Source organism: Amblyraja radiata, chromosome 11 (assembly GCF_010909765.2).
Source record: "Amblyraja radiata isolate CabotCenter1 chromosome 11, sAmbRad1.1.pri, whole genome shotgun sequence".
NCBI lineage: Eukaryota > Metazoa > Chordata > Chondrichthyes > Rajiformes > Rajidae > Amblyraja > Amblyraja radiata.
Window position 1 is genome coordinate 58,987,257 of NC_045966.1, and position 144,179 is coordinate 59,131,435.

Consider the following 144,179-nt stretch of genomic DNA (forward strand, 5'->3'; position numbering starts at 1 on the left):
ATCTTTTCCCAGAAGGCAGAAAAAATGGAATGGCTGGGGTGGCAGTCATCTTGACAATACTCCATCCATCCAAATCCATTGCATCTTGAGGATGGAATGGACGGAGGGAAGTGACATGCCCGTGTTGAACTGGTTTGTGTCCACCACTCTCAGAAAATTCATGCGGTCAAGAGTCATTACCAGGCTAAGATGCATCCAGTCACAATATGTTCAATTGAGAGAATCCTCTTGAAAGTGTGAAAACCTCTCAGACACCTAAGAAAGTAAATATACTGATGTACTTCCTTGATCACTGATTCAGTGTGAAGGGACCAAATTAGTCTGCGAGCGATATGGATGGGTCAGAACTTAAAGTTGCCGACCACTGCTACAACAGCTCCAACGATGAGAACATGGTTGTGTTCTCCTCCAAACTCCCACTTCCTTAAGTCAAGAATCAACTATCTTTTTACTGACACTAAAGGCCAGCTTGTTCTTCAGACAACATGTCACTAGATTCCCGATCTTTTTCCTGTACTCCATCTTATCATTGTTGCCACAAACCTATAGAGATTGAGTTGGCCTGTACTTGGCCATAAGTCATGAGTGTACAAGGAGTAGAACAAGGGTCTGAGTGCATAACCATGATCAGCACCAGAGTTGAGGGTCGGGGTGGAGGAAATGACACGATAATTCTGACCGAGGACTCCTGGTCAGACAATTACAGAAACCAGTTGCAGATGGTGCCCCCAAAAGATGAATATTCATCATTTAAAGGCTGATCTGTAGGCAATGAATAGGTTCCCACCATACCTGTTCTTATTTTCAAGGTGATCCAGAGCTGAATGTAGTTCAAGGGAGAAGTGTCATCCTGTACACACATTGTTAGAGATCTACATTGTCTGGGAAACTGACACTGATTCCTGATCTTTCAAAGTAACTAATTAAAGCCTATCTTAGAGCAACTTGTCATTGAGACAAGTCATGTTATTTTTCTATAATGATGGAAGTTTCTTTGAAGAAGATGGGGACAGCAGAACGTTGAAAAGATTGGCGAAGACTGTGAACTGCAGATTGGCACATGATTTCAGAGGACTCTTTAGCCTCGTGGAAGGAGATCTGGCTTCTACCAGTGATATGAGACCGAAGTGGACTGGTGAGAGCTATTGAGGAACTTTGTTTGCCTGTTCAAAACAAGCAGAAAAGCACTGAACTCATCCATTAGAGATGCGTCATTGTCGGAGTTCACTCGATTTTGGCTTGAAACCTGTGATGGTGTTCAGACCCAGCTCAAGGCACCTGCTGAATTGAATTGAATCTCTGGGTTGTTCTGGAATTCTCTTTTGGCATCTCTGATAGCCTTATGGATATCATACATGGCCTTCTTGTACAATACAAGGGATCTTCTTGGAAGCCTTGGATCTGGAGTTCAGCAGAGTGAATCTTTGTTCACCTGAATATCTGGTTAAGATAGACCCTGATTGTTATTGCCACGATGCAGTCATCAATGCATTTCTTGATGAAAACGGTGACAACCGAAGTACATTCATTTAGTATAGATGAAGCAGTCTTGGACATGTTTCAGTTTGTCGACTCAAGGCTGTCTTGAAGGTGACAAGTTGCCTCCTCAGACACTGCTGTATTACTCTCTTTATTACTTTGTGATTTAATATCTGTCCGTAAGCCAACAGAAGCAGCACCAATAGATGTCCGTAAGCCAACAGAAGCAGCACCAATAGATGATCAGACTGGTCAAAAGGAGGGCAAGGTTTGGAATGATTGGCGTACTTGATGGTTGTGTACCAGTTGTCTAGAATGTTAACACCCCACATATGGCCGGAGACAGGCTGATGGTATTTCAGGAATGCATTACTGATGTTGGCTTGATTGAAGTGCTGATGACAAATAGGACATTAGGGTTTAATTTCTCAAGAGTGCATACAAATGAATATAATTTGTCCGGTTGTTCATGAAGGAACTCCAGATGCTGGAAAAATCGAAGGTGGACAAAAATGCTGGAGGAACTCAGCTGGTGAGGCAGCATCTATGGAGAGAAGGAATAGAATTTGTCCAGTGCTGTTTTGGCGCTAGCTTGGGGTGGTGTGTAGACTGCTGACAAGATGGTTGAGGTGAATTGTGGTAAACTGAGTTTTTGCAAATTTGATTCAACTTCGTGACGATTGGCAGTTGAAGATATCCTTTTACTCCTGAACAGCCAAGGTCAAAAATATGCAAATCTCAAACTTAGATTCATATTGCAGTTAATAAAATTAATTTCAAAGCTATGGGAACATGGAAAACATGCTTCCCATTTCCGACTTGTTTTCTGGTATGCCCATCAGGAATTGCATGCATGTAAAAGATCTGACTCAATAAGGATGGCAGCTCAAATATCTGCAGGATAAAGATGGAGGATCAGACCTATGTTTCGACAGAAGTTAGTTGCTTTGGAATGAGTCAGTCTTGAATCAATTTCCTGGAATCTTAATATTTGTACTTGGGCTCAAAACGGACTGATGAAATAAGACATTTAAATCTGGTAGACGTTGGAAACATGAAAATAAAAAATGCTACAAACACTTAGGGAGCTGTCCCACTGCGGCGACCTAATACGCGAGTTAAGAAGAGTCTTCGACCTTGAAGCTCGAGGGCACTCGCCTGGATTGACCGTCAGCGCTGAAGCCGCGAGCTGGATCGACCGACCGCACACACACACACTGCAAAGGCGGGCGCCAGGGAAACCTGGGGAGCGCTGTCTGAAATTCACACCCGCGATGATGAGGAAGGTAAAAGACGGCCGCACAGTGTACGGTAAGTCCTTTAGAAAGCGCGCGGGGGGGGGGGGGGGAGAGTGGGAGAGAAGGGGGGGAGAAGTGGGGAAGGAGTGGAGAAACATTTAAGAAGTCAGACAACGTTTAATAAAGTTTAGCAGGCATTTAACCTACCGGTTGGTTTTCCTTCGTCCTTAAAACACCAATGAGCCAAACGACTTCTCTTCAGCAATGTTTCCAGAAAATTATGGTGCACCCGCTGCTGATCTCAAAAGAAAACTGAATGGCATATTACCTAGGCTGGTAAGCAAATCATTCCTGTGAGGATAACATGTCTTTCGGTTTTCGTTTGACATCTGTATCAGGTACACCAACACTTCTGGGTAAAATCTATTTGGCCAATTGCAAAATGGCTCATAGAAAGAACAAATTCACAAAATTAAAGAACAAAAGCAAACATGTTGCAAATTCTACACAGGATCTCCATACCAACTTTGACAGCTAGGCACCTGTCAAAGTAAAGCCACTGTCGATCAGAATGACTGTTTTTATTATATTGTTAATTTTTAGGCCTACTTTCTTTTTAAAAATGGTAATTTTAATTTGTTTTTAAAGCTCTATGTATTATCCTTTTTAGTTCTTATTTTTACACTGAATGGAAACCGAGCAACGTTTTTTCGTTTCCTCTGTGTATGCGAGTACTCAGTGAAATGATATTAAAGAAATACTGAATACTGATGAATTGGTTGAATTTATTTATGGGATGTAAACATCATACGGATTTACTGCATTTCCCCAATTGTTCATGAGCTGTTACTGGTGAGCCTCCTTCCTTCATCATGTTCCATGTGTGAAATATGTATGAGCAGGGTGGTTGGATAGGTCTTGATCTAATTTATTTATTTAGCGAATGCAAAGTCCTTTAGCCAAGCAGTTGCCTCTTGATCTGCTGTATGAAGGGTGACAAGTCCTCCTTTGAGTCTTTGTTGAGGGCATGCTTCAATGAGGTGTTGCATTGTTTGCTGCTCTCCACAAGCACACCATGGGGTTGTACTGCTGCCCCATTTGTGAAGGCTGGCCAAGCAGGGGCCATGTCCAGTCCTGAATCTATTCAGCGTCGTCCACTGCTTCCTTGGGAGATTGGTGCCAGGGACCGGTAGGGTGGGGTCTGACACCAGATGTTTATTTGGGACGTCCTTGGACTCCCATTCCCTTTTCCAAGCTGATTGGATGGTGAAATCAGCTGGTGGTGGGTTCTTCCAAATTGGTCGTCTAGATGGAAGTCGAGCAGTGGGTGGGTTGAAAATGTCCATGTGAATTGGCAGATGAGGGGAGTTTTTGGTCTTTTGGAGCATCCTTTGAGTGAGGACTACTCGCCGGATGTGTGGAGGGGCTATGTTGGATAGGACAGGGAGCCAGGGGAGTGGTGTTGAGCGGATTGTTCCTGTGATGATCCTCATTGTTGAGTTCAATTGGGTATCCACATGGTGTGTGTGGGATGACCTGGACCAAACAGGGGCACAATATTCGGCTGAAGAAAATGCAAGGGCTAGTGCTGAAATGCGCAGTGAAGGAGACATTTCCCACTCAAACTGATACAACTTGGAGGGACTCGGAAATGCTTGTTTCCTTGCAACCTGCTGCCTATTTTCTATCAAATGGCAGCTACTGGTTTGGAAAGCATTGATAGGAAATGCTTCAAACTGCTCTAGAACATCTTGTGATGGTAAACACTGCAGCCAGAGTAGACTAGAGCCAGAGGAATTGAATAGAAATCAAGCAGTCTGTTAGGCACCAAATGACATGAACCATAAACATTGTACTCACCCGGGTATGTGGAGAGCATTTCCCCGTACTAACTCGTGTTCGCAGATGGTGGAAAGGCTTTGAGAAATCACGTGTCAAGTCACCACAGAATAGGCAGCTTCCGATTCGATTTTATAACTACAGTGTTTATCTGAACAATCTTATTTCTATCAATGAAGACCCCAAGGGTGCGGATGGTAATGCCACTTAGGGTGACAGAGTGGTGCAGCTCATAGAGCTGCAGCCTCAAGGCCAGAGATCAGAGTACAATCTGTGTTCAGGTGCTTTGTGAGTGGATTTTGCACGTTCTCCTAAACCATGAGAGTTTCCTTCATGTTCCAGTTTCTTCCCACATCATAAAGAAGCGCGTGTTTGGAGGTTATTGGCCTCTGTAAATTGTCCCTTGCATGTAGAAGTGGGATAATATAGAACTAGTGCGAACGGGTGATCGAAGATCAGCATGGACTCTATAGGCCAAAGGAGCAATTTCCAAACTGTATCTATCAATCATTTATGTCAAGAGTTGATCGTGGATCCTACACTACCCTCATCATCCACCCACAAAACTGGAAGACATCTCAATCCCAATAGACTATACAAGAAGAACACAAAACAAAATGGAAAGCTTCCTCTTTTTTGAGGATTTAGGCTGGACAACATTGCAGTGACCAATTCCCCCCAATGTTATCTTGGGTAGATGAATCTGCAACAGATTAACTGATGATGAATGATGTGCAATTTCCCTTCATATTAATTTCCTCAGTACCTGCTGCAGACCCAGTCTGGGAGCTTTGCCCTTTAGAATTATGACAACACTATGGTACTACCAAGCTACGCTTTGTAACGGCTAGAGATACCATACCCGAGTGTTTTGGTGCATCTTATAGGTAGCGTTCACCAATTCACTGGCTGAGAAAATACAGTGGTAACTAACAGAGTCTTCCTTTCCTACATTTGACTTTCTGATATAGCTCTGCATTAGGGTTTAGATCCACTGGATTATTCCCACCAAGTCACTAACTCTGGATCTTCTGGTGAGTGGAATATCTATGGAGGATAAGGGAGAAATATCGAATGGTAGTTCTCCCACTTCATGGACTTACTGGAGGCTCCCAAGGACTCTCCAGTGTGGACAAGGTTGCTGAAATATAAGAATGAATATGTCTCTTGGGCATCCTTTGCCTGCATCGATGGAGCAACAATTCAAGATATGTCCTATGTGGGGCATAGGCCAAAAATGGCAGGATTTCTTTACATTAATGATTCTTTGATGATCGCAACATTTTTGCTAGCTTTTAAAAATCATTTGCAAGTTCAGTACTTTGAAACTCTTCCAAATGCAGCTGACACGCAAGTACAATTAATGAAAAGACTTCAATAAACTGAAATAAAATATGCATAAAATGTACCGGGGGTATGTTGATTTTTCATCGTGAGGTTTACTGCTGGAGATTAAACATTTGAAGCTGCAATCTCAGCAAATACTCAGCAAATGACTAAAAATATACTGAATCTAAACAAGTTGTTTTTGTATGCTATACTTAAAGGCAACAGCATAAAATAGCCCAAATGAGTGAAAATGATCACAGAGTAGTAAAGACCAACATCTAATAAAGTGGACAGGTCTCAAAATCAATTGAGATGAAATATTCAATGGGATGTACTGAAGTTCAGTACAACCTGATTGCAGGTTCAATTTCTGCCTTGAGAGGTTAGTTGGGTTCTATCAAAGCAGGAAAAAAAATGGCTTTATGATTTCTGGGCAAGAAAGGGGAAGTGAAAAATCATTCCTGACTTCTATTTAATCATCCTTACTAAACAAATGTGTGTGAATGACAATGAAAGGAGGAACACACCTCGCAATGATGTCACAATTGAATTCTCAGTGCGCTCAGAAGTACCGAATTACATTAGAGTCACTGACTTTGAAAAGGAGAAATCAGCATCAGTGCATTTGGCGCATTCATTCAGACATACACATTCTCAAAATAAAGTCCCTGAGGAACTGGGTCAGAATGATTCTATCCATGATTTCATTTATTATTCAACACCAGCTTGCTTGTTCACAAATTGTTCACATTAGGAATGTCAACTTCCAAAAGCTACAGAGTAAGACTCCCCTTTCTCTGGGTCACTCACTGTTAATTAAAAAAAGTTTACCTTTTCTGTTTAAATGCACACGGTAAAGTAAAATCGGAAGTGAGCCTACCTGCTTACGCCATGATGAATTAAGAAAATGCATCAGTATTCACTTCTTCCAAAAAGAAAACTGTGCAAAACCAGTCAGCTACAAAATGGCTTTCTATGCTGTGTTTCATCATACAAGTTAATGTAATCATTTCCACAAATCATAACTTAAATGGAAAATACTGTACCCCTCAGGTTTCAGAATTCAAATGTGCCATAGTTATCGTGCAACTCTGCCCTCATCTGTATGCTGAAGTTCATCCCACTTATGACCCTTCAAGAAACCAAAGGAATCATAGTGTTCATAAAAGCTCCAGTCTACTTCATTGAGCAGGTAAAGAGAAACCAAAGTTATTCACGCACCATTCATCAGGTACTTACTAAATACCTTGGAAATGCACTATAAACTATGACAGTGCCTTTACAGTTGTTGAATATAGAGCTACAAAACTGTTTTATTTTATTAAAAAGTCTGCTTGCAGCATGTGACTCTAACCATGCTTAAAGCTTCTAATTATATATAAATATAATACGCCAGTCAATCTAATTATTTCATGCCTACAAAAGATCTAACAAAAACATCCTCTCCATTCTGTCATGGCTGTCTAATACTGTAAAGATGTGGCAACAAAATCACTAGCTCCCTTCTTAGAAAATGTCTCCAGACCTGCTTGTGAGAACATTACATTCAGTTTCTCTGTAAATGCATCTTATATCCCCCTCCTGTTTAAATTGACAAGTTCAAATTGAAAACAATTGCCAACATTATTTTAACATCACTGCAGTATCATGGCAGGTTAAGGATAACACAGCTTCATGGGAGTCTGACATCTCCATGTGTTGTTCATTTGAACTGTGTTGTCTTGCAGACAATTGCTGATCTTCACCCTCACAAAGTTCTGCTGGAAGTGGAAACTCAGCTTTTCCATTTTGTAGACATGGACTAGGTCCTGGTCCATCTGTGCCGAGGTCACCATGAGAAAGGCAATCAGTATTTAGATCCTTCTGTCTCTCTTCGTTATGCCCCAAAGGCCCATTTTCAGCAGCTAAAGGTGGATTTGAAACTTGACCAGGAGGCACATGATCTTGTCCGGCCAATTCTTGTTCTGTTCTGCCCTCATTAGGGGGCAACTGCTCGCCTGTCCCTTGCTGTGGTGTTGCCGCAATCAGCTGCACTTGAGATTTCAGCTGCTGATGGCACAACGGGCAGGTTTCTTGCACGTATAGCCACTTCTTGAGACACGCAGAATGAAAAAAATGGCTGCATGGTGTAATCACGGCAGAATGCATATCCTAAAGAAAAGAGAATTGAATTTGGTAAAAAAATGTGCTCATTGACAAGGCCTATCAGAGGGTAATTAAGGAAATAACAAGTCATGATGCCACCTTCCTCACTCAGGTTCACATTCATTTATTTTTATACGGAAACAAGGATGATCACCAAAAACGCAAATTATGCCCAATATCTTTCTTTGAGGTCAAATACTGTCCAACGCAGATCGATTAACTAAACATGCACTGCAAGTCCAATCTAGCTTTGCAAGGGCTATGCAGCTTAATATTAAAGGAGATTCTACCAATTCACTGAATTTGCACATGTTGGATCAGTGCCCTTTTTTGCCTTGCCAATTGGAGAGTGTATCTGGGTGTTTCTTGGCTGTGGTAATTGTATCTGGTTTCACTGCTTCATCTGGTGGCATGATCCAGATGTCAGGCACTCTGTCCAGGGAAGCTTTCCCCACAGCACTCCTTCACCTTTCTCTCTCTTTAAAGTATAAACATTATGAGGGGTATATGATAGACTGCAGGAAACCTTTCCCTATGACAGAGACAGATAAAACTACAGGACAAGCATCCAGAGTAAGAGGAAAGAGATTGCCCAGACTGTACCTGGAACTACTGCCCAAGTAGTTTAAGCTAGAATACATACAGCATTTAAGAGGCGTCTAGATGAGTGCTTAATTTGTCTGGGCGAGGAAAGCCAAGGACTGTGCGCAGGGATTAAAAAGGAAGGGTGCCAACTGACAGGCATGGAGATGCTTTGCCAAATGGCCTTTTTATCGTGCTGTACGATTCCATGCTGTGCGACTGACTGATCTCAAATATTGAGGTGATGAGGAAATATTGTTCTGCATAATAAGCAAAGTTAAGGTACAATATCCCACAGTAAAGGGAAGGAAGAATCAGATACGGTCACTTCAACAGTACAAGGGTTATCTGATGTTTAGCTATAGCAGACAGGAGACGAACAAGAGAAACACATCAAAGCAATGAAGGAACGCCCTTAATGGGCAAGCCATGCAGCTAAGTTGCCTTAGGTTCACAGTCCCAAGACACACGATCTGTTCAAGAGTAGAATTATTAACATTTCAGAGTTAGTTCTCTCTATTCATATGGACTAATTTTGTACTGGAATGCATGTTTGTGAATCTGCATGTGCAAGTAGAAGCAGAGATAATAGCAATGATATTACAAATAAACATGTAAGCTAGTGGCAATTCCTGCTATGGTACAATAAATAGAATGCCAACACAATGTTCAGTCTCACACATGAGAATAATTACCAAGTTACAAAGTGCTGCATGTATGCTGATGAGTGGCGTATCAGCCACTTTTAAAAGGAAAAGAACGAGGTACAGATGCAATGCAAAATTATATCAAGTAGGAATTGATAATCAAAAAGAAAATGATCAAACACAGTCCATATCAAACCTTAAAGAGCCAAACTATAGAGCAACACTTCTGCAAACAGTAAAATCTGTCCTTCTGGTCACCTTCAATAAATAGCCACCTGTGCAATAAACCCAGTGATTCTCAAAACCAATAGGTTTTTCATTTACATGCAATTCAATAGAACCTGCAACTCAATTAAACAGCCATCTGCTAACCTGGAAGCAGATGCTAGCTCTTAAAAAAACCCCATTATAGTGAAGAGACTTGCAAATAGAATCTTCACCTGGTCTAAGAATTTGTTTTGAGCATATTTCTGCCAACTATTCAAACATATTGTTATGGTTACCCATTCAAATTTTAGAAAGGCAATTTATTGTAGTTTATCGACTATTTCCAATTACAATTGCAAAGCTTAAAAAAAGTAAATATTTAAAAAAGCTCTCCAAGCATCATCAGCAAAAGACCTTGGAAATAAATATGTATTTTCTATTTTTTGATTGGACGAAAGATCCTCCCTCCCCATAGTAAAATATAAAACTTTGCATACTGATTCATTTAGACAAGCTACCTTTATTTTTACTGAAAGTACAATTTATACATGAATATGTCGATAAAATGTGAATGCTACCTCAATAGTTTAATATGGCCCTTACACTTGGCACTTAATAACCTCAATCTCAGTGAAATCTAATTAAATATCACAAATCACTTAAGTGTTTTTAAATAACCTCTAGTTTAAAGCAGCTTTGGTTGGATTTAAATCAACTTCATAGCACAAGTCACAATGGAAAATGATGAAAGGAATTTTATAGCAGTTTGGGATTAACAGAAGCTAATACACATACAGAATGTGAACTGAACATAAGGACAGCCAATTGTGATAGTCCTGAAAGAGACAGTTTGGGTACTAAAGCCAGGGTTTAAGTGTTTCACTGGTGCCGTGCTACATACCTGATAACAGATGGAACAAATGTCATTGTGCACTTCAAGCTGCTCTTTAGTGGCAGTTGGCAGCGAGTTGATCTTGTTTGCTGCATCCCTGCGGAGAAGAAAACTCTTCCATCCCAACTGTGCTCGAAGCCAGACATTGAAGTAGGAATGGACAAAGATGATGGATGAACCCATCCACGTCCATTCTCCTAATATTGTCTCTGCTATTCCATACGCAACAACGCATAAAGCCACCAGGAACTCAAGCAAGCGGTAAGTTCCATTCACATAATAGATGACGTCATCAAGATTTTCCATTGGTTCCTTACTGAACTCCTCCACCATGAAAAGAATATAGATGAAGAGTGTTCCAAGTACCTATTATCAATGGAAAGATAAGTTAAGAGCACGGTTTCAACCAAATATCAACTGTCTACATGTAATGAAGAATGTAGTCTAATTAGTGGATTTAGTTGCACTTCAATGTTTGGTGGCTCAATGAGTACATATTAATATCTAGCTAATAAATTAAACATTCAAATTTGATAAATTACAAAGTCATGCAGGAGGTGCTCAAGTAGCAAAAATGTAGTAATTCAATTTCTATAGCAAAATACCGAGAGGACTGTTGAATGCATCAATCTAAATCAGAGTAGAAAACATATCTATCATGAGATTCCACTCTTCAACCAACAGTCATCAGAATAGGAGTTTGGTTCAGTTTAGTTTAGAGATACAACATGGAAAGTGGTCCTTCGGCCCAGAGTTCACGATGACCATCGACCACCCACACGCTAGTTCCATGTTATCCCACTTTCGCACCCTACATACTGGAGGCAATTTACAGAAGCCAATTAACCTACAAACCTGCACGGCTTTGGGATGTGGGACGAAACTGGAGAAAAAACGAACCCGGAGAGCGTGTAAACTCACAGACAACACCCATAGTCACGGTCAAACCCGGGTCACTGCCACTGTGAGGCAGCAGCTCTACTGCTGCACCACTGTGCTACCTTTTAAAAAAAATCACTGTGACTGAAAACAATTCCTCTGAAGATTATACACATATTTAAATGAATGAGGTACCCAAGAATCATCTGTAATGTACAAACTCAATGAAAGCATACAGCTGAGATCAGTCTAAATCAAAAGGAATATAATTTGGTTATTATCAGACGGTCAGTGAGGTGGGGCAGTCAACATAATTGGGCTGACTAAATCAAAGTCAGCTGAAGGTAGCGAGAGAAAGTTAAAGGATATGGGATCCTGGGCTTTATAAATGTTGAGGAAATACAAAATTCCAACATTCAACTAAAGAATTAGTTCCAATTGGTATTCAGAACACAAAAATTCTGGAGTGCACACAAAAAAAGGAATAGATTAACTACAATGATTTGAGGAAGATGAAGATTGATAGAAATGTGTACAGACTGAAGAAGCTGGTTGTTCTAACTAGTGTGGAGAAGAGAGAAGATTTGATAAGCACATTTAAAATTATAAAGGGTTTAAGTTGGAATAATGAAAACTGTTTGATAATGTAACAAAATGCAGAAGTTATTGACAAAAGGACCAGAGTCTACGTGAGGAAGAACCTTTGTTTTTAAATACAGTGGTTAGAGGTTTGCGAAGTGCAATCTGTTTGTGTGATGATTACAAATTAAACAAAAAATCTTTCAAATAGCCTTCTAAAGGAAATATAGAAAAAAAGATTGCTGATATGTGGAGTAAGCATTAGGGAGTAGGATTAACTGGGCTGCCCACTGAAAGACATGCTGCAAATTTACAGATTAAATAGCTTCCTTCTATTCTATGATTCGATAAAGGTTCTATGTTTAGCAATGATGAGGATCCAAATATTCCAGAATTGGCTTTTATTGACACAATGTCAGATATTTCTTTCAAGTATTAATGTAGTTTAGTGATACAGAGCTGAAACAGGCCCTTCGGCCCACTGATTCAGCGCCGACTAGCAATCACCCTGTATACTAGAACACCCTACACTGGAGACAATTTCCAATTCTTATCAAAGCCAATTAAAGCCAGCGGTAGAGTTGCTGCCTTGCAGCGCCAGAGACCCGGGTTCAATCCCCACTACCGGTGCTGTCTGTACGGAGTTTGTATGTTGGTGTGTAGATGGAAACTGTCAAACCCGAGAAAGTCTCAGCATTAAAGATCACTGAATTAAGTCTGACGAATAAATTAGAATAGAAAAAAGGAGTTTACTCGGACTGGCCATTTCCCAACTGTTGGTCCATTGCTCCATAATTCACAATGCTTCATGTGTTCATTTTCGTAGTTATTAATTGTGATCCCCGTCACAAAACTACGAAAATGAACCCCCTGGGGTTCCACCTCTTTCAGTTTTACAAAGCGGCAAGTTCCAGACACTCAGCACTCTGAACAGTGAAAAAAATCTTCAACTTTCCTCCAATCCTCTACCATGTAATTTTTGTAAATGTATTTTTCCTGCAGATATATCCACCCTGTTCACCATGTCCAACCCTCTCAATTTGATACAACTTACTTTGTTTTGTTCCAAAAGAAACCATTCCAGAACTCTACAAAATACTAGAGGCAAATGAGCGCTTCATATTATTCTAACATGACCTGCTTGGTCTTACATTCTGCGCTTCAGCCTCTAAAGTGTCCAAATGAAGCTTTTAAACGTTGATTATCTGTTCTGCGATCTTCAGATATCTGGAGACGTGCACTTCAGGTAACAAATAGGTTTGAAAATAAAGAACTTGGCACTAATCACTGTGGAACCCCACTGAAAGTGGAACTCCCGTTGACCATTTTTAATATTAATGTGAGATTCTGGTGCTGCTATCACCATCAGCATTTATTATCCATCCCCAACATGCCAAGGCAGTACAAGTGCACTATTAAGTGAACTGCATATTTGAACTTCTGCAGTCCACCTAATTAAGATACAATCAATAATTCAAATCAATCTTTGTACTTTACTTTGATAGTTAATGATAAAATGAATAAACTTAAGTTGGCAGGGGTGAAGACTATCATATGAAACTCATACAGCAATGTTCAGGGACTGAAATCATGCATCCCCAACAACCATCATTGTCTTTCGTTGTGCAAGTTATGACATAACCATATAACCATATAACAATTACAGCACGGAAACAGGCCATCTCGACCCCTCTAGTCCGTGCCGAACACATAGTCTCCCCTAGTCCCATATAACTGCGCTCAGACCATAACCCTCCATTCCTTTCCCATCCATATAACTATCCAATTTATTTTTAAATGATAAAAACGAACCTGCCTCCACCACCTTCACTGGAAGCTCATTCCACACAGCTACCACTCTCTGCGTAAAGAAGTTCCCCCTCATGTTACCCCTAAACTTCAGTCCCTTAATTCTCAAGTCATGTCCCCTTGTTTGAATCTTCCCTACTCTCAGTGGGAAAAGCTTTTCCACGTCAACTCTGTAACTAGCATAGAATTTTCTTCTCCATTTCCACTGACCAATTTTACCCAGTCTCTCTGATGCTACAAGCAATTCTATGATGCGTCAATTTCAAGAACAGGCACCATTACCTCATCTCTGGAATTTGGACTGATTATAAAGAACTTTGAAGCCAATTAATCCGGGTGAAAACCAATCCCATGTCAGTAAGTGGGTTACTTAGCAAGAAATGATGCTAGTTCTCTTGAATGCCTTCAGAAATGCAGGTCTTTTCCCACAGCCTTCATTATAAATAACATTATAAATTGTAGATTGATACAAAATGCTGGAGTAACTCAGCGGGACAGACAGCATCTCTGAAGGGAAGGAACGGGTGACATTTCGGGTCGAGACCCTTCTTCAGACTAGAGCAAGAGGATGGGAAATGAGAGATATAGAACAAATGAATGAAAAATATGCAAAAAAGTAACGGTGATAAAGGAAACAGGCCATTGTAAGCTGTTTGCTGGGTGAGAACGAGAAGCTGTTGCGACTGGTGGGGGAGGGATGGAGAGAAGGGGAATGCAGGGGTTACTTAAAGTTAGATAAATCAATATTCATACCGCTGGGTTGCAAGCTTCATTCACATTATCCATTGTGTTGGCTGGAAGCCAGTGAATTTGACAGGAAACAGCTGCTATCAGCCATCAGCTTTTTTTTTTAACACATAGTGCAAGCCCAAAGTTCAAGATCTACTGGGAAGACAAATGCTATCAGCTAAACTGTCTGATTGAATGTGCCACTGATCCCAAAGAGCAGTGTTATGCCAAAGAGAGGGACTGGATTCACATCACACCCAAATTTTATTCTAGGGATCCTTCACAGATGATATTTAACAATATTTATTTCAATTGTGTGGGAAAAGGTTTTGCGTTTTATTTTCTGCTTTTGGTACTCAAATGTTTTTTCATTTTTTTTCATGATTTTGGTCTCTTATCTTCAGACACCTCTTTGACCACTGGCAACATTTCATGGCAGGGTCATGCAAAATGCTCTGAGAACTACTCACAGTTTAGGGCTTTGCCAGGTGTCTGATACATCTGGACGGTTCAACCGTCCACAAACAAAAAAGTGTATGTGGGCAGGCCTGCAACAGTGAGTCTGGGCAGCAGAGAAGGTCATGGATGACATGAAAACAAGTTTCCTTTTACCAAGGCAACTTTTATTTTCTACTTGTCAATTTCCAAAGTAACTTAAGTGGTTCTCTAGTTACTAATATAAATAACATTATAACCAATTTGATTTGCGTAATACAAAACGAAGTACACAATTTGTCATTTGTTCAATTTGACAATTGAGTAATAGCAGAACTACCTGAACATACACAAATGGACTTGGTGAGTAAAGGACTTGGATAAATTTACATTTAACAAATGAATAGATTTGATTATTACATAAGTTAGACACACTAATTTGTTGCAGCAAGAGTGCATCGGTGATGGAAACCAGTATAATCCATGTTGATCACACTCACAACAATTGTCTCCAGCTTGAAGAGCCACAGCTCAGAGGGGATGAGGAGAAATAAAGGCCACGTGCATCAGGGAAGGAGAAAGTTGACTGGAGACTGCTCCAACAAACCTTCACAACAAACCTTCACAGCTGTAGGAATACATACTGCAGAAACAAGGACAGAGTCCCCCCCCTGTCCTAACCTACAAACTACCAGCCGTCACATACAACATATATTCCTCCGACATTTTCGCCACTTCCAAGGGGATCCCACCACTGGCCACATCTTCCCATCTCCTCCTCTTTCTGCTTTCCGCAGAGACCATTCCCTCCGTAACTCCCTGGTCAATTTGTCCCTTCCCACCCAAACCACCCCATCCCCTGGTACCTTGCAACCACAGGAAATGCTACACTTGTCGCTTTACCTCCCACCTTGACTCCATCCAAGGACCAAAGCCGTCTTTCCAGGTGAGGCAGAGGCTCTCCTGCACCTCCTCCAACCTCATCTATTGCATCCTCTGTTCCAGGTGTCAACTGCTCTATATCGGTGAGACCAAGTGCAGGCTTGGTGAATGCTTCGCCCAACACCTCCGCTCAGTTCGCAATAACCAACCTGATCTCCCAGTGGCTCAGCACTTCAACTCCCCCTCCCATTCCGAATCCGACCTTTCTGTCTTGGGCCTCCTCCATGGCCAGATTGAGGCCCACCGCAAATTGGAGGAACAGCACCTCATATATAACTTGGGCAGTTTACTCCCCAGAGGTATGAACATTGACTTCTCCAATTTCAGGTAGTCCTTGCTTTCTTCCTCCTTCTCCTCCCTTCCCAGCTCTCCCACAGCCTACTGTCTCTGCCGCTTCCTTTCTTCCCCCCCCCCCCCCCACCGACATCAATCTGAAGAAGGGTCTCGACCCGAAACGTCGCCTATTCCTTCGCTCCATAGATGCTGCCTCACCCGCTGAGATTCTCCAGCTTTTTGGTCTACCTTCGATTTTTCCAGCATCTGTAGTTATTTCTTAAACATACTGCAGAAATGGCTGCAAGCCTTCAGAAATGCAGGTCTTTACCCATAGCTTTCAAGATCAGAGTGCTGACAACTCAAAAGATTGAGGTGCTGGAAACCTATTTTAATTCATGGGGCACTAACAGGAGCCCTAGTGAGACCACACCTGGAGTGCCCTAGTGAGACCACACCTGGAGTATTGTGTGCAGTTTTGGTCCCCTAATTTGAGGAAGGACATTCTTGCTATTGAGGGAGTGCAGCGTAGGTTTACAAGGTTTATTCCAGGGATGGTGGGACTGTCATATGCTGAGAGAATGGAGCAGCTGGGCTTGTACACTCTGGAATTTAGAAGGATGAGAGGGTATCTCATTGAAACATATAAGATTGTTAAGGGTTTGGACACGCTAGAGGCAGGAAACATGTTCTCGATGTTGGGGGAGTCCATAACCAGGGGCCACAGTTTAAGAATAAGGAGTAAGCCATTTAGAGTGGAGACGAGGAAATACTTTTTCTCACAGAGAGTGGTGAGCCTGTGGAATTCTCTGCCTCAGAGGACGGCGGAGGCGGGTTCTCTGGATGCTTTCAAGAGAGAGCTAGATCTGGCTCTTAAAAATAGTAGAGTCAGGGGATATGGGGAGAAGGCAAGAATGGGGTACTGATTGGGGATGGTCAGCCATGATCACATTGAATGGCGGTGCTGGCTCGGGGCCGAATGGCCTACTCCTGCACCTATTGTACTCAGAAAGTTGTTCTGTTGGAATAGGCTTCATTTGAATTGAGCTGGGACTAGTGTCTTCATTAAACAAATAACTGGAGCTGTTGATAAGGCTTTACACTAAGCATGGATTCTCATGAGGAAAAGTTTGAAGTTATAAAAAGTCTTCAGGATAGGTTATGGTGTAAGGTAGCAAAATGGGTAATGAAAACCAGATTATATAAGGTACAAAGGAGACAAAAAATATACCTGTAGCTTGCTCAGAGCAGGAATAAAATGGCAAAAAAACCCCAACAAAAATAAACCTGCTTATAGACAATAGACAATAGAGAATAGGTGCACGAGTAGGCCATTCGGCCCTTCGAGCCAGCACCGCCATTCAATGTGATCATGGCTGATCATCCACATGTTTATCTGATGATCATAGCCAAGATCCTAATGGCAAATGGTCTATTCTTGATACTGTTTATATTCTTATGAAAAGGGAGATTTTTTTTTTGGTGTGGGAAGGATGGGGCGAGGCAGGTTAGAAGCACCGAAGAAATGAGCATGTGCCTGTTTTCTATAGAAATCCTTGAATATATCAAAATGTCACTGGAAGCTTGTTAATACACTGTACCTTGCAGTATGACCATTAAACAATTTGAAAGGTCATATTTTATGAGGACATTGCAGTGCAATGATGCCAAAAAATCATAATGGGATTTCAAAATAGAAATCGATCCATTACCTGCAATGAAGTCAGAACACTGCTGGAGATGATGATAAGCAGCCAGAAGTCCATCTGGAAAAACTGAGAAATCATGTAGGCCATGTACGCTGGAAACACCAGCAAAAACAAACACAAACTGACCGCTCGAAAGTGTTTCCACAGACTCCTGAAAGAAAGCAAAAGATGACATAAACATGTGATATTAAATTTCCACGATAAATGAAAAATGCTTTACGCTTAATATAGCACCAGACATTTTGAGGATGAAGTCACAGATGTTTATTCTGTTCATGGCCTCAGTAATCCAGTTCCCAATCTATGACAACTCAAGTCCTATTTACACACTCTTGACAATTCTTTTCTTCATAGTAACTCGAAACTGGTCCCTCCCTGGTGATTACGTCTGAATACTGAAATGTAAATTTGATATGTGGTAAAGATCAATAATCTTCACTAACTTTGTGCCCATACCAAACAGACAATTTAATACCACAATTCTCAAAATGATTGAGGGGCATTGAGGGGGATCAAGTATAAGCATTCAGACGTCAGGCTGCAGTTTTGACTTTGACTCTGACATCGGGGGGGAGAGTGCAGTGGAGAGATAAGTTTTTTTGGCCTTCCATCACAGCAATGTGATGGATGTTTATGTAAACTGTGTTGTGTCTTGGGTCTATTTGTTTGTAATGTATGGCTGCAGAAACGTCATTTCGTTTGGACCTCAAGGGGTCCAATTGACAAATAAATTGTATCGTATCGTATCGTATCGTATCGTAGTTTTAAAGGACTTTGGTTAGACTGCATTTGGAGTATTGTGCGCCTTTCTGGTTGCCATGACAGGAGGACCGTGGAGGCTTTTGAGAGAGAGGGTGCAGAAGAGGTTTACCAGAATGCTGCCTGGATTAAAGGATATTAACAACAAAGGGAGGGTGGATAAAAATGAATGTTTTCTCTGGAATGGAGGTTGAGAGTAGTCCTGATAGAAGTATATAAAATTATGAGAGGCATGGATAGGAGAGACAGTCAGAACCTATTTACCTGGGTGGAAATGTCAGGCTCAAGGGCACTGCATTAATATGAGAGGAGGCAAGTTTAAAAGAGATGTGTGGGGAGAGTGGTGGGTGCGTGGACTATGCTGCCAGTGATGATGGTGGAAGAAGATATGATAGTGGCATTAAGAAAGCTTTTTAGATGGCATATGGATCTGCAGAGAATGGAGAGATATGGATCATGTGCAGGCAGAAGAGGTTAGTATAACTTGGCATCATGCTTGACATGGACATTGTATGTCAAAGGGTCTGTATCTGTGTTGTACTGTTCTCTGTGTATATGTTATGCATTTACTCTTAGTCAGAGGATAAGCAAGAGCAGGGGAAATTATTTGATCAACATACAATTTTAAAATTTGCTTTTTTTTAAACATTCACAGGTTTCAACATCTAATTACCAGTTTCTCCATTTTTATTTTTTTTAATTCATAATTTTTAACATTAATGTCATTAATGAAGTGGAAGGCATTTAAAATCTTATACAAACAAGCAGAGTGAACATGGTATAACGCAATTTTGTTTTTTTCCCTGAATATTAGTTTGTTGAGGATGTAATGAGCAAAGAGGATAAGAGAGAACCAACGGATGGAGCACATTTAGATTTGCAGACAAATATTGAAAAGATGCAACATAAACTGTTGGTCCAAGAATTATGACACGGAGGTACATTTTTAGCATGGATAGAGTGTTTGTTAAATAAATAGAATTTATACAGTCATTTTCATGGGGGTAAAATGTAACCAGAAGAAAGGCACAGGCCTCGAACATTTACAATCTACTTGTACTGCAGCAAAAGCCACCAGAGGACGGTGGGAAAACAAGTTATGATGAAGTCACAGAGAAATAACAATTGGTTCAGAGTGGGCAAAAATATGGCAGATGGAGTGCAATATAACTTTATTGCCTTCGGTAGGAAGAATTACAAATATTAATTTTATTAAAAGAGATTAAAAATTGGTATTGTGCATTGTTGTTGCAAGTCCTTTTATAAATCACTAAAATATTTGTTAAGCTCAGTTCTTAGGAATGCAAATGGAAGGTTGGACTTTGCTGCAAAAAATAAATAAATCCCAAGTATAGAGGTTTTGCTGCAACTGCAGAGGGCATTGGCAACATCACATCTGGTCTACCACAAACAATTTTAGACACTTAATTAAAAGATATACATATGTTGGAGGCAATCCAGAGAAGAGTCATAAGTTTCATTCCTAGAACACAGGAGCTGACTTATGAGGAAAAGCTGTAATCATGGGTGTTCAGGAGAATGAGAGGTGACCTTATTCAAACAAAAATTTCAGAGGGGTTTGACAAGGCAGATGCAGAAAGGATGTTTCCCACTATAGAAGGATCTAGAATAGGTGGGCTTAATTTAAGAAAGAGAATCATTCACAAAATAAATTAGGATATTTTTGTGAGTCTTTAGAATCTTCTACCATTTGATGCTATGAAGGCAGAGGTACTCAAAGTCATGACAGCCAGAATTTTGGTCTAAACAAGAGTCAAGGGTTATGGTACACAGGTTTGAAAACATAGGGAAGGCCAAGTTCACATCAACCATGATATGACTGAATGATAGAGCTGGTTCAAGGGGATATATAATTTACTTTGTCTCCCATTTCATATGGTTTTACAGTTTTGTTTTGGTGCTGCTTTGATTTCCAAAACGATACATTTATTTTGTGTACATAAAGATGGACTCATACTTAATCACTACATTTTGAACACAGGTCGAACTGAAAAGCAACTTGTGAACCAAAGGCTGCAAACAACCTTCACGTGCTTCAGTGGCAAATAGGATCACAGCCACTTCAATCTTTCAAGAATTAAGAAGGCAGTCACGAATTCCATCTTCCCCATCATGTTAGTGATGGAAGGTGACATCACCAGGGCCGTCAAGCAGCAGTTACCAACAGCATTTTATCGGACTGCATTACAGCATGTCTTGGGAACAGCTCCATCCAAGACAGCAATAAATTGCAGAGTGGTGGCCCAGATTAATACACATTCCTTGCATTGACTCCATCTACACTTCATGCTGTCTTGGCAAGGCAGCCAGCATAATCAAGGACCAATTTCATCCCGGTCACTCCTCCTCCTCCTCCACTCTCCCATCAGGTAAGAGGTACAGAAGTTTGAAAACACTTATCTCCAGATTCAGGGGTAATTTCCTCACAGGAAACAGGCAACTGAACAGTCCTCTCATTATGTGTGGTCCTGACCCATCTACCTCATTGGAGACCCTTAAACTATCTTAAATCAAACCATATTGGACTTCAATGTTATATCTTGCACTAAATGTTGTACCTTTATCTGTGCACTGTGGACAGCTTGAATGTCTTTTCTTTGACCAGAGAGCATGCAAACAAAACCTTTTCACTATACCTTGGTACACGTGACAATAATAAACTCAATTGAACTAATTCAAGTTTCACCATTGGGCTCAAAACATCTTAACATCACCTTCTATAGGAAATTCCTGCCAATGTACCAAAAGCCTTCTAGACCAATACTGATCCCTGAGGAACAACACTAATTACAAGCCTCCAGTCTGAAGAACGACCTTCTACCATAACCCTCTGCTTTTTCCCATGAAGCCAATTCTCTATCCAGTCAGACAAAAATGCTGGGGAAACTCAGCGGGTGAGGCAGCATCTATAGAGCAATCCAGATGCTGGATAGATGTCTATCCAGCATCTGCAGTTCCTTCTTAAACTCTATCCAGTCAGCTAGCTCTATCTGGGTCCCATACTATCTAACCGACGAGGGTCCCCATTCTCTCTCTTGTTGCCGTGTTTTCCTTCATATACTTGCATTTTATTTGGCTTTTCCTTACTAGTATCTGCCACAGTTATCTTCTGCCCTTTTTATCCTGCTGATATCCTTCTTAAGTATGCTCATACGTCATCAAAACTCCTCCAGGGATAAACTTAATCCCAGCTGCCGATACTTGTCCCATACCTCCTCCCTTTTCTTGACCAGAGATTCAATTGCTCTCATCAACCAAACTTCTTTACTCCCACGTCTTGCCGTTCGCTCCAACAGAAAGATGCCCACCTTAAATTCTTGTAATTACTCTTTTAAAAGCATCCCAGTCCAGACTTCCCTTTGCCCACAAACAACCTACTCTAATTTCTATTGAATTTAAGAGAGTTAGATAGAGCTCTAGGGGCTAGTGGAATCAAGGGATATGGGGAGAAGGCAGCCACGGGTTATTGATTAGGGACGATCAGCATTGATCACAATGAATGGCAGAGCTGGCTCGAAGGGCCGAATGGCCTCCTCCTGCACCTATTTTCAATGTCCATGTTTCTAATTAACTTTAGCAAGTTCCTGTCGAATATCAAAGTTGACCTTGCTCCAATTCAGAATTTTAATTTGTGGGCCTGCTGGGTCTTTATCCATAACTATTTTAATGTCAATAGAATAGTGGTCGCTGGTCCCAAAAGGCTTGCCCACAGACACTTGTCTTTCACAACTTACAAAGAGTAGATAAAGCTTTGCCCTCTCCCTTGTAGGGTCCTCTACATATTGACAGAGGATATTTTCCTAAACACATTAAATAAATTCTACCCCAACTACTTGTCACTATGCCAGTCCCACTCTACATTAGGAGAGTCAAAATCCCATACTATAACAACTTTTTATACTTGCAGCTGCCTCTAATCTCCATGCATATTTGTTCTATTTCCTGTTGATTATTTGGGGGTCTATTGTATGCTCCAAACAAGATGATCACCCCCTTTTTATTTCTCAGCTCCACCCATATATAACCTCATTGGATGAACTACCTCTGTCCCACATTTGATCCAGCCTCTAATTGCCTAAATCCTGCCTCCCCTAGCAATCTAGTTAAAAACCCAACTGTGCTGCACTTGCAAGCCTGCCTGCCAGGATATTTGCTCCGCTCCAGTTCAGATGGAACCCATCTCTTCAGTACAGGTCACCTCAGCCCAGGAAGAGTTATCAAAGGTCCAAAAAATCAAAACCCCTGCCCACTGCACCAACTCCTCGGCCACGAGTTCATTTGTACTAACTTCCTATTCCTACCCAGATGACCCGATGCAGCTTCAGTTCCCCGACGCGGCCTGCAAGGAGCTGAAACCAGGATACAGTCCCACAATTTCCTCATCGGGGACACCTGCAAATTCCCAGAATTCCTGCAGGAGGAAAACTGCACCATTCCACCTGCGTTCACTGCTGCACTAAAACTTAGAGGGAAAAAAAGCAAAAAAGAATCTTGCACAAGAAACACCAGACTGAATTTTTACCTTCTGTCCCCCTCTGCTCAGCCTCCTCGCCAAAGCCTCACACTTACCCTCAACACAGCACCACCTCCTCCAAGCAACCTCTCCCCCAACATGGCCGCTCCGCAACATCTTGCCTTCCTTTTATTAACCGCTCAATTTGACAATTTTGATCACTCAACCAATCTTTTGTTAAGGTTGTGACATCAAGCCTGTCTTTTGAAATCTCCCGCTACTGCTCCGACACAAAGACTCACTCAACCAATCCAACGACTGCCTTTCTCAAACAATGATCTGCAGATCAGTGGGATTTGTGAAGATTATAGCTGAAGCACCTCTACATTAAAACAATGGAATAAAATGTACTGATGAAGGCTCAATAACTTTTAAGTGTTATTTTTTCCCTAAGGTTTCAAGTAATTAAAACATTTAATCACAATTAATCATGTAATTAAAGATAATTGCAAGTTAATTGTGGTTTTAATTGAACAGTAAACCAACAACAGGATAGTAATCCCCTTGAATGGTCTAATGGGAAACATTTTGCCTCTAAATTTAAATGATCCAGAAAAAGCTGTTTTGGTTTTATAATCTCTACTGATGCAATTTAAAAGTTATCAAGAAGTTAAATCTGTCTATAGGCTTGAAGCTCCCTTTCTCTTTCTCTTGCATCTTTCCTCTTAAACACCCAATTTCATTTGCCTCGCCACTGGTAAATGCATGGCCGAGTGAGACTTACTGCTAAACCTATATAACAGATTTATATTGGCAGAGATATTCGAAGGGGGAAGGAGCATGGAGACAGAATAATGGAAGCAAGGAACCCATCTACACCACTCTGAGTCTGATCACTGCTCAAATCCCTACCTAGTCTGGGGACTGATAATCAACCAAAGTCAGTTTCAAGACAATACAAAGCTTGAGATTCAATTCTGCATTATATCTGGTGAGGCCGCAAACGATGAACATAACAAGTTACCTCTCAGTCTCAATGCCAGCAAAGCTGCAGCTAACCTGGTCCTATCCCAAGTCCATGTCATGTGAACACATCGCTATTCAAATTACTCTTAAGCTTCAGTAAAAAGAGCAAGATCTGAGTGCCATTTTACAGTTTCTTATTCTGGAAAAAGTTGAATCTTTGTTCATCTCCCCTTTCCACTGCAAGCTTTTACACGCACCTCCCCCCCCACCAACCTTTCTCCTTACCCCCTCTCTCAAAACTTGTTTGCCCAGCTATCCAATGGTGCTGACTCTTAGTGAACACTTAGTGTACCCCAGCGGTATGAACATTGACTTTTCCAATTTCAGGTAGTCCTTGCTTTCTCCCTCCTTCCCCAGCTCTCCCACAGCCCACTGTGTCCGCCTCTTCCTTTCTTCTTAACCCCCTCCACCCCCACTTCAGTCTGAAGGGTCTCGACCCGAAACGTCACCTATTCCTTCGCTCCATAGATGCTGCCTCACACGCTGAGTTTCTCCAGCATTTTTGTCTACCTTTGTACATTGATGTTGCTCTGTTTCTTCTACTGTCCTTATTATAATCATAATTATACTTTATTAGCCAAGTATGTTTTGCAACATAAGAGGAATTTGATTTGCCATACAGTCATACCAATAAAAAGCAACAAAACACACAAAATATATTTTAACATAAACATTCACCACAGTGACTCCTCCTCATTCCTCACTGTGGTGGAAGGCGAAAAAATATTCAATCTCTTCCCTTCTTTGTCCTCCCGCGGTCAGGGGCCTCGAGCCTTCTGTTGACGGGGCGATCTTGGCTCCCGTAGCCGGCTGTTGGGCCCTCCACATCGGGGCTGGTCGAACCTCTTGCAACTTTGGAGCTTCCCGACATCAGTCTCTACCCGAGACTGTGTGCTCCTCGATGTTGAAATCTGTAGGCCGCGGTTGGAGCATTGATCCCAGGCAAGGGATCACAGGCTCCGATGGTAAGTCCACGGCGCCATGTTGGGCTCAAAGTCAGTCTCGAGCAAGGCCACCAGCACCATGATGTTTGGCCGCAGAGCGACAGGAGGTATGATCCGGGGAAAAAAAAAAATCACAATTCCGGCAAGATAAGAGATTGAAATGTTTCCCCCGACACCCTCCCCCACATTAAACAAACCAGAGAACATTAACATACTTTTTAAAACACACAAAAAATAACAAAAAAGACAGACAGACCGTTGGCGAGGCTGCCATCGCTGATGGCGCCACCTGGTATTACTGTACAAATAAAAGAGTTTTAAGTAGTTAGGAGAACTGCACATTTAAATGGTGTTTTTTAATCATTTTAGATTAGTTTAGATACAATGTGGGAACACCGAGTCCATGCTGAACAGCGATCACCCTTATGGGCCTGTCCCACTTAGGCGACTCTTTAAGCGACTGCCAGGGACTAGTTTTAATGGAATTCACCTGCGACACATGGGGACAACCTACCACAACACCTACGACAGCAAAGATTGTCGCCATGCCGTCCCAAGGTATTGTGCGTGTTGTGGCCTTTACTGTTTATTGTGTAGTGTATGTTTACTGGCTGTTTTTCCGTTAGTACTGTACATATTAACCCCCTTATTCCATTATAGTGGACAATCAGTAATAAGGGATACCATCTCCCCCCTGTGTAGTCCATTATAGCAAGGGTTTACTGTACACATGCCTATTGCCTTGTTTTAGCTATGAACCCAGTAGAGTCGTCTCATCTCAAACCAAATTCCTCTTGGGGCGATTTTCATTTGTCTCTGTCTGATATAGTAAGATATCAGATAACCTATTCTTTTCCTAAATTGTAAATAGGACACCACAGATTTTCACTACTTTTTAAAAATTTATAATATCCATTTCCAGGTGCTCATATTTGTCCAACTATTACTTTTCCTCATGTTACTGTGAAGACTACATTTTATCATAACTTGTTAGTGTTTTTTTGAGTGTCCAACCTTTGTAATACTCTTACTATCCATTTTTGTGCATTGGGATGTCAAACAGATTGCTTGTTTAAATCACTGACATGCTCCACCTTCGAAGCGACAGCAGGCGTGAGGGGAGGGAGCCCCATGGTAACCGAGGGGAGTCACACTGAAACCCAAAGTGTTGGAGTAAATCTGTCGCATGAATCAGTCTGAGGAAGGGTCTTGATGACACCTATCCGTGTCCTCCAGAGATCCTGGCCCACTGAATAACTCCAGCACTTGGTGTCCTTATGGTGGGTGAAGAAGGGCTCACTGGTCTACCTTGCGAGTCGGGAGTAGCATTGGTACGAGCCAGGGATGGGTTAGCAGGTTATTCCATGCACATTCAGGTTACATTTTATATTTGAGGTACACAAAATTGCTGGGGAAACTCAGCGGGTGCAGCAGCATCTATGGAGCGAAGGAAATAGGCGACGTTTCGGGCCGAAACCCTTCTTCAGACTGATGGGGGGTGGAGAAAGAAGGAAAAGGGGAGGAGGAGGAGGAGCCCGAGGGCGGGCGGATGGGAGGGTGGGAGGAGACAGCTAGAGGGTTAAGGAAGGGGAGGAGACAGCAAGGGCTAGCAAAATTGGGAGAATTCAATGTTAATGCCATACGGACGCAAGGTCCCCAGACGGAATAAGAGGTGCTGTTCCTCCAATTTCCGCTGTTGCTCACTCTGGCAATGGAGGAGACCCAGGACAGAGAGGTCGGATTGGGAATGGGAGGGGGAGTTGAAGTGCTGAGCCACCGGGAGTTCAGGTAGGTTATTGCGGACTGAGCGGAGGTGTTCGGCGAAACGATCGCCCAACCTACGCTTGGTCTCCCCGATGTAAATTAGCTGACGATATTCCAGCATCTGCAGTTCCCTTTTGAATACATTTTATATTTGTTTGTTTTTAAGTTTCTGGCACTCCATGCCGCTTTAGAGACAAGGGAGGAGTGTCATTAGCAGGCCAAGGAAGTATTTTTGCTTAATTATCGCATGACCTCTGTTAGTCCAGAAAAATGGATAATCCAGAAAGGCTCTGAAACCGAGGATGCTGGAAAATCAGTGTTCAACCTGTAATATGAAATAGAAAGGGATGGCATAATATGAATGGAACTTTGCAACTTAAACATCAGTGCAATTAGATAGCAGAGTTATTACACTTTAAACAAGTGATAAATTATGAAGGGACAATAAATGCTTTTCAGAAAGCCAACATGTGCAATGGACCAAATCTGCCACCTCAATTTGCAAGGTACTTGAATTTTAAGTCTGTCTTACTTGTTTCTTGAAGCTCCAAGTGCTAGAACAATTGGATCAGCAATTTCCAACATTGACTGAAGAATGGAAGCTACCACAATAAAGAGGATGATGCTCAGCAGAAAGGCTCGATGCACAACCTGTAATTCAATCAGGCCAGTCTGTACAGCTAGGATCAGCAATGTGATACCTTCAGTCATCCCTCTGAAAAATTAAAAATTAAATCTCAGTATAAATTTAATACCTAATGTGCTTCTCGTTCTAACAACAGTTGATCATTTTTTGGAAGTTCAAAAGATTTGAGATGAAGCAAAAACGATTATTAGATATGTTACAAACATTGGAATTTCAAAAAAACGCTCTTAATTTTGCTTGATAATAATAATACGGTGAGACTTCCATCACTGTAAGCAATACTCATTGTCATAACTGGTTAAGCTGGATTTCCAATCTCAACTCTATGGCAAGGTTCTCAACGAGACCTTAGTTCTCAGTTTGCCCAAAGGAATAGTAAGAGGGCTTCCTTTAGGTCTAATAAATCCCCGGCTCAGCATCTAGATCTTCCAGCATTAATGCTCACAAACTGCTGTCGTTAGCATGCTGCTACCAGACTAGGCAAGGAGCATAACCAAAAGGACAGTGGTGAGGAATTCCAAAGCAAGTTTGGAAATTATGCACAGTCACTTGGAACTTGTTTGATTTGTCAATCTGGTTCTTCCCCCATGTACATTATGTATTGCAGGCATGCCGCAATTTTTTAAAAATCATGTGCTGAGAACATGATTGACTTGGAGACAAACAGTTTCAGAAGCAACTGACTCTTATTGTAAAGATCCTTATAAGCTACCTCAGTGCTAAATTTCTTTTTTGCACTCCAGAAATTTCCTGGTGCATCTGTCTTTCAGCAAGTGATTCTGTTCTTAGAAGTTTTAAGAAACTTCTTCTAATCATGTCTTATTGTTTGTGTTGATGTTACAAAAGTTAGAAAATCTCATCAGTACTTCTATAAGGTTTTCCAAACAGTTAAAAGTAAAAAAATGTTTTAAAGCATATAACCTATTCACAGAACTTCCATGTACTTGATCTCACCTGTGCATTAGATTGTCATTCATGAAAGCACCATAACCTTGAAGGTAGAATTTGCAAAGTGTGAGGACACCCAGAGTAATGAAGGAGATTGTGAACATGAGGCCCAGCAAAGAATAAGGAGTGCTGCAACATTCTGCAATACTGCAACAAAAACATTAGTTATTGAATGGCATTGAAAAGTTGCGACCTTTAATAATTCTGTCATTAACACAAAACACGGTCTAGTACGGTTTGTTCCAAAGTATTTACTTCTCTAGCAATGAACCTTTCTAGTACTTCACACTGGTTACGTGATAAATTTGTCTTAACAATTTTTAACTTGCATGCTGACCTCCCAACATTATTTCAAAAACATACGAGAAGGAAGAGACCAGGAGTCACAACAGTTAACAGTTGCTAAATTGCTATTCACAAAATAGTTTATATTAATAAATTAAAATAATTTACCTTACTTAGATGTTCTCTGCAAACACTAGGCAAACTTGATTTTTTTTAAATACAAAAGCTTTTCCTATTAACTGCAGTGTGTAGAACACATTTTGAATACTGTACTAATTCTATATTGGTAATAATCTTCATCTTGCCCTAAAGAACTGACATTACACTCCGGCAACATTAATTAAAATCAACGAGGCTAAACTATAAAATGGTTTTTCAAGTATAAAGAAAATCATACCTTGTAAGGAAGAGGAAGAGTAGTCTCTCACGAGATGTAGGGTGATCACGTGTACTGAAGTAAGAGTAGATCTGAAGGGCAAACAGGACTAGCCAGAAAACCATGAAGAGCACAGGGACAACCAATTGATTCCACAGAGACATTCCTAATGCCAACAGGCCATAAACTTCTACCACCTGTGTGCAAGAAAGAGATGAGAAAATAACAAGTGAAATTAGATCATAGAGAATTTATTACCATATCACAGACATTCATGCTGGCTTTAGGCACAAGTCACGCATGACAAAAGGACACAAAGTGCTGGAGAAACTGAGCTGGTCAGGCAGTATCGCTAGAGAACAATCTGAAGAAAGGTCTCAACCCAAAACATCACCGATCCATGTTCTCCAGAGATACTGTCTGACTTGCTGAGTTATGTCAGTACTTTGTGTCCTTTTGTTTATTAAGCAGCATCTGCCGTTCTTTGTTTCTATTCAAGCATTTGCATTCAACATTAATTCATGCTCCATTAAGAAATATACCACAATTACATTTTAATGATAATAATTTCAAATAAATCTTAGTATTCCACTCAACTCAGTCATTTTGTTAAATTTACAAAAATCGTGAACAAACACAACATCATGTAACCAATAAAAGGCAAAGTTTGCACCTAATCAATTTGTATGGTACAAGGACAGAATGGAACATTTAAGTGTCGTTGCTCATGTAAAACTGAATGCTTGAGAGTTTTGGATTGAAAAATATTATGGCAGAAGTAGACAAAAACTCATTTGTTTCTTCAACATGGATGCCAACAGAGAAATTGAATTTTTTTTGTTCCACTGAAGTAAAGAAAAATTGCAATTTTAGGGAAGAGAAAAGAGTGACAGAAACACCTCTCAAAACTAAGTAATCAAATATCTAAAGAATAACAAATGTAAAAAACCCAGGCAATTGTCACATTTTAAACCAATTGAAAACCCACTATCAGAATACAATTTCATGCAGTAGGCTCAAAATCTAACATCCAAAAAGTTGCTTGAGGATGTAATGTTTGCAGTTTTAAATATTTTTCCTTAAGATTCAGTTCCAAACATTTTGCATGAAATTGTAAGCCTCTGGAGTTATGGCGCTGCGAGTTCAATTGAATATCTGTGATTGTGATGAATGATTATTTAAACAATAAATCCACTTAATGATTAAGGTAAAGAGGAACAAAAATGGGGCAAGTTAGAGTCCTATTAAATAGAGAAAAAGAAAATTCCAAATTGAGACTAAGAAAAAAAACTAAAATGATAGAAACCTCAAGAAAAATGTATTGCATGCGTGAATAAAACTGTTCCCTTTGTGAGTCAATGTGGTTCTCATAACTCAGAAAAATCATTGTAAGGCACAATGAAATTCCATTTTTCTTTCTCCACAAATGGAATAGCTCTTTAGTTCATGAGGAGGATAATATTGCCATTCATTTGGCATTTTCATGAGTGCAGCAGTGGGTGCTAATCAAACAGAACATCTCCCCTTGTCACAGGCTGCTTGATGATATACCCACTTATAAAACCGACTGCATCAAATTTAACATTCTTTTCCAACGATTCCTGGACCAATGCATTATTACATCCCACTCACCATTCCCACACTGTTATTGAATAATTTAAAGATCCATATATATATATATTTTAATGTCTTGGAAATAGCAAGCTACAGTATTTCAAAGGGGGCAGATATTGTTTTAAAAAGTAACAAAGATCTGGTCAAGCTTCTCCCAATCAAGAAAGAAGTAATGTTTTTGAACTAAATTTGCCAGTTATGATGCTTCAGAGGACTCCCAACCTCAAATTGCAAAACAATGTGCTGAGAACCACAAAAACAGCCACAGTGGTACATTGTGGCAAGTAAATGAAAAAACATCTGACATCTATGTCTATTTAACATCTGAAATTTTAATCACACTGCACTAAGACAAGCAGAAATGTGGTGAATTTTGGCAAGAACTGAGCCATCTATAAATAAAGACAGATGTCATCAGAACAAGTCTGATTTGTCATGAGGCCACAAGTCAAGAAATTTACCAAAGAAACAACCATCAAGATTGAAACTCAGTTTAGATTTCGCACTCTGGACAGATAAGTGGACTCCAGTGAGAGGACAGAATAAAAATCTCTCCTGTTAACACAGAAGCATAAATGTGCACCTGCAACAATCAGCGTAGGTCTTCTATCAGCTGACAGTGGAAACACATAGAACGGTGCAGAAAATGTAACTTGTTTGAAGTGAGGCGGGGGGAGGGGGGGAAACGGGACGACTGACAATTTTATGGAAGGGGAGAAACAGGTAGCGTGGTATACAGAATTTTAAAACTCTATGTCTTGAATAATCAATTAAACTACAGAATTCCACTCACCTGCACCAGCTCCCTATATGCCGATTTGGCGAGCTTGTATGGAACCAGCAGGTTTGAGGCCAGGAAATAAAGCACCTCCAGACCGGTGAATATCATGGCAAATCTGTTGATAATAATGAGCATTTCCACAGGAACCATGCAGAACCGTGCCAGTAAGGGAAGAAGGTGGGCAGAAAATAGCCAGATCTGTTTCGTCTTCATCACAAAGGAGCACAGCGTACACACCACCAGTTGCCCTGTAATAAACATAAAACAAATGCAATTTGAACTGATCCACTCAAAAGGATTACCATATTTCCCGGCAAAGGAGACACCATTTTTTACCCAAACGTACGGCACAAAAACTTTCCTGCGTCTTGGAGGCCGAAGGTTAGGTTGTTAGCCAAGAAAGATAGACTTGGTTATCCCTCAGTACAGCAACATCAAGAACAATGTTGCTGTACTGAGGGGTAGCCAAGTCTATCCCTCATTGTTGGTAGCTGATGGGAAGCGGCTGTAAAAGGACAGCGCCGCTGGGGGGGGGGAAGAAATCCTTTCACATCCTTTCAACGCTCCTGCCCGGATCAGCACGGGCAGGAGCGTTGAGAAGGAGGGGGTCGGTGATCATGCCAGCAACTCACTCACCGCTGCCGCGGCGCTCCGGGCGCGGAGCCGCCGCATTGTGGCCGGGGAGGGAAGTAACTCGGGTGGCTGCGAGCGGCCGCCGGGACCGGAAAGCGGAACCGGCCCCCGCCTCAGCGCCTTCTGCCAGCCCGGGTATGCTGCCGGTCCCAACGGCTGCTCCCGTTTTGGCACTACTGATCCTTATGTATGAATTTCCTAGTCAGCGCTCCCTTTTTCCCACCATCTCTCCACCTGCCGTCATCCTCCACTCCCCACCCATTCAGTCATTCAGAATGGAGGCGATCTGGAAGCCTTGGGCAAATTGTATTGTCACTTATATTTTTATTTTTTATTTCATGTTCAAGTTTACATTTATTGTCACTGCACCAATTGGTACAGCGAGATTTGGGTTACCATACAGCCACACAAAAAAGAACACAACACACGATAGAATTTACCATGAACATCCCCACACAGCGGAATCAGCCTTTCCCACTGTGAGGGAAGGCAACAAAGTTCAGTCATCTTCCTTTCTCTTTGTTCCTCCGTGGTCGGGGCCTCGAGCCCTCCTCAGTCGGCGCTACGGTGGCCCGATGTTCAGGCCCTCTCGCCGGAATGATCGAAACTCCAACGTCGGAACGGAAGAACATTCTCAGCGGCTTGGAGTTTCCGAATCGGTCACTTCTTACTGGAGACCGCGGCTCCCGAAGTCTACAGGCCGAGCTGGGAGGAGATTCAACACTGGTGGCCCTCGGCAAAGGGATCCCAGGACTCTGCGATGTTAAAGTCAGCGCCGCCCGTGGCTGGAAGCTCCGCAGACCACAGCTCCACGGTGTTAAAGTCGGCAGTCCCAACACTCCACACGGCGATCCCGGTAAGGCATCGCCCGCTCAGCGATGGTACTTCAGTGCTGGGCCGCTGCTGAAGTTGAAGCTCAGGCCGGTCACGGCAGGAAAGGCCGCGCCAATCCAGATGGTAGGCCGTGAGGAGGTGGCGAAGTTGCGGCTCGGCGGAATGACTCATCCTCGACCAGGTAGTGACTAAGAACAAGTTTCCCCCTTCCCCCCCATCCCCCACACACGAAGACTAAGAGACCTCCAAAACAAAACGTTTAGACAGACTAAAAATAAAATGGATGGAAGGACGAACAGCTGCAGGCGAGGCTGCCATACTTCTCTATTTTTTAGTGCTTGAGAAATTCTATGTCCAGCCAGCCTTTTTTTCAAAATAAACACTTCCCCATATGGTTATTCTTCATGAACAAGTTCAATGAACGAGGGCAAATTGCAATATCCTTTCCTCAAAACCACACAGAGCTTGAGGAGTAACTAGAGCTATCATAAGAGAATTCTTGTCCATGTCCAAAATCCATTGATGTATCATAAGCAAACGTAAATGAAAGATTCAAAAAGGGCTTAAGATCATCCAATATATTCCAGAAAATTTTAACATTTGTGCATTAATGTTAAACTAAGGGCAAGTGTTTTGTAATATTTGGGATAAAATGTTTGAAATAGTACAATAGTGAAAAGAGTAATAAGATTACACACCGACGAACAATTAATACAGAAATTTTATATTTAGAACGGACGTTAATATATGAAAATTAGTTGTTTCAAAGACCCAACTCAAAAGCTCACATTACATCATTGCATTATATACTCTGAACATGGTCTTCACTATCAATCCAGTCCTAACTGACAGATCTAACACAGGATAATGCACAATGACTGAAGTTTTCAACCACGCTAAACCAATCATTACATTCCCATGTACATCAGAACAGAGGCCAACTACTTCAGCTTAAGATGAGAATTGAAACTGCTGCATCTTTGTAAGGAATGGCTGCAGATTCGATTGCGCTTGAGACTTTTACTTCAAAGAAAATGTGAAGTAACATGTCATATGAATAATCAAGCTGATCCATGGAAACTTCTCATAAAACTGTTCTTGTAAAGAGAAAATGGCATGTGATGTACAACAGATGGGAGACCCACTGCAACCATTACTCCCGAGTTCCATAAACTGCACTTGGTCAGATTTTCAATAATCCTTAATGACCTTTCCAAGACAGTAATACAGCAAAATGAAGGGCACGGTTATTCAAATCTTTCATCTATTGCAATGTGGTGGGCGGGGAAACAGACAACTGGATGCAAGAATGATACTTTCAAGCATTTACTACCAAGAATCATGCAATAGTATTAAACAGGCATTAAACAGGTATTAAAATAGGCATTATGCAATAGTAAACAAATAGTACGCAGATGACCGTGTAAAAAATTCGTGGATTATAGCTTAAAGGGCCTGTCCACTTGGCGATTTTTTCGGCGACTGCCGGTGTCTTATCAGTGTCGCTAAAAGATTTTGAACATTTCAAAATAATTAATCTGTTACCCGAATTACTACCAACAAACAAGAACATTTTCCAAATTTGCAACATAGCAGAAAGAACAGTACAGCACAAGAACAATTCCTTCTGCCCACAATGTCCATGCTGAACACAATGCCAGATTAAACTAATCTCCTCTGCCTGCATACGAGCAATATTCCTCCAATCTCTGCATATCTATGTGCCTATCTGAAGGCAGGTACTTTTAGATAGGCAGTATCTGCCTTCACCACCAGCCTTGGTAGCCCTTTTTGGCCACCCATCGCTCTGTGTAAAGAAAATTTGCCACACACATCTCCTTTAGACTTTGCTACTCTCACTTTACAGCTGTGCCCTCTACTCTTTGACATTTATCATCTGGGAAAAAAGGTTCTGAATGTCCCCATTCTATGGCTCTCATAATTTTAGACACTTCTATCAGAGGTCTCACCTTAGCTTCTGATGCTCCAGAGACAATAATGTTTGTCCACCCCCTCCCCTTATAGCTAATACCCTCCTATGCAGGCAGCATTTGTGTAAACTTCTTGTGCACCCTCTCCAAAGCCTCCACATCCTTCCTGAAATGGGGCGACCAAAAGTATACGCAATACGTCAAATGTGGTCTAACCACATCCTCTAAAGCTGCAACAATACACCCTGACTCATACCGACAATGCCACGACCAATGAAGTTCTAATTCTTAGAATCAATGCCTTGGCCAATGAAGCCAAGCCTTCTTTACTGTTCTACTTGTATTGCCATTTTCAGGGAGCTATGGACTTAGACCCCATGATCTCTGAACCATGATCACATTGCTGGCTTGAAGGCCTACTCCTGCACCTATTGTCTATTGTCTATTGTCTTGTACATAAATGATGTTAAAGGTCTTGCCATTAACTATTTACTCAAGTCAAGTCAAGTCAAGTTTATTCGTCACATACACATACGAGATGTGCAGTGAAATGAAAAGTGGCAATGCTCGCGGACTTTGTGTAAAAAGACAAACAAACAAACAAACAAACAAACTACAAACAGAATGGAACAGAGATGAGAAAAACATTTTTCACACAGTGGTGAATCTCTGGAATTCTCTGCCACAGAAGGTAGTTGAGGCCAGTTCATTGGCTATATTTAAGAGGGAGTTAGATGTGGACCTTGTGGCTAAAGGGATCAGGGGGTATGGGGAGAAGGCTACTGAGTTGGATGATCAGCCATGATCATATTGAATGGCGGTGCAGGCTCGAAGGGCAGAATGGCCTACTCCTGCACCTATTTTCTACGTTTCTATGAATCATATATTCTTTGACATATTAAATATTGTGGACGGAAGGAAAAAGGGAAAAAAACAGCAATTTAAAAAAAAGCAGTAGAGTGGTACAGTAAAGTTAGTCCCTGGTGAGATAAGAGTTTACAGTCCTAATGGCCTCTGGGAAGAAACTCCTTCTCAACCTCTCCGTTCTCACAGCATGGCAACAAAGGCGTTTGCCTGATCGTAGCAGCTGGAACAGTCCGTTGCAGGGGTGGAAGGGGTCTCCAGATTGTAATATTTCCGGACAAGATGCTTTCCACAGCCGCTGAGTAGAAGCATTGGAGGATCCTCGGAGACACTCTGAATTTCCTCAATTGCCTGAGGTGGTAAAGGCGCTGCCTTGCCTTACTCGCGAATGCTGCAGCATGTGATGTCCATGTCATATCCTCAGAGATGTGGACACCCAGGTATTTAAAACAGCTCACCCTATCCACAGTATCCCCGTTTATCCTCAATGGTGTGTACGTCCTCAGATGATGTGCCCTCCTAAAGTCCACGATCAGCTCCTTAGTTTTTTTGATGTTCAAGAGGAGGCTGTAGTCCTGACAACAGAGTGCCAGATCAGCCACCTCCTCCCGGTAGGCCTTCTCATTGTTGTCTGAGATCAGGCCCACCACCACAGTGTCATCAGCAAACTTGATTATTGAGTTGGAGCTGAACCTAGCCACACAGTCATGTGTGTACAGGGAGTAACGCAACCCTGGGGCAATCCTGTGCTCAGGGTGAGGGACTTCGATGTATTCCCTCCCATCTTGCCTACCTGGGGCCTGGCGGTGAGAAAGTCCAGGGCCCAGGCACACAGGGGGGTGTTGAGCCCTAATTCCAGTAGTTTCTCGGCCAGTCTGGTGGGGACTATCGTGTTGAAGGCTGAACTGAAGTCTATGAACAGCATCCTCACGTAGCCCCCCCTTCTGGCTGTCAAGATGAGAGAGAGCGGTGTGCAAAACCTGGGAGACTGCATTGTCCGTGGATCTGTTCGGACGGTACGCAAACTGTAACGGGTCCATGTTGCGAGGGAGGAAGGCGTAGATGTGTTTCTTCACCAGCCTCTCAAAGCATTTCATGACTACCGAGGTGAGGGCCACCGGACGGTAGTCATTCAGACAGGCTGGGGAGGCATTTTTTGGTACCGGTACAATGATGGATTTTTTGAAGCAGGCAGGGACCACGGACTTGTCCAGGCCAAAATATCACCCTGTCTTCTGAGTAAACCAGTTCTGAATCTAAACAAACAATTAACCAAGCAGATAGTTCAAAAGACACAATGTTTTGAATATATGACGTTTAAACCATGTACGATATGATAGAACTTTATTCATCCCCGGAGGGAAATTGGTCTGCCAACAGTCACAACACACAAGGTACACGAAAACTTGAAATTAAAAGTGAAAACAAAAAGAAAAAGAAAAGCGACTGTCGGCTGGCTGCCGTGTGCACAGCGCCTTAACCGGAACGAACGGACAAACAATCATAATAAACGCAGGCTTATCCCCTGGGCAGAGGATTCTAAAACTAGAGAATATGCTTACTTGTACTTACCACTTCGGCGATTTTGAAAAACCGGCGACTTGAAATGCGACAGACAGAGACACACACAGGCACACAGGCAGACACACGCACTCGCACAACTTCATTCACCAGCCCGTTATGCAGGCGGGGACAGGGCAAGCGGGGGGAGCTCTGTATGAGTGAAATTCACACGGTGCAAAGCCAATGTGATACAGACACACACCGCGATGAACAGGAAGGTTGGCGCTGTAATTAAGACGGTGAAAGCACAGTGTACGGGAAGGGTCATGCAAGTCCTTTAAAATGGGGGGGGAGGGGTGGGAGAAGGAGTGGAGACAACTTAAGAAGTCAGAGATACACGGCTGTGAAGCTTGGCGGACATTGACATTACCGGTTCCTTGGTTGTGAAATCTACTGCTTACGTTTTTTTCCCCCCCAATGAAATTCACCGGTCAGCACCCATTACAACCTACGAGAACCTTTGACCACCTGGCAACCCACTAGGACCTCCTGGCCATGGGCGGAAATCCTGGGGGGGGGGGGGGGGTACCAGGGGACACACGTTCTCCCCATGCTTTGAGAGGTGGAGGACAATCCCCCCCATGTTTTCTAATCCGTTCTTTATCAGATGCTTTCTAAGGGCTGAATCAGCACGTTCGCGGGGTCTTAAAATCAAAATGAAAGGCCCCGCGAAACGGCTGATTTAAGCCCCATGATTTGGGGCGGACGAGGCTGCTGTTGCTGGAGTTCGGAGTCGGTCACCAACCAGGCAGCTCCCGATGTTACCGTCCACAGGGGCCACGGCCGAAGCCTCGCGTGCGTGTGTGTGTGTGTGTGTGTGTGTGTGTGTGTGTGTGTGTGTGTGTGTGTGTGTGTGCGCGCCCGCCAAGAAAGCATGTACCCCCCCCCCCCCCCCCCGTGTTTTGATAGCGATTTCCGTGCCTGCTCCTGGCGACCCACCTAGTCGGCACGAGAATTCTCGCTGCTCTCCATGGTGGCTTCATTCTGGTCCCCGCTAATTTTTCAACATGTTGAAAAACATGTTGAAAAATTCACAGCGACCATAATGAGGCCGCGACTAGTTCCCAGAATGCGGGAACTCATCACGACCATGAAGGCAACCACCCGCGAACATGTGGCGACTGCATAGTCTCCTGCAGTCGCCTAAAAATCGCCTAAGTGGGACAGGTCTATTATTTACTCCAACAGCACAAATATCACATTCTCATCTTGCTTTCAACATTATCAAGATAGACGATACCATTTCTTGTTCTTTATTCATTAATATACACATCTTATAGTATGGATTTGTTTGGCATGTCCATTGTATTTCTTCTTTCTAACTAAATTAGTCACTTTCACAGCATGTAATCCATTCTCAATCTTTGATCTTTTTTACCTGAACTGTCCAAAGTAGAGCTGTCTGCTCTATTGTCTCTGTCCAGTTGGTTTAGATTATAATCTTCATTGCCATACTGGTTCCAATTTTGTTTGGATTATGTTTCAAAATATCTCCCAATTCCCAGGGATTCTGAACTTCTCTCTCAAGTCTTACTATTGTTAAAAAAAGAATGATCAAGAAATGCTTGAAGTTCTACCCTTGCCCTTGAGCTTCAGCTGCTTGCAATGCGCAAGACGAGAAATAATTAAAGGCTTTATACACATGGAAGCTAAAATGTTTGAAGCAGCCAAGTTGTTCCGTAAACTATAGTTCTAACAAGCAGATCTCTGGGGAAATCTAATTCTCAAGTCAAATTTACATTTGTATTTTTGTTAAATGAATACAAGAGATCCCTGGTGAAATAACTAAGCCACCGAGATGACAATGATTTGTATTCTAATCCTGGGTTAGCTGATCTCAGCTGTAAAAGGTATTACAGTTCACATCAGCATCAGCATGGAAAAATCAGTTTTAAATTATGTTCGTTCAGTCACAAACTAGATAAACAGAGTATGTATGTTTCAGGTTTAGCCATAATTGGACATGTAAAGCCATGGCATTCAAATCATTGTTAAAATACTGAAACATTCATCATTTCTATCAATGCAAGGTACTAGAAGCAACCAACATTTATGTAACTATAATTCAACAAAGACTTTAAAAGTTTTGAAAGAGGACAGAAGGAGTAAAACCCAAGAAATAGACAGTCACTGTGGGGAAAGAACAACATGACACATTCAATGTTTAAAAGAGAAGATATTTTTTTCAAATTCATCTTGTACACGGATTCAATGAGTACAGATGCACCTCGGAAGGGTGAGCAAAAATTACCAATTTCTCTTAGGGGAAAATAAATCAGGGATAAACATTGAAGTTGATTAGTAGCAGGGCTGGAGGAAAGTTGGACAGAATAGCAAAATCTGGAACATTGTGGACATTTTCAGGGGTTTTAAAATCTATTTGGCTGAACACTTGAAAAGTCATAACCCACAAGACTAGGAATCAGGCTAACTGGAAATCCACCTTTGGCCCCATGAACACATATGCCAAATGACCCCTTCCCGTGCTAATTTTTGCTTCTGGAAACCCAGAGCACAGATATTGATTTATTTTCATAACGTTACTGTATTTCCCATTTATGGATGTTAGGAATACAAATGAAGGCATGTGTTTTTGTTTGTTTTTTGACCCTCACATATGGTAATCATCGCTAAATCAAAATCAGAATCAATTCATTTGGGATGAAGCCCCTAGGACCAAGAAATGACATGTGTACGTTGATAGGGGTTGATATAAAATAGAGTCGTGGGAGATGAACAGTCTAAGCACCAGCATTAGCTCTCCACCCATTTAAATGTTAGATACTTTTTAGTTTGCAATATCAAATATTTGACTCCAGAGATTTACAATATTTAGTACCAACCCTACGACAGCCACCTGTCAAGTGACAGCATGAAAGCATCACATCTGGTTTCACTACTTTATAGTACACCTAAAATTTCACACAAATGTTCAGATAATGCTTTGTCTACAGACCCCATAGTACAAACAAGATAACTGAAAATTTGCTTTGCAATACAAGAGAGCAGTCAAAACACATGTGCACATTATTCAGTAGAATTAAATGACAAAGGAGTCATGCAGTATTGAAACAGGCCATTTGGCCCATCACGTCAAACAATGGGCAACCATCCGTTAATCTCATCGCTAGCACGGTCTGTGTCAATGCTAAGGTGATTTAGGTGCTCACCAGACAATTCTAAAATGCTATCAACGGCTCTCCTTCTACCTGTCTGGCATTACATTTCAGATACTCACCACTCTCTGGGTAAAAAAAGGTTCCCCTCGAATGCCATCTAAATAATTTAGGTCTTAACCTAAATCTATGTCCTTGAGTTATACTCACTTTAAATATGTAGAAACATTTCCTCATGTCTACTTTATCTGTATTCCTAATAAATATTACGTATCCTAATCGTGTTCCCTCTTGATCGCCTCCTCGAAGAGGAATGGACCTCGTCTACTTTTAACTGAAAATCCAATCCCAAGGAATATCCTGATTAAGGAATAATAGATTGCAGATGCTGGAATCTGGAGCAAAAATTAGCTTCTAGAGGAACCCGGCAGATCAGGCAGCATCTGTGTCGGAGAGAACTGCGGATGCTGGTTTAAATCGAAGATTTAAAAATCTGAAAAAGGGTCTCGACCTGAAACGTCACCCATTCCTTCGCTCCAGAGATGCTACCTGTCCCGCTGAGTTACTCCAGCATTTTGTGTCTACCAGGCAGCATCTGTGTCGAAAAAACGAGTAGTGAACATATTGTGTCGAGACCCTTCAACTTTGTGAATTTCCACTGCACTCTCTCCAGCACTACCACATTTTCCCTATGGTATGGTGACCAGAAACGCACACAATACTCCAGCTGCGGTCTGACCGGAGTTCTATCTAGTTGGAGCACAACCTCCCTTGCATTCGATGCCCCAACTAATGCAGGCCAGCATAAATTAATATTTAATTAGAAAGAAGGGCAGTATTGGTAACATGACTCATGGATTGGTAATTAGGGACATGTACACATGCCAAAGAAGCAGTGCAACCACACAAGGTTATTTGTGATCAGGAATTGAAAGTAATGTTTTGGAATGTGACTGCTTAATACCAACCATTATGTATTCTGCTGATCAAGCATAGTTAGTATTAAAGCTCTATTTTCACTTCTGCAACAATAAATTCTAAATCCCCGCTACAACTCAACCATTAATTGCAGTCACTGCATTTTATGAAGATGACGATTTAACATGAATAATGGAGCTAAAATCTTCAACCTCGTTCAGAATTATTTGTAATTGTTTATTTCTTTACCATTTCACATACCTTTCAAGACTTCCCAACACACTTCAGACAATGAAGTGCAGTCAATGGTCTTCTGTCGGAAACACGGTGTTTGATTTACTGCAATATGGTACTTTGCTTACTTGTTCATTGAGTTTCAAATGAGCCATTAAACAATTGCTTTGTGTGTTTCTTCATAAGTTATGTTCGGCTTTGGACAAAATGTTTTCCCCTTATTCCAATGTGAAATACAGACGCCGTATAATTTCATCATGCAAGACAAATCAGCATGATAGAATTGCTAGCAAGGTAGATGGATCTACAACAAAAACGAGGGGTTTACAAAATACAAGGTAATGGGAGGTGCTCTTCTACAACCATAATTGACGAACAAGAAAAATACTGCGATATTTAATATGGGAGTGTTTTATCCTGACATTCACACTAAAAACAAATTTGTTAATGTGGGGTTTATAGGTTAAGTTGCTTTTCCCAGTTAAACATTTAAAATCATATAATTATATGCTGGAAATTAACCAAGATTGAAAAAAATGTGAAAATAAAAACAAAATGCTGGAAATAGCAGGTCAGGCTGCATCAATGGAATGAGGAAGAGAGCAAACGTTTCAGGTTCAAGACCCTTATCAGACAAAGGCCCCAAAATGTTAATACATCTCTTCTCACGGATGCGGCCTGACCTGCACAGTACATAGAGCAACTCAGCGGGGCAGGAAGCATCTCTGGAGTTATCTTGCCTATTGCAGACCAATAAAGTTTGGTTAATAACTTTGCTGAACTTTGCTGAAGATGGCACATTTGAGAAAATAAAATTTGAACGGAAAGGATGTGTCATGTCGTGGCAAATCACCAACTACACTGGCTCCCTGGAAAAGTTTTTAAAAATTTGTGTTTTGTAGACAAATGACTGAATGTTAATAGCTAAATATTTTTTTTAAAACTGAGGAAAAGTACTGCTTGGAAATGTAGCAAAGGTGGTGATTGAATTTTTGCATCTCTTTTATGTGGTGAAAGATAGTTAATTTGGAGTCCTGCAGATTTATTAAGACAGAAGTTTTTGTAGGAGTTAACAATGCAGCCAATGAGGCACCCATAAATACCAATAAGAGTGGACCCTTTGACGCCCAATTCTGTTGCTGATGATACATACATCCGAAGCAGTGAACAATAAGCATGAAGCATGGGAGGTTCAGACAATGCTGCCACAGTGACTGGGCAGTCAGAACCGAGACTGAAGCTCGTGAACAGCTGTTAAAGTGAGATATTGAATCTAGTTAGTTAATTCACAAAAAATACATCCAACACAAGGTGACCGAGTAATGCTTGTACACAATAACAATCCACTGAATGGTGATGAAGTGCTTTGAGAGGTTGATCATGGAGCAAATCAACTCCTACCTCGACAAAAACCTGGACCCACTGCAGTTCGCGTACCGCCACAACAGATCAATGGTGGATGCGATCTCGCTGGCCCTCCACTTCGCACTGGACCACTTGGACAACAAAAACTCATATGTCAGGCTGTTATTCATTGATTACAGCTCGGCATTTAACACAATCATCCCCTCCAAACTGGTTACCAAACTCGCAGAACTGGGTCTCTGCGCATCCCTCTGCAACTGGATTCTCGACTTCCTCGTCCACAGACCACAGTCTGTTCGTATTGGTGGAAATGTGTCAGCCTCGATAACAATCAGCACGGGAACACCTCAAGGCTGCGTGCTCAGCCCCCTGCTGTACTCACTCTATACCCATGACTACGTAGCGAACCACAGTGCGAACTCCATCATCAAGTTCGCTGACGACACCACTATTGTGGGGCGTATCACTGATGGGGATGAGTCAGAGTACAGAAGAGAGATCGAGCAACTGTCCATATGGTGCCAGCGCAATAACCTGGCCCTCAACACCAGCAAAACCAAGGAACTGATCGTGGGCTTTGGAAGGAGTAGGAGGGGGACCCACAGCCCCATTTATATCAACGGGTCGATGGTTGAAAGGGTCAAGAACTTCAAATTCCTGGGCGTGCACATCTCTGAAGATCTTTCCTGGTCCGAGAACACTAACGCAATTATCAAAAAAGCTCATCAGCGCCTCTACATCCTGAGAAGATTACGGAGAGTCGGATTGTGAAGGAAGACTCTCTCTAACTTCTACAGGTGCACAGTCGAGAGCATGCTGACCGGTTGCATCGTGGCTTGGTTCGGTAATTTGAGCGCCCTGGGGAGGAAAAGACTACAAAAAGTAGTAAACACTGCCCAGTCCATCATCGGCTCTGACCTTCCTTCCATCGAGGGGATTTATCGCAGTCGCTGCCTCAAAAAGGCTGGCAGTATCATCAAAGACCCACACCATCCTGGCCACACACTCATCTCCCTGCTACCTTCAGGTAGAAGTTACAGGAGCCTGAAGACTGCAACAACCAGGTTCAGGAATAGATACTTCCCCTCAGCCATCAGGCTATTAAACCTGGCTCGGACAAAACTCTGATTATTAACAACCACTTTCTGTTATTTGCACTTTACCAGTTTATTTATTCATGTGTGTATATATTTATATCATGGTATATGGACACATTTATCTGTTTTGTAGTAAATGCCTACTATTTTCTGTGTGCTGAAGCAAAGCAAGAATTTCATTGTCCTATACAGGGACACATGACAATAAACTCACTTGAACTTGATGTAGGAGTTGATATCGAGTTAAGTAATATAAAAACATAATCGTACAAGTCAGTTTGAACTATGTGATATAACATATCATAGCACTTTGATCACTGATAGCATATCTTGAAATTATTGCCTAAACTTCAACATAGTATGAAGTTAACTCCACAATAAAATGAAAGCTCCTTTTTATTGAACTTCCTATAAATTACCAATTCAAGCTCCTATTAGACAGCTCAATTCAAGCTCCTCCAAGTCCCAAAAGTTTCATCTAAATTTTACAACTTTTCAAAGATAAATCAAAACAGGAAACCTTCTTTTAGCTGCCTGTGACCGCTGGCCAATGAAACAAGAATGATCCAGGAATGTGGATTTCTTTGCAGTTATCAGAAAAAAACAAAGTGGTCTAAAAACTAATGTGTGAATCAATGTCACTGGTCTGTTATCTGCAAACAGCATTTATGGTTTGTCACTGTGAACAAACAAGACTTCAATTTTGTTTTTGTACATTTGATGGACATCACCAATTCGAAATTCAACATTTCAAGCACTTCTCATATCCCCAGTTACAAAAAAAAAAGGGTAATATTTCCCAGCCTCAGAACTCCATTCCTCTATCTAGCAACATTTCTTTCTATACGAGTAGTTCAGTCTCCGAGCTTGCTACTTTGATGATAGATCAGTACTGTGAGCCAATGTCACAAGTTTGGTGTTACATAGAAACATTTCCTGCAACCACAAGAGATTATGTAAAACACTTAATAGATAACCCAAACTTTGAAACTGGAAGCAGGAATTGCAATTAAATCTTAAGAGGAAACAAATCAAGTTTATTGTAATATGCACAAGTACACGAGGTACAGGTACAATGAAAACCACATTTCCCGGAACATTTTGTATATGGCAGGATGATCTGCCTGGCAGGGCATAATGTGAGAATCTAAAAGCTATGCATATATAAGATATAAAGCTATAAAGAATATGAAAAGAAATGTTAAACAAAGTGAAAAAGCAACTATGTAGTTAAATGCAACAGGATAAATCAAATCAATCAAGAAAAGGTATGCAGGGAAATTAACAATATAAAGAAAACTCTGAATGAAATGGAAGAATGGAGAACAGGGGAGAGAAAAGACTTTGCCTTCCATCACAGTGGGTTCACTGTGATGGATGTTTGTGTGAATTAAATTGTGTGTATGTCTGTAGGAAATTGTCTTTGTTTGTATGGCTGTGGAAACGGAATTTCGTTTAAGCCTCACTGAGGCTCAAATGACAATATTGTATTGTATTGTATTGTATTGTATTGTAAGAACTGCTCTGAGACCCTGAACTCTCCAAAAAATGTAAGTGATTTCGATTAATACTCACATGTTCAAAAACACCAAAGACAAAAATTCTACAAATACAAATTTAGCTTTGTCAGGTAAAGTAAAGGATAATCCAAGACCACACGTATACTCAGCGACTGTTTCACTGAAAACTTGCACTCGGTCTGCCAAGGCCTGCCCTGGGCTTCCTCCATTGCTAGAGTGAGGTCACATGCAAACTGGAGGAACAGCACCTCATATTCTGATTGAGTAGCTTACAACCCAATGGTAGGAACATTGAATTCTCCAAATTTTAATCTCCTCCCCACTCACCCCCCTTTCTTCCCTCCTGTGCCCCACCTGGACTCCCACGGTTTCTTCCCTTCCAACCCCACCCCTTTACTCCCTCTGGCTACACAAAATGGAAATCTTCAAATTTGTCTGACTACATATCAAACACCCCCCCCCCCACCCCCACTCACCTCTATTAACCTAATACCTGCCATGCTTTGTCCTGCCTTTCCCCTTTTCTAACTTTTTTCTTCCTCCTCCCCCCCCCCCAACATATAATTAGTCTGAAGAACGGTCTCGATCTGGAACGTCACCTATCCATGTTTTCCAGAGATGCTGCCTGACCTCCTGAGGTACTCCAGCACTTGGTCCTTTTGTATATTAACCAACATCTGCAGTTTTCTGTTTCTACGTGCAGAATATACAGTTATCGCTATCTTGGATTCCATGTGAACAAACCTCCCAGAGTAAGCTACAACTATCCTACCACTAACATCAGACTCACCAGCTTGCAATTCCCTTGTTGTCCTTAAAGTCACCCTCCAGTATTTTGGAACATCACCCGTGGCAATAGATGATGGAAATATCTCGGCAAGAACCTCTGTAATTTATTCCCAAGCTTCCTATAAAGTCTGAGGGTGCACTCAGTCAGGCCCTGAGGTTATAGCCACCTTAATTTAAAGGGGTAACTGTGAAATGCTATCAAAGGAGCTCGCAATATTTTCAACAATGCAATTCGCAATGCTAGAACTTTGTTAAAACACATTGATACCTTCTCTCTGAGAGAGTTATGGATGGACAACTGCAACAGCAGTCACCTATAAACCGTCTGGTAGTCAGCAGGGGCAAGGGGGGGGGGGGAAGAGATTGCCGATAAAAGCTTCTGAAGAGAGATTTGGAGTTCAAGAGGATAGATTTTCCAGCATTCTAAAATGTATAAAGACAATTAATTTTATTTTTGCAATGCATACAAAAAAATCTGCACTGCATCAATAAGTGGAAATTGCCTAATTAATTTCTTACTTAACAAATTTGTCTGACCTGTCCAAACACTCAATTTCATCAGTTTTCAATGTCTCCATATATTAGGGACAGCCTGCAATACCTAAGATAGAAGCTCCCAGAGCATGGCGGCTTACAGCGGAAAGTCGCCGAACCTTGTCCCCCACGCAAGATCTGACGGACAGCCAAACGCAAGGCCGGTTGGACTGCGGCCTGGAAGTGGAAGCTCGGAAAACCCGGCAGACTGCAGCCTGGTAGGGTAAACCTACCAAACTGGGCCCTGTTCGTCCACTGAACGCCAGAGAACTGGAGAAAAGAGGCCGCAATGACGAACACGGCTGGTAGGAGAGCAGAGGGAACTGGGGTCTGGCCTACTGGTCCTCTATAGTCGGCTGCGGGAGGCACCTCGGGAGAACAGGGCGAGAGAGGGACATCGGTTCGCAGTTCGACCCACACGTCTTAGCAAGGTGATGACTAGAGGCTCATAGCAGCCATGGGCTTGCCTGGAACAGGCACCACTTATAAGAACTACAGCGTGGACTTGGACAAAACGTGGCAGCTCTTGCATACAGGATCAGTGGACTATTTCTGTACAGTTTGCTAATCAAGGATGTGCTTAGGTATGGCAATACTCTGTAACAAAAGAATTTCACTTTGTGCTTGCACTTCGCACGTGACGATACAAGCACCATTGATCCAGAAATGTAAACAAATCATTAATTTGTTGATTTGTTTTATGGTCAACTTTCTACTTAGATCTTTAACTTTTTCAGCCATTCAAGTCAATTTGACAGAGAGCTGTACCTGCAATTGCACAGGTGCTTTTTAAGTTTTGGTAAGAAAGGTAAAAATAGGCCAATATATCCTTGCTACCAACTCAATCCTTAAACTTAACGAAAATAGATTAAAAAGCATCAAAATGGTCCAACTGTGAATGCAGGATTTTTCCTCTTATTAATATCTTGCTGTCTGTGGCAAAGGATGTTTTTCAATTGATCTATTAGCCTGAGTTAATGATATATATTATTTCTTCGGTAAGTGTCCAGATTTCAAATGCACCCTGAACATTATTATCTTGCAATAAAGAGAATTAAGCACACTCGTTTAATATTGTCTAGTGCCTATAATCAAGGGTTATGGGTATTAGATAACAATGAAATTGAGGCCAGTGTAGACAAATTTTGAAACTAGCAGAGCAAGATTGAGTAAAATTGGTTCAAGAAACTGATGGGTTGTAGGAATGTAGCTGCTCCTGAACCTGGTGGAGTGAAGACATGAAGACAGTCAGACACACACGGAGAATTAAAGACATGGAGAGAGAGCGTATATTCCAAATGTGGTCTGACCAATGCCTTATAAAACCTCAGCATTATATCCCTGGTTTTGTATTGTAGCCCTCTGAAAATAAATGCTAGCATTGCATTCACCTTCCTTAGACAATAGACAATAGGTGCAGGAGTAGGCCATTTGGTCCTTCGAGCCAGCACCGCCATTCAATGTGATCATGGCTGATAATGCACAATCAGTACCCCGTTCCTGCCTTCTCCCCATATCGCTTGACTCCGCTATCTTTAAGAGCTCTGTTTAGCTCTCTCTTGAAAAGCATCCAGAGAACCAGCCTCCACTGCCCTCTGAGGCAGAGAATTCCAGACTCACAACTCTGTGAGAAAAAGTTTTTCCCCATCGCCGTTCTAAATGGCTTACCCCTCACCCTTACTACTGATTTGACTTGCAAGTTAACATTTTGGGAATCTTGCACCAGCATTTCCAAGTTCCTTTGCACCTCCATTTTTTTTAATTCTCTCACCATTTAGAAAATAATCTACGCTTTTATTCCTGTTACCAAAATGCACAAGTCCATACTTTGCTGCACTGTATTCCATCTCCCACTTTTCTGCTCACTCTTCCAATCTGTCCAAGTCGTAAGTCTTCTGCAGAGTCCCTGCTTCCTCTACACTACCGGCGCCTCCACCTATCTTCGTATCATCTGCAAACCTGGCCACAAAGCCTTCAATTCCATCATCCAAATCGTTGATATATGAAGAATAGTGGCCCCAGCACCAACCCCTGCGGACCAGGCAGCCAACCAGAAAACCCCCCAAAATCAAGCCTATAGACTTTGGCCTATTTTATCGTGTGCTTCTAAGTACTCAGAAACCTCATCTTTTAAAATGAGCTCTAAAATCTTACCAACCACTGAAGACAGGCTAACCGGCCTAGTTCCCGTTCTTCAGCCTCACTTCCTTTCTGAACAGCGGAGTAAAATTTGCCTTTTTCCAATTGTCTGGAACCACCCCTGACTGTAGTGATTCTTGAAACATCACAACTAATGCCTACACAATCTCTATAGCCACCTCTTTGCGAACCTAGTGTGCAATCCATCTAGTCCAGGTGACTTATCCACCTTCAGACCTTTCAGCTTTCCAAGCACCTTCTCCCTAGCCACTCCACTAACTTCCACCCCGACTATCTTGAATTTCTGGCACGTTACTGGTGTCTTCCACTGTGAAGACTGATGCAAATAAAGTATTCAATTCCTATGTCATTTCTTTATTCCCCATTATCACTTCTCCAGCATCATTTTCCAGTGGTCCAATGTCCACTCTTGCCTGTTTCTTACTCTTCATATATCTGAAAAAACATTTGCTATCCTCTATACGGTTAGCATACTTTCGTATTTCCTTTCTCTGCGTATTGTCTTTTTAATTACCTTCTGCAGTTTTTTTTTTAAAGCTTTCCAATCCTCCAGCTTCCCCCTCATATTTGCAATGTTATATGCATTCTCATTCAGATTTATGCTCTTTGATTTCCCTCGTCAGCCACAGGCGCCTCATTCTCCTGTTAGAATCCTTCTTCCTCTTAAGAGGATTCCCTGCGTCTTCCAAATTGTTCTCAGAAATTCCTGCCATTGCTGTTCCAACGTCATTCCTGTTAGGGCTCTTACCAATCAACTTTAGCCAGCTCCTCCCTCTTGCCTCTGCAGTCACCTTTGCTCACCAGGAATACTGACATATTCAATTTCACCTTACTCTCAAATTGCAGGTTGAATTTGGTAAATACATATGCTAAGTACACATTTAGTACCTTGCCTACATCCTTTGACTCCAAGCACAAATTTCCTCCTTTATTCTTGAACACTCCTACCTCCCCTTGGTTACCCTCGATTTAATGTTCAAACAAAAAGCATTGGGATTTAAATCTGATTTACCAATGACATTTTGTGACCCATTTTGACCGCTCGAGTTCCTTTCTACTTGCTTAATATTGGTAACTGCTGTCAGCAGCAAGGAAGTAGAAAAAACAGGTTCAATGAGCGAGTTCGGTATTCCGAAAAACGCAAGGAATCATGGGATTTGTCAAAGGTTCTGTATAAACTGTGTATAAATTGTTCTAGGGGCTGTCCCACTTGGGCGACCTAATTGGCGAGTTTAGAAGAGTTTGAAAAAATGACATGTTGAAGACCTCCTTCGACTATGTTGAAGACCAGCTTCAACTAGCTAAGACTAACTTCCGGAAAATTGGACACCGAATAGTGGAGAGTGAAGACGACCTCCCTTCAACTATGATGAAGACTATCTACGACTACCTGCGACTACCCTCGATTACCTACGACTAATATGCCGACCTACTACGACCTTCTAGGACTAAACCTACGATTTTTTCCATGGCAACCTTTTTTATTCGTGGGCATTTTTTAACATATTGAAAAAAATGCCGCGACCTAGCTGAGGTCTCGAATGCCACTCTCGAGCATGAGGTAGAGTTACGAACACTTACTACGACCTCGTGTCGACCATGCTGCGAGTATGAGTTGAGGGCAAAATCGCCAGAACTCGCGGATTAGGTCGCCCAAGTGGGACAGGCCCTTCAGTATTCTACCAATGAATTAATCTAGAATTCTGTCAACTCAATAGCGGACAGGCGTTGCTCTTTTATGAACATTAATATGATTTTATTTCTATCTCACTTCACAAACCCACCCCCTCTCTCTCTCTCTCTCTCTCTCTCTCTCTCTGAGGGGGTTAACTGACAGCCACTTGAAAAGGCGAGAGGTGCAGCTGACGGTCCCCGGCCCGTCAGGGAACGAGTCCCTCGGGAGTTCGAGCAAAGTTGAGCTGGAGTTACAGCTTCTTCTCCGCGCTGGCTGTAAGCTGGTGTCCCGTCACCCCGGACATCTCCAGCTGCCCCCGGACAGGGAGGGCACACTCGGGAGGGGGCGGGGACGGTAGTGAAACTCCGCTCACAAATATGCCTCCTGGAGTTATGCAGGAGAGGGGTGAGTGGTTCGCTCCTGTATAATAACCCTGTATAACCTGGGAGGGCAGCCCGAGTGAGAATGGAACCCATACACCCAGGCTGAGGGGGACCGGACCGTGATTCATCCGTTGGGACAATGGGGAATAGGAGACAGGGTGGACAGAGGGACAGAGAGAGCGAGAGCCAGAGAGAGATTGGAGAGAGAGAGCGAGAGAGCGAGAGCGAGAGAGCGAGAGAGCGAGAGAGAGAGAGGGTTCCTATCCATGCACAGGTCCAAATGTCTTTCAAAATGTTATTATTATACCTGCCTTAGTAACTTCCCCACCACCCACTGTGTGAAAAAAAGTTGAACCTCAGGTTCTTATTAAATTTTTCCCCTCTCACCTCAGCCCCCGAGTTCTTTTCGGTCCTGGAATTTGGTCCCAGACAACTTTCTTTCCACCCTTCAACCCCACCTGTACCCGTGTCCGCCCTCCCTGTGTCCTCCGAAGATTTACACATTAATGTACCTAGTTAGATTAATTTGGTTTAGGGACACAGCAGAGAAACAGGCCCTTCGGCCCATCAAGTCCACGCCGATTACCCATTCGCACCCACACATCTTTGGAATGTGGAGGAAATCAACGTTATATTGCACAGGGAGAACGTGCAAACTCCACACAGACAGTGACCCCAGGTCAAGGTCGAACCCGGGGCTTGAATTGTCCAGATTTTCCCCACTACGTCCTCATAAGCTCACAAAATAAACCACCACCAATTGGAGCATTTCACAGTAACATCATCAACATCTGTACTCCAGATGCTTTGTAATATCTTGGTTCTGGTTTGTACCCTAAGGCCTTTCTCTTCCTGTGAATAGTCCCCACCATCTGGCAAGTCATCACGTCAGCCCAAACTCCAATATTAATGCCGAGAAATTGGCCCTCTCACGCACGTTTTTGTCACATGCAGTTTGTGCACATTAGATTGTCACTAAGATTTCTGCATGGACCAGTGGAGAACGGAGAAATAGTGTCGGTAACTCCAGTAGCAATTCAACAGCGTTTGCAGCACCGGAGACCCTGTTTCGATCCTGACTACGGATGACATGCAGATCTGTATACACGCAGCAGCTCAGCTGCCGAGAATGTTTATCGCGAATGACCTATGACCTGGGCATGCGCAGTCGGTATACTGAACTCGCTTATTTTAAAATTGCAGAGGGACTGCAGTAGTTAGAAAAGATGACTCGCAACAAGCTCATAGACAATTATGAATGAGCAATTAATTGTAACCTTGCCAGTGAAGATACCAGTCAAACAAATTAAAATTATTATTAATCAAAAAAAAGATAAAGCAGCCAGATACCATATTGCCTTCATATCCACTGCAAGGAAATGTTGATGAAATTAACAAAATACTGGGCTCTCTCTTCCTCCTTGGACCTTACGCATCAAAAGCAGAAGGCAGAACTAACAAACAAATCACTACACATAACCAAAAGTGTTATTTTCCACTTCTAATTCAAGAGAATTACAACAGAAGCAAAGAGTGTTATTATATGCTCTCGTTAAAAGGAATATGAACAAAAAGTTTTAGTATAATCTTCAGCATACATATGCTGGAAATTTGAAATAAAAATAGCAAGTGCGAAAGGAGCACTTTAAAGGAGCAGACAGCACCTGTGGAGGCAGAAACAGTGTTAATGTTTCAAATCTGACATGATTTTGTCAGAAAATCTTTTATCTGTAAAAAAGAATCTTGGAATCAAAAGGTTTACTCTTTTTACATGACGTGCAGAATGTTTTCAACATTTTCTGCTTTTAGACAGTGGAAGTTCCCACAATGGCGGATGAATAAGGCAAGCATCATGGAAGGATTACTCAATCAAGCCAACTTGGACAGAGAACAAGGATAATTGGGCACTGCCAATCAGGGTCTGAAGAAAGGTCCCGACCAGAAACGTCCTCAAATGCTGCCCGACCAACTGATTTCCTCCAGCACTGGTTTGCGCTCAGGTTTCTAGCATTTGCGGTTTCTTTCATCTCCTAATCAAAGACTTTGTCAGTCGTTATTTTGGTCAGGCTGCTGTGAGAATTATAGGGTTTGAAAAGTAATTCAAGAATTCCAGCATGGATACAGATCTGAATGAAGGGCAATCCTATTTAAATTCTTCATTGAATTCATTTAAATAAAAACCGGTTAACCATTGTCAAAATACACTGGGCCATAAAATAGTGAGATCTGTATCTTTTGAGTTTATCACGTGCACCAAAATATATAGAAAATATAGAATAATATAGAAAATATAGAATATATAGAAAAATATTGTTCGGCTTGCTGTCCAGGCAGTTCATATCAGACGCGAGTGCAATTAATGAGTGCAATGAGAGCTACACGAGTATAACAAAGGAAATAAAGCAGTGCAGAATAGCGTTACAGCTACAGAGAAAGTACAGATATAAAGGAGCCAGAGCCACAACGACATAGCTTGCAGGATCAAGAATTACATCAAAAGCATCAATGAGGTCTATTAAAGAGTAGGATAAAAACAGCAAAGAAGCTATTCTTGAATCTCATGGATACATGTTTTCAGGCCTCAGGTTAGGTGCATTGGAGAGATGGAATGTATTTAGCCCAAGTGGCCACCTGTCATCTGCTTCATCACTTTTGTTGGAAAACATACCCAGGCCAAAAGATATCATTCTCACCTACACTGCTCACCATGCAAAATAAATCACTAGTGATGCACCAAAGAACAACATTCCAGTTTGAAACCTCAACACGGGATGTCCTTCTGATATGAAGCAGAGAAGAGTGTGATTAAAGGTGAAAAAAGTCTCCGAACACCAGATTATGACAAAAAAATTTACATTAACCTAAATACTTTGATTGCTTTTTTACGAAATAATAATATTATACTATTATGAAACAAAATTTCAAATATATGAAATGTACCAGACACTGTTATTCGTTAGACAAATTTAAAAAAAGCCCACCATACCTATCAAAGCTGTAGTGAAACGGTTCAAAGATAAAGGCTCCTCATACACAGGTCCATCATGGCCAAATTCTATCTCACCCCTCACAAAGTCCCTGAAAAGCAAAAAAACAAACATTATATTGATATTTTAATCAAACCACTTAGTTTACATTCAAAATGGAATACTATCCGAATTAAAAACATGCCGCCAGAAATTACTATTCTCCCCAATAAACAAGGTGATAAGTATGGACTAAAGGGCCTGTCCCACTTGGGTGACCTAATCCGCGAGTTCTGGCGAGTTTGCCCTCGACTCATACTCGCAGCATGGTCGACACGAGGTCGTAGGAGGTCTTCTTAACTCTACTTCATGCTCGAGAGTGGTCTCCGCGTACTCGAGGCCTCAGCTAGGCCGCGGCGTTTATTCAATATGTTAAAAAATACCCGCGAGTAAAAAAAGGGTCGCTATGGAAAAAATCAATACTTTTTCTACTCGTAGGTTGGCATGCTAGCCATAGGTAATCGAGGATAGTCGAAGGTAGTCGAAGGTAGTCGTAGATAGTCTTCGTCATAGTCAAAGGGAGGTCGAAGGAGATCATCTTCACTCTCCACTATTCGGTGTCCAATTTTCCCGTAGTTAGTCGAAGCTGGTCTTCAACATAGTCAAAGGAGGTCTTCAACAAGTCATTTTTTCAAACTCTTCTAAACTCGCCAATTAGGTCGTCCAAGTGGGACAGTCCTATTACTTTCTGTTAATTTGTTTGCATTAATTTCCTAACCAAAGATGACCCTACCCTCTTTGGCGAGGCCCTGCATTGACAGTGGCCCTGCATTTTTCTGTCGCCTTGCAAATGGAAATGCCAAATTATTGTGGTGGTCCCAACACACAAAAAACTAAAAACTGATGGCAGGCTTAAAATACATGAAGAATCCCTTCTAGATAATTGCAAGGTGAAAACAACTTTCATTTAGATTAAGGGATGAGGGGTTTAGAGTCCAATGAAGCATGTTTTCACCTCGACAGTGGTTGGAATCTGGACCGCTTTGCCCAAATGGAGACAGATATATACAAATTAAATAAAATGCAAAAGAGTATCTGAATTGTCAAAGCGAGGCAGCTATATGGGATGAAAATAGACTGGTACTTGGTCAGCATGGACATAGAGTGCTGTCTGACTCTATGATTTTACTCAGTGTGCATTGGCAACAACATCTCCTCTCACTGACGAGCAACAAGGATGTGTGTTTTGTCCCCTGCTCTACTCTCACACTCCCGCTCTTACACCCATAACTGCGGGACTAAGAATAGCTCCAACGCTTCTATAAATTCTCTGCAACACCACTGTGGTTGGCTGAATCACAAATTCCCGAGCGTTAACATCTAAGATGACTAGTCCTGTGCCCAGCACAAGGATGGAACCGTTAGGGCAGCATGCCAGTGCCTCAACTTTAAGAAGTTTAAAGAAATTTGGCATGTCACCAAATCCTCTAACAAACTTCCACAGATGCCCTGACAGGTTATATCATGGCATTAAATCCAATGCATAAGAACACAAGGGGCTGCAGAAAATGGTGACTCAGCTGGGCCGATCACTGGCTCAGTCGTTCGCACGATCAAAAGCATCCACATGAGGTGCTGCCTCAACAAGGCTGCATCTTTCATCAAGGATACCCACCATCTAGGTTATAACTACTTCTCACTGCTACCATTAAGCAACTGTATGAGTTGGTCGGTTTGTGATAGAAAAATTCTGCAATTCATTTTAACCCACACTACCAGGTTCAGGAGCAGCTACATTTTCTTCAACCAATCTGCACAACTCTACACCTACCTCGGCACAGAACATTAAGGACCACCTCTTTTTCCCCCAATCTAACTGTGCTTTTGCACCATGTTTTTTTTTTCTTGTAAGATCTTTTTTTTTTTTTAACAAACTCTTACAGAATTGTGCACATTATGTCTATTTTAAGTTTGTGTGCTGTCAGAGTTGCTGCAAGCAAGATTTTCACTGTATATGAAACTCACTACACTTGTGCACATGACAATTAACTCTACTTGACTTATTGTTCAACTACAGCAGGCATGTTGGCCCCATAGCAGAAGCATTCACGTCACGGGGGTGGAAGCTGGAAGTATCCTGAGATAATTCTGCTACCACCATCATCTATTGCGATAAGTGATGGCTCCCACTGAATGTCGCCGGAAGCTCGTGTCCTTTTCAGGACGGACGATGACAGCGAGGTCAACATTTGTAACAAGATGGACACGAAAAGAAAAAGAAGCAGGCAAGTTGGAAGGTACTCGGGAAAGATCTTTTAAGGCCAGAGAGCATGGGCATGGGAAAGGAAGCCACTCCAGATGGCAAACAAGCTACAATTGAAAAGTAAGAATGCAGAGCAGTGAGGACTTTATTAAGAAAGCTGGAAAGCGATTGAAGGAAAATGGTGCAGTTAACCATGTTAAAGGATGCAGAGGAGAAGGAATAAATTATCTTTGTCTCCAGCATTTGTTACTTGAATCAAGTACCTTGATGCTGAAGTAAAAGCAGACACCCATTTGATAGGACTCAAAATAGTTCCATTTAAGATTAGCATGAATTTTTGAGGCTACAAATAGAAGGGCCTTGGAGAGGAAAATGGAGATGGAGCAATGATCAGCAAAAATGGAATAGTCAAACCACATTGCACCATGTAAAAATAAATTGAAGAATTGTTCTACTTCAAAACCACTGACTACCGAAGTTACCTTGATGACATCTCTTCCATGCAGCCGCTTGTAAGGATGCCATTGTTTCAATTTCTCAGTCTCTGCTGCAAGACCAAGCAGAAACTAGGTTTCACTGAACACTGCTGGATCTCCCAGTTACTAAACAGTGGTAGGGCAAATTGATGCTGTTAAGCTCCTACATTAATCTTATATTACCTCAGCTTTAAAGGCTGAACAGTGGCAGTTCCCAATATTCAGACCAATCCTTTAAAGCAGTGGTTCTCAACCTTTTTTCAGTGATGTACCCCCTGTGAAATATTTTTTCAGCCAAGTACCCCCTAACCAGCACAACCTATATTTTAAAATCTCACTTACCCCCTGGAGTGCCTTCACGTACCCCCAGGGGTACGCGTACCCCCATTTGAGAACCACTGCTTTAAACTAAATGTCAAAACACATCAATGTTTATATTCCTAGAAAGTGAATTAAGTACAAAAGATAACTTTCACACAACTGACCCAATCATAGTAATGCGCACATCCACTACACAACAGCGAAGCTTCATTTAAACAACAAGACCAACTACAAATAAAATATTTGAATGAAACAACTTGATTTTGTCAAAATATTTTTATGGATTTAATGCTTTGGTAAATCACTACAGCAAATGAGTTATTGTGGCAGAAACAGAAATGTTCTTTACCCATTTAAAACATCTGCAAGCTGCCTATTAAATCAGAAAGTTTGTCAGCATTTAAGCACAATGGAGATATTCTTTTACCTCCAAACAATGTATTTGATTGAAGTGTGATGGAAGAAAAATAGTCACAGAAACACCCAATGGCCACGCTTTGTCTCTGGAGATTTTAGAGATACGGTGTGTCAAGTCAAGTTTATTTGTCACATACACATACAAGATGTGCAGTGAAATGAAAGTGGCAATGCCTGCAGATTGTGCAAAAAACTACAGAACAGAATAGAACAGAACCAGTATTTACATTATTAGAAAAAAAACCCCAGCAAGTTTAAAAAGACACAACACAACAGTAAATTAGTACAGTAAATTAGTCCCTGGTGAGATAAGAGTTTACAGTCCTAATGGCCTGTGGGAAGAAACTCCGTCTCATCCTCTCTGTTTTCACAGCATGACAGCGGAGGCGTTTGCCTGACCGTAACAGCTGGAACAGTTCGTTGCTGGGGTGGTAGGGCATAATGTTGCTGGCTCTGGATCTGCACCCTCTGATCTATAGTTCCTGCAGGGGGGCGAGTGTCGTTCCCATAGTGCGTTCGGCCGAACACACTGCTCTCTGCAGAGCCTTCTTGTCCTTGGCAGAGCAGTTCCCAAACTAGATTGTGATGTTGCCGGACAAGTTGCTTTCTACAGCCCCAGAGTAGAAGCACTGAAGGATCCTCAGAGACTCAGAATTTCCTCAGCTGCCTGAGGTGGTAAAGGCGCTGCCTTGCCTTAATCACCAGTGTGGCAGCGTGTGATGTCCATGTCAGATCCTCTGTGATGTGGACTCCCAGGTATTTAAAGTAGCTCACTCTGTGGGAATCAGTAGGTTTATAATAGATGTCAGATATTGTATCTCCTGTGGTGGAGACGGTGAGATCAAGAAACAGCAGGGAGATGTCAATAGAGAATAGACAATAGGTGCAGGAGTAGGCCATTCGGCCCTTCGAGCCAGCACCACCATTTAATGTGATCATGGCAGCTCATCCCCAATCAGTACCCAAATTAGGGGACCAAAACTGTACACAATACTCCAGGTGTGGTCTCACTAGGGCTCTGTACAACTGCAGAAGGACCTCTTTGCTCCTATGTTCGATTCTTCTTGTTATAAAGGCCAACATGTAATTCGCTTTCTTCACTGCCTGCTGTACCTGCACGCTTACTTTCATAGACTGATGTCAAAGATAGTCCAAGTGAAATGCTGGTTCATTTGAGGTCTATCTCTCCATATCACCACCTATCATTCTTGTTTTCCTTTCCGTCTCAGTCTGAAGAAGGGCCTTGACCCAAAACGTCACCTATTTTTTTTCTCCAGAAATGCTTGCTAACTCCTGTTAGTTACTCCAGCTTTTTGGGTCTAAAAATCAGGTCCCAAAAACAAAGACAAGCATGGATAACATCCATGACTCAATTCTCTCCAAGAGCAACTGATTGGACCATTAATACACACATATTGCATGCAGGTGTACAGATTACTAATATTAAAATGTTCACATTCTAAGCAGTACATTGAAAACTAACTTTACGACAGTATTTCACTCCATTTTAAGTACATATAATGTTTTGCATCATTTCATATCTACGATAGTCTTACCACTCCTAATACTAGTTTTAAATTCACATTTCTCAAAAAGTCCAAACTGAACACATTATTTTGAAACCAAAATACTGCAACAAACTTCAAAAAATGAATAATTCAAGAACTTATGATAGCAATACATTCCGCAGATGCATCAGATACTGAAACTGTAACTTGCCACATCAATTACAATATTTTACAATAAGCATTTTAAAAGTTTATAGATTGATAAAACATGAGCCATCAGTGCAGAGCACAGGATGCCAACACATCACATATTAAAAAGCAATGCAGAAGTTTAGTCATTTCATGTGCATTGTGTCACATACAAATATTACGATGGGATGGAGGGAAGGGAGGGGGTTTACAAAATACAAAGAGCAGCTCATCGCTGCTATTTAAGTATACAACCAGCTCAACTAATAGCACAAGTATACAACCATACTTCCTTGTTTGATTTGGAGTAAACAAACGACAATTTATTAACTGATTATTTAAGCAATGCAATGCCAACACCAAATCGCTACTATTATCACATTACACTGCATTGTCATATAAACACATTTGATAATTCAGTCATCAACTTATGGTGCTGAAGCAAAGCAAAAATGTCATTGTCCTATCAGGGACACATGACAATAAACTCACTTAAACTTGAACATCTAATGAATAAATCATGTATTTTCTACCAATTAATGAAAAATTGAAATAGTTACCATGCGAGGTACAAACAATATTAGTAGTTTTGAATGACGCTATTTCCACAGCCCGTACGACCCCAAAAATAAAGAGGCTGTAAATTAAAGCTTTCTTGTCGCCAAATCATAGCCTTAAACCTTTTAGCCCCTTTGAATTTATGCACAAGTTTGGACCAAAACTCCAGCAGGTAGCTTGTGCTACAGAAAGTTGCAAACATTCAGCTGAGAATTGATTGGAGGTCCCATATATTTTTTGTTAATGGGCTGGGGGGGGGGGGGGAATTACAGCTCTAATTTATCCAGACTGCATAAATGCATTTCAAACTATTACTTCATTGGCTATAAAGCACTTAATCAAATCACACAAAGCTACAATGACAATTCATCTGCTTAACATGTTCAGGCAAAACCAAGCAGTACCGCAAGCATTTACTATATATACACACACGTGACAAGAAATTAAACTAAACTAACTCAAGCCACAGCTTAGTGTTGATACTTTAATACAATACTTCATTTGCACTGGACAGAACAGGACCACTGAGAATCTGTTTTGATTTAAATCAGATATTAGAAATGGCATGTAGATATCAAATATCTAATCATTCTTATTAAAGTTTTATCCAAGTACTGAATTTCTCAATGAAACTTACCTGGAAATTTGATGCCCAGCGTACAAAAGTAGTGCAGTCAAAACATACAGATATAGCTGGACCAAGTGCTGCCTTGGCAAGGTTAGAAGAACGAGACTTATTATATAACCTGAAAGACAAAAAAAGAAATCCGTTTAATTACATCAATAGTAGCACTGTGGGGAAACAGTGAGGACATGCATTTTGGCAAGAGGAATTAAAACCATTATTTGAATGAAGAGATACTGCAACTGAATGGAGTACATACGAATCTGGTGTTTAGGTGCAGAAATCACTACGTCACTACATGTAAGCAGGCAGATGCAGCAAATAGTTAATGCAACAAATTACATATTAGCCTTTATTGCAAGAGGATTTACATTATTAGCGTTTATTGCAAGAGGGTTGAAGTTTTTTAATATGTTTTGTTGCACAGGGTTCGCTGGCAGGGAGAGGTGGTTGGTCGGAGGATGGGTCGCGGAGCGGTGGTCGGGCCATCAAGAACAAGAAGGTGCCCAGCAGGGAGGGGCCACTGAAAACATATTCCATCGGGACTCCGAGTATTTCTATAACTTCGTCCATTGCGCCAGATACATGGCGACTCTTTGCGTACTTTAGGTTTTGTTTGCAAAAAACAAATTTGATTATACCTAAGTACATATGACAATAAAGTATAATTGAGGCCACTCTTTTATTTAATTTTCTTTAAGAAAGTAAATGCTAGTATTTGGAGGCAATTCACTAGGCTAATTCCTGTGATCCCCGTACATTAACACTATCCTACACCAACTACGGACAATTTTTACATTTACCAAGCCAATTAACCTACAAACCTGTACATCTTTGGAGTGTGGTTGGAAACCAAAGATCTCGGAGAAAACCCATGCAGGTCACGGGGAGAACGTACAAACTCCATACAGACAGCACCCGTAGTCGGGATTGATGTCTCCGGCACTGCATTTGCTGAAGGCAGCAACTCTTCCGCTACGCCACCGTGACTGCATCTCGGAAATTCCAGTCTCAAGGGAAATGTTTATAATTGTAAGAACAAAACTGGATTAACTGTTAAAAACATTCTTTAAAAACTTTGTAGGAACCGCGTCAAAATGACAGGTAGTGGATTTGCTCTCAGCCACAATTTTACAAAGTTCTGAGGTAGAAATACAGTGCCCTCCATAAATGATTTGGTTTCATCATATAGAAATGACAGCTATGTTTATACATAGTCCCCCCATTTCAGGGAACCATAATGTTTGGGACACATGGCTTCACAGGTGTTTGTCATTGCTCAGGTGTGTTTAAATGCCTCCTTAATGCAGGTATAAGACAGCTCTCAGCACCTAGTCTTTCCTCCAGCCTTTCCATCACATTTGGAAACTTTTATCGCTGTCTATTTATTTAGTTATTTATTTATTTAATTATTTATTTCGGGCAGAATAAAAGAATAAAAAGCAATCCATAGTCATGTGTCCCAAACATTATGGTGCCCTGAAATGGGGGACTATGTATAAACACAGCTGTAATTTCTATATGGTGAAACCAAAATGTATAAAAATACCCTTTAATAAAATCTGACAATGTGCACTTCTATTACAAATCTCAAATTGTGGAGTACAGAGGCAAATAAATAAATGATGGGTCTTTGTCCCAAACATTATGGAGGGCACTGTACTTATGAAACTGCTATTTTTTGCCTGAGCCTTACTAGGTCGGCAGCAGAGGACAGTATAATCTAAAGGCATACCAGCTCGGATAGTCTGAACCTTATCTTTAAAATAATCGGCAATCAGCTCACATTTTTCAGTTTCTTCACTTTAAGTCAATTTCTTCAGCTTGGCTTAAGAAATCAGGGGTTGAAGCAGAGTTTAGTAATCTGTCACGGGTGGAGAACAAAATCTTACCATTTCCACCACTTTCTGCAATAATTTGCGTAAATGGGTCCTCCTTGCAGATCTTACAGCATTATTATGTAGCAATGGTTTCTTTATAGGTGCCAAGATATACTTCTAGTCCTGTTTTTCTCCACTTTCTTTTGGCTACTCTACATGATTTTTTAAACGTATAAACAGAGTTATTTAACCATGGAAGGTACACAAAAATGCTGGAGAAACTCAGCAGGTGCAGCAGCATCTATGGAGCGAAGGAAATAGGCAACGTTTCGGGCCGAAACCCTTCTTCAGACCCTGGAGATGTTTTAACCATGGAGATGTTTTAAACCCTTACTTTCCTTTTAATCTTGAGAGGTGCAACTTTATCAAGTGTCGTAGCAACGTTACTGTTAAAAGCTTTTATCATTTCGTCAACAGAATCTCCCTGGGTGAGAGGAGCGTATGTGCTTACAAGCTCAGAAAAATTGAGTTCTGCTGCTGGATCTAAAAAGCGCCTTTTACATGTAGACTACAAAGGGCGCCTAAACAACTTTAAAAACACATCAAAAAACACACAGTAATGGTCGGAAACAGTCAAATCAGACACTTATGACTTGAAAATGACATAAAAACCTGACAATACTGGTTTACTCTTTCAGTGTACCATTCCGAAACACTTGTACTGAATCTGATGCCCCTAGGTATAGTAATACTTCTACTGAACTGTATGCAAAAGAGAAATTACCTGTACATTGATACATGTGACAATAAAGTACCATTGAGAACTGACTTGCTTGACCACACCCTGAAATCATGTGGTTTCCAAAACATGTAATTCTCTCAGTAATTTTAATAACAACACATTGCTGAAGTAATTGAATCTTGATTCCACCAAATGCAGCATGTAACAAAGTTTTCTACAAATATGTTCTTGGAATACAACACATGGATGTTGCATGAAGCATAATTTAAGGAATTAGCAGCATGAATTATTCAAGATCAAATGAGACCAATTACAGTTTCAACTATAAGGACTCAGTATCTTTTCACACTCGCTAATCGCTCAGACCACAAGAGATGGGATGTGCCTCCAGCACTTAGACTAAGTAGATTCCCTGCAAATCTATTTCGCACTTCTAACAAACACCATTTAAGGGGTACAACAATCATTGACAATTATGACCTATTTTTTAGCAACAGTACCAAGTTTGTATTTCTTTTAAATTAAACAACAACGTTACTTAATACACTAAAGAAAGACACAAAAAGCTGGAGTAACTCAGCGGGACAGGCAGCATCTCTGGAGAGAAGGAATGGGTGATGTTTCGGGTCGAGACAAAGGGTCTGCCTGTTACTCCAGGTTTTTGTGTCCATCTTGGGTTTAAACCACCTCTTAACAATAAAAACGTCAGGTTAATGACCACCGAGTGTATTAATTTAGTTTAGTTTAGAGATACAGTGCAGAAACAGGCCCTTCAGCCCACCGAGTCTGTGGCGACCAGTGATCCCCACATACTAGCACTATTCTACTCACACTAGGGACAATTTCCAATTTTACCAAGCCAATTAACCTACAAACCTGTAGGTCTTGGGAGTATGGGAGTAAACCGGACAAAACACAAGCAGGTCATGGGGAGAACGTACAAACTCCATACAGATAAGCACCCGTAGTCTGGATCGAACCGGGTCCCTGGCGGTGTAAGGCAGCAACTCTACTGCTGCGCAACCATGCCGTGCAAGAGATGTCCCACTCCTTGTGAACAGAAAAAGCAAATTCCTTTCACCTTCAGAAATATGTAAATGAACTAAGCACAAGATAGGTTCACCCAGCAACCACATTTGGGAGAAGTTCGTCCTCATTCAAAATTTTTCTTAATGTCTCCCTGCTTGAAATCAATGCTTCCACATAAGAAAAGACCCCCTCTGGCATATTGCTTATGTGCCGAATCATTATTGAACATTTCCTTGCTTTTCTTGAAAAAAAAAACTGGATTTACAGATCTCCTTCAACACCATAAATGAGCAGAAATCACAAAGGTGCCTTCTATAAAAAGCATTTTCAAATTACTTTAACATCATGGAAATCATAAAAAATATATATTCTTGTGAATGATCATGGTAGTCTTTTCATAGAAAATATAATTGATGGGCAAAAACAATTGTCCCAGACATTGTTTCACCAATGTTATTGCAATTGGATTTATTTAGACATATTCCAATCCATCTAAAATCAAGTTAACAGGCTAATTCCTTCTTGTACCTGCATGTTTACACTGCCAAGCGATGAATAATAATAATAAATTTTATTTGTGGGCGCCTTTCAAAAGTCTCAAGGACACCTTACAGAGATTAACAAGAATAATAAAACATATAATCGGAATAAAATAAATAATAAAGACATCACCAATACACAAATTAAAAACAGAATTCGATCCAAAGACAAAAAATCAAAAACACAATGTGAAGAATGAACCCCTTAAATGCCAAGAAATCCAGTACCTGAACCTGTTAAAATGTATTTTTTTTTAAAATTTTTGCCTACAAGGTACTTAAGGAGACAAGAGACTGCAGATCTGGAATCTGGAGTGCTAATCTATTGGAGGAACTCAGTGCATCAAATTATTAAGACCACATATTTTTTACCAGTTATGCCCCTGTCCCACTTCGGAAACGTGAACGGAAACCTCTGGTAACTTTGGCCCCACCCAAGGTTTCCATGAGTCGCCAGAGGTTTTGGTCACTCGCCTGGAAAGCCTCGACCGAAGCGTGAGGTGCATCTACTGACCAAAGATCCTATAGGATCTTTGCTACCGACCGCACACACACACACGTGGAGAGGAAGGTAAACGGCTGCCACAGAGCACGTTAAGTCCTTTAGAAAGGGGGAGAAGGGGGGGGGAGAAGGTGGGGGGGGAGAAGGGGGGGGGGAGAAGGGGGGGGGGGAGGAGAAGGGGGGGGGGAGGAGAAGGGGGGGGGGGAGAAGGGGGGGGGGAGAAGGGGGGGGGGGGAGAAGGGGGGGGGAGAAGGGGGGGGGAGAAGGGGGGGGAGAAAGGGAGAGGGAGAGAAGAGAAGGGGAGAGAAGGGGAGGGGGGAGGAATGGAGACAGTTGTATGAAGTTTAATAAAGTTAGCGGGCATTTTACCTTCCGGTGGATCTTCTAGGTCCTGAAAACCAAAGATCTTTGCTGAAAACTCCAATGAGCCAATCAAAATGGCCGGTCAGCGAAGGAGATTGCCTTCGACTGCCTGTAAGTAAATAGCGACCACACTCCACCGACTGCGACCAAACGGCAACCTATTTTTATTCGAGGCCGGTTTTGATTTTGTTGAAATAATCGCAGGAACATAGAAGAAGCCTCGACTTCGCGGAAACCACTTTCGACCATTAGGGAGAGTGACCAAAACCTCCGGGAACCTCACGGAAATCTTGGGTGGGGCGCAAGGTCACCAGAGGTTTCCGATTAGGTTTCCTAAGTGGGACAGGGGCATTATACTATCACACAGCAAAGAATTGGGCCCTTTGGCCCAAATAGTCCACAGTACCCCATTCTTAGTCAACGACTCCACACAAAACAATTGCATTCAGTCTCTAAAGTGCTGGACTAACTGGGCAGTTCAGGCAGCATCCCTGGAGAATGTGGATAGGTGATGTTTTGGGTCCGGACCCTTCTTCAGACTGAAGGATCTCGACCCTAAACGTGTTCTCCAGGTTGCTGCCTGACCTCTGAATTACTCCAGCACTTGTATCTTTATTTGTAAACCAGTTCTTTGTTTCTACACATCCCTTTGCAGCTTCTTCATACTTTCCTGGCAACTGCAAATAAATAAATTAGGCTTTGTGCAGGCAGCAAGTAAAGCTGCATTTATTTACAGTCCCTCATCATCACTTTGTACAGGCTGCAATAGCCATGGACCAACAAGCAGCCTACTAAACCAAAATGATCTCTTCATTTGTGTAGTGTTTTCTCAATTCACAAATCCCAATTTCACTTTCAAGCCTCGTTTTATGCACAAAGTGTCTGTTGGTCTGTAATGTAATACAATACAGACCAACAATACACCAAATAATAAGCTGTATTCAATCACCTCAACAGTGTCCAGCACTTTTTATGACATATCAGCTCGTAGACTGAAAAACATGCCCACAATTTCAACGTTCTTATTTGTAAGAAGTGCCTACAAACCTATAATGGGGAATTCTGAACATAGGACTCACAGTCTGAAGAAGGGTCCTGACCCTAAAGTTCACATCCATTTTCTCCAGAAATGTTGCCAGACCCAGTGAGTTACTCCAGCATTTTGTGTCTATCTTTGGACTCGCATAAAGTCAGTTAGGATAGCACAGATATATTATTAGTATCAATAAGATAAATCCTGTACCAATTGCAATTTAGTATGCTGGGTATACTGTCAACAGTATTTGTACAAAGCATAAAAGCAACTCCGAGTCATGGGATTTTTTTTTCAAAAACTTTTAAAAAACGTTATCACAAGGTTTAGATACGTTTTCCTTTAGAAATATTTTTTTCTGAAAGATTCCGTTTCTAATTTTGCTCTGCGTAGAACAGTAAGTTGTACATATTATCCCAACAGATGGAGTTTTCCCAGTGCCCCTTTTCTCACAGGCCTCAGCTTAAAAGTTGTTCCACACATACAGAAAGAATGACAGATTGGTGCTTTGCAAATCAAATATACCCTCTAAAGAAAAATCATTTCCTTTCAGTGTTAAAATGTGTCAGCTTCTCCATACCTGCATTTCAAACATTGCAAATAAGATTTACAACATGAATTTAGAAATTTAAACATTTGAAATCTTGAGTGGGAACGACACCTGCAATTCATAGATGCTGCTTTTTGCTTGAAGTTCTTCATGAAGATTGTAAGCACACCTTTTGCATTCACCAAAAAAACAATATAATTTTTAAACACACACAAGAGCAATCCAAACCAGTAGCAGAGAAAGTCTTGCTGTTTCAACGATTACAATAATTCTTGAAGCACCTGTATCCTTACTTGGACACCTAATTTTCCAGGTTGATTGAGTGGACTTCCCTTATGTGTCAACTTGGGTTAAAGTTACGTTAATTATTTTTAAAAACACGTAGAAACAAGTTTAAAATGACAACCTTCATCATAATGACCCATTTGACCGAATCGGTTTTATCAATTTCCATCATGATCCACAAAGCTCTAATTAAAGATAGCAATTCAGCAGCAAATTTCAATGCACTACCACTAGAAACTTCACTGCTCTCCTGCCAAAAGAATTTTCCATGTCAACTAACAGCACGAGTGGAAAACCACACCAATTATCTCCAAAGTCAATCACAATTCAAGCATACAAAAGAGAATGAGAGATATTAAATACCGTTCCTTACAAGAGGTTGGACGGGCCACGTGAGGCCCGGCGGTCGGCCGAGGACGTGCCGCTGTGAATAAAGAGGGACCCGCCATAGGGGCCAAGGGTGGCCGCCAAGAACGAAGAGGGACCCGGTGTGGTGGGGGGAGAAAGAGGAAACATAAAAGAGGGACCCAGCGGAAAAGGCTGGCGAGAGAAAAAAAAATGTGGGACCTGGCGTGGTGGGCCGCCAAGAACAAAGAAGGACTTGGTGTGGGGGTCCGCCGAGAACAAAGAGAGACCCGACATGTGGGGGGGGGGGGGGGGGGGGGGGAGGATAGGGGGAGGCACTGAAAATAAAGAGGGACCTTGGGTAATACATTGATCACTTTTAAACTTTGTCGGCACGCAAGCGTGGCAACTCTTTGCATACTTTGTATATGGTATGCAAAAACAAAGAATTTCCCTGTGACATGTCACATGTGATAAAAGTATCAATCAATCAAATTTGAAAAGCACAGGTGATGTGTGGTAGTAATGACATTCATAGAGCCAACTGCCTTTCCATAGCACAGGAACAAACTGACCTATTACATTGACAGGGCCAATGGGTCGAGGAATGGAAGATGTAATTTAATTCAGATAAATAGGAAGTGTTGCATTTTGATAAGACAAACCAGCGCAAGACTTGCACAGTAACTGGGACAGCCCTTGAGTGTTGTAAAACAAAGAAACTCAAGGATACGGATACATAGTTCCATGAAGGTGTCAACACAGTATGGAGAAGAAGTCATTTGGCATGCTTGCCTTCATGTACAAGGCATTGGCGGGACCACTTTTGGAGTACTGTGTGCAGTTCTGATCACCCCTGTGGATAGCAAGGATTATTTTAAACTGCAACTGGTGCCAAAAAGATTTACGACAAGAATGACAGATTTATATGTTACCCATGTCTGGAAGGTTGAAGTTTTTAGGAGAGGTTATGTCTTTATTCTCCAGAGAATAGGAGGCATAAAGGTTTATAAAAATCAGGTGCAGAGATAAGGTGAATGGCCAGTTTTTTCCTCCCTCCCCAAGTTAGAGAGTAACTTTTGCAACATAGACAGTGGTGGGTATATTGAATAAGCTGCCAGAAGTGGAAGATGTGTACAATTACAATGTTTAAAATGAAAGGCTGGGACAGGTACATGGATCGGCATGGTTCAGAGGAATATAGGTCAAATTCAAGCTCGGTTAGGAAACTTGGTTGGCACGGACCAATTGGGCTGAAAGACTAATTTCCATGTTGTATAACTCTGGCTCTAAGGTGTCAACACATTGAGAATTTTAAACCATGACAGAAATTCTAAATGAATTTTCCATTTTATGCATGTTCTAAAATATTGCTCTTCAACACCAGTTAAAATTGCAATCAACAGTTAATTTTATCGACTGACGTCTATTATAAACCTACTGACTTCCACAGCTATCTCAACTACACTTCATTCCACATCTGCGCTCAAGATGAGTTGTTCCATACCAGGTCACTCACCCCCGGTTGCAACAGGGACAGAGTCCCCCAAGTCCTCATTCCTCACCTTTTTACGCCATCAGCCGTCGCTTACAGCACATATTCCCCCCGTCATTTACACCACCCTCCAATGGGATCCCACCACTAGCAACATCTTTCCATCTCCACCTGTTTCAACAGAGACCATTCCCTCCTCAACTCCCTGGGAATCATCCCTTCCCACCCTAACCACCCCCTCCCCAGGTACTTTCCCTTGCAACCGCAGGAGATGCTACTCCCTGTCCCTAAACCTCCTCCCTCGACTCCATCCAAAGACCCTGACAATCTTTTCTGGTGAGGCAAATGCTCACTTGCACCTCCTCCAACCTCATCTACTGTATCTGCTGTTTCAGGTGTGGACTCCTATATATCGTCGAGACCATTTCGCTGAACACTTTTGCTGAGTCCACCGAGGCTTGCATGATGCCCGGTTGCTGAATACTTTGGCCCGTATTCTACTAATTTTTTTAAACCCAACAGCAGGTTTAACTCTGCAATTTAGACTCGATGGTGGGTTTAAATCCCTGATATTTAGACTAAAGTCTAAGTTATCTTTCTGCCAATCACCAAAGCTTAGACTGACCTTAGACTCGAGTCTAACTTGCCGAAAAATTGAGACTCAGCAGGGGGCAGGTTTAAGGAAGGTTTAAGCTCGCTACGGAGAGAAAAATGTTGAATTCTATAGTGTGTTTGCTTTTTTTATTTTATAGTGATATATGGTAATCAACATTTTCTCAGAAAAAATTACTTTTAATGTCAGGTAAACAGAAGAAGGGTTAGGAAATATTTAAAAGAGAAATTCTTTCATTGTCCATGTAGGAACTTTACAACTAAAGCATGGTGATGATGCAGGTTTATCACAGCCATCTATGTCACGTATAGTCCCGGAGGTGTCATCCCACATAGCCCAATGGAGAAGAACCTATATCTCCTTCCCATCAACTACCCAGCAAGTTCATGACACACAAAATGCTTTCTACCAGCATTTCCGCTTTCCTGGCATGATAGGGGCAATTGATTGCACACATGTCCCAATCAGAAGTCCAGGTTGGGACCTCGCTCAGATGTTTGTCAATCGGAAGGGCAGATATTCTGTGAATGTACAGGTAAATGTAAATGTTAAAATTATTTTATTTCTGAGAAATATTGAATGAAATCCTTTCAAAGATTTCTGAATTCATGGTTTTACATGAGAAAATATAGTTGTCCAAAACAAAATAAAGGTGTCATAGAACCTTTTTTTCTCGATAATTGTAATTTTATCGGCTAGTAACATCAGGAGAAATTCTTTCTCGCTGGCGTCATAGTTTCCTTTCCACTGTTTATTTTTGTCAGCCATGTTGAAGTTGTCGTCTGCTCGTGCTTCTGCTATTGCATTGCACATGTGCAGTACAAGCAGACATCGTCACCATGGCAACTAACTTTAGACGCAGCTAAAACCAAAGTCTAAAGTTAGACTCGCTACCAGAATACCAAATTTTTCTTAAACCGAGCGTCGGGTTTAGTTAGACTGAGCGGCAGGTTTAAGGTGAGTTTAAGGAAAGTCTAACTTTGCAATTAGTAGAATACGGGCCTTTCACTCTGACCTTTCTGTCCGGGGCTTCATCTACTGTCAGTGTGAGGCCAAACACTAATTGGAGGACCAGCACCTCATTTCGCTTGGGCAGCTGACACAAAAGACACAAAATTCTGGAGTAACTCAGCGGGACAGGCAGCATCTCTGGATAGAGGGATTGGGTGATGTTTCGGGTCGAGACCCTTCTTCAGACTGAGAGTCAGGGGAAAGAGAAACAGAGATATGGAAGAGGAAGTGTAAGGATAGGAGGAATGGGTGATGTTTCGGGTCGAGACACTTCTTCAGGCTGAGTCAGGAGAGAGGGAGACACAGATAAGGAAGTGTAAGGTGTGAAAACGAGACATCATATGGGATCTCCCAGTTGCTAAACACATTAACTCCCTCTCCCACACTGACCTTTCTGTCCTGGGCCTCCTCCACTGTCAGAGTGGGGCCCAGCACAAATTGGAGGAACAGCACCTCATATTTCACTTGGTCAGCTTACACCCCAGCGGTATATTGATTTCTCTAACTTCAAGTAACTCTTGTATTCCCTCTCTCTCTGTCCCTCCCCACCCCAGTTCTCCAAGTAGTCCTCCTGATTAATTTTATTGTTTGTATGCCTCGCTGTCACCTTCCCCATAGCCAACAATGAACCAATCTACATTTCCTTGATAATCATCACTGAAGAAGGGTCTCGACCCGAAACGTCACCTATTCCTTCGCTCCATAGATGCTGCCTCACCCGCTGAGTCTCTCCAGCATTTTTATCTACCTTCGATTTTTCTTAAACATCTGCTTCGACCTGTTGTTTTCACTTGCCCTTCTATAGGGGGGTTGCATGTAAGGTCACCGGGTCATAGGGCTCGACGCACGGAGCCGTTAAATCCAACTGGAAGACATCCTTCACTTCCGGTATATGTTATTAATGCTAGAAACGCGTATATTCCTACCTGTTAAAAACCGCCAAAATGTTGAATTTTTGCGCTGAAAAAATTGTGGGAGTCGGGGTAAGTGTGAGAGACATGTACCCAACTTTAGAATTCCAAAACGTGAAGCAAAATGAAGGTATAGAGAAGCGAGTTCTGAAGGGACTACAGCAGCTAAATTGCTTGGTAAACATTGAAAATATTGGGAATTATCGCGTTTGCTCACTGCATTTCATCAAGGCATTATTTGTGTTTTTTCTGGATTCCTTTGGTATCTAAAAATTCTCAGAAGTGATAAATCTGGCTGTAAATTTTTCTTCAGATGCGTTTTCATTTTGTATGTAAAAACCCACGAGAACCGTGGGCGATTTAAAAAAATTACAGCCAGATTTATCACTTCTGAAACTTTTTGGATGCCAAAGGAATCAAGAAAAAACACAAATAATGCCTTAGTTGATGAAATGCAGTGAGCAAACGGCCGATGTTCGCCAAGCACTCTGTCTGTTGTTGTCCCTTCAGTTCTCGTTTCTATCTACCGTTATTTCTCCTCACTTTTGGAATTCTTAAGTAGGCTAAATGTTTCACACGCTTATCCCGATTTCCATAATTATTTACAGCGCAAAAATTGACAATTTCAGCGGGTTTTAACAGGCCCACTGCGCTGGAAACAATGGTAAGTGCCTACCTGCAGTTCATCGCGTGTAATCCATTTGGAGTAGCGTAGCAACAGTACGGGTCATGGGTCGTGACCCGACTGCCGCGAAACCTCCCTATATCTCTAGTTCCCCACTCCCCTGACTCTCATTCCGACGAAAGGTTGCGACCCAAAACATCACTCATTCCTTCTCTTCAGCTACAGAACTGTGCCTCGGACATGGTGGTGAGCAAGACAGAGGCCCCACAGGGGATGGTCCTCTCCCCCTTCCTGTTCATCATCTACACCTCGGACTTCAAATCTAACTCGGACTCCTGCCACCTGCAGAAGTTTTCGAATGACTCTGCAATTGTGGCTGCATCAGTGAAGGGAGGGAAGCTGAATACAGAAGTGTAGTCAGTGACTTTGTTGAGTGGTGTGGGCTGAATCACCTGCAGCTCAACACTGACTAGACTAAGGAGTTAGTGGTGGAATTTAGGAGCAGAGGAACACCCCTGTCCCCTGTCTCCATCAATGGCGTGGATGTGCAGTTTACCAGGGAGTACAAATACCTTGGAGTGTACCTGGACAGTAAACTGGACTGATCCAGGAACACTGAGGCCCTGTACAAGAAGGGACCGAGCCGACTGTATTTTTTGCGAAGACTCCGCTCCTTCAACGTCTGCAGTAAGATGCTGTAGATGTTCTACAAATCGGTGGTAGCCAGTACCATCATCTTCGCTACTGTGTGCTGGGGCAGCAGGGTGAAGGCCGCGGATGCCAATAGGATTAACAAACTCATCAAGAAGGCTGGCTCCGTCCTGGGGGTGGAGTTGGATTCACGGGAGGTGGTCTTGATGGGGAGGATGCTCCTCAAACTACAGAGCACCTTGACAATACAGCTCCCTCCCTCCATGACAACCTGGTCAACCTGAGGAATACCTTCAGCAACAGACTGGTTCCACCAAGATGCAGGACAGAACGCCACAGGAGATCCTTCTTCATTGCTGGCTTGAAGGGCCGAATGGCCTACTCCTGCACCTATTGTCAATTCCCTGTGGCTATCAAAGTACAACTCCTCCCCCTTCTGTCGTGGGGAAGACTGACTCCACTCCCCACACCCCACCCTCCCACCCTAATCTTTGCACATCCCCAATCCTTTCCACTCGTCACTTTAATTTCATGTATTTTGTGTTTTATGACTGTTGGTAGATCAATTTCCCTCCTAGGATAAATAAAGTTCTATCATATCGTATGCAGCCTGTCCCGCTGAGCATTGTGTGTCTACCTTCGGTGTAAACCAGCATCTGCAGTTCTTTTCTACATAGTTAATTTTAAATTGTTTGACAGTACGGTCCTGGCTTTCACTTTTACGACAGTAATCAAACAGCCCCAATTAAGCAAACTTCTCTGTATGCCTCTATAAAATGCAAAATACGCTGCCAGGGGAAGTGAACCAACTTCAGTGCCTTCTCCTGAGCCAAGACTGTAATTACTTTCAATGAGCACTATTGTTCACATTTTCATCCTCATTCTCCTGGAGAATATACTCTGCGCTGATCTGCACTGTGGCAAGAGATTTGCATGAAACAATTCCAGGAGTCTACTTCAAACGGTATAACAACTCACAGTGGGGAGGGGGGGGGGGAGGGGAAGAAAGAGGTGGAAGCAACAAAAAAGTGTTCAGGGTGGCATTGAGAGTCTCAAATCGTTGTGAGTAAAAGATGTCCATCAAAACAGGAGAACTGCCCTGTAAGCTATCCTTGCAGACCATGTCAGAAGCCACAGAGCTGAAGAGGAAGCAATGTCGAAAAAGGATTGTCACGGCATACTTCAGCATCTACAGGATGTGCAATCCACCAAAATGTCAGTCATTATTCAATTTGCACGTGCAAGATATACATGATAAATTACAGACTGCGGAATAGCAATGAATAAATGATGCCCATATATAGAGGTATATATTAGATTCAAAGGAAATAAAATTTGCATGTGCTCTCATTCTAGCAATGGAGTCTACCAAGGTCAGAAAGGTTGTTGTGGGAATCAGAACGGGGGGCTGAAATTGTCAGCAACCTGGAGAATCACCAGGCCTTGGCGAACAGAGTGCAAGTAGTGTTTGGCAAAATTGTCGCCTAGTCCACGTTTGATCTCACTAATGCAAAAGAGGCCACATTGGGAGCACCGAATGCATAGGCAAGATTTGAAGAGGTGCACCTAACCTTTGTCTCCACTGAAAGGGCTGCTGTTGTTCCTGGATGGAAGTGAGATCGATGGTGCAGTGACAATGTTATATAATAATAATAATAATACATTTTATTTGTGGGCGCCTTTCAAAAGTCTCAAGGACACCTTACAGAGATTAACAAGAATAATAAAACATATAATCGGAATAAAATAAATAATAAAGACATCACCAATATACAAATTAAAAACAGAATTCGATCCAAAGACAAAACATCAAAAACACAATGTGAAGAGAGAGCAGCGGCAGCCAAACCGCGCCAGAGTACACTCTCCCTTCCGACAGCCATCTTGGACACAGACTAACATATTTACTTACACACAAAAAAAATCATCCCTCCACAATGGTTACCACTGTGGGGGAAGGCACAATGTCCAGTCCCCATCCCCAGTTCACCCAAAGTCAGGCCTATTGAGGCCTCCGCTATTGCCTCTACGGAGGCCCGATGTTCCTGGCCGTTCTGGCCGGGTGCTGTTGCCCCGGCGTCGGGAGAGTCCACTCAGCGGCTGGGCCACCTGGAACGGCCGCTTCCTAACTGGGGACCGCGGCTTCCGAAGCCGACAAGGCCGCGCCGGTTTGGAGCTTCCAGGCTTCCGATGTTAAAGTCGGCGCCGCCCGCTCCGCTCCGCAGACACGCAGCCCGGAGGTGTTGATCTTGGCGGTTACAGCTCACCGGAGCTCCAGCGCATCGATCCAGCGCAGCGACCCAGGCAAGGCATCGCCCGCTCCGCTCCGCGATAGCTCTCCAGCGCTGTGCCGCCACTGAAGCCGAGGTGCTGGGCGATCCCTGCCAGGAAACGGCGCTCCACGCCCGCTGGTAGGCCACGAGGACGGGTCGACGGGGCAGCCCGGAGAAAAAGCTGCCTCACCGACCAGGTAGGGACCTAGAAGTATAATTACCCCCTTCCCCCCACATTAAAAAGTCAATTTCTCCAACAGACAGAGCACAGGACTTACTAAAAACTTCAAAAAAAAAGTGAATTAAACGGACGGCTGCTGGTTAGCAGCCGTTCCCCAAGATGGCTCCTCCTCCAGATATATCTCCTGCAGTTGCTGGGGAAAGTACCAGGGGAGGGGCAAGTGAAGAAGGGAAATGTGGTGGGAGGCATATCTACAGAAAGGGATGGGGACAGTAAAATATGCCAAGCGGTAGAATCATGAAGGTGGTGAAACTGTTGAGGAATATGTGTTAGATGTGGAGGGCCAAAAGGCAAGGACCATGGCATCACTATCGTTCCATCTGGGGGGCAGAGAAGAGCGAGTGCCGAATTGCAGGACACAGAGGAGACACGGGTGAGGGTACCACCCACAAAAATAGGTGGGTAAAAGTTTATCATAGAAAGAATACCCCTCGGATGTCCCAGAATGAAAAGCCTCATCTTGGGAACAAATGCAGTGGAGACGGAAAAAGTGATAGTAAGAGATGATAACCTAACAAGAGGCAGGATGGGAGAAGATGTAGTCAATTGACTCTGGGAGTCAGGTGGTTTGTCAGAGAACCCATTTCAAATTTAGTACATAGTCAGTCCCCTGCGATGGGGGCAGAGATCAAGAAAGGGTAGCGAGGTGCCCGAGCCAATTCATTTTCTGCACTGAACTGATTTTTGCACAGTAAACGCCATTGTAAACAAGACATACCTAAAATGATTTTTTTAAAACATTGTCTTCAGCATTTTCTTTGTATTTCATGGATTTATAAATGATATTTATGGCATATTCTCTCTCATCATGGCCTCGCACAAACCCAGCAATTGATTTAAAATGCCTGTGCAGAACCCTAATAAAATTATATTCATAAGGTCTGCTTCACTGTTTATGATCAAGGAACAGAGGCATCTGATTAACAAGGTACAGTAACAAAAAGGCCCTTTACAATTATAGGTTTATCAGTGAAAGAGTATCAGCAGTTTATCAGCGAGCCGTCCCTCTCCTCTCCGATCCTTCAGCCTTCCTCCCATCAACCAACTATTTCAACACCAGACAACTATGAACTTTGCACGACATACTTTGTCTTGCACTATTATGGTTTTACCTAGCATTAATGACAACTTATTGCGTTTTTTTGCTGTGCAGTTGCATGTACATGCAAAGATGCAGCAAGTTGGAATTTCAGTTTGAATCCCTGTGTACATTCCATAGCTTACAACAAACAGCATGTTAACAACTGAACCGTGGCCATGAGGAGACGGGCAAGCCTGAACAATATTTATGTACTTCAGGTGAAGGTACAAAAATTCCTTTCCCTGTTCCAACTTACACAACAATATAACCGCAAAAGCAAACCTTGAGTTTCAAGATTTGAATTCACCGCGAGACTTCCAATATCAAAGGAAACCATGATAAATAAAATGAAATGCTGACATGATATTATCAAACATTTATGAATTGTAAACTAAGTTATGCAAACAAGATGTCTGGCTCTCAGGACATTAAATATTCTGCTTGTTTGTCCAATTGCTATTCACACTGCAATTTCCATGATGCTACCTGTAGATCCCTCAAATTCTTTAATTCTCATAAATGGTGAGAAGATTAGTGTAATGAACTAGATTTATATTTAATCATAGTTCCTGTATGCAATACTTGAAAGAATACCCACAAGAGTTCAATTTACATCGTCATACTCAGATGAAATTCAATACTAAGGAATTAAGAAGCAATGTTACAACCATCTGGTCAGACATGCCCGATGTGCCGCGCGGCAAAGGCCTTCCGCAAGGTGCAGTGTGGAGGACGCCTTCCCCGAGGTGCCACGGTCGTGACACCCGCCTGAAGGCTCGGTTGGCGGGACGGGGAACCCACTCAAAGGCTTGGAGTTCGTCTGAAGGCTCATCAGTTGGCGGGACCGGGAACCCACCTGAAGGCTCGGCAGACGGCTGAACCAGGAGGGAGCCGGACACGAGGAGCAAGGACAGGTAGGAGGGTGAACCAGGGAAATGCCTTCAGGTAGGCTGCAGGAAGCGACACCAGGTCACAAAGATGACTGGTCAAGTCGAAGAGGGACGACAGTTTGCGGAAACTGTTCTTGTACATCAAGCGCGTGGGATGACCGGGCTTTGAACTATGACACCAAAAATGGCGGCGCCCACATGTGTAATATATACAAAATGAATTTCACTGTGCAGTTGCATATGTGACAAATAAAGCACCATTAATTATTGAAAACTCATACAGCACAGAAACAGGCTTTTGGGCATAACTTGTCCATGCTGACCAACATGCTACTCTAAGCTAGTCCCATTTGCCTACATTTAACCCATATCCCACTAAATCTTTCCAATTCACGTATCTGTCCAAATGTCTTTTAAATGTTCTTAATGTGCCTGGCTCAACCACTTTGTCTGGCTGCTCGTCCATACACATACCACCCCATGGTTGCCCATTAACTCCCTATTGCTGCTATTCCTTCTCTCCCCCAACCCATGCCCTCCAGTTCTGGGTTTCCCCAACCCTGGATAAATGGCTGCATGCATTCGCCCAATTTGTGCTCACCATGATTTTGTGACCCTTCATAACATCACCCCCATTCTTCTAAGCTCCAAGGAATAAAATTCAGGCCTGTCCAACCTCTCCCTACAATTCTGGCCCTCAAATCCTGGCACCATTTTGCAAATCCTTTTAGCATTCTTTCCACCATTATGGCATCCTTCCAATAACAGAGTGACCAAAACCAAACACAATACTCTGAATGCAGCCTCACCAGCATCTTGTACAACAGCTCCGTAATATCTTAACTTCAATACCCTTTCTGATGAACGGCTACGTGCCAAAGGTCTTAATCACCACCTTGCTTATTTGTGACACCGCTTGCAGGGAATTTTGTACTTATACTCTGTTCTACCATACTCCTTCGGACCACTGTTCACTGTGATACTCCTACCCATACCTCAACATCTCACACCTAACTGAATTAAACTCCATTTGCCATTCCTCGGATGATCAAGATCCTACAATATTTCTTCATTCTCCAATACCACCTATTTTACTGACATCTGCAAACTTCTAACTATGCCTTGTACATTCAAATTGATTTTCTGGATGACAAACAATCATGGGCCCAGCATTGACCCAAGCTACACTAGTCACAGGCCTCAGTGAGAGAATCAAGCTTTCATCCTCATTCCCTGCTTCGAACGTAGTGAGCTAACCTTCCAGCCCAGGCTATCATGTGGAACCTCGTCAAAGGCCTTCCTAAAATATTGAATCCGCAGGACTTCATCCCTTTTTCTATCCAAGTCAATTATATCAATGTGCACAACTTTTTCCAGCAAGTAGTTTGGAGGTAGTGACCTTGTTCAACTGTTTATATGTTCCATGCTCACCTGCCATGTGGGCTTGAGTTTCCCCCTTTCCCATGCAAAAAGCCCAGGGACCCTCAGGAATGGAGTTCTCTACAAAATTTTCAGGCCCTAAGAACATAATCCTTTCCACTATCCACTTGATACTCTTTTACATCAACAGATTTAGAATAGTGTGTCTGCTTTAGGAATCAGGTGCTGAGCACAGAATTGATGTGTCTTGCATAACGGAATATAATTAGTGCCTCAATGATGGGAATAAAGCTGGCATTAGATTGCATATCTGCCAATGAATCTCAAGGAATTTTCAGACAGCCTTTGGTGTACTTTAATGTGTCCACTTTAATGTGCCCACTAAAGACTGCCCACACAAGACTGATTGTGTAGATATTGTGTCGTGAATCACTGCTGCCCAGTAGATTAAAAGCTTTGTACAAGTTTGAGATCTGTGTCTCCAAACATTATTTTATAACTCTGAAGACAGAGCTGAATTTCATCAATGTTTTGCATTCACTGAAAGGTGGCTTCTGAGATAAACAACATGGTCCATATTTTCCAGATTCTTGTCAGGGACATTTCTAATCAGAAGTGAAGAAACAGACATTTCTTGTCAGTCTGAAGAAGGGTCTCGACCCGCAACATCACCTATTTCCTTCACTCCATAGATGCAGCCTCACCCGCTGAGTTTCTCCAGCATTTTTGTCTACCTTTCTTGTCAGTCGGATGGGTTTGCTTAATGGACATTTAAAGCAAGAGCCATCCTCGTGCTTCAACATCTGCAATTATCCAATTGTCATCAATATATCTAATGTAAGACTGCCACACTTTATTATTCAAATTTCTTTTAAATAGGTCGATACACCATTTACCTGCAACACATGCATTTTTTTATTTTTAACATTAAGCGGATCAAAACGCTCGGGGCCCTTGAGGAATATAGAGGAAAGAACTCAAGCAGGCAATTAAAAGGGGAAAAAGGGGGCAACGAAATAACTTGGTGAGTCACCTTAAAGACAAGCTCAAAGTTTTTCATTACCAAATTAAAAACAAGAGGGTAACCAGGAAGAAGGCTGGACCACTCAAAGATAAAGGAGGGAACTTGGGCTTGGAATCAGGGGATGTAGGAGAGGCACTAAAGGAGTACTTTGCATCTGCTTTGAATAGAACAGTTGTCTGTGTAGCGAGGAACAGTGAAGAGCTTTTGCTATCCGGTCAAAGAAAATACTATGCATGATGACAATCAAACTGTCCACGGTGTACAGATATAGGATAACGGGTACAACATTTAGGGCAAGATAAAGTCCGATAAAATATAGTTCCAGGGTCTCCAATGAGGTAGATAAGAGGTCGGGACCGCACTCTATCTGACGAGAGGACCTTTTAGTTGCCTGATTACAGCAGGCAAGAAAATGTCCATGAATCTGGAGGTGCGCATTTTCAAACTTTTGTACCTCTTGCCACAGGGGTGAGGGGAGAAGAGTACCGAGGTGAGACTGACCCTTGATTATGCTGGTGACTTTGCCGTGGCAGCATGAAGTGTAGATGGAGTCAATGGAAGTTGATTTGCATGATGATCTGATCTACAGCCACAACTCTCTGCAATTTCTTACGGTCTTGGATCTAGCTGTTCCCAAATCAGGCTATGATGCATCCCCATAAAAATGCTTTCCACGATGCATCTGTCGAAGTTGGCGAGGGATGTTGGGAACATGCCAAACTTCCTCAGCCTTCAAAGGAAATAGAGGCATTGGTGTGCTTTCTTGGCCACAGCTGTGAAGTGGCTAGTGCAAGACAAATTGTTGGTGATATTTATTCCTAGCGACTTGAAGTTTTCGACCATTTCTATTTTGGCACCAACTGCCTGAAAGTGGCAATACAAGTAGATGGAGTGGTGAAGAAGTCATAGGGTATGCTTACCTTCATTTGGTAAGGCATTAAGTATCCGGAAGTATCCGGAAGTGGCGGCGCCGGGAACGGCTGCGGCTCGCCTGCAGTCCGTTTGTCTTTTACTTTTTTGTGTTGTATTTTTTCGTTTTGTCTAGTTACGTTTTTGGTTTTTAGGTCGTGTTTATGTGGGGTGGGGGTGGGTGGGTGAAACGGGGCTTGCTGTCTCTCCCTACGGGGGAATACGACCTTTTTGTCGTATCCCCCCTCTCTGCCTCCGTCTGCACTGAGGCCTAATGGCGGAGCTGGCGACCTCGGGACTCTGGAGGCAGCTGACAGGACTCGCCCTGAGCTCCCGTGAGGGTGGCCCAGCCTGGGGCTGGAACTGCGCTCTCGTGAGAGCGGCCTGGCGAGGGGCTGAGAGACTTTCCCGTGAGGGGCTGTGGCCCGTCGGAGTGGCCCAGCCCGAGGGAGAACGGCACTCACGTCGGAGTGGCCCAGCCCGAGGGAGAACGGCACTCACGTCGGAGTGGCCCAGCCCGAGGGAGAACGGCACTCACGTCGGAGTGGCCCAGCCCGAGGGAGAACGGCACTCACGTCGGAGTGGCCCAGCCCGAGGGAGAACGGCACTCACGTCGGAGTGGCCCAGCCCGAGGGAGAACGGCACTCACGTCGGAGTGGCCCAGCCCGAGGGAGAACGGCACTCACGTCGGAGTGGCCCAGCCCGAGGGAGAACGGCACTCACGTCGGAGTGGCCCAGCCCGAGGGAGAACGGTACTCACGTGAGGGCGATCCGGCTCGGGGCTGGAACGGTGCTCCGGTGGCTGGGACGGCGTTCTGAGGCGGTGACCTGAGTCCTGGGTTGAGCCGCGGGCCAGCGGCTGCGTGTGCTGGACTGGAGGGCGGCAGCTTCGACCACCCCCGGGCCGCGGTGTTTGAACCGGCCCGTTTGCGGGGTTCGGTGAGCCGCGGGACTGTTGGTACCATCGCCCGGTGGGGAATCTCCTCAGCGCAGAGGGAGAAGAGGAGGGAAGAGACAGTAACCCTAAGATTTTTGCCTCCACCACAGTGAGGAGGTGCTTGGAGGATACACTGTGGTGGTGTTAATTTGTGTTTATTGTTGTTTATTATTGTATGATTGTATGTATGACTGCAGGCACGAAATTTCGTTCAGACCGTAAGGTCTGAATGACAATAAAGGTATTCTATTCTATAAGAATCAGGAAGTCACAATGCAACGGTGGCCTAACATTGGTTAGACCACCTTTGGATTATTGCAAGCAGTTCTGGCCACCCCATTATAGGAAGGATATGGAGGCCTCCAAATGTCAGAGGAGGTTATCAGAATGATGTCTGGTGTAATGGCAATTTCAAACTTTTGCAATGTCCAACTTTCCGTTGCCATTACTCCACAGGTAGGTGGGAGTGATCGTACGCAAACAAGCAAAAACGGATCTCCCAGTCGTTATTTCCAGCTTAATTAGTTCTTTATTGAAGTAGTTGTACAAACAAAAAAGTGAACATACCAGATCCTCCTTATTCTTATACAAATTGTAGCTTTTCGTTCTTACTATCAGATCTGGTAAGAACTGTATTCTCTCTCCCGTGCCTGCTCGTCTGATCTGGCCACACCCTCCCACACTCACAAAACACACACACAGACGCAGAATATGTAAACATAGTGCACTGAAAACAATATAATAAATGATAGAAAAGAGTTCAGTATGTACGCGTTATCATACACGCACATTAATATTGCAAAAATATATAACTAATGCTCCAAGTCGATGTAGTTCAAAGCTTATTTGGAGATTGTAGTTTAATAGACTGATGGCTGCAGGGAAGAAGCTGTTCCTGAAACTGGACGTTACAGTTTTCAGACTCCGGTACCTTCTTCCTGATGGCAGTGGTGAAATGTGTGTGTGGCCAGGGTGGTGTATGGTCTCTGATGATGCTGGGTGCCTTTTTGAGGCAACTACTGCTGTAAAATACCTTTGATGGTGGGGAGGTCAGAACCCATGATGGTTTTCATCCAGAAGCTGTCTTTGTAGATTGGTTGGAATTGTATGGGAAATTGAGAAATATACAGCGGTAGGTACATACGATAGTGACATTTAAGAAACTTTTGGATAGGCAAATGGATATACAGGGAATGGCGGGATATGGATGATGTGCAGGTAGTTAAGAGTTGGTCTTGGCATCATTTTCAGCACAGTCATTGTAAGCCAAAGGGCCTGCTCCTGTGCTGTACTGTTCTATACAGAAAGTTTACCATTCACGAGGAGAAATCTTCCACAAACATTGAATGAAATAACAAAAATTAAAATTGTAACCCAACAATTTATTCAGCCATTCTTTCACCAGAACATCAGTCGAAACTGCAATGGAGGACAGCAGATACACCTTCTCCAGGGACACCTGGCAAAAAAGCAGTCATTGCAGAGAGGCAACCTGGATAAATGGACCCCTCAGCGTGCTATTGCCCGAACCCAGTAATGGTAGACTTTATGATGCGTCTACTGACACGCAGACCTCTGTGTTGTATCGGTATTTCACAATCTTACTTTCAAGAAAAATATTTTCCAATCAATTGAATATCCTCATATTACCCCCCCATAATACTTAATCTGCCCCGTTCAAATCCATTTAGCATGCATCTGTGTCACCTCAGTGCATCCCAAAGATCAGAAAGAACCATTCAAACTTTACACTTAACCCACTTGGTCATTAATTTTGACCAATAGTTGCTGAGGTTCAAGAAGTGATCATGGTGGTACCCCAAAGGCGCCAGTCTGCAAACGTAAATGAACTATTTCATCTGTATTAGTTTAGCTTCATATTTCAGTTTAGAGATACAGCATGGAAACAAGCCCTTCGGCCCATAGGGTCCATGCTGATCATCGATCACCCTTTCACACAAATTCTATGTTATATGACTTTCTGATTGACTCGCTACACACTTGGAGCCATTTGCAGAGCCCGATTAATCTACAAACCCATACATCTTTGCAATGTGGGAGGCAATTAGAATACATGGAGGAAGTCCATGTGGTCACCAGAAGAATGTGCAAACTCTACAAAAACATTCCCCCCCCCACCATGGTCAGGATTGAACCTGGTTAGATAGCAGCTCTACCAGCTGCACCACTGTGCTGCCCTTTCTGCCCATGAACCAACCATCCCCAGATATATTACCCTCCCAATCACACATGCCAATTTTCTTTAATTACATCTTATATGATATTTGAAAATCCACATTCATTTCATCCACTTGTTCTCTCTTTATCTGCTCTTCAAGTTGTAATACAAATTGCATGACACACTTGTCAACATTTGCCTTGATCTGGTTCAAATATTTTCCCCTTCTACTAATGTCTGATGCCCATGTTACCTCCTGGTTTGTTGCCTTCTAATTTGGCAGTGACATATGAAATCAATATACTGACTACAGAGGTGGGGAGGTGCTTTGTTTAAAACCCCCAAGACCATCAGGGCCATAGGATTTGTCATCTTTTAAATTTTACCAACTTATCCAGTACTGTTATATACATAAAATCCTAATGCTCATTAAATATTTGGTTATCATTTTTTTCAGAACATACTTTTATTGTAAAAGCAATTACAAAGTTATAAGCCAATAAACCACTACCTCTGCCACTTTGCTGTTCCCCATTATAATATTCCTCACTCTCTACTTTTAAGGGACCAATGCTCACTTTTGCTAATCTATCCCCTTGTCATTAGAAATGGAAGCTTTTACACTTTTCTTTTATCTCCTACTTTATTCTCATTTGATGATATTGATAACACTAAACTCCACATAAAGTGGAAAAAAGAAGCAAAAAATGTACCAGAAGATAAAGGATGTTCACTCTCCTTTTGACCATTTTTTCTCACCCGAAACCGAAATAAGATTCCAAAGGCACAAGTAACCCATTAATCCCTTGCTCAATAGGATCTTCAGAAACAAATTTCACCACAGTACCCAATCATGCAAACATTACTGTCTGCTGCCAAAGCCAAAATTAGTGCTCAGGCGTGGAAACTTGAAACGGCTTTCCCTTTAGGCAATGTAACTAAATTTCCATTAAGCCCAAAACCCAGCACACTCAGCTTACTTGCATAGTTTGGCTTCTTGCACGTAAATTCTCTAATTTACAGTGCACACCCTTGACTGAAAATTCAGACTTTGCCTTACCAAAGGCCTCAACTTTCTTCAATTCTCTCAATAATTAACTCCTGTTAACTTAAATCCCACTCATCGGTTGTGTCGAACTTTCATTCAACTGAAACACCACATTAGACTGCAGATGCTGAATCCGGAGCAATATCTGCTGCAGAAACACAGTAGGTCAAAGCAATAGGAAAATGAATTTTCCGTACTTCAGATCAAAACACTGCCACAAGACAGATGCCTATGCTGACTCTTTATCCACATTAAACTGCATCTGCCATGCATCTGCCCACTCACCCAACCTGTCCAAGTCACCCTTGCATCCTCATAGCATCCTCCTCACAGTTCATCCAGCCACCCAGCTTTGTGGCATCTGCAAATTTGCTAATGTTACTTTTAATCCTGTCATCTAAATCATTAATGTATATTGTAAATAGCTGCAGGCCCAGCACCGAGCCTGGCGTAACCCCACTAGTCACTGCCTGCTATTCTGAAAAGGACCCGTTTATCCCTACTCTTTGTTTCCTGCCTGCCAACCAATTTTCTATTCATGTCAGTACCCTACCTCAATACCATGTGCTCTAATTTTGCCCACTAATCTCCTATTTGGGACCTTACCAAAGGCTTTCTGAAAGTCCAGGTACACTATATCCACTGGCTCTCCATTGTCCATTTTCCTTGTTACATCCTCAAAAATTCCAAAAGCTTAGCATGATTTCCCCTTCGTAAATCCATGCTGACTCAGACCGATCCTGTTACCGCTATCCAAATGTGCCGCTATTTCATCTTTTATAATTGACTCCAGCATCTTCCCCTCCACTGATGTCAGGCTAACTGGTCTATAATTCCCTGTTTTCTCTCCCCCGCCTTGCTTAAAAAGTGGGATAACATTAGCTACTCTCCAGTCCACAGGAACTGATCCTGAATCTGTAGAACATTGGAAAATGATCACCAATGCGCCACTTCCAATTCAACACATTAGTTGTCCCTTTTGTTTTACTTCAAAACTATGAACACGATACATTTCTAACACACCTTAAAATCTTGTTCCCAGGTACGTCAGAAAACATGAAAATCTAGTCACACAAGTCTTTGAAGCTTAAAACAGCATTTTATAAATACAAAACCATTTCCTATTAATTTCCAAAATAAATATATGTGAGAAGTCTCAATTTACAATGCTTGGATGGCACTAGGGAAAGGGAATCAGTAAAGACAAACATTGGCTGTTTTTATTTTATCATCTGAAGTGTCAGACCAGTTAACTGTGCATGGAGGAACACAAGGTAAACCCATATTTAGGCAACCTCTATCAAGAATATCTCAGAACAAAGATGAATGGTGAATCTGTCAGAAGGTGGTGAATCTGTGGAATTCTTTGCCACAGAAGGCTGTGGGGGTCAAGTCAATGGGTATTTTTAAGGCAGAGATAGATAGATTCTTGATTAGTACGGGTGACAAGGATTCTGGGGAGAATGGGGTTAGGAGGGAGACAGATCACCCATGATTGATTGGCGGAGTAGATTTAATGGGTCGGGTGGCCTAATTCTGCTCCTATCACTTATGAAGATAAGATAAGATAAGATAAGATAAGAGAAGATAGAATTTATTGGCCACACAACCAGGGTCGGTGGAATTTGGGTTGTCAGCAGCGATACAATAATAAAGAACACACAACCACAATAAAAATGTAACACAAACATCCACCACAGCATTCATCACTGTGGTGGAAGGCACAACATCTGGCCAGTCCTCCTCCATTTCCCCCCCGTGGACAGGACCAGAGTCCAGAGTCAGTCCAGGATCGGCTCTTCCTCACCGGAGACCGCGGCTTTAGATTGTTGTAGGGCATCGTTTGCATGCCTATATAGTTCAGGGTCACCGAAATGTCACAATACAGAGGCCAGTAAACATGAATAGCTGTGGTACTTACATCCCGCTGTAAACCTGACCATGCCAGCCTGCGAAAATGAAGGGAGTGGGTGTTAACACTTGCGGAGAGAAGGTGAGCGTCCTGTGGGTGTGTACTTACCGACATAGTGGAGGTTGAGTGCCAAGTACTTGTACTGGAAGAGCAGGTTGTTGTGGTTGCGGGACTGGATCTGTTGGAAGAAGGAGCTCACGTCCCACCGGTACAACATCTCCAGCACCATGATGCTGGGCACCCGCAAGGCCACGTTCAGAACCGCCTCCAGCTTCTCCCTCACGCCGCCCATGATGGTGCCCAAGGCGGCCATGACGCGAGGCTCAGCCCGTCGCTCGGTTCCTCTCACTTCAACACCGAACAAAGGCCGGCGCCCCGCTCCTCGCAAATAACATACTCCACACCTTCCGGATTCCCCGCTAAACGCCTTACTCTCCCCTCACCGCCCCGTTTCAACGTCTTCGCTGCTCTCTCGACGACGACGGGAAAGACACAACGCACCAGAGGAGGGAGACACCCGTCAAGCGGCCGCCATTATCCCGCCTGGGCGTCCGGCGCAGCGCGCACGCGCAATACTGGCAGCGGCGGGGGCGCGCACGGCGTGGATGCGCGTCACTGCGTCCGCCCGCCCGCCCACCCGCGGGAGCCCAGTCTGCCCCACCTGTCCCGCCGCCTGTACTACAGTCTGTCCCCCAGCCGTCTGTACTACAGTCTGTCCACCCACCTGTATTAGTCTGTCCCGCCGCCTGTACTAGTCTGTCCCGCCGCCTGTACTAGTCTGTCCCGCCGCCTGTACTAGTCTGTCCCACCTGTCCCGCCGTCTGTACTAGTCTGTCCCGCCACCTGTATTAGTCTGTCCCGCCACCTGTACTAGTCTGTCCCGCCGCCTGTACTAGTCTGTCCCGCCGCCTGTACTAGTCTGTCCCGCCTTCTGTACTAGTCTGTCCCGTCGCCTGTACTAGTCTGTCCCGCCATCTGTACTAGTCTGTCCCGCCGTCTGTACTACAGTCTGTCCCGCCACCTGTACTACAGTCTGTCCCGCCACCTGTACTAGTCTGTCCCGCCATCTGTACTAGTCTGTCCCGCCGCCTGTACTAGTCTGCCCCGCCTTCTGTACTAGTCTGCCCCGCCGTCTGTACTAGTCTGCCCCGCCGTCTGTACTAGTCTGTCCCGCCGCCTGTACTAGTCTGTCACGCCGTCTGTACTACAGTCTGTCCCGCCACCTGTACTAGTCTGTCCCGCCGCCTGTACTAGTCTGTCCCGCCACCTGTACTAGTCTGTCCCGCCGCCTGTACTAGTCTGTCCCGCCGCCTGTACTAGTCTGTCCCGCCGCCTGTACTAGTCTGTCCCGCCGCCTGTACTAGTCTGTCCCGCCGCCTGTACTAGTCTGTCCCGCCGGCTGTACTAGTCTGTCCCGCCGTCTGTACTAGTCTGTCCCGCCGTCTGTACTACAGTCTGTCCCGCCGTCTGTACTAGTCTGTCCCGCCGTCTGTACTAGTCTGTCCCGCCGTCTGTACTAGTCTGTCCCGCCGCCTGTACTAGTCTGTCCCGCCGCCTGTACTAGTCTGTCCCGCCATCTGTACTACAGTCTGTCCCGCCGCCTGTACTAGTCTGTCCCGCCGCCTGTACCAGTCTGTCCCGCCAGCTGTACTAGTCTGTCCCGCCGTCTGTACTAGTCTGTCCCGCCGCCTGTACTAGTCTGTCCCGCCGCCTGTACTAGTCTGTCCCGCCGTCTGTACTACAGTCTGTCCCACCGCCTGTACTAGTCTGTCCCGCCGCCTGTACTAGTCTGTCCCGCCATCTGTACTACAGTCTGTCCCGCCGCCTGTACTAGTCTGTCCCGCCGCCTGTACTAGTCTGTCCCGCCGTCTGTACTAGTCTGTCCCGCCAACTGTACTAGTCTGTCCCGCCACCTGTACTAGTCTGTCCCGCCATCTGTACTAGTCTGTCCACCCACCTGTACTAGACTGTCCCGCCACCTGTACTAGTCTGTCCCGCCGCCTGTACTAGTCTGTCCCGCCATCTGTACTAGTCTGTCCCGCCGCCTGTACTAGTCTGTCCCGCCTTCTGTACTAGTCTGTCCCGCCGCCTGTACTAGTCTGTCCCACCGCCTGTACTAGTCTATCCCGCCTTCTGTACTAGTCTGTCCCGCCGCCTGTACTAGTCTGTCCCGCCGTCTGTACTACAGTCTGTCCCGCCACCTGTACTAGTCTGTCCCGCCGCCTGTACTAGTCTGTCCCGCCTTCTGTACTAGTCTGTCCCGCCGCCTGTACTAGTCTGTCACGCCGTCTGTACTACAGTCTGTCCCGCCGCCTGTACTAGTCTGTCCCGCCGTCTGTACTAGTCTGTCCCGCCGCCTGTACTAGTCTGTCCCGCCATCTGTACTAGTCTGTCCCGCCGCCTGTACTAGTCTGTCCCGCCGTCTGTACTAGTCTGTCCCGCCTTCTGTACTAGTCTGTCCCGCCGCCTGTACTAGTCTGTCACGCCGTCTGTACTACAGTCTGTCCCACCGCCTGTACTAGTCTGTCCCGCCGTCTGTACTAGTCTGTCCCGCCGCCTGTACTAGTCTGTCCCGCCATCTGTACTAGTCTGTCCCGCCGCCTGTACTAGTCTGTCCCGCCGTCTGTACTAGTCTGTCCCGCCGTCTGTACTAGTCTGTCCCGCGGTCTGTACTTGTCTGTCCCGCCGTCTGTACTAGTCTGTCCCGCCGCCTGTACTAGTCTGTCCCGCCGCCTGTACTAGTCTGTCCCGCCGTCTGTACTACAGTCTGTCCCGCCGCCTGTAGAATTAGAATTAGAATTAGAATTACCTTTATTGTCATTCAGACCTTACGGTCTGAACGAAATTTCGTGCCTGCAGTCATACATACAATAATACAATAATAAACAACAATAAACACAAATTAACATCCACCACAGTGAGTCCTCCAAGCACCTCCTCACTGTGGTGGAGGCAAAAATCTTAGGGCTGCAGTCTCTTCCCTCCTCTTCTCCCTCTGCGCTGAGGCGATACCCCACCGGGCGATGGTACAAACAGTCCCGCGGCTCACCGAGCCCCGCAAACGGGCCGGGTCAAACACCGCGGCCCGGGGTGGTCGAAGCTGCCGCCCTCCAGTCCAGTGGACGCAGCCGCTGGCCCGCGCTGAACCCCGGACTCAGGTCACCGCCGCCAGAACGCCGTCCCAGCCACCGGAGCACCGTTCCAGCCCCTAGCCGGATCGCCCTCACGTGAGTGCCGTTCCTCCCTCGAGCTGGGCCTCTCCGACGGGAGCGCCATACCACCCTCGAGCTGGGCCGCTCTGACGGGAGCGCCGTACCTCCCTCGAGCTGGGCCGCTCCAACGGAAGCACCATTCCACCCTCGAGCTGGGCCGCTCCGACGGGAGCGCCATTCCACCCTCGGGCTGGGCCGCCCCGACGGGAGCGCCACAGCCCCTCACGGGAGAGTCTCAGCCCCGCGCCAGGCCACCCTCACGGGAGCGTCACAGACCCTCACGGGAGCGCCGTTCTAGCCCCGAGCCGGACCGCCCTCACGGGAGCGAGCCCAGGGCAAATCCTGACTGGATCTGCCTCCGGAGTCTCGAGGTCGCCAGCTCCGCCATTAGGCCTCAGCACAGATGGAGGCAGAGTACTAGTCTGTCCCGCCGTCTGTACTACAGTCTGTCCCGCCATCTGTACTACAGTCTGTCCCGCCGCCTGTACTAGTCTGTCCCGCCGCCTGTACTAGTCTGTCCCGCCGCCTGTAGTACTGTATGTCCAGCCGCCTGCACTACTGTCTGTCCCGCCACCTGTACTGTCTGTCCCACCTCCTGCACTACAGTCTGACCCGCCGCCTGTACTACTGTCTGCTCCACCGCCCGCCCCGGGAGCTGCTTGGTGCACGTTGGACGGCAACTCTTTATGTTGCAGCTTGCAACCCCTCAAGGCTTGGATCTTCCTCTGTTCACTTGACTTTCTCTGATTCACTCTGAGCCCTTCCAGTCGCTTAGATTAGATACTTTTATCTAAGGGGAAAGTCACAGTGAGACCTTTTGTTTTGCATTCCTTGGCATACAAAGAGTCGCCACGTAAAGGCGCGCCAACAAAGTTACAAAGTTGCCCCAATGATCTCTTTTACTCTCCACATAGAAATGGGCAGAACGAATTGAATAGGGTGGAACTAATTGAGTAAAGGTATCAGTATGTGCAACTTGGATCAGATTATGAATAAGATGTATGGCATACCCAGCAGACTAATAAATGAAGAAAAACTTCTGAGTCAGAATAATCACAGGCACAATTGGCCAGTTCTGATACAGTCAGACAAAGTGAGTCCCTGATAGATAGAGAATAGTAAGATTAAACGAGAACTTACCAGTTTGAAGTTTGATCTGTATTTTATGAGGAGTTACGATGAGGGATTACGTGAAGACCCCGTCCAGCATGCCATGTGCGACATATTTCAAAGCAACGGTGTGGAATCACAGAAACAACACAGTAATTGAAATAAACATAGTAAAGATAAGGAGAACTAAGTTACCAGATGATCTCTATAATTGAGGGTGGTCTGTCCCGCCGCCTGTACTAGTCTGTCCCGCCAGTTGTACTAGTCTGTCCCGCCGTCTGTACTAGTCTGTCCCGCCGTCTGTACTGTCTGTCCCCCAGCCGTCTGTACTAGTCTGTCCCGCCATCTGTACTACAGTCTGTCCCGCCGCCTGTACTAGTCTGTCCCGCCGCCTGTACTAGTCTGTCCCGCCGCCTGCATTACTGTCTGTCCCCCCCCCCCCCCCCCCCCGCCCGTACTACAGTCTGTCCCACCGTCTGTACCATTTTAAAGTGTATATACTTAACGAAAGTATTCAATGTAGTTAAGTCAATGATGATGCGACATCCACCATCTTTTTTGGTTTTGGTAAATATATTTGAAACAAATTCCAAAGGTTCATGTTCAGATTTCTCAATGATACCCTTTGTAAGTAACCTCACCAGTTCTGCTTGTCCCTCCAGTTTTTCATTTAGTGAGAGGGTAAAACCCCTTTGGGGTGCATGCTGAACTGGTGGCATATTTTCTTGAATAAATTCAATTTTGTGTCCTTGAATACTGTTAAGTATATAACTATCAAGTGTGATAGTCCTCCATGCTCCCATGAACAGGTGTAGTCTCCCCCCTGTTAGCACAATTCCCCCACTTTTTATGTACTGGTAGGAATCAGACCCACCTACCTCCATTGTTATTGGTGTATTCATTTCTTCTGTTTCTGGTTCCTTGTTTGTCGGGTTGGTGCTGTGTGGGGGTGGTGCATTTTCCATGGGGCCCGCTCTGGGCCCTGGCCTAAAAAAGGCTACCGGGGATGGTGTGCGGGCCCCAAGCTTTCACCAGTCCCATGGAGTTGACGTCGACTGGTGTATGCGATAGGGTACTGCAGTCTGGGTTGAGTGGTTCTGCTCGTTCCGGGTCCTGCCCTCATGAGGCCAAATACTTTGGATTCCTCATCCAGGTCTTTGACTTGTTTGGGCAAGTCCTTGCCAAATAGCAGGATCTGTGGTTCTGAGGCCAGTGTTCTGCACAGTCCTGCGAATTTTGGATTGAGGGCAGGTCTTATTGCTTCCTTACGGAGGCTGTTCATCTCGTACTGTGTGTTGCACAGTAGAGCCAGGGTATCTTGTTGGTTAGTTGTCATGTCTACCCCGTCCACGGAACGAGCATATGAGGTGATAGCCGTCAGGAGCTTCAGTATTCGCTGCAGTTTTAATTCTTGGGTTCTGATACCCTGCCCAATGTACCCCCAGATTTGACTGTTGACGGCAGGTACATTGAGCGAAATGCAGTTTTCAGGAGGCGTGTAGAGGTCCAACGCCTCATTGACTACCTGTTCTTGCAGTGGTTTAAAGGACAGGTAGTCAGTGCTGGCCACCAGTTTAGGCTGTAACGGCCGTCCCACTCGCGGTGTTGCCGCGTAGCGGTTCACCACTCCCAGCAGCTCTTCCTGTTCCTGTACCCCAAGCATACTCCCGGTATCTTCAGCCAGTGACCCCTGTTCTTGACCAGCCCAGTCCTGGTCGCCAACACTCCCCTCTGCTGAGGGAGATGCGATGGCCAGTGCTTGGTAGTGCACTGGAGCGGGAGTGCCTGTGCTCCCTTGGCGAGCTTGCCCCATCTCCCGGAGCAAGTCTCGCTGGAGCATTTGCTCCATGAGCCTCTCCATTCGGCTCAAACGGCCACCTTTGCCGCTCTCGGGCGGTGAGTCTTCCGTACCGGACTCGTCGGAGAATACCGGCCGGTCCGACTTCCGTTTTGCCTTACCTCCAGCCCGCTGCTGTTGTTCAGGCTGTGCTAGCGGTGCTGGGCTCGGCTCGGAATTGCTGTCGGTAACTGTGGACCGCAGCGTGTGCGGTCCAGGTGCCGCCGGTCGCCCCCCACTGATGGAACTCTCCTGTTCCGTCGGAGTCGAACGGGGAACGACCTTTCTTGCTTGTTTTCCCTTGTTCATCCTGTGAGTGAACAAACAAGAACATGACCTCAGAGTGGTTTCGAAAAAACACGACCTCGGAGTAAGTTACTTACCTGGAGGTCCCATTTTAAAAACTTTTAGCGGGTGCGCCTGTACTCCCGTTCGTCGCTGTTGCACTGCGTCAGACGCTATGTCGCACATGCGTGCTGGACGGGGTCTTCATATAGTCACTCACGTGACTCCGAAGTAAAATTTAGTATTGAGCCCAAAATGAGCCCAGAGAGAAGATATGTTCTTGTTCATCTAGTAATAGTATGGAAAGCGACAGAAAGAAAGGTCAGGATGAAAGAAAACCAGAAGATCAGTCAGTCAGTCCTTATGTTTCCTGCTTATCATGAATGCCATTTCAAGATTTCCGTGATGGAGATAGCTTTGCATTCTGCAAAGAAAGACAATAACCTGAACCAATACTTATCACAGTACCCGTTACTCAAATGAATTTTTATTTACTTTCACACTATTCAATTCAGCTGATAGAATGTAGAACAGTACAGAGCAGAATTGGCTCCTTGGTCCTCTCCAAAGCTCCAAGGGAATAGATTTGCATGGACTTGGCATGCAGCTCATTCACACATTCACTTTGAAAGCTGGTTTGAGAAAACAATACAATAACAGTCAGTGATCTTGATTGCCAATTTTATAAACTAAGGGTTTTGCCCTGATCTCCCAGCCTACCTCTTTGCAGCCCTTGCACTCATATTATCTACACTTTCTCTGTCCCTGTAATCCTACAACACTGTAACACAATATTCTGCACTCTGGGTTTTTTTTTCCTTTGGTCCACCTGTTGTACTGTGTATGGCCTGATTATATAGTATGCATAGTATGATTTGACTGGATAGCATGCTAACAATGTGTTTTTTGCTGTGACTCGATACATGGGACAATAATAAACCAATACTTCAAACGGCTCAGTGTTCAAGAATAATCTTTCAATAGAAAAATGATCTGCCAGCACCTGCAGCTTCTCCACACTGTACTCATCATTCTCACAATTTCTTTAATCTAATGAACCCTATCTCTATTGCACTCGTCTTTCCTTATTTCCAACATATAAGTCACCTATGTATATGTTTTTCATTACTATTGATGTAATTCCATTCGCTCCCTCTATCAGTTTGGATGGTATGAAGAAGGGTTCCGACCCAAACGTCACCTATCCATGTCTTCCAGAGATGCTGCCTGATCCGCTGAGTTATTCCAGCACATTGTGTTCTACGCAAGATTCCAGCATTTGTTGTGTCTCCCTCTATGCTTTGCTCCCTTCCCCAAAGTGGACTAAATCTCACCTGATGTTGCCCCAGCTCTAGCCTTGAAGTACATCTTTCTCTAGTTTTTCTCCAATTTTCCTTTACGCCACAACAAAGATCTTCATCACAAATCCCATCTCCTGGACCCAGGATTATATTCCCACTTAATCTTATCCACCCAACACCCCCATATAGATCCCAAGTTAACTGTAATTGTGCATGGTCTTATTCTCTCCCTCTCTCTCTCTCTCCCTCTCTCCCTCTCTCCCTTCTATTCAACTATTCCTTCCACTATTCTAAAAAAACCGTCTGAACTCAACATCATTGTGAGAACTACCCTATATCCAAACTCCCACCACTGTGCTTGAATATGATAATTTCCCCCCCATTTCTTATTGATATTTTAAATCACCCTACCCATGTCATAGTACAAAGCCAAGCTTAGTAAATTTGCAGGGCATCCTGAGTGGTTAGTCTATCCCCACCATCCTCCCGTTTGCTAGTATTGAATTCCATTTGCCACAATTTGTGATAAACTTTCTTTCCTTTTAGTTGTGCCAAGTAAATTGTATGCTTCCGTCTCCACTGACTTTGCTTTCTGCTATTATCTAATTTAGATATACAGCTTTCTATTCTATCACTAAAATCTTTAATTAATGTAGTGCGGTTGGGGCCCCTTGCTCAGATTCCTGCAGAATATCACGTCACATTATGCCGATTAGAGAACATATTCGCTATCTCTACTCGCCAGTGTTTATATTATTTCCTGACAAAATCAAAAAATTGCCTTCAATTGGATGAGTTTAAACTTTTTATTGAAAGGTTCAAAGGTGACATAATCAAATAGTCGGAGAAAATCCAAATATATCAGCATTTCTGTTTCGGCCCACCACTTAAATCACCCCTTCAAGCAAAAAATCAATCAAATTCAATAAGCACTTTATGCCCACTGACCATTGGAAACTTCTCAAGGTATTCAGTTATAAATTACTTATAATTTCTTAACTGTAGCTATCTGAAGAAAGATTTGGAGGTGATGTGCTCTTTCCGTCATTTATTGTAGGCAACTGCTCTCGACGAATGAACTCAAAGTTCTGAATCCCATTGGAATGTTTTTTTCTCTATTTTGAGCTGTCATGGGTGAGAGATTCCGAAGATTGAGTAGGGATGATGCACTCTTTCAGAGAGAACTTAGAGAGTTTTTTTCAACAGCAGAGTACATGCAGAATGTTCCAATCTAAAGGAATGATTTGAGAAACGCAGCAAAGTTTGGAAGATCATATTGGACATAAATCAATTAGCATTTCTGTTTCAAAATATCTTCTGCTGACATTTTATGTTCTGCACTTTATGTGAGCATAGGACTTGCTGACATTCAATGTCCTGTTTCAAAGCCTAACCAAGCATCACTTCGTTAACCGATGCATAGGAGAAGTCAAAAACCTGTTGTCAGTTACTGACGGTGCAATTTGAATAGAATGATGAATAGAATCTCAAACGTGATTAAATGATACTTGACCATCTTGCAATATCACATGAGAATACAGGATTTAATATTTTTGTCATGGTTGCTTGTAATTTTGTTTAATGCGGAAAGAGGAGTCAATTCCTTGAGGCAAGATGAGGAAATATATGGAGGAAATGAACGGGGTGGAAGATTGCAACCTTCACGTGGTCCGCCCTGTTTCGACTAACGCAATCAACTCGACGTGCACAAATGGAAGATCAAATAGAACAAGTTGTTCAACAACTTTAGGCTGTGCACGCCACACGAAAGAAGAAGAGGAAATGAACAAGCAAAAAATAAAGCAGCATTTGTGCAAAAAAAACTAAAATTAGCACATGACTTTGGTTTTCAGCTGGAAAGATTAAATACTCAAATTAGAACTGTCAAGGAGAGAAGCAAATAATTCCATTTATATTGTCCGTACAGTTTTTGGTCAATAACGTACTTATGAGGTTTTGGTGATGTTGCAATGGAAGAAACATAATAGCCAAATTCCACATCGGCATTCCGGCACACAGTGAACATTATTGTTTGAAGGATAAATACTGGCTGGATCCATTATTTGGCAATCAGATATAATGCAGTGATACAATCATAACCAGAGTAATACCTGCTACATCAGATACTTTAGTGAGGCTGGCCAAGACCACAGATTAAAGTTATGCATTTGTCCAGGACAAAGGAGTGAATTCCAATATTTCAAATGTGAATTATGTTCAAATGACATGAAAAGGACAACGAGAAGAGTATAGTCAAACCAATTATAGTCAAACCAATTATCAAACCAACCTACAAATACCTGATCCTCATCTACAAAGCCCTCCACCATCTGGCCCCCCCATATCTCACTGACCTCCTCTCCCCCTACCAACCCTCACGGTCCCCCAGATCCACATCAGCCGGTCTCCTCTCCATCCACAAGTCCAACCTCCGCAGTTTTGGGGACAGAGCCTTCTCCAGGGCAGCTCCCAGGCTCTGGAACTCCCTCCCCCAACTGATCCGCAATTCCGTGTCCCTCACCATCTTCCAGTCCCGCCTCAAGACCCATCTCTTCACCTCTGCCTATCCTTAGCCCCACGTCCCCGTCCCTTTTCATCTGTGCATTAATTGCCTCATACTGTGTTTTGTATTGAATTCTGTCTTTACTTTGTGTACTAGTCATGTCTCTACTATTTATTTCATTCCCCTTACATGTTTTTCCTCTACATGCTCAATTTTTGTAAGGTGTCCTTGAGACTCTTGAAAGGCGCCCATAAATAAAATTTATTATTATTATTATTAATTAAAACATATACTCTTGGACAAAGATTCAGAGGCAATAAAAAATCTTGTATAATGAATGTACAGTTGAAAGGAGCTTGTATGCACTGAATTGGAATTCTATCTACTGGTTATTCCAGAGGGACTAACCATGGGATGAATTTCATCGAGGGTTCTCGCACATTTTTGCTTAAATGCGGATGGAAAGTACATAGTATCCCAATGCTGTTGTGCCTCATGCTCTGGTGTATCAATATTGTACGCTTTGCCAGTGTCGTACGCTTAACTCTCTGGGTACTGGGACAATCAATCCATCAGTTTTGTACCAGATGCTCTTGAACTTCTCCAGTTGTTGAAGTTGCATCAGTCCAGTCAAGTTGAGAGTATTCCGACATTAGATTAGATTAGATTAGATTAGATAGCCTTTATTGTCATTCAGACCGAAGTCTGAACAAAATTGCAGCAGTCATACATACAATACAATACAATAAAAAACAACAATAAACACATATTAACATCCACCACATGGAATTTGACTTGTGTAGAGACTTTAGATAGTTTGGAGGTGATCTACGATGTGTAGAATTTCCATTCACAGCGACAACACGAACCTGTTGAAATCACCGGGCATGTTTCTATCATCTGTTTTTCCAGACTATTCTAACCATTCCCCCCACAATAGCAGAATACGAGTCTACAAAAACTGCTGAAGCTGTCAGACCCACTTGGATTATTGTGTAAAGTGCTACTCAGCAATCTCTAACAAGGGTGAGGAAAGAGTTGAAAAGGGGCAGTGCAAAATAATTTTTCAGATTCACGGTCTTTATAAAATAAATCCACAGCCTCCAATAAAGATGTGATTGAGGTAAATCTGGAAAAGCACATGAAAGGAAAATGGAATGGTGATAACATAATCAGTTGTGAATAATGATTGCATTTTCAATAGACAATAGGTGCAGGAGTAGGCCATTAGGTCCTTCGAGCCAGCACTGCCATTCACTGTGATCATGGCTGATCATCCACAATCAGTACCCCATTCCTGCCTTCTCCCTTTATCCCTTCACTATATTTAAGAGCTCTAGCTAACTCTCTCTTGAAATCATCCAGAGAATGGCCTCCACTGCCTTCTGAGGCAGAGAATTCCACAGATTCACAACTCTCTGGGTGAAAATGTATTTCCTCACATCCGTTCTAAATGGCTTACCCATTATTCTTAAACTGTGGCCTCTAGGTCTGGACTCCCCCAACATCAGGAACATGTTTCCTGCCACCAGCATGTCCAATCCCTTAATAATCTTCTATGTCTCAATAAGATCCCCTCTCACCCTTCTAATTTCCAGAGTATAGAAGCCCAGCCGCTCCATTCTTTCAACATATGACAGCCCCGCCATCCTGCGAATTAACCTGGTGAACCTACGCTGCACTCCCTCAATAGCAAGAATGTCCTTCCTCGAATTAGGAGACCAAAACTGCACACAATACTCCAGGTGTGGTCTCACTAGGGCCCTGTACAACTGCAGAAGGACCTCTTTGCTCCTGTACTCAACTCCTCTTGTTGTACTGAACCTCTTGAATTAATAGGTTGTAGGCAAACTCTACTCATAAATCTGAGAAGGCAAAGTATGTTGACACTTTATTGCAGTGTCCAGAGATTGCGATGCTGTCATATTGCTGTTTTGGAATGTGATATTCTTTGCTTGCATACCCAATGTATACAAATAGCATTTAAGATGGAACTGCAGATGCTGGAAAATCGAAGGTACACAAAAATGCTGGAGAAACTCAGCGGGTGCAGCAGCATCCATGGAGCGAAGGAAATAGGCAACATTTCGGCCCGAAACGTTGCCTATTTCCTTCGCTCCATAGATGCTGCTGCACCCGCTGAGTTTCTCGAGCATTTTTGTGTATACAAATAGCAACCACCTACGGTGCATGACAATGTTACAATGTTACAAAGTTCTTCCTGGTGTTCCAGAGAATATTTATCCCTCAACAAGACAATTAAAACAGGTTATCTTCCTTTTCTTTCATGCTTAGGAAATAACAGACAGGTCAAATATCAGAAATAATTTTTTCACACAAAGGTGACAGAGAGTTTGGTAAGTTAGATGTTATGAATGCAGTTGTTGTTGGAATCAAATGCAGCATGGCTGGTGGTGATTCGTGGAGAACTGGGATTTGTACATCAATTGACCTTTTCTCCTCGTTGAATGCTTATATACGTTTAGCATAATTTAAAAAAAAACATTTAGAAACTGCTTTTCCTCTCAGCTCCACTGAAGCGATTGACTATATGCTGGGATATGCTTGAAAGGTCGAGACTGCTTCCATATATCTTACCTGTGGTCATTATTCTTGTGGACACGGCTCGGACAGTGTGGGCTGAATTTTATTCTCAGCTTTTACATCGACAGTCACGATAACCCTAGTATTTTATTTTTTCTAAATCTAAGTTCTTTATTAATCCACAACACACTTCTGTCATGTCTGTCACCAGCAAACAGGAGCCCACTTGATAACCCCAGGAATTCATATGGGGCAACAGTAAGACTATTACTTCAACCTTACACCAAAAGACATAATGAAAGCGGTCACAGATTTTCCACTGAAGACCTTAGGTGACTGCTGGGCAAGGAAGAGAACATAAATTACAAGATAATTTTGGCAAAGGTCGATGAAAAAAGGTTTTACTGAAGCTGTCCAACTTAAATTATCGAATTGCTTTCTCATTCACTGAAATGCTGAGGAAGTAATTTGTGTGCTATACCCTGTCAAATCATTCCATGAAAATGAATAAAATCTTAGTCATTGTAGGTCCATGACATTAGAGTGTCCTTTAAGTGTAGCACAAGAGGTCAAAACTAACAAAGCTTCAACTTCTTAATAATATATTTTTGTCAAGTTTTATCAGAGTCCATGCAGTAATCGCGATAAGGCTTTTGAAACATCAAAATACAGAAAATTAAAAAAGGGTGAGGAAACACTGAGCAAGACACAGCTTAACTTTCAAAAGCAGATAGGTTTGGGAATATCTAAACAACTATTGATGTTCGAAATACCCAGCAAGTCAGGCAGCAGAGAGTCATAGAATTATACAGTGTGGAAACAGGCTCTTCGGCCTAACTTGCCCACACCAGCCAACAATGTCCCAGCTACACTAGTCCCACTTGCCTGCGCTTGGTCCATAACCCTCCAAACCTGTCCTATCCATGTACCTGTCCAACTGTTACTCAAATGATGGGATAGTCCCAGCCTCAACTACCTCCTCTGGCAGCTTGTTCCATCCACCCACCACCCACCGTGTGAAAACGTTAGCCCTCGGATTCCGATTAAATCTTTTCCCCTTCACCTTGAACCTATGTCCTCTGGTCCTCGATTCCTCTACTCTGGGTAAAAGACTCGGTGCATCTACCCGATCTATTCCTCTCATGATTTTGTAATCTTCCCTCATCCTCCTACGCTCCATGGAATAGAGACCCAGCCTACTCAACCTCGCCCTATAGCTCACACCCTCTAGTCCTGGCAACATCCTTGTAAATCTTTTCTGAACCCTTTCAAGCTTGACAATATCTTTCCTATAACATGGTGCCAGAACTGAACACAATATTCTAAATGCGGTCTCACCATTGTCTCCGGAAGTGGCGGCGCTGTAACACGGCTGCGGCTCGCCTGCAGTCTGTCTGTTTTTACTTTGTGTTGTTTTTTTTGTCTAGTTTAGTAATTTTTTTGGTTATTAGGTGGTGTTATGTGTGTGGGGGGAGGGTGAAACAGGGCTTTCTGTCTCTCCCTTCGGGGGAATGCGACTTTTTTGTCGTATCCCCCTTCTCTTCCCCCGTCTGCGCTGAGGCCTAATGGCGGAGCTGGCGGCCTCCAACCTGCGACCGACCTCGAGGCTCCGGAGGTAGAGCCAGCCAGGACTCACCAACGCGAGGCTGGCCGTCTTCGAGCTGTGGCGACGTCCGGGTAGCGGCACGATTCGGCGCTCCGGTGAGGGCGGACGGCGCGGGGCTGAGACACACCCGTGCGGGCGGCACGGCTACCGGCTGGAAGGCGCTCCCGTGGGGGCAGCCCGGTGCGGGGCTGAGACGTTGCCGTGTGGGTGGCCTGGCTACCGGCTGGAAGGCGCTCCGGTGAGGGCGGCCTGGGTCCCGGCTGGAAGATGCTCCCGTGGGGGCAGCCCGGTGCGGGGCTGAGACGTTGCCGTGTGGGCGGCCCGGTGCGGGGCGGAGACGGTGCTCCGGTGGCTGAGGCGGCGGCGACCTGAATCCGGGGCTCGGCCGCGGGCCAGTGGATGACAATGTCGGGAGCTCGCAGGTCACAGGCTGGTGCCTGTTTTCCGGAGCTCCCGTTGCAACAGCTGCATCCGCTGGACTGGAGGGCCGCGGAGCTTCGACCACCCCCGGGCCGCGGAGCTTGAACCGCGGGACTGACTTACCATCGCCCGGTGGGGTATTGACTCAGCGCAGAGGGAGAAGAGGAGGGAAGAGACAGTAACTCTAAGATTTTTGCCTCCATCACAGTGAGGAGGTGTTTGGTGAACTCACTGTGGTGGATGTTAATTTGTGTTTATTGTGTGTTGTTATTATTACATGTATGGCTGCAGGCAACAGCATTTCGTTCAGACCGAAAGGTCTGAATGACAAATAAAGGATTCAATTCAATTCAATTCAATTCAATTATATAACTGCAGCATGACCACCCAACTTCTATACTCTACACTCTGACTGATGAAGGCCAAAGTGACAAAAGCCTTTTTGACCACCTTATCGACCCGCGACTCGACCTTCATGGAACCATGCACTTGTACTCCCAGATCCCTCTGCTCTACAACACTACCCAGAAACCTACCATTTACTGTGTGAGTCCTGCCCTTGTTCGACATCCCAAAATGCAACACCTCACATTTCTCTGTATTAAATTCCATCAACCATTCCTCCGCCTACCTGGCCAATCAATCCTGATCCTGCTGCAATTGTTCACAACCATCTTCGCTGTCTGCAAAACCACTCACTTTTGTATCATCAGCAAACTTGCTAATCTTGCCCTGTTTGTTCTCATCCAAATCATTCATGTAGATGACAAACAGTAACGGGCCCAGCACCGAACCTTGTGGCACACCACTAGTCACAGGCCTCCAGTCCGAGAAGCAACCTTCAACCATCACCCTCTGCTTTTTTCCATAGAGCCAATTTGCTATCCATTCAGCTATCTCTCCTTGGATCGCATGAGATCTAACCTTCCAGAGCAGCCTACCATGTGGCACCTTATCGAACGCCTTACTTTACTAAAGTCCATGTACACAACATCTACAGCTCTGCCTCCATCAACCTTTTTGCTCAAGTCTTCAAAAAAATCAATCAGATTTGTGACACATGACGTCCCACATACAAAGCCATGCTGACTATCCCTAATCAGCCCTTGCCCATCCAAATGCATGTGTATCCTATCCCTCAGAATACTCTCCAGTAACTTACCAACTACAGATGTTAAGCTCACTGGCATTTTCCCAGTTGCTCTTCTTGAAAAGAGGTCACAACATTTGCCACCGTCCAATCCTTTGGCACCTCTCCTATATTTAAGGACGACTCATAAATTTCAATCAGGGCTCTCGCAATTTCCCCTCTAGTTTCCCGCAATGTCCTCGGATATTGCGGGAAACTGATCAGGCTCTGGAAATTTGTCTACCTTCAAACACGACAGTACATTCAGTACTTCCTCGACGGTAACCCTGACTGCTCTCATGACACTTCCAGTGAATGATCCAATTTCCTCCATCCTACTCTTTCTCATCAGTAAATACAGAGGAGAAATACTCATTGAGGATCTTACCCATCTCCTGTGGCTCCACACTGAGGTGACCGCTTTTACTCTGGAGAGGTCCCACTTTCTCTCTAGTTACCCTTTTCCACCTAATGTATTTATAAAATCTTTTGGGGTGTCTTTAATGCTACCCACCAGAGCTATCTCCTGGCCCCATTTTGCCCTCCAGTGGAAAGAGTACAGAATTATTGTTTCTGGTACGAGAGTTAACTCTGCTTCCCTCTCTACACACGCTGTCTGACCTGCTGAAGATAGACACAAAAAGCTGGAGTAAATCAGTGGGTCAGACAGCATCTCTGGAGAAAAGGAATAGGTGAAGTTTTAGGTTGAGACCCTTCTTCAGAGTGACCTGCAGAGTTCTTCCAAGATTTTCTGTTTGTATTTCAGATGGTTTTGGGATGGGTATAGAAGTAAAAAAGCAAACGAGTAATTTACTCATGAATTACTTTTATGATGAATGGAATATTAACACTTATGTTCCATATCCTCCATTCTATCCCCAGTGTGACCAACACCAGCTAAGCTCTAGATACTATAACAATGAAAGTTCCTCTAGTTCCAAGTGTACATCTCAATGACTAACAGATCAAAACTGATTTCCAGTCAATAGACAAAAAATGCTGGAGTAACTAAACGTGACAGGCAAAGTGGGTGGAGGATTGTTGAAATTTCAATTTATATTCCACTTCATCAAGTGGCCTGAGGCAGATTTGCTATTGTCCTCAGCAGGCAAAGTCCATTTTACTAACATATCACTTGTACAGGTGGCCTGTTGATCAATAGTTACATCCCTCTGGATTCTTTTTTTTTTTATTTTTTATTTTTTTTATTTTTTTTTTATTAGAAGTACGGTAAATTACAATAACACACAACACATATATCTTAATACATTTTTTGTACCGCTTCATTTTTTTTTTTTTTAAAGCTTTAAGAAAAAGATAGAAGTAAGGAAAGTAAAAAAGGTGCGCAAGAGTTGTGAAGTGCAAGAGAGTGTTGGGAAAAGAAAGCCCCTTAGAAAAGAAGTTAGAGAAGGAAGTAAAGTAAGAAAGTAGACCCTAGAAAAGAAAGAAAAAGAAAGTAAGGACAGTCGCTCTATTATAACATTAAACTCCGCAGAAAGACTACCAACCAAGTCTGTTTTTGTTGTTTTACCTCCCAATGTCAGGTCCTTAATTTAGTTCAACAAAGAAACTGACAAGTTACTAAAGAACCTCTGGATTCTTTCTGTAAAGATTTTGTATACTGCAACATCTGGAATGCACAAGCAAAAAATTGGAAAAGGCTAGAAACACTCAGCGGGTAATGCAGCATCTGTAGGAGGACATGATCCCAGTCAAAGATTGTCCCCATTCCTTTCAAATCCCACTACAGGTGTTATGTGTTTAGTTATGAACTACATGTTATGGGCTGGGTTGTATTCTAGGAAATGAGCCTTTTCCGTAACATGAAGCTGTGTTCTGAACTCATTGTGGTGCGGTGGCGCCTAACGGCAGCGGCTCGACTGCAGTCCGCCTGTCTTTTTTTAAATTTTGTCTCGTTAAGTGTATGTTTGATTCTAGTTTTATTCGTTTTTTTAGCTGTGTATATGTGTGGGGGGGAAACCGTTTAATCTCTTCCCCGTTCGGGGACCCGACCCGACTTTTTCCCTGTCGGGTCTCCGGTGTCATTGGGCCTAACATCGTGGAGCCGGCGGCGGGCTCCGGCCGGAACTAACCTTAGGGCTCCAGTCGCGGAGCCTGTGGACCTGTCATCGCGGAGCTGGCTGACTTCGGAGCGGGAGGAGCTGTGGTGGCGCGCGGCTGCGACCCGACTTCGGAGCTTCGGAGGTTCCAGCCGCAGGCCCGGTGGACAGGAACATCGGGAGCTCGCAGGTCCCTGGCGGGAGACCGCTTTTCGGAGATCCCGCAACGGCAACTTCACCAGCCAGAATCGCGGGGTTTAAAGGACACGGAGTGGGGCTTAACATCACCCGGCGCGGCTTAAACGGTCGCGGGACTTACCATCGCCCGCCGGGGGCTTTAACGTCAGGAGCCCCAGTCGCCTTGACGTTGCAGTTGGACTGCTGGACCGCGGGAGAAGAACAAAGGGAAGAGATAAGACTTTTGCCTTCCATCACAGTGAGGAGGTGTTGGAGATTCACTATGATGGATGTTTGTGTAAATTGTGTTAAGTGTGGATCTTGTTTTTTTTTAGACAATAGACAATAGACAATAGGTGCAGGAGTAGGCCATTTGGCTCTTCGATCCAGCACCGCCATTCAATGTGATCATGGCTGATCATCCCCAATCAGTACCCCGTTCCTGCCTTCTCCCCATATCCCCTGACTCCGCTGTTTTTAAGAGCCCTATCTAGCTCTCCCTTGAAAGCATCCAGAGAACCGGCCTCCGCCGCCCTTTGAGGCAGAGAATTCCACAGACTTTTTGTAATTGTTAAGACTGTAGAAAATGCAATTTCGTTCAAACCAAGCTGTTTGAATGACAATAAAAGGCATTCAATTCTATTCTATTCTATTCTATGAAAGGTGAGTTAAAAAAAAATAATTTTGTGTTGATTTATTTATATATACACAAAAGTTCAATGTGAATTTTATTCTGGACCTCAAATTGCTGGGTAGTGATTTGCGAATTCCGTAAGAGCAGATTTCCATAACCCAGATGAACATAACATGGCGGCCACGTGTATGCCAAATTATGTTCTTCAGATTGGTAAATTAAAAGGTTGTGATTAAGGATTATCAAGCTCAGTTTCATCATTTGTCCCCAACAGTTCTCTTTCCCTTGACAATTTTAAAACTCTCCACTAAATTCAAGTCTATCCAAGATATGACTCCTACTGATAGAAGGAACTGCAGATGCTGGTTTACAAAAAAAGACACAAAATGCCTGAGTAACTCACCATGATCAGGCAGCATCACTGAAGAACATGAATAGGTGAAGTTTCGGGTCTGAAGAAGGGCTCCAACCCAAAATGTCCAGAGATGCTGCCTGACCCATTGAGTACTCCAGTCTTTTTCCTTGATCTTTTTTTTATATGAATCCTGCCACTGGGTCAGTCGATCGCAAATGGCAACAATCACCTCCTCTCTGATGCTATATTTGTTTAGCTTCATTTGGTCAAGGTTCACAAAGTAATACAACTGAATGTTCATTTTAATATTTGATTGTATCTCCAAACACCGTACAAACACCAATATTCTAACTTCTCAAACACACAATTCTCTTTAACATTGAACATACTCACACACATAAGAAACAGAGGAGACATTTTAGCTCCTTGTTCCTGCTCCACAATACCGTAAACTAATGACTGATCTCTTATACCAGAACAACTTTCCTGCATTAACCCGTTTCCCTTGATTCTCTTAATATCTAAAAATCTATCAATCTCTGTCTTAAATATACTGAATTACTGATTTTTTTTTTAAATTTGAAGATTCACTGGGTGAATACATTTCCTCTCACCTCTCTCTATAATGGCTAACCCTTATCCCAATTCAAGACTTTACAGTCAGTCGACAATTTCCCTTTAAGCTTGTTGAGACTTTTGCATATTTCAAAAAATGCCTAACATTCTTCTAACCTCAAGGGAGCATAGGCTGTGTCTGCTTAGTCTCTCCTCAAGCAATAAACCTAACATCCCAAGAATGAATCTGGTGAACTTTCACTGCACTCCTCCTATCAACGTTCCAAATAAGGTCTCATCAGGGCTCTACATAATTGGAGAAAGATTTCCATTTATCTTGCGCTTACATCCTCTTGCACTAAAATCTGCCATACTTGTTTTCTTTCCGACATGCTTGCAGTAACTGCAGATTAACTTTCAGTAAAGTGTGTACAAGAACACCCGTGTCTCTCTGAACACTGGCACCTTTCAATCTCTCACCAAGTTAACTTTTTATTTGTTCTACAAAAGCAGATGGCCTTACATTTTTCCACATTATATTCCATTACAACCTCACACGTTAGCTTCATCTGTCTTTGTCACTCAAAGGCTCTTTGCATTGCACACACTGCTACTTTTCGTTTCTTATCAGCCAACGTGGATATAATGGAACATGCAGTCCTTTGACTTGTGTTTGATATTGAACATTTTATCCTGTTCTTGTATGCTCGGATGATCAGTCCTGTCCACAATTCCCTTGATAAAGCTTGCCCCGAACACCATATATTATAAAAGTCACATGCCAACATCCCCATCCTATGACTGTGGCTTTTCTGTTCATTAAGTCTGTTTTAAGTATAAAATGATTCCTTATCATTCCCAGACCATTGCCCTCAAGACCATACTATTATATTTGATGTTTTGTCAATTTGATGTTTTGACAATATGGCGGCACAGTGGCGTAGTGATAGAGCTACTGCCTTAAGGGCCTGTCTCACTTGGTGATTTTTTCGGCGACTGCCGGCATCATTGAGTGACGTATCAGGTCACCGAAAAATTTGCGGCGTGACGCGGCATGATGTGTCGTAATGCGGCGTAACGCAGCGGTGATGCAGCGTGATGCGGCGTGATGCGGCGTAACGTGGCTGTGACGCGGCATGATGACGTATTGATGGATGGTGTTTCCTGAAGTGTCGCAAATTTTTTTTTGGCGCCGCTGGATTGTGAAATGTTCAAAATCTTTTGGCGACCCTGATATGACACGGGCAGTTGCCTAAAAAAATCGGCAGGTGGGACAGGCCCTTAACAGAGCCAGAGATCTGGGTTCGATCCCGACTACGGGTGCTTGTCTGAATGGAGTTTGTACGTTCTCCTCGTGACCTGCGTGGGTTTTCTCCGAGATCTTCGGTTTCCTCCCACACGCCAAAGACGTACAGGCTTGTAGGTTCATTGGCTTGGTATAAATGTAAATTGTTCCTAGTGGGTGTAGGATAGTGTTAATATGCGGGGATCACTGGTCAGTGTAGACTCGGTGGGCCGAAGGGCCTCTTTCCGTGCTGTGTCTCTACACTAATCTAATTTAGCACACATTTTGATGGAAAAAAAATCTAAATTTAGTTGCATTTTGAAGGTCTAGCAAATGGGATTTCACCCCAACTGTGCTTTTGGGGAGGTCCAGATTTGATGGAATCATAGTTGTTATTTCTCTGTGATTTAAGTCAGGGTACAAAAAGACAGGTCAGATTAAAATGAAGAAGGGTTTCGGCCCGAAACTTTGCCTATTTCCTTCGCTCCATAGATGCTGCCGCACCCGCTGAGTTCCTCCAGCATTTTAGTCTACCTTTGCTTTTTCCAGCATCTGCAGTTCTTTCTTAAACATTTTAGAATTCTTGATTGTTTTCCATGTTGTGATTTCAAACCTGGTTTTTGAAGATCACAAAACTGCCTTTACAGGTCATCTGCCTGATTCTTTTTGACAACTGGTTTCTGTTTCATACATCTCAGTGGTAGAAGTCAGATCTGCTTTCACAAGGATAAACTCTTGAGTAGAGGCCCGTCTACACGGAGTCACTGGACAGGTTCTGAAATTGTGCGCCAATCAACTTGCCAAAGTCTATGCCAACATATTCAACCTCTCACTTCAATCTACTGTCCCCATCTGCTGCAAGGAAACTACCATCATTCAAGTCTCCAAGGAAAGTAAAGAGACCTTCTCAATAACTAGCATTCAGTAGCTCCACCATTGGCCATAATTAAGTGCTTTGAACGATCAGCAATAGCCTACATTTGCATCAGTTTTTTAGATTCCTTAGTTTCCATTCAAGAAAAAATAGGTCTACAGAAGCCACCCTCTCCCTCGCATTACCTTCAGTTTTAGATCACTTTGACAATAATAACATCTATGTTCGGATACTAGTCTGAAGAAGGATCTCAACCCGAAACGTCACCCATTCCTTCCCTCCAAAGATGCTGCCTGATCCACTGAGTTACTCCAGCATTTTGAGTCTACTAGTCATTGCCTACAGCTCAGCCTCCAACACCATAATACTGAATGTTAATCTCCAAACTTCTGGGCCTTGGCCATGGGCCAGCTGCAATTGGCTTCTTGACTTCCTGACTGGCACATCTCAGTCAATTAGAATTGGTCATAACATTTCCTGCACCCTATCCTTAATACTGGTGCTCCTCAAGGTTGTCCGCTCAGACCCCTGTTCCTCTGCCTGTGCACACATGATGCCCAAGTACAGCGACAACTCAATAAGCTGGGGAGGGAGGGTAAGCAGAGGTGAACACAACCATGTCCTCACCACGATCATAAGGGACTGCAGATGCTGGAATATTGTGCAGAACACAAAGTGTTGGAGTAACAGCATAACATGGAGCATCTCTAGAGGATATGGATATGAAGAAGTGTCCCGATCTGAAACGTCACATCCATTTTCAGAGATACTGCCTGACACGGTGAGATGCTCCAGTACCGTTGCTGCTGTAGAAATGGTCAACAGCTTCAAGTTCCTCGGCATCCATATCACCAGCAATCTAACTTGGTCCCTTCACACTGATGCATTGATTAAGAAAGCACATTATCTTATTTACTTTTTTTGGCTTCTGAGAAGATTCAGCATATCCACGAGGATTCCTTTGAACTTCTACAGATGCACTATAGACATTGTTCTGACCTGATCTGCTCTTGAACACCTGAACCTGCAGAGAATGGTAAACATGCCCTAGTCCATGACAGGCTCAACAATTCTTCAATTCTGTCCATCTTCACACTGTATTGAATCCAGAAGGCTGGACATATTGTCAAGGATGCCTGCTGCCCTCGCCAGTGTCTTTTCTCTCTTCTGCCTTCTGGGAGAAGACACAGGAGTTTGAAAGCCCAGATGTCCAGACTGAAGAACAACAACTTCCCCAATGCTATCAGACTCCTGAACCAATCCCCTTTCACATTCCCTCCCCTCCCCATCCCCCCCGCTGCCACAGACTATTACCCTTAACATTATGAATGCCATCAGAATGAGGATGAATATTTAAATAGGCTTGATTTCATCTATTCCTTTATTCAAAACAATAATTATTGTTGTGTGTATGTCATTGGGGATATGAATGAGGATATCTCAGACAGGAACTCATTATTTGCCAATCATATGGATCAGTTCTGTCAGGATAATAATTTAATATTGTCAAGCAAAGTGCTTTTACCTACAGATAGTAGTACTTATATTAGTGAGGCCTGGCACACTATGTCATGGCTGGACCACTGTATTACTACAGCTGATGATCATGGCTCATTGGGATGTATGAGCCTTTTTGTATGGGGCAGCAATGACTGATCATATACCTGTTGTTATGGCAATAAATGTTGAACACCTACCTGTGGTATCCAGCGATAGAAATAGCTTTAACACAGAAAAATTGGTCAACCTTCACAAAGGAAGACATCTTAGCCTATTATGCCCATACAGATAAATCCTTAAGCAATATTCATCTACCTAAAGATACAATAATGTGTAGTAATGTTAATTGTAAGGATATGCAGCATAGGAGAGATATCTGCTCCATGTATAATGATATAGTAAGCGCCTTATATGTAGGCAGTAAGCCCTACTGCAAGCATAAAAATAAGACACATAACATCAGGCCTGGCTGGAATAAGTATGTAGCTGAGTAGCATACTGAAGCCCGTGAAGCCACTAAATCATGGGCTATGGCAGGTAGACCCAGACAGGGGCCTGTGTTAGACTGGGGCCTGTGTTAGACTGGGGCCTGTGTTAGAGTACAAGAAGCTCACTAATGCAAAATATAAGTATGCTGTTCGCTTCATCTGTAAAAATGAGCACACTATGAGGGCTGATTCCATGGCTAAGAAGCTGCTAAGTAACAATGATACTGATTTTGGAAAGAAGTGAAAGCTCTTAAAGGGGCTGGCCCACTGCAGCGACCTAATCTGCGAGTTAAGAAGAGTGTCTTCCATCTTCAAGCTCGAGGGCACTCGCCTGGAAAACCTCGAGCTGGATTAACCATCAGCGTTGAAACCGCGAACTGGATCGACCGACCGCACACACGCACACACACACACACACACACACACACACACACACACACACACACACACACACGTCGCAAATGCGGGGGCCAGGGAAAGCGGGGGAGTGCTGTCTGAAATTCAGACCCGCGATGAAGAGGAAGGTAAAAAACGGCTGCATAATGTACGATAAATCCTTTAGAGAAGGGGGGGGGGGGGGGAAGGGGGGGAGAAGGAGTGGAGACACTTTTCAGAAGTATAATACCTTGCTCCTGAAAACTCCAAAGTGCCATTCAAAATGCCCGGTCAGCGAAGGAGATTGCCTACGACTGCCTGTAACTAAATAGCGACCCCACTCCACTGCACTACGAGTTAAAAAGAACCATACCGACAAAACTTTACCCGCGGAAAATTTTTCAACATGTTAAAATAGTTTTTGCGACCTAGCTGAGGCCGCGAGTATGTGGGAACATCCTTCAAGCATGAAGGAGAGTTCCAGTGACCTCATAGGACAGAGGTGCGCAGGTGGAGAGGGGGAAGAGAGAAGAGGGTGGAGAGAGAGGAGGGTGAGAGAGGGGGGCGTAGAGGGGGAGGGCAAGGGGAGAGAGAGTAGAGGGGAGAGAGGAGGGGGGAGAGAGGATGGGGAGAGAGGAGAGGGGGAGGAGAGGGGGAGTAGGAGGGGGGTGGGGAGAGGAGGGGGGGAGAGGAGGAGGGGGGGTGACGAGGAGGGGGGGCGAGGAGGAGGAGGGGGGTGAGGTGGAGGAAGGGGGGCGAGGAGGAGGAGGGGGTAGGAGAGGAGGAGGGGGGTAGAGAGGAGGAGGGGAGCGGGGCGGGCGAGCGGGCTGCGGGGCCCACGGCGAGTGGGCGGCAGAGACTTGAGGGAGGCCGCGGGCGGGCGCGATCTGAGGATGGTCAAAAACAGCCGAGGGCTGGCCGATTGTGGCTTCCGCGAAGGAAATCCCGCGTGACAGACGATCATCCCCCATGATGGCCAGAGAACGCCAGGTGGGATCGGGATCACCAGCGAGGAAAAGGCGTCACGATTTCCCAAGTCCCTGCAATCGATGGACGAATCGCAGATCTCCATAGACGGCCTCTCCCAGAGGGAGTAATGGCCGCCCGAGCCACATTCCCATGGCGCTGCCCCATGCCCGTGCGGCGAAAACGACCACCGCCTCAATGTTCTAGAACTTCAAGGAGCCCAGCGGAGCGAGCAGCATGACCTGAGCAGCAGTTTAAAAACGTTAAGTGACAAATTTAAAGAAGTGCAAGTTAAGAAGCCAAGAAGTACAGTATACAGAACAGGGGTGATGTCACACGCAGCGCGAGCAGAGGCAGGCAGCCAGTTCCAATGTGATGTCATCTGCGAGACCATCTCGTTGATTTTCTATGTTATTTGAGATTTGTGAACATTTTCATAAATAACTCGAGAAATAATGCATAGAAATGTTCAGATAAGGTGACTTTTGATATCATGGCGTAAATCTCTATCGGAATATGTAAACATTTCACCGTTAGCGCGTCGCGTTTTAGAAGAGATGTGAAACGCACAAGAACATCACACAAATAAATACACATCCAAGATCAGAGTTCTATAAGTATAGCGATGGCTTGTTACCAGACTCAATGTTGTCTGTTCTGCTAGTGCGGGTCATTAAGGACAAAGCTGGTAAAGTAGGCAGACTAAGGCCCATAGCTTTAGCCAGCGTATTGTCAAAAGTCTTAGAAAGAATTCTGCAGGATAGAGTAAATGAGTTTGTTAACTCCACAGATAACCAGTTTGGTTTTAAAGCTAAACATGGCACTGACGTGCATATATGCACTAAAGGAGATTGTAAACAAATATAGAGGCAAAAACTCTTCAATTCTTATGTGCTTTATTGATGCTTCCAAAGCCTTTGATTGTGTTAATCATAGAAAGTTGTTTGTTAAAATGAATCTAAGAGGGGTGCCTGAATACATTGTGAAAATTCTGGCTTACTGGTATTGAGTGGGGGGGCCGTCGAGTATGGCTGCCCGGCCTGCAGTTGTCCGTCCTTTCACCCTTTTAAAAATGTTTTGTATGTTAAAAAGTTTCGCTTTGGAGGTCTAATCTTTTTTATGTGAGGGGGGGGGGGACTGTATTTCTCAGTCCCGACCTGGTCGGAGATGCGTCTTTTCTCCGAGCCGCATCTTCGCGGCCTACTAACGGGACTGGAGCGGCATTTCCTGCCGGTGTCGGCCAGAACATCAGCTTCGGCGGTGGCTCAGCGCTAAAGCACCATCGTGATCGCGGAGCGGGCAATGCCTTACCCGGGCCGCCGTGTGGTAAGCTCCGGAGTGCTGAGACCGCTGACTCTAACATCGCGGAGCTGTCGTTGTGGAGCGTCCAGCTGCGGGGCGGCGCTGTCTTTAAACACCACGGAGCTTGGGATCTCTTGCCGAGATCTCGAGTGTCGGAGCTCCGACCAGCGCGGCCTGTGGACATTGGGAACCGCGGTCTCCGGGGAGGAAGCGGCCGTTCCAGGTATTCCAAGCCGCTGAGAGTGTTCTCCCGACGCCGGAGCTCCATCATCCCAGCGAGAGGGCCTGTAACATCGGGCCGCCGTTGCGGCGACTGTGGGGGCCTCAAATAGGCCACGACTACGGGTTGAACAATAGGAAAAGGACTGGCCTTTGCTGCCTTCCCTCAAAGTGGGAACCATTGTGGGGGGATGTTTTTTATGTTTTATGTTAAATTCTTCTTTAATGTTGTGTCTTATTTTTATTGGCGTGCTGCAAATGGAAACTCAAATTTCACTGCACCAGAAATGGTGTATGTGACAATAAATGTCCTTTGTCCTTTGTCCTTTGCCCACCAGACTATGCAAATAAAATGGGGCAATAGGGTCTCAGCCCCATTTGGGGTTAGCAATGGTGTTAGACAAGAGGGAATTTTGTCCCCAGTAGCAATTGAAAGCCTGTAATACTGGGTGCATGATTGGTAATATTTTAGTGAACCATATTATGTATGCAGATGATCTTGTGATCTTTAGTCCATCTAGCGCTGGTCTCCAGCAGCTCCTTACTATATGTTCTGTGTATGGTGTGGAACATGATATTAAATATAATGCTTGTAAGAGTGCTGTTATGATCTGTAGAACCAAAGAGGATAAATGTCTAACATTTCCTGATATTTAATTGTCTGACAATAATCTTAGTGTCTGCAATAACGTAAAATATCTTGGGCATTTTATTACAGAACAAATGACAGATGATGAGGATATTTATAGGCAACGACGTATGCTGTATGTACAGGCGAATATTCTCTTGCGTAAGTAGGAGGCCTGGGAACCGTTGGAGCAAGAGGAGGAGTTTCTGGGCGGTGAGTGGTTAAATCGGGCGCGGGGCTTGCTTTCACAGAGGCCCGGGAGCCGTTGGAGCAAGAGGAGGAGTTTCTGGGCGGTGAGTGGTTAAATCGGGCGCGGGGCTTGCTTTCACAGAGGCCCGGGAGCCGTTGGAGCTAGAGAAGGAGTTTATGGGCGGTAAGTGGTTAAATCGGGCGCGGGGCTTGCTTTCACAGAGGCCCGGGAGCCGTTGGAGCAAGAGGAGGAGTTTCTGGGCGGTGAGTGGTTAAATCGGGCGCGGGGCTTGCTTTCACAGAGGCCCGGGAGCCGTTGGAGCAAGAGGAGGGGTTTCTGGGCGGTGAGTGGTTAAATCGGGCGCGGGACTTTTACCGAAATCTGTAACGTTCCAAACTTCATAGGAAGGGTTCTGGTGGAAGCCGCTGATTGGTGGAAGCAGACTAGAGGAAGCAGCTGATTGGGTACAACCTCAGGTTAGCATTTCTGCTTTCTGGTTAAAGGTACAGTGCTTTAGTAAAGGTACAGTGGGCTAAGGGGACAGTACATTAGTAAAGGTACAGTGAGCTAAGGGTACAGTGCTTTTTTTTAGTAAAGGTACAGTGAGCTAAGGGTACAGTGCTTTTTTTTAGTAAAGGTATAGTTTAAAGGACAAGAGGGAGCAGCTGATTGTGAGTCAGATCCCTGCTGATTTCTTCCAGCAGTTTGTATTGTATTGTACTTGTATTGTATCCAGGGTAATGCGGGAGAATGAGGGCCAGGGCAGTTTACTGTTCTGGATGTCAGATGTGGGAGGTCATGGAGTCGGTTAGCCCTCCAGACGTCCACATCTGCGCCAGGTGCATCGAGATGGGGCTCCTAAGGGACCGTGTTAGGAACCTGGAGCAGCAGCTCGATGACCTCTGTCTGGGCAGGGAGAGTGAGGAGGACATAGAGAGGAGTTATAGGAAGGTGGTCACTCCAAAACCACGGGAGACAGACAAGTGGGTCACTGTTAGGAAGGGCAAGGGGCAGAGGCAGGGACGAGTGAGTACCCCAGTGTCTGTACACCTTGAAAATAAGTACTCCTGTTTGAGTACGGTTGGGGGGGACAGCCTACCCGGGGGTAGCGACAGCGGCCGGGCCTCCGGCACAGAGACCGGCCCTGTTGCTCAGAAAGGGAGGGAAAAAAAGAGGAGGGCAATAGTAATTGGGGACTCTATAGTTAGGGGGTCGGATAGGCAATTCTGTGGACGCAGTCGGGAGACCCGGATGGTAGTCTGCCTCCCTGGTGCCAGGGTCTCGGATGTGTCTCAACGCGTCCAAGATATCCTGAAATCAGAGGGAGAGGAGCCTGAGGTCATGGTACATATAGCTACCAATGACATAGGTAAAAAAAGAGAAGAGGTCCTGAAGGGAGAATTTAGGGAGTTGGGAGGAGAGTTAAGGAAAAGGACCAAAAAAGTAACAATCTCAGGATTACTGCCCGTGCCACGCGACAGTGAGAGTAGGAATGGAGCGAGGTGGAGGATAAATGCGTGGCTGAAGGATTGGTGCAAGGGGCAGGGATTCAAGTTTCTGGATCATTGGGACCTCTTTTGGGGAAGGTGTGACCTGTACAGAAAGGACGGTGTGCACTTGAACACGAGGGGGACCAATATCCTGGCGGGGAGATTTGCAAAGGCTACTGAGGAGACTTTAAACAAGAATGAAGGTACACAAAATTGCTGGAGAAACTCAGCGGGTGCAGCAGCATCTATGGAGTGAAGGAAATAGGCGACGTTTCGGGCCGAAACCCTTCTTCAGACAGGAATGGTTGGGGGGAGGGACTCAAATAGAGAAAGCTAGTAGACAGAGTGTGAGGCAGGAGGCAGAGAAGGGACACACTCGGACCCAAAATCTAGGGGAGAAAGAAGAAAAAGACAATAAACAGAGAATAAGAGGCGGTGGGTTTCTTAAATGTGTATATTTTAATGCTAGGAGCATTGTAAGAAAGGTGGATGAGCTTAGAGCCTGGATTGACACCTGGAAGTATGATGTTATGGTGATCAGTGAAACATGGTTGCAGGAAGGCTATGATTGGAAACTAAATATTCCAGGATTTCGTTGCTTTAGGTATGATAGAATTGGAGGGGCAAGAGGTGGAGGTGTTGCATTGCTTGTCAGGGAAGATATTACAGCAGTGCTTTGGCAGGATAGATTGGAGGGCTCGTCTAGGGAGGCTATTTGGGTGGAACTGAGAAGTGGGAAAGGTGTAGCAACACATATAGGGGTGTATTACAGACCGCCAAATGGGGAGCGAGAATTGGAAGAGCAAATATGTAAGGAGATAGCAGATATTAGTAGTAAGCACAAGGAAGTGATTGTGGGAGATTTCAATTTTCCACACATAGACTGGGAAACACATTCTATAAATGGGCTGGATGGTTTGGAGTTTGTAAAATGTGTGCAGGATAGTTTTTTGCAGCAATACATAGAGGTACCTACTAGAGGAGGGGCAGTGCTGGACCTCCTGTTAGGAAATGAGACAGGTCAGGTGGCGGAGGTATGTGTTGGGGAACACTTCGGGTCCAGTGATCACAATACCATTAGTTTCAATATAGTTATGGAGAGGGTCAGAACTGGACCTAGGGTTGAGATTTTTGATTGGAGAAAGGCTAATTTGATGAGATGCGAAAGGATTTAAAAGGAATGAATTGGGACATTTTGTTTTATGGGAAGGATGTAGAAGAGAAATGGAGGACATTTAAAGGGGAAATTTTAAGAGTACAGAATCTTGAGGTCCCTGTTCGGTTGAAAGGAAATAGTAAAAATTGGAAAGAGCCATGGTTTTCAAGGTGAATGAGGTGCTTGAGGAGTATAAAGAATGTAAAAAGAATCTTAAGAAAGAAATTAGAAAAGCTAAAAGAAGATATGAGGTTGCTTTGGCAAGTAAGGTGAAAGTAAATCCAAAGGGTTTCTACATCTATATTAATAGCAAAAGGATAACGAGGGATAAAATTGGTCCATTAGAGAGACAGAGTGGACAGCTATCTGCAGAGCCAAAAGAGATGGGGGAGATATTGAACAATTTATTTTCTTCGGTATTCACCAAGGAGAAGGATATTGAATTATGTGAGGTAAGGGAAACAAGTAGAGTAGCTATGGATACTATGAGATTCAAAGAAAAAGAAGTACTGACACTTTTGAAAAATATAAAAGTGGATAAGTCTCCAGGTCCTGACAGGATATTCCCTAGGACATTGAGGGAAGTTAGTGTAGAAATAGCAGGGGCTATGACAGAAATATTTCAAATGTCATTAGAAACGGGAATAGTGCCGGAGGATTGGCGTATGTTGCATGTTGTTCCATTGTTTAAAAAGGGTTCTAAGAGTAAACCTAGCAATTATAGACCTGTTAGTTTGACTTCAGTGGTGGGCAAATTAATGGAAAAGATACTTAGAGATAATATATATAAGCATCTGGATAAACAGGGTCTGATTAGGAACAGTCAACATGGATTTGTGCCTGGAAGGTCATGTTTGACTAATCTTCTTGAATTTTTTGAAGAGGTTACTAGGGAAATTGATGAGGGTAAAGCAGTAGATGTTGTCTATATGGACTTTAGTAAGGCCTTTGACAAGGTTCCTCATGGAAGGTTGGTAAAGAAGGTTCAATTGTTGGGTATAAATGCAGGAGTAGCAAGATGGATTCAACAGTGGCTGAATGGGAGACGCCAGAGAGTAATGGTGGATGGCTGTTTGTCAGGTTGGAGGCAGGTGACTAGTGGGGTGCCTCAGGGATCTGTGTTGGGTCCACTGTTGTTTGTCATGTACATCAATGATCTGGATGAAGGTGTGGTAAATTGGATTAGTAAGTATTCAGATGATACTAAGATAGGTGGTGTTGTGGATAATTAAGTAGATTTCCAAAGTCTACAGAGAGATTTAGGCCATTTGGAAGAATGGGCTGAGAGATGGCAGATGGAGTTTAATGCTGATAAGTGTGAGGTGCTACATCTTGGCAGGACAAATCAAAATAGGACCTACATGGTAAATGGTAGCGAATTGAGGAATGCAGTTGAACAGAGGGATCTAGGAATAACTGTGCATAGTTCCCTGAAGCTGGAATCTCAGGTAGATAGGGTGGTAAAGAAAGCTTTTGGTATGCTAGCCTTTATAAATCAGAGCATTGAGTATAGAAGTTGGGATGTAATGTTAAAATTGTACAAGGCATTGGTTAGACCAATTCTGGAGTATGGTGTACTATTTTGGTCGCCCAATTATAGGAAGGATGTCAACAAAATAGAGAGAGTACAGAGGAGATTTACTAGAATGTTGCCTGGGTTTCAGCAACTAAGTTACAGAGAAAGGTTGAATAAGTTAGGTCTTTATTCTCTGGAGCGCAGAAGGTTAAGGGGGGACTTGATAGAGGTCTTTAAAATGATGAAAGGGATAGACAGAGTTGATGTGGACAAGTTTTTCCCATTGAGAGTAGGGAAGATTCAAACAAGAGGACGTGACTTCAGAATTAAGGGACAGAAGTTTAGGGGTAACATGAGGGGGAACTGCCTTACTCAGAGAGTGGTAGCTGTGTGGAATGAGCTTCCAGTGGAAGTGGTGGAGGCAGGTTCGATTTTATCATTTAAAAATAAATTGGATAGGTATATGGATGGGAAAGGGATGGAGGGTTATGGTCTGAGTGCAGGTAGATGGGACTAGGGGAAAATAATTGTTCGGCACGGACTTGTAGGGCCGAGATGGCCTGTTTCCGTGCTGTAATTGTTATATGGTTATATGGTTATATGGTAAGTTTGGTGCGTGTACAGATGTGGTGAAGATGTCTCTGTTTAGAGCGTATTGCACACCACTCTATACTGCGCATCTGTGGTCAAACTACGGAAAGACATAATGATGCCATGAGAAAACTGCTCAGGAAACCTAGGTGGTGTAGCGCTGGTAACATGTTTGTTGCTGCAGAAGTCAGTACTTTAGAAGCTAGCCTAAGAAATCATATGTATAAATTCATTTGAGTGATAAATGACTAAAAATGTAATTATCGTGGCCTTGTCAAACATAAGGTTTAGCACTACACGCTACGAATCCCAGTTGTGGAGACACTGGTATCGCTGTCTCGTTGTAGGACATTGATCATTCTTTTTTCAAATCAAATCAAATCAAATCAAATACGTTTATTGTCATTGCACAACAACTGTACAACAAAATTTCATTGCATGTCCTTCAGTGGTATACATAGAAGACACACGATAAAAGATTAAAAGAACAAAAACACAAACAACCATTGACTCTCATATAACGGCAAGATCAGTAAATTAAATTAATAAATAGATAATAGAAATATTAAAAAAAATATTGCGCATTATATTGCACCACAAATTGTGTTGTGTTGCCCGCAGCGTTGTCTATCTGAGTTTAGTTCTTTTATGGCACGTGGGTAGAAACCGTTAATTAGTCAACAAGTGCGGGCCTTCAGAGACCTGTATCGCCTCCCAGAGGGCAGCAGAGTGAAAAGGTGGTTGGCAGGGTGGGATGAGTCCTGTGTGATGTTTGTGGCTCGGCGTAAGCATCAGGCCCTGTAAATGTCATCCATGGAGGGTAGTTGAGCGTTTGTGATGCTCTGTGCTGTTTTAATAACTCTCTGTAGTGCCTTCCTTTCAGCCACAGTGCAGCTAGCAAACCACACCAGGATGCCATAGGAGAGGATACTTTCCACGGCGCACCAGTAGAAGCAGCTGCTGTGAAACGTTTGCTCTCCACGGAGACCTCAGGAAATACAGGCACTGCTGTGACTTCTTTACGAGAGTGATGGTGTTCACTGTCCATGTGAGGTCCTGGGAGATGTATATACCCACAGAAGTCAGTGACTCTCTCCACCATGTCTCCTTTGATGTAGAGAGGAGCAGGTTCCTCTCTCCTCCTCCTGAAGGCAATCACCAGTTCTTTTGTTTTGGTTGGGTTGAGTACCAGGTTATTTTCAGTGCACCAGACGTCAGTTTTTGAACTTCATCTCTGTAGGCAGACTCGTCGTTGTTATTTATCAGCCCCACCACAGTCTTGTCATCGGCAAACTTAATGATCCGGTTTGTGCTGTGTGTTGGTGCGCAGTCATGAGTGTATATTGTGTATAAGATAGGACTCAGCACACAACCTTGTGGCACTCCTGTGCTGAGCGTCAGGACTGGGGAGTGATTGGATCCCATCCTGACAGTCTGTGGGCGATCTGTTAAGAAGTCCTTGATCCATCTGCATGTGTTGGCATTAACACTCAGGTCAGACAGTTTGTCCACCATTCTGCTGGGGATGATGGTATTAAATGCAGAACTAAAATCTACAAACAACATTCTGGATTTTAAATCATGTAATGTATTTTTTATATATAATTTATGATGCTTTTATAAGTGATATACTAAGATTTTATATTAATTTTATGGTGTTTTTATATGCAATGTATTTTATTTAATGTTGTCCCTTGTCTGGATCTTGAGTCCAAAATAAAGTTTGTTATTATTTATTATTTATTGGGTTATTTTGGTATTGCACTGAGGTTGTTTTCTGCCACTTCAGATTTCATTATAATCCTGACACCATTCTGCTGTTTATGATTTGTTGTCATATTTGTTGTATCTGTCATTACCATGCATAGTGTTTACTCCATGAGCCTCATATGAACAAGGAATTTTATTGCATCCTGGTGCATCTGATAATAAATTCATCTGAATATAAATCTGAATAAGATTGTGGATGATCTGATGTCGGCTTCAGCTCCACTTTACAGTCTGATTCCCATGACCTTCGTTCCCCCTCAGTCCAAACATCGATCTTTCGTGATTATAATTAGAGCCAGGATGTTTAGGCACTAAAAAACTCTGAAATAGGCAGGCAAAAAGGCATAATAAAATTACAGAAAAGGCACAAAAAAGGCAATTGACAAAAAAAGGCATGCATTTCCACCACTAAAATATGGTTAAAAATGATAATATAAACCAAAGTTGCCTGGTTGCACATAATTACTAGCATATTTTTCAAATTATCTGGTATTAAACTATGCTTTCAGTCAGACAGAATGTGCTTCAGTTGTGCAAAACCTCTTTCAACCCCAGCTGAGGTCACCGGTGCATACCCAAAACAAGCTACAGACTCTATATTCATGTCGATATCTTGTGCATTACAACTACCTTTGTGAATTTTAGCTATGTTTTGTATTTCTTCAAGATTTTTTTAACTAAAATCACTCTCTCACATTTTCCTTGTATGCCTTTACCTACATCACCAGGAACTTTACAAATATTGTCAGTTACTTTGTTGAAAACCTGCAAATTATTCACTAATGTTTCGCCACGTTTCTCAAGGGAAGTGATAGCTTGTGGGAAGTTTGCAAAATTGGAAGCAATAAACACAAGATCGCAGTGGAGGACGTTTTCTGCATGGTTTCACTGACAATCCTGACTGCAGCAAATTCTTCTTCTTCAAAACAGTTGATGATTTATTTTATCTTTTCAAAATTTGCAGCATAGTAGAGTACAGCAAAGAGCCATGTACCCCAACTAGTCATAACAGGCTGAGGAGATAGCGGAATCTCGGGTGCCATTTCCTTGAACAACTGCACACGTGACGGTGCTTTTAAGAAGATTTTCTTGACATTGGAAACTAGGCGGTCGACATTTGGAAACAAGCTACGTATGTGCTTGGCAATTCTATGAAGTTCTTGAGCGAAGCATGTCAAATGCAACATTTTGGGAAATAAAACTTTAAGAGCACAAGCAGCTTTTTTCATGTATGGAGCTGCATCAGTCATAAACAGAAGAACATTCTCGTGTTTTATACCTTCTGGCCAAAGTACAGCAAGTGAAGATGTAAACAACTGAGAAATAGTTGAGCTGTTTGACTTCTCCAACACTTCCAATGTCAACAAATACTCCTTTGATGGTTGACCTGCCTCTAGTTTACCGATGACCACATTGGCAACATATCTCCCGACAGCATTGGTTGTCTCATCTATTGAGATCCATATTTTGTTGCATGCAACTTCATCTCCAATTTTCTGCACATCAATGTTGAAGTTGCTGTCAACATAATTTTTCCATAATGATGACTCGCTCGGTATATGTTCCTCTGTGTCTTTCTCTAAAAAAACTCTGAGAGATTTGTTTTCCAATTTCCACAGTGGAATTCCACAGCATCATTGAATGCCTTGCACAGATCACTCGAAAACTCAGATTTGCGACTGGAGCCAGCAGTAAATGTAGTGAGGAGACGTTTGGGTAGTTCGCTTGGGTAGTCTACAACCCAGCGGTATCAACATTGACTTCTCTAATTTTAGATAGCCCTTGTCTTCTCCCTCCTCCCCCTCCCCCTTCCCAGCTCTCCTTCTAGCCCAACTGTCTCCGTCTCTTCCATTCTTTTTCCCGCCCCTCCCCACATTAGTCTGAAGAAGGGTCTCGACCCGAAACGTAGCCTATTCATTGTCTCCATAGATGCTGCCTCATCCGCTGAGTTTCTCCAGCATTTTTTGTCTACCTTCGATTTTTCCAGCATCTGCAGTTCTTTCTTAAATAGATCTTGGAGAAGACTAAACCAGTGGACAGCGGCACGAACGATTGAACGACCGATGGTGGCGCCCCCGGTTTCGTCCCGGTGGTGGAAATTTTCTTTTAAGTTATAGTATGTTAACGCGTTAATAACAACATTAATATTAATGTGTTAACATAGAAAACGTCATTGTAATTATCACAGTACAACTAGAGAAAATAGCTCAACCCTTTAGCAAAACGGCAAAAAAAGGTGATTTAGGCACTCGATCGTGAAAAAGGCACTTATGGCATTTATGGCAAAATCCTGGCTCTAATTATAATGAATGTGTTAGCATCCGCAGCTCTCTGGGGTAGACCATTCCACGATACAAAAGCCTCTGAGTAAAAAATATCCTCCTTTTCTGAGAACAACTTTATCAATATTTTACTTGTCCTGGCCATTTTGTTCAGTTCAAACTGAGATTCCTTCCATCACAGAGAGCTGGTTGGAATTCAGAAGCCTTATGGTCTTCTTGACATTTTCTTCTGATGGAAGAAAGTTAACATCTTCTCTGATGCGTATTTTGGATGATTATCTATGTTGGTTGACTGTGGATGGCCTGTTAATAACCGCATGTCTGAATGGATTTCATTTAAAAATGCACTTGGTAGCCCATGTGCCTTTCTTTGTATCAATATCTGCTGCTGATCTGTCCATCCAGCATCTTGTGCACTCTGACAAATGTGATATTGCTGATGTGCTTTGTTTTGTAGGACGATTGGTGGCTGATCTGTCTTGCCAGCATTCTGTGCAATCTAACAGTTGTGATATCCCTGTTGTCTGACTACACAAGACTGAATGGGACCGTAAATTATGAGGAGGTTGCAATGGTGATGTAGATAAGTGGGCAAATAAACGACCAAGTAGTATTGTGTGAATACGTGAAGTTATCTACTTCAGGGAAAAAAGAGGGCAGAGTATTATTTAAACAGTGATAAAACTGGTTGTTGAACAAAGAGATATGCGTGTCCTTGTGCATAAGTTACTGAAGATAAGATATACATGCGGTTGTAAAGGTAAATGTCATATTGGGCTCCTCTGAAATAGGATTTGAGTACAGCAGCAAATACATTGTAGTATAATTAACAAGAGTTGTGGTGTGACCATATTTAGATTATAGTGTGCAGTTTTTGACTACTCAGAAAGGATAGATTTGCGAAAGAGAGTGTGCAATGAATGTTCAGCGCAACAGGTCAGCTAGCTTTTGTGGAAAGAGAAACCAAATTAACATTTCAGCTCAAAGGCTCTGCACTAGAACTGGGAATGAGAGGAAGCAAGCTAGTTTTAAGTTGCAGAGAGGACTGGGAAAGGATGGATAGTACAAAAAGTAATTTTGTGATGGAGTGGAGCTAGTATTATCATGATGATTAACTGTTGATGAATTGATAAAGACACGTCAGGAGGTTATTGTAGAAGAGAAAGTCTGACTGTAGATCCATCTTAGTGGATCCTTTCTTTGTTCTCAACTGCCCTCCGTGAGGATATTTGGTCACGTCTAATTTAACGTGGAACCTTTACAGTCTGCCTTATCTCATTTAGTGTTGCAATGTCATTATTGTTCGCAATAAATATCTGCTGATATTTCAACCTTCGTACTCCACCCATGTGCACAACATTGTGGATATTCTCTGCTCCCAGGCTGAGCATTATTTCATTATCCTTTTATGGCCAGTCTCATGGTGTTTTGCAAGCTGTAGTAATAAAAGCAGATACTTGTTTTGGGTCTGGCAATATTTAGGAAACCCCTTCATGTCCCCTCCTATGAAAAGGAAAACAATGTGAGGGATGTATGGAACAAGCTGCCAGAGGAGGTAGTTGAGGCAGGGACCATCCCAACATTTAAGAAGCAGTCAGCCAGGTACATGGATAGGACAGGTTTGGAGGGATATGGACCAGACGTTGGCAGGTGGGACTGGTGTAGCTGGGACATGTTGGCCGGTGTGGGCAAGATGGGGCAAAGGGCCTGTTTCCACACTGTATCACTCTATGACTCCATAACATTATCTAGAAAAGGTTTGTTCAGTCACCTGGAATACTAACAACCTTCTCTATTGCCCAAGAGATTTAAAAAAAAAGAATGATCGCTGCTCTAGGATCAGTCATGGATCGGGTTGTGAGCATTGCTGCCACCTTTTACCTCTGCTTCCTATAGGGCTGGATAACTGACATCTATCATAAAAAGAAACCCGTGCAGGAAAGTTTATTTAAAGAGGGAAAGCTATTGAACATGGGCAGTGACACTGTCTTGACCATGGAACCCTAGTTCAAGTAGCGCAAGGAGCCATTATAGCAGGAGGTGTAGGAAGGAACTGCAGATGCTGGTTTATGCTGAATATAGACACATAATGCTGGAGTAACTCAGCAGGACAGGCAGCATCTCTGGAGAGAAGGAATGGGTGATGTTTCGGTCATGACTTTGATTAGCACGGGTGTCAGGGGTTACGGGGACAAGGCAGGAGAATAGGGTTAGGAGGAAGAGATATATCAGCCATGATTGAATGGCAGAATGGACTTGATGGCCTGAATGCCCTAACTCTCCTCCTATCACTTAGGACCTTAGGACCGTCTTCAGAGAGCAGGAGTTTTCGTTCACTTTACGGGATGACCATGACATTTCTCGTGCCTTGTCAGGCTCTGTGTACGTCATACTACTGAAATGTCTTCATGGCCATGAATTCCTCTACCCAGTCTGCCTGTACAGTTTCAGTTGCAAGACAGTTTCGTGACTTCACCCCTTTAGAACACCTAATTGACAGCTCTCATCTTTCTTATCTTCCTGCTGATCAAATTTGTTTCCTTCGGATGGGGCTCATGACGATGCAAATAGCTTCTTGCAGTCACAGATGTGAACTGCACACGGAGAACAGTCTGCAGAAAGGTCTCGACCCGAAATGTCATCCATTCCTTCGCTCCAGAGATGTTGCTTGTCCCGTTGAGTTACACATCAGAACAGACTAGGCTTGTATTCACTGGAGTTTAGAAGGATAAGGGGGGATCTTATAGAAACATATAAAATTATAAAAGGACTGGACAAGCTAGATGCAGGAAAAATGTTCCCAATGTTGGGCGAGTCCAGAACCAGGGGCCACAGTCTTAGAATAAAGGGGAGGTCATTTAAGACTGAGGTGAGAAACAACTTTTTCACACAGAGAGTTGTGAATTTATGGAATTCCCTGCCACAGAGGGCAGTGGAGGCCAAGTCACTGGATGGATTTAAGAGAGAGTTAGATAGAGCTCTAGGGGCTAGTGGAATCAAGGGATATGGGGAGAAGGCAGGCACGGGTTATTGATAGGGGATGATCAGCCATGATCACAATGAATGGTGGTGCTGGCTCGAAGGGCCGAATGGCCTCCTCCTGCACCTATTTTCTATGTTTCTATGATTCTATGTTACTCCAGCATTTTGTTTCTATTTTCTTTTTGTGAGTAAATCATGTGTTATTCCAAGAATGCTTTCTCGCCTCAGACGTGCTGCTCTTGATTTCAACTCAAAACACCCAATGGAGTGCGGGAATGTTGAATTAATATAAAATTGACCTCAGCTATGATGGTTCACATACTCAGGAAGCTGAGGTGTGACTTGTTTAATGGGCTCATACATGAAGATAGGTCAAGTTCCAAAGACCAGCTGGTTTCACAGAATCATCACCCAGCATGCCAATGATTTCAGAATAAAAATGAAAATGAAAGAATCAAAACTAGTATACGAGCAGGTCCACATAATTAAATGAGGTCCAATATTGAAATAGGCTAATCCTCAAATAAGTTTACAGTCAGTTAAAACCCCATATAAATTTACAGTGAAACATGTGAATAAAAGGCATGCGGTTGGATGGCACCTTTTCATGTTCCTTGGAAAAGCTTCACAGCTTCAGGTGAATTAGAATGAAGAATAATCTTTACTTAAGGTTATCAATAATAGCCCTGTCCCATGGTACAAGTTCATTCCAAGAGCTCTCCTGAGTTTAAAAAATAATCAAACTCATGGTAAGCACGGAGAATGAACGTAGCGGGTACGTCGGAGCTCGGGGACGTCTCTATTTCACGCTAACGGCAGGTACTGGGGAAGACTCGCTAATGGCAGGTAAGCTCGGGTAGACTCGTGAAGATTTTTCAACATGTTGAAAAATGTCCACGAGAACCCAGAGTACCGACGAGTGGCCATTACCGTAAATCTCCGAGTTCAAATCAGGGCAAACTCGGGAGAGCTCTTGGAATGAACTCGTACCGTGGGACAGGGCTTTAATACTTCTTGAATCGAGAATAATATTGGCCTGGTTCAGCAACTCAAATGCCAAGAAGGAATGAGATTACAAAGAATGGTGGACATTACTCGTCCATCACAGGTACTGACATCTCCACCATCGAAGGGACCTGTTGGAGGCACTGCTTCAAAAAGGCAGCCGGCATCATCAAGTCAAGACAAGTCAAGTTTATTTTATTCGTCACATACACATACGAGATGTGCAGTGAAATGAAAGTGGCAATGCTCGCGGATTTTGTGCAAAAAGACAAACAAACAAACAACCAAACAAATTATAAACACAATCATAAACACACACATATTCTTTTACATATTAAATATTGGAAGGAAAAACGTTCAGTAAAGTTAGTCCCTGGTGAGATAGGAGTTTACAGTCCGAATGGCCTCTGGGAAGAAACTCCTTCTCAACCTCTCCGTTCTCACAGCATGGCAACGGAGGCGTTTGCCTGACCGTAGCAGCTGGAACAGTCCGTTGCAGGTGTGGAAGGGGTCTCCCATGATTTTATTGGCTCTGGAGTTGCACCTCCTGATGTATAGTTCCTGCAGGGGGGTGAGTGAAGTTCCCATAGTGCGTTCGGCCGAACGCACTACTCTCTGCAGAGCCTTCTTGTCCTGGGCAGAGCAATTCCCAAACCAGATGGTAATGTAACATCAAGGCCCTACACCACCCTGGCCACACTCTCACTTCACTCCTGCCATCAGCAAGAAGGGCAAGAAAACTGAAAACCATAACCTTCAGGTTCAGAAACAGCTTCTTCCCAACAACCATCAGGTTATTGAACATTACAAACACAAACTAAACTTCAAACTACGAACTATCTTGGCTGCACGAGGGACTTTGGACTTTAGTTTTGTTTTGCACTAAATTGGGTTTTTTATTTTTTGGATTTTTTTGGTGTTTGTTTATTAATGTTATCTATTGAGTACTGCATTAACAAACCTCGTGGGCTGCTGCAAGTAGAATGTTCTTGCAATGTTTCGGTAAATATGACAATTAAACACTCTTGAATGAACACAGATGAATCCTAAAGTGACTCTACAATTAATCCTAAGAAACAGTTCCATGCTCAGTCTGGAGACTTTCCATCTGGCTGCTAGCTCGGGTTTTTTTCTATTTCCTTCCTTTATGTTCTCTTTTCTGGTTTAAAGCAAGGCATGCTTACATGTGTCGGAAGTTTCAGAACCACACAATCAGTTGGTAGCCAGTTTCTTGGAATGTCTTCAGTTTTCATTTGTCAGTGAACCTTGGCTGTTTTTCGGTCTTTGTGTGCTGTCACCCTTCAGGAATGCTCAATGATCTGTCTACAAAGCAAGACTTTGAAACTTGAAATCGGGTCACGTAGCACTGTTGATGATTGATGCGTGATGAAATTCCAAGGTCTTTGCAAGTAACATAAACTGTGAGCCAATCTGTGAAAACTATAATTGGTGCAGGCAACTTTGGAGGCTGGATGTGATTTTAGCCTCTTAAAGTTATAGTGTGGAAACAGGCCCTTCGACCTAACTAGTCCACACCAGCCACATGTCCCAGTTACAAGATACAAGATACATTTATTTGTTACATGTGCCAGATGTCACAGTGAAATGAGATAACCATACAGCCATACAATAAAAATAAAGAACACAACACACGATAGAATTCAACATAAAAACATCCCCCCCACAGCAGAATCAAAGTTTCTCACTGTGAGGGAAGGCACCAGAGTCAGTCTCTTCCTCCAATGTTCCCCAATGTTCACCCGTGGTCGGGGCCTCCCCGAGCCCTCCGCAGTCGCCGCTACGGGCGGCCCGATGTTCAGGCTCGCACCGCCGGGGTGATGTAAGTCCGACGTCCGGGCTGGGGGACGTCCTCAGCAGCCTGGACAACAGAGGCCCAGGTTCCTACCGGAGTCCGCGGCTCCCAAAGTCCACAGGCTGTGCCGGGCGGAGACCCATGCTGGCGGCCCTCTGCAAGGAACCCCAGGACTCCGCGATGACGTTCAGCGCCGCCCGCGTTGGAAGCTCTCCCAAACCGCAGGTCCACGATGTTGGAGCAGCGGCCCAACACTCCGGAGCTCCAAACGGCGACCCAGGTAGGCATCGCCCGCTCCGCGGTGAATCCAGCGCTGCGCCGCCGCTGTTGTAGCTCTGGTCCGGTTCCCGGTCCCCGGCAGGAAAGGCCGCTCCGATCCAGCTGGTAGACCGCGAGGTGGGGGGCGAGGAAGCGACTCGGAGAAATAGTCGCGTCCCCGCCAGGAAGCAACTAGGAAACAGTTTCCCCCTTACCCTGCCCCCCTCCCCCACATAGAAAAGTCAAAGATTCCCCCCCAAAACAGACATTAAACTAACTGAAAATTTAAAAAAAATTGAAAAGACGAACAGGCTGTCCAAGCAGAGGCTGCCACCAATGCAGCGCCCCTAATGGACTAGTCCAGTAGTCCCACCTGCCTGCATTTGACCCATATCCTTCCAAACCTGTCCTATCCACGTACCTGTCTAACTGTTAAATGTTGGGATAGTCCCCGCCTCAACTATCTCCTCTGGCCGCTTGTTCCGTATCTCCACGACTCCTTGTGTGAAGATGTCCTTTGTATTAAATGTTTTAGATGGGGTGTGCTGTGATTTCTCCAGATTACCATTGATCCTTCTGTGAAGATTTTCTTGGGTATGCTGGAAAGCTGGAGCATGGACACTAGAGGCAGGGCATATGAACTCAGACATTCCAATGGAGAGGATGTGGCTGAGAACACACTAGTAACCCATAACCCTCAACTGAGTGCTGGAAGACATGCTCTAATCTTCAGCACTCTGAAATGAAAATGATAAGTGTTTAAACCAATGATGAAATAAATTTATGTTCCTCTTCAGGAAGAGTTCTAGCCATGCATCTGTGCTGTGGCATCTCCGAAAACAGAAGATATTATCATCACACGTTGCATGCTTTTGTGGAACAAAGATAAGGTGGAGAAGAATTTCTGTGAGTGTCTGAATCTGAGCAATATGTTCCACAATCCCCCCTTATTGGTAAAGTTAAAGGTTTAATGAGGTTGAAGAAATCCATGTATAATGGACGATTCTGCCGGCTCAAAATTTAATATTATCATGAGGTAAAGATAATTTCATAAAAACATGGAAAAAAAATAGGTGCAGGAGTAGGCCATTCGAGCCAGCGAGGCCATTCGAGCCATTCAATATGACAGAATCAGTACCCTGTTCCTGCTTTCTCCCCATATTCCTTGATTCCGTGAACCCTAAGAGCTATATCTAACTCTCTCTTGAAAGTGAATTGACCTCCACTGCCTTCTGTGGTGGAGAATTCCACAGACTCACAACTCTCTAGCTGAAAAAGATTTTACTCATCTCAGTCCTAAATGGCCTAGCCCTTGTTCTTAAACTGTGACCCCTGATTCTGGACTCCCCCAACATAGGGAACATTTTTCCTGCATCTAGCCTGTCCAATCCCTTAAGATCCCTTAAGAATATCGACAGCGCTTCTTCGTGGACAGAACCTACACTATGGTTCAGGGAGCAGCAACTCTTTGAGGTGCGGTTATTGAGGAAGTCCCTTCTGTAGTTACCACAGTCAAACCTTCTCACCAAGGCTATATTATTGTCTCACACTTTTCTCAAAGTAGCAGAGCAAGTTATTCAAGAATGTGCTCAAAACTTTCTTGAAGAAGTGCAACATCCCCATTTCTCCAGGGAATCTCAGTCCCATGATCATGAAAAGTAGGGAAGAGGATTTAGCATTGTATTGGGAACCCTGAGTCTATCTATTAGCAGCATATTGAAGCCCAGGATAAACAGGTGAAGGAGAACACCACCATGCAAACCTTCCACACCACCTCATCATCCCACCCTTAATGGCAGCTTCCTCCTGCTCCATCACTGGAAGAGTCTGTGGTTCCCACATTGGCCACATTAGCCGTTCAGGACTCACAAAGATAGACTGGAAGGAAGCCATTCTTGGTCCCAAGCGACTGCCAAAGAAGAAGTAAGGAGACTTCTGTATCATTCCAGGCGGCAGCATCTACTCTGCGCCATATTTCTCAGTGTGCTGCCCCCGTAATATTAGATTTGTCAGTAGTGCCCTTTGTCAAGGGATAAGAACAGCATTGGTATGTTTATCTGGTGAGGACTCAAGTTGTTCAGAGAATGATAGCCTACATTCATGGTGTTTTAAGCTTCCTTTCAAAACGTAGAGCTCTGTATGAACAGCAAGAGCAATCTCTTCCTAGAAATTCAACTCGCAGCCATGGACCTTGCCAGCCATATTTCTGCTCCACATAGAGAGTTGGACAATAAAGGCCCCCCCACCTTTCTTGATTTCTGACTCCCGTCTATGCACCAGCCGGTGTGGTTGAGTGTCATTTTTAGAATTCCACTGGATCTACCAAGAACCTTGAAGGGTATTGGATTGGATTGGATACAAATTATTGTCATTGTCTCATAAGAGACAACGAAATGCTATTTTCCTTACAGTCATACAAAAATTTAAAAAGCACAAAACACAGAAATCCACGGCACAAACATCCCCACAGCGGCACCAAAGTTCCCCAAAGTTCCAGTCAACCTCCTCGCTGATCTTCCCAGATGTTCACCCGTGGTCGGGGCCTCCCGAGCATCCCATAGTCGCCACTACGGGTGGCCCGATGTTCAGGCCCTCTCGCCGGGTACGATGGAACCCCGACATTGGACGGGAGAACATCCTCGGCAGCCCGGACATCTAAATCGGCCGCCTCCCACCGGAGTCGGCGGATCCCGAAGTCCACAGGCCGAGCTGGGCGGAGATTCACGCTGGCGACCCCCGACAAATGGTCGCAGGACTCCGTATGCACCTCACAATGCATTACAATTGTTCTACCACTTTAGAACCAGCAAGGGGTTTAGAAATGGGGATGAGATGGATCATTCTCATATCACTGGCCTGGGTATTCAATTAGCAATGTCCACACTGATAGCTTACTGTCTAACTTACATTCTGTAATTCCTTTGCAATAGACACTTATCTACAGTTACTTCTGAAGACCTTCTCCTTACCCACAGAGAAACTGTCAACAAAATTACAGAAAACTGAAAGTACCAAATGGTATTGGTATTGGTTTTATTCTTGATGGGTCTATTGAGATGTCATAAAAAACATTGTTTTCATGCTATCCTGTCAAATCAAACTCCACATGAGTACTATAAAATTATAAACATGTACAACACATCGTGTTGTGATCAATCCACGCAAGGCTGCAGGCCCGGATGGAGTCCAGGGAAGAGGAGACAAAGGACTGTGCTGTACAGCTGGTGGAGGTATTCACGAGAATCTTTAACCTGTCTCTATCTCTGGCAACGGTCCCCAAGTGCCTGAAAACAGCCACCATAGTGCCAGTGCCGAAAAAATCTAGTCACCAACCTGAACGACTACCGCCCGGTTGCCCTAACTCCAATACCAGTGAAGTGCTTCGAAAGGCTTGTCCTCTCCCATATCAAATCTAGCATCCCTGCCTCACTGGACTCTCATCAATTTGCATACAGGGCAAATAGATCAACAGAGGATGCCATCTCTGGCTCTTCACACTGTCCTGACTCACCTGGACAGACAGGGCACGTACGTGAGGATGCTCTTCATTGACTATAGCTCTGCATTCAATACGGTCATCCCCACCAAGCTCACCACCAAACTCCACCAGCTAGGCCTCAGCTCGCCGATATGCGATTGGATCCTGAACTTTCTGACGGAGCGACCGCAGGCAGTGAGACTGGGCCCGCACCTGTCCTCCATTATCGCCCTGAGCACCGGCACACCACAGGGCTGTGTACTAAGCCCCATGCTCTACTCCCTCTTCACTCACGACTGTGTTCCTGCACCAACACCATCGTGAAGTTTGCAGACAACACAACAGTGATTGGGCTGATCACCAACGGTGATGAAACAAAATACAGAGCGGAGGTGCAGAACCTGGCGGATTGGTGCACACGTAACAACTTGTCACTAAACACCTCCAAAACCAAGGAGCTGATTATTGACTTCAGGAGGTCCCATAATGGAGAATACGCCCCAATCTCCATTTACGGGGAAAGTGTGGAGATGGTGTCCAGCTTTAAGTTTCTGGGCACTCATATGTCAGAGGACCTCACATGGTCCACCAACACCGCTGCGCTAGTCAAGAAGGCACGGCAACGACTGTTCTTCCTGAGGACATTAAAAAAGACTGGTCTGCCCCAACAGCTGCTGACAACCTTCTACCGCTGCACCACAGAGAGCATATTAACGTATGGCATCTCTGTGTGGTATCTCAGCTGCACGGAGGCGGAGAGGAGAGCTCTTCAGCGCGTCGTCCACAGAGCGCAGAGGATTATTGGGACACAGCTACCAGCCTTGGAGGGCATCTACCACACACGGTGCCTCAGGAGGCCGTCAGCATCCATAAAGACTCCTCACACCCATGTAACGGTCTGTTCGAACTACTTCCCTCCAGCAGATGTTACAAGGCTTTCTACACCCGAACCTCCAGACTCAGAAGCAGCTTCATTCCAAGAGCTATAGCGGCTCTGAACCGGCCCTGCTGAGTGCCCCCCACCCCCCCTGGACTGTCTCCCTCGGATGGTCACGTCGCACAGTTTATTTATTTATTTATTTGACATCGGTTGGAAGCTCCATACTAAATCCCGTTGCACTGATGTGCAATGACAATAAAAGATATTATTATTATTATTATTATTATTATTATTATTATGTACAACAGGTGGTGCAAGGAGATAAATGCTGGAATGCAGAATGTAATGTTACTGCATTATAACATTACAGCTGCAGTGAAAAGGAGTTTTTTTTAAAGTGCAAGAGCTCCAATGAGGTAGGTTGGGAGATTGGGGCTAAAGCTTTAGCTTATCAGAGGACCATTCACTGACTAGCCTTTACTTCAGAATACAATGCATCCCTTGGATGCCTCGGCAGCAGTGATAGAATGAGCTGTAGGCAATTAAAAAATATCAATCAATCAATCAAGTTTTATTTGTCACTTGCACATAAGTGCAAGTGAAATGAATTTGCCAGCAGCGGTAATAAAAAAGAACACACAATACCCAATAAAAACTTACACAAACATCCACCACAGCATTCATCACTGTGGTGGAAGGCACAACATTTGGCCAGTCCTCCTCCATTTTCCCCCGTGGTCGGGACCTCAACACTCCGCAGTCGCCGCTGTGGGCGTCCAGATGTTCAGACAAGGTAAGTCCTGAATTGGTGTCTCCCCACTGGAGTAGATGGTGTAGGCCGCAGGCCGGCGGTCGAAGATTTAAAGTCCCTGCCACGCCTCAGCCAAAAGCACCGCAGACCGCAGGGCCGGCGGTCAGAGCTCCTCTCCAGGGGTCCCTGCCGAGGGACCCGCTCCGGATGGTAAGTCCTCGCCGCGCCTGCGGTAGAAGTCGGCCGCTGGGTTGGCCGTCGGACCTCATCTCCTCCGGGGTCCCCAACGAGGGATCCCAGGCCCAGGACGCTGTGCCAGCTGGAGCTCTGCAGACTGTAGCTTCAGGCTGCCGTGGGCCAGCAAACTGGCGAGGGCTCACCTCCCGGCGAGGGCTCGCCCGCTCCGTAACGAAAAGTCTGCGTTGCGCCCGCGGCTGAAGCCCCAGGCGCGTCTCCGGGAAAGGCCGCACCGATCCTTGCTGTTTGGCCACGGTGGAGGCGACATGGAAAACGTTGCTTCTCCATGGAGGAGGCGACCAAAGCAGTTTCCCCCTTACCCCCCCCCCCCCCACCCCCCCCCCCACCTCCCCACACCACCCCCCACACAAGACACACAGAAAAACATTAAAAAATATACATTAAAACATACTAAAAAAACAAAAAAAGTTCAAAAAACGAACACGCTGCTGGCAGGGCTGCTGGCTTGCAGCACCCCCACTGCTTTTAATAGTGAGTCCTTAAGATTAAGCTATCTTTTTAGTGGCTCATAGTAACCAGAAATCATTGTTGATGAAATTATCCAAAATAATCCATTCAATCCAATTACCTATTTTCATTAAGGATATATACAAATAAATTGCCTGCTTTCTGTCTTTTCACCCATAATAGAAATGTAGCATTCAAAATTGGGCAAGCCTCCTCTATGACTCCCTTGGCATAATTACAACAAATTCAACAGCTATGTTGATATATTATTGGTCCAGCTACTCAGTGCAGCATGAAGTCCAGAAGAATCTCGTATCTGAGAGATGTGAGTTTTTACATTTTGTGTTAAATCAATACTGTTACATTGAGCACTATTGAGCAAGGATTGTCCAAGACAGAACAGGTAGCCAAAACCTTGACTTCCTTCTGCAAATAATAGTTAATGAAAACTGGAATGCGTTGGAATCCTGAGCCATCTTTGCAGTTAACATTTTGCGTGCAAGGTAGTGAGTACAAGTTAATGGATCTGCATCGATACATTGTAAAGCTGTGACATCAGATCCTAATTTAAAGGCTGCACAGTTTACTCACACAAGATCACCTGCAGTAAGTTGACTTTTGAAACCCAAAATGATGAATTGATCTTAGGTTGGGAAAGAAATATCAAGATGTACATTCAAAATTAGAAGAGCAAATATATTGGCATTCCCTTCCTGGGGCTTTAATTCTCTGTAATAGTGAAGGTTGCTTGCATTGCTTCCAGAATGTAATTGTTAAGTTTATTGTGTACCGAGGTGCAGTGAAATGCCTTTTTGTTGCGTGCTATCTAGTCAGCGGAAAGACTATGCATGATAACAATCAAGCCGTCTGCAGTGTATAGATACAGAATAAAGGGATGTGTAGGAAGGAATTGCACATGTTGGTTTACACTGAAGATAGATACAAAATGCGGGAGCAACTCAGCGGGACAGGCAGCAACTCTGGATAGAAGGAATGGGTGACGTCTTATGTAGAGGTCTAAAGAAAGGGTGTCAATCCGAAATGTCACCCATTCCTGCTATGCAGAGATGCTGTCTGTCCCGCTGATTTACTCCAGCATTTTGTGTCTACAGAATAAAGGGAATAATGTTTAGTGCAAGATAAAGCCCAGTAAAGTCCACTTAAAGATAGTCCAAAGGTCCTTGATTATGTTGCTGGCCTTGCTGAGACAGCGGGTAGTGTAGGCGGGGTCATTTGCATGGAGGTAAGTTTGCATGATGATCTGGGCTGTGTCCACAATTTCCTGCAATTTCTTGCAGTTTTGGATGGAGCTGTTCCCAAACCATGCTGTGATGCACCATGATAAAATGCATTCTCCGGCACATCTGACACAGTTGTTGGAGACATGCAAGGAAGTAGAGGTGTGGGTGTGCTTTCTTGGCCATTGTTTCAATATAGCTGGTCCAGGACAAGTTGCTGGTAATATTTACTCCTTGGTACTTGAAGCTTTCAACCATCTCTACTTTGGCGCTGTCAATGTAACCAGGGCATGGGTACTACTTTGCCTCCTGAAGCTGATCACAATCTCCTTTGTCTTGCTGATGTTGAGGGAAAGGTTGGTGTGTCGGCACCAGGTTACGAGGTTCTCAGTAGAGAGCATGCTGAACGGTTGCATCATGGCTTGGTTCGGCAACTTGAACGCCCAGGAGCGGAAAAGACTGCAAAAAGTTGTAAACACTGCCCAGTCCATCATCGGCTCTGACCTCCCTACCATCGAGGGGATCTATCGCAGTCGTTGCCTCAAAAAGGCTGCCAGCATCATCAAGGACCCACACCATCCTGGCTACTCACTCATCTCCCCGCTGCCTTCAGGTAGAAGGTACAGGAGGAGCCTGAAATCTGCAACATCCAGGTTCAGGAATAGCTACTTCCCCACAGCCATCAGGCTATTAAACGCAACTCACACTAAACTCTGAACATTAATAGCCCATTGCACTTTATCTGATTATTTATGTGTATATATATATATATTCAATGGTATATGGTCACACTGATCTGTTCTGTATTTATTTATGCCTACTATATTCTGTTGTGCTGAAGCAAAGCAAGAATTTCATTGTCCTATCTGGGACACATGGCAATAAACTCTCTTGACTCTTGAATCTCCTTCCCGGACTCCGTCTCGTCATTATTTGATATCCGTCCTAAATGGAGTTGGATTTGTATTTGGCTGCACAGTCGTGGGTGCATAAGGAATAAAGAAGGGGGCTGAGAATGCAATCTTTTTTTTATTTAAATCTTTTTATTTGAATTTCACAGCAATTTGCATACATACTATGATAACAGAGAGTGACAGTCAAGGCATAATTGTGCAACAGTATGTAAGCGACCCTCAAAGCCCTTACCCTTACCCACCTTCAACCCACCCGAATCAGGTCGGAACCAAACGGGGACAAACAACACTCGCATACGTACACATCCACACAAATATGGTAAGATAAACGAAACAAAAAGTACTAAAGAAAAAAAAAAAAAAGGGGTCACTAATAACAGTAAATAAGTAAGTAATTAAATAAATAAGTGTGGGGAGGGGGGGGGTTAAGGGGAGAGCAGCTGCAGTAGAGCAGTACAATGGTGGAGAGCACTCAGTCCTCTTCCGAGTCCGGGGACAAGTTGAGAGAGTTAACAAGTTCCAAGGAAGGGTTCCATGTATCTAGGAATGTCTTGGTAGAGCCTTTGAGAGAAAACCTAAGTTTTTCAAGCTTTAAATTGTAAAGCACCTCCTTAATCCAGCGGGCGTGTGTCGGGGGACAGGTGAGCCTCCAGTTAAGCAAGATCAGTCTCCGGGCTAACAAGGTTGTAAAAGCTAGAACCCGTTTCACCGCAACAGAGAGGTTGGTGTTGGGAGGGGTACCGAAAATGGCTGACAGTGGGTTTGGAGGAATAGTCTGGCCGTAGGCTCTGCTTATCAAGTCGAAAGCACTCCTCCAAAAGGCTGCTAGCTTAGGGCAAGACCAAAACATATGGCTATGGTTGGCAGGGGATTGATTACATCTGTTGCAGGTGTCCCTAACAGCGGGGTATATTCTAGATAATCTTGCATTTGTGTAGTGGACTTTGTGAAGGACTTTGCATTGGATTAGGCCATGACGGGCACATATGGAGGAAGAATGCATCAAATCCAAGGCAGAGTCCCATTGCTGGTCTGTTAGTTTCGTATTCAGCTCACCCTCCCACGCAGCTTTTAATGAGGTATGAGGTTTCAATATAACCGACCCTAACAAGTTATACAAAACAGAGATGCATTTTTTCCGGTTGGGATCTAGAGCTAAGATGGTATCGGTCATGGTTTCAGGGGGGCGATTTGGGAAATGGGGGAATGTCTTCTTCACAAAATCCCTAATCTGAAAAAAACGAAAAAGGTGGGGGTTTGGGAGGCTGTAGTTGGACGAGAGCTCCGCAAAAGACGAAAAGATGCTATCCTTGTATAGGTTTTTGATACTACCGATACCGTTGCTATGCCAGGTTTTGAATGCATGGTCTGTACTTGAAGGTTTAAAGATGTGATTTTTAAGCAGTGGGGTCAAGATGGAAGGGCCTTGTAAACCGAAGTTTTTCCTGAGTTGACTCCATATCTTGAGCGAGAGGGACGCAATTGGGCCTCACCCACAGATGTTATAGAAAGGGGGAGTTGGGAGCATAGGACAGACCGCAACGGGAGACGTGAACTCGCCTTTTCCATGTGTACCCAGGTCGGTAGGTGGTCGCAATCATCATTCATCCAATACAGGAGTTTTTGCAAGTTAGCTGCCCAATAGTATCGCCTAAAGCCAGGAAGTGCCAAACCGCCGTCACTCTTAGGAGACTGCAGTATCGCCTTTCGGATTCTAGCCGGCTTGTTACCCCATAAAAATTTAGGTATTGTCCTTTCTAATTTATCAAAGAAAGATTTAGTGACAAGTATAGGGACGTGCTGGAAAAGATACAGGAATTTGGGTAGGACGACCATCTTGACCAGATTTATTCGGCCCACGAGGGATAGCGGTAAAACTGACCAGCGGTCAAAATCTCTTTCAGCTTTCTCAACCAGAGGCAGGAAGTTTGTGCGGAACATATCAGATAAGGGTGTTGTGATAAAGACGCCGAGGTAACGAAACCCGTCTTCTGCCCATTTGAATGAGGTTAAAGAGCGAGGGAGCTGCTTAGCCGATGAGTTAATCGGTAATAGCTCACTCTTTTGGTAGTTAAGTTTATAACCAGAGTACACCCCAAACCGTTCTAAAATATTCATAATCACAGGGAGAGAGCTGACTGGGTTCATCCGCTTACAATGAGACTTTATGAGTTGTGTCGAACCGTGTAATACCTTTAAAGCCCTTCTCTGAGCGTAACCAGACCGCCAAGGGTTCTATCGCGACAGCAAACAGAAGTGGTGATAACGGGCAACCCTGCCTGGTACCTCTCCGAAGGGGAAAGTGGGGCGACAGTGTGTCGTTTGTTTGTACTGAGGCCACCGGGCACGAGTATAATAGACTGACCCAATAAATGAAACTATTACCGAGGCCAAACCTGTCCATCGCCTCATATAGGTACTTCCACTCGACCCTGTCGAAAGCTTTTTCGGCGTCGAGGGAGACCACTATCTCCGGGGTCTCACTACTTGGTGAATGGATGATGTTAAGGAGACGCCTAGTATTGTGGGAAGACTGTCGGCCTGGTATGAACCCTGTTTGATCAACGAGATAATAGAGGGCATCACTCGTTGAAGACGGAGCGCAAGGGCTTTAGAGAGGATTTTGAGGTCCACATTCAAGAGTGAAATTGGTCTATAGCTACTACAAAGCAGGGGATCTTTCTCCTTTTTAAGAATTAGGGAGATAGTAGCCAACGACAAGGTGGGCGGTAGGCGACGATGTAAAAACGCCTCATTGTACATATCTCTCAGGACTGGTGCGAGGAGAGCAGAGAAAGCTTTGTAATATTCTACAGTGAAGCCGTCAGGGCCGGGCGACTTTCTGCTTTGCAGCGATGTGATGGCTGCTTGGACCTCAGTGACAGTTATGGGACCACCCAAGTCTCTCGTGGCTTCATCGTCAATTCGGGGAAACGTCACACTACTGAGCATGTCACCTGCAGTGGGAGGACAATCGGAAACGTATAGTTCAGCGTAGAATTTAGCAAATGCTTCATTAATTCTAAGAGGATCAGTATGAATCTCCCCTAAGCTGGATCTATTGGCTGGAATTAGCCGTGAAGTCGCCTCGGTTCTGGCCTGATGGGCCAAAAGCTCCCAGCTTTATCCCCAGATTCAAAAAAGTGTTGCCTAGATTTAAGCAGTCTGAGCTTGGCTTTATTAGTAGATGTGAGGTCAAAATCTGTTTGTAACCTAAGGCGTTCTCTATAAAGGTTAGGGTCTGGGTCAGATGCATATTTGTCATCAATGTCCTTTATTTTTTGTAACAGGTCTGCCGTTTGGGACATCTCGGTTCTTTTCAGGTTGGAGACAAAAGAGATAAGTTGGCCCCTAATATAGGCTTTTGAAGCTTCCCAGAGTATACCTCTTTCTATGTCTGGCGAGTCATTCAGCTCAAAATATAAGGTGATTTGAGAGTGCAGGAATTGCTTGTAGTGAGCCTCTGCTAATAATGAGGAGTTGAGCCTCCACTGTTTAAAGGGGTTAGTTCGTTTACGAAAGTGGAGATCGAGGGAAGTCGCAGCGTGATCTGATATCACGATACTATGATACTCGCTGGATTTGATTTTGGAGAGCGGTCTGTTATCTAAGAGGAAGAAGTCTATACGGGTATAGGTACGGTGCACGTGGGGAAAAAATGAAAATAATTTAGTCGTGGGGAATGTAAATCTCCATGGGTCAGTGAGCCCAAGTTGTTTGCTAAAAGCATGCAGAGTCTTACCTGATTTAGTTAAAGTAGAGGCTTTGTTTGAAGATCTGTCCAGTATAGGGTCTTGGACCAGATTAAAATCTCCACCCACAATGACGTGGTGATTTTCAATATTTGGGAGAGATGTAAAAAATGTGGTTACAAATGAGCTGTCATCCCAGTTGGGTCCGTAAATGCTGGCCAATATAATAATAAATTTTATTTAATGGGCGCCTTTCATACATCTCAAGGACACCTTACATAGTAATCGGAATAAAAACATATAATCGGAATAAAACAAGTAATTAAAGACATCACAGTGACACAAATTAAAAACAGAATTCAATCCAAAAACAGAAAATCAAAAACACAGTGTGAGGAGAGAGCAGCGGCAGCCAAAGCGCGCCAGCGTCCACTCTCTCTTCACGGCAGCCATCTTGGACACAGACCTACAGGACTACAATTAGACAAAAAAAATATGACAGGTGTGTCTTGCAGTTTGCCAGACACCATGACAAAGCGGCCAGCAGGGTCCTGCACAGTTTTCTGTGGTTCGAACATAACGTTCTTACGAATCAGATAGCAGTACCCCTAGCCCTATCATTAAATTTCGAGTGAAATAAGTGGCTAATCCAGCCTCTCTTAAGCCGTGTTACCTCTCTGTTGCGAAGGTGGGTCTCTTGAATAAAAAATATTGAGAATGCAATCTTGCAGGGACTTAATCTCCATGCAATTATTGTCAACGTGGAGCTTTCTAATAAAGCCTCACGAATGCATCAGGTCCAAGAGAAGACTATCCAGCATGGATTTGTTTAAAGTGGCACGAGGGAATCAGCTACTGACAGAATACAGGTCATGTAGAAATTATGTAATAAAAAGGAACTGCAGATGCTGGTTCATGAAGAAATTATATAAACTCAGAAAAAGTAATGCTTCTGGAAACTTCCAATGAGTAATCTTCACAACATTAATAATTTTGCTCACAAGCCAGAAAGCTATTTGTTTATTTTTCCTTTGTGGTGCTGCCACACTCAACTTCTCCATCCCTCTGGTTCAACTGCAACCCTGGTGTAATTCTATGTGAAACCCATAACCCATCAAGCCTGTTCAACCATCACAAGGTCAGTAAGTTAGTTGCTGATTTGCAACGTTGGGTACAAGAATACAGAGTTCTTTCTCTCTCGGAAGTTGTGTTCTTAAGCAGAGGTTCAGGTAGAAGTGTGGGGAAGAGTTTTAAACTTTCTGAGACTGATCTCATGGACTATCCAAACAGTCGCCCTATCTGGATGAGTCTTTGCCTTGGGGATTGAAAGACTTTCTGCATCCAAATGTTTGCACTCACCCCCTGTTGTGAGCAACTGTAGCCCAGTGGATAATGGAGAAAGTTAATTTCTTTTAAAATATTTTTATTAATTTTTTCAAAAAAAAGAAAAATTATGATAAACATAACAGTGATATTGATACATAGGGATCAGGATTACATTAACAACAAATGACAAATACAACCTAAATGTAAATCCTGTGTCAAAATACATATTGGGTATAGACCTCCCAGTCTCTATGTAAATATTGATAAACGGTGAAAAGAGAACTTGTATATATAAAAACAAACGTACGAACGGCACCAACTAGACAGGATTGTGAAGACCGCCAGCAGGATTATTGGTGCTCCACTCCCTTTCCTGCTGGACATATACAGGAAGAGATGTATCAGCAGAGCCATCTCCATCATCAAAGTATTGTATTGTATTGTATTCAAATGTATTGTCAATGTCTCAATTAGAGACAACGAAATGAATTTTCCTTACAGGCAGTATCATAAAAATAAATAAATAATAAATAATAAAACATATTAAAAATAAAATTGAATTAAAAAAAGAAAAGCACAAACACAGAAAGTCCACGACACAACATAACACAGTGGCACCAAGGTGAGGAAGGCACCATAGTCCAGCCAGCCTCCCCTCCGATCTTCCCAGATGTTCATCCGTGGTCTGGGCCTTCCGAGCACCCGCAGTCGCCGCACCGGGCGGCCCGATGTTCAGGCCCTCACGCCGGGCTGGTGGAACGCCGACGCTGATCCCCGACGGTGAACATCCTCCTCCTCAGCGGCCCGGACCTCCTGATCAGCCGCCTCCCGCAGCCGGAGTCCGCAGGCCGAGCCGGGCGGAGTCGCAGGACCCCGCGTTGTTGATCAGCGCCGCCCGCGTTGGGAGCTCCGCAAACCGCAGCTCCATGATGTCGGTGCAGCAGGTCCAGCACTCCGGGCTCCAGACGGCGATCCCCGGTAAGGCATCGCCAGCCCCGCGATGTTTCAGCGCTGTCCCGCCGCTGCTGGAGCTCTGGTCGATCCCGGCAGGAAAGGCCGCGCCAATCCAGCAGGTAGGCCGCTGGGGGGGTGAGGACGCGACTCGAATAATAGTCGCGTCCTCTCCAGGAAGCGACCGAAGGACGGTATCCCCCTTACCGTGCCCTCTTCCCCCACATAAAGACATTTAAAAAAACATAAAAAGCACACTTCAACATAACTAAAAAATCAAAAAAACAAAAAGATGAAGGTGGAGGCTGCTGGCACCAGCGCCACCGGAAGTACCCCTACCACCCATCGCATCACATATTCTCCATCCTGCCATCTGGGAAGAGGTACAGGAGCATTAGCTGCAAAACCAGCAGGATGCTCCTCAGCTTCTTCCCGCAGGCTATAAGACTGATAAACGGACTTTGCCCCCTGCCAAAGTATCGCGCACCAACCATCAACCTGGACACACTGCAGCAGAGCCACTGTCGTGCCGCTGCCGATCAGAACGCCTGTTGATGTTTAGTAGAGAGTAGAGTGTTTAATTTGTTCATGATATATGTATTTTTATTTCTATTTATTTTTTACTGCACACTGAATGGACACTGGTTGAGCAACGTTTTTTTGTTTCCTCTGGGTATGTGAGTACTCAGGAAAATGACAATAAAGATATACTATACTATACTATACTATAAAAAGAGAGAAAAAAAAAAGAAAGAAAAAACAAAACCCCCCTAAACTAAAATAAGCAAAACAAAACAAAACATAATCTGGGCTGCAAAAAATTTCAACAATTTAGACCCCTGTTTGTCGTCTAAACTGTTGAGCAAGTTAATTTCTAACAACTGTAAAGTCATGCTGAAAAAGCTACTTTTCTTAACAACTAAACCAGGTTCGCTTCTTAATAAACAGACACCACACAAACTTTGGTAGACCAGTTCACAACTTTACTTATTATCGGCCGATGGAAGGGAGGGAGAACTCCAGTCAAGTGACCAATGTAGACACTCGACTGTCCTCAGTCCACTTCTCTGAACAACCGAATTACATTGCATTAAATAGGGTTTTTTTGTCCCCTTAGCACATTCCACAGACATTAGTCATGGTCAGAGGTACAGGAAAAGGTTTCCACA

At 43.7% G+C, this 144,179-nt stretch overlaps 1 protein-coding gene across 1 annotated transcript; it reads right to left on the reverse strand.

Moving 5' to 3' along the window:
- Window positions 1–6,500: 6,500 nt before the first annotated feature.
- Window positions 6,501–87,248, reverse strand: rnf145 (ring finger protein 145). Its single transcript, XM_033029983.1, has 10 exons — window positions 86,766–87,248; window positions 60,282–60,390; window positions 53,933–54,024; window positions 31,343–31,578; window positions 28,957–29,132; window positions 28,281–28,421; window positions 27,213–27,395; window positions 17,717–17,864; window positions 10,368–10,724; window positions 6,501–8,036 (listed from the first exon to the last, which is right to left on the reverse strand). The coding sequence occupies exons 1-10, from the start codon at window positions 86,968–86,970 to the stop codon at window positions 7,509–7,511; spliced, it is 2,175 nt and encodes a 724-aa protein (XP_032885874.1). The 5' UTR covers window positions 86,971–87,248; the 3' UTR covers window positions 6,501–7,508.
- Window positions 87,249–144,179: the final 56,931 nt, after the last annotated feature.

Bases quoted from the DNA above. Each gene is read 5' to 3' on its own strand.
- rnf145 (XM_033029983.1), bottom strand. From the start codon at position 86,970: ATGGCCGCCTTGGGCACCATCATGGGCGGCGTGAGGGAGAAGCTGGAG. The intron at 10,725-17,716 runs GTAATGGATCGA...CATTGATAATAG, and splicing joins GTGTTCTGACTTCATTGCAG to GTACTTGGAACACTCTTCAT. The intron at 8,037-10,367 runs GTATGTAGCACG...TCTTTTCTTTAG, and splicing joins TTTGTTCCATCTGTTATCAG to GATATGCATTCTGCCGTGAT.